Source organism: Macrosteles quadrilineatus, unplaced genomic scaffold (assembly GCF_028750875.1).
Source record: "Macrosteles quadrilineatus isolate MER2022 unplaced genomic scaffold, UCM_ALF_1.0 Scaffold_9__3_contigs__length_116548681, whole genome shotgun sequence".
NCBI classification, from domain to species: domain Eukaryota; kingdom Metazoa; phylum Arthropoda; class Insecta; order Hemiptera; family Cicadellidae; genus Macrosteles; species Macrosteles quadrilineatus.
In genome coordinates, this window is record NW_026542602.1 from 78,107,173 (window position 1) to 78,229,068 (window position 121,896).

General features: G+C 33.4%; 2 protein-coding genes and 1 long non-coding RNA gene across 3 annotated transcripts; all 3 read right to left on the reverse strand.

Moving 5' to 3' along the window:
- Nucleotides 1-68,170: 68,170 nt before the first annotated feature.
- LOC129001971 (uncharacterized) lies at nucleotides 68,171-75,264 on the reverse strand. The gene is made up of 3 exons (XR_008491517.1): nucleotides 75,202-75,264; nucleotides 68,959-69,150; nucleotides 68,171-68,417 (listed from the first exon to the last, which is right to left on the reverse strand). It is a non-coding gene; the product is annotated as an uncharacterized LOC129001971 (long non-coding RNA).
- Nucleotides 75,265-76,117: 853 nt separating this feature from the next.
- Nucleotides 76,118-98,615, reverse strand: LOC129002187 (uncharacterized). The gene is made up of 6 exons (XM_054429812.1): nucleotides 98,473-98,615; nucleotides 86,136-86,323; nucleotides 84,901-85,041; nucleotides 82,705-82,899; nucleotides 80,058-80,324; nucleotides 76,118-77,852 (listed from the first exon to the last, which is right to left on the reverse strand). The coding sequence occupies exons 2-6, from the start codon at nucleotides 86,316-86,318 to the stop codon at nucleotides 77,505-77,507; spliced, it is 1,134 nt and encodes a 377-aa protein (XP_054285787.1). The 5' UTR covers nucleotides 86,319-86,323; nucleotides 98,473-98,615; the 3' UTR covers nucleotides 76,118-77,504.
- Nucleotides 98,616-98,731: 116 nt separating this feature from the next.
- LOC129002186 (exocyst complex component 7) lies at nucleotides 98,732-118,923 on the reverse strand. Its single transcript, XM_054429811.1, has 2 exons — nucleotides 118,759-118,923; nucleotides 98,732-101,430 (listed from the first exon to the last, which is right to left on the reverse strand). The coding sequence occupies exon 2, from the start codon at nucleotides 101,420-101,422 to the stop codon at nucleotides 99,317-99,319; it is 2,106 nt and encodes a 701-aa protein (XP_054285786.1). The 5' UTR covers nucleotides 101,423-101,430; nucleotides 118,759-118,923; the 3' UTR covers nucleotides 98,732-99,316.
- Nucleotides 118,924-121,896: the final 2,973 nt, after the last annotated feature.

Here is a 121,896-nt window from a genome sequence, read left to right on the forward strand (position 1 = left end):
AGACTATCCTTAAAAAGGGTATCCTTAAGGAGACTATCCTTAAAAAGGGTATCCTTAAGGAGGCAATCTTTAAGGAGGGTATCCTTAAGGAGGCTGACCTTACGGAGGGTATCCTAAAGAAGGTTATTAAGGAGGGTATCCTTTAGGAGGATATCCTTAAGGAGGATATCCCTAAGGAGGGTGTCCTTTAAGAGGGTATCCTTAAGGAGGGTATTCTTAAGGAGGGTATCCTTAAGGACGCTATCCTTAAGAAGGGAATAGTTAAGAAGGCTATTCTTAAGGAGGCTATTCTTAAGGAGGCTATCCTTAAGGAGTGTAACTTTAAAGAGGTCAACCTTTTAAGAGGCTATCCTAAAGGAGCCTACCCTAAAGTATCCTTAAGGAGAGTATCCTTAAGGAGACTATCCTTAAGGAGGTCATCCTTAAGGAGGGTATCCTTAAGGAGTTCATCCTTAAGGAGGTCATCCTTAAGGAGGGTATCCTTAAGGAGGGTATCCTTAAGGAGGGTATCCTTAAGGAGGGTATCCTTAAGGAGGGTAACCTTAAGGAGGGTATCCTTAAGGAGGGTATCCTTAAGGAGGGTATCCTTAAGGAGGGTATCCTTAAGGAGGGTATCCTAAAAAAGGGTGTCCTTAAGGAGGGTATCCTTAAAAAGGGTGTCCTTAAGGAGACTATCCTTAAAAAGGGTGTCCTTAAGGAGACTATCCTTAAAAAGGGTATCCTTAAGGAGACTATCCTTAAAAAGGGTATCCTTAAGGAGACTATCCTTAAAAAGGGTATCCTTAAGGAGGCAATCTTTAAGGAGGGTATCCTTAAGGAGGCTGACCTTACGGAGGGTATCCTAAAGAAGGTTATTAAGGAGGGTATCCTTTAGGAGGATATCCTTAAGGAGGATATCCCTAAGGAGGGTGTCCTTTAAGAGGGTATCCTTAAGGAGGGTATTCTTAAGGAGGGTATCCTTAAGGACGCTATCCTTAAGAAGGGAATAGTTAAGAAGGCTATCCTTAAGGAGGCTATTCTTAAGGAGGCTATTCTTAAGGAGGCTATCCTTAAGGAGTGTAACTTTAAAGAGGTCAACCTTTTAAGAGGCTATCCTAAAGGAGCCTACCCTAAAGTATCCTTAAGGAGAGTATCCTTAAGGAGACTATCCTTAAGGAGGTCATCCTTAAGGAGGGTATCCTTAAGGAGTTCATCCTTAAGGAGGTCATCCTTAAGGAGGGTATCCTTAAGGAGGGTATCCTTAAGGAGGGTATCCTTAAGGAGGGTATCCTTAAGGAGGGTATCCTTAAGGAGGGTATCCTTAAGGAGGGTATCCTAAAAAAGGGTGTCCTTAAGGAGGGTATCCTTAAAAAGGGTGTCCTTAAGGAGACTATCCTTAAAAAGGGTGTCCTTAAGGAGACTATCCTTAAAAAGGGTATCCTTAAGGAGACTATCCTTAAAAAGGGTATCCTTAAGGAGACTATCCTTAAAAAGGGTATCCTTAAGGAGGCTGACCTTACGGAGGGTATCCTTAAGAAGGTTATTAAGGAGGGTATCCTTAAGAAGGTTATTAAGGAGGGTATCCTTAAGGAGGCTATCTTTAAGGAGGGTATCCTTAAATCGGGTATCCTTAAGGAGGCTATTCTTAAGGAGGCTATCCTTAAGGAGGGTACCGTGAAGGAGGTCATCCTTGAGGAGAGTATCCTTAAGGAGGTCATTCTTAAGGAGGGTATTCTTAAGGAGGGTATCCTTAAGGAGGATATCCTTAAGGAGGGTATCCTTTAAGAGGGTATCCTTAAGGAGGGTATTCTTAAGGAGGGTATCCTTAAGGACGCTATCCTTAAGGAGGGAATAGTAATGGAGGGTATTCTTAAGGAGGCTATTCTTAAGGATGATGTCTTTAAGGAGGCTATTCTTAAGGATAAACATCTTACTCAACACTAAGATTAATATACGAAATTGAATTAACTATTGAGGTAAAATGAACTAAATCATAAGACTTAGTTCCAAAACTTCCGTGTCGTAGTTTGCGATGAAATTGCTATATAAGGGCAGATGTTACCAGCATTAATTGACAAATGCTTACCATAAGCGAAACCTGACAACCAAGATTAGGCCTAGGTGTTTGCTCATTTTATTGTATACCTGTGTGGTGATATGGCTCAGCTCTTACTGGTGCAGTGTCGAGCTTTAGTCATGCCATCTTATCTTTCAAATCTGTGGTATACACATGGATTTATTACATACGAACTCATTCAAAACAATTTTCAATTCAAAACTGCCATGCGTCAATCCGGTGAGGATCAGTTATTTTCGTAATGCTCTTACCAATATTGCTCATGGAACGATACAAGACGAAGGTTATATTATTTTCTTTACGATTCATAGAAATAATTCCAACAAAATTGTAGAAATATGCAAAGCCCTTCGTATCATGGCGTGAAAAGAAGCGTTGCTAACATGCCTACTGACCCCCTTAAAATTGGCTAAGCTGCATTGTTCTGTAGCATTCATACGTGTCATATACAAACCTTCAGTAGCCACAATATTGAGTTTCGATTAATGCCAATATTATCACAATATCCTCAAATTAGCCAAAGGATGTAGGGTCATGTAACGCCACAACCTTTGAACAGATGCAGGATTAGTCTATGGTGCTGCACTGTCTACAATATTTTATACGAACGTGAAGAAGCCTTATCCCTTGGAAATTCAGCTTTTATGTGTATTATTTTAATTTAGTAACTATAGAGGACGTACATTATACAATAATGTGGTAAAGATTTGCCCTTCAGTTTCTTAATTTGTAAAACGTGAAATTACGTTTACCCGAAACCCATTGTTATTGACACCTGCCTTTGACTAATTCCATGCAGTTGTTGATATTGGACCAAGAGAATACAGTTCTGGGTTGACGTTTGTCGCAGTGAGCCCGTCTGAACGATATATAGATTACTTTTCGACCTAGGCTTTCCAAAAGAAAAAGAAAGTCTGAAAAATAATCTAGTCAAAGATAAACGTGTTACTGTTAAACGGTTTTTGATTTTAGTTTAAAAAGGTTAACATTTGTTGAAACTAATTGGCCAATCAATAAAAGTTATCACTACACAATCGTTTGTCTATTTAAAAGTGTAAAAATAATTTTGAAGCTTTATGGTGAAGGACAATGGCCCAAATTATAATGCCCTCATGACTCCGCTCAATTTTGTGGACGCGTCTACGAACGCCACCTAGTATATATACCATTTAACATCTTAAAAACCACCCAGAATCATTTTACATATATGTACATAGGAGAAAATATACATACATTGCTTAAAAGTCATTGAATCCAAGTATCTGCCGGAAAAGCTCCGTTTCCCGAAAGTTGTCTTTTTCCATTTTTCAATCTACAAAATGTGATATTCCAAAAAAACTTCTTGACTTCTGAAATTTTGTATATGGCTTTTGCATATAATAACCTAAAAACACGTATTTTGAATCTGTTTTGCAAAATATATTGGTTGTGGTAGGATGTGTTTAGCTAATTTATTTCTCTAGAAGAACTACATAAGATTTTGCCCCTGTTTATATTATTTAAAAGTAATATTATTTACACTCACCAACTACCTTAACGAAACCAACTGAAAACCAATATCCTTGGAAAATAGGGTATTTCGATTTTTTTCAAATGTTAAACTATAATAAATTTTAATCAGTCATCTATCAACAAAATGTTTCAACGGCAAACAATCAAAGGGAGATGAAGCGAGGCCATGTTTATCAGTATACATAAATCATCCGTTTCCACTCTGACTTAAACATTTCCTGTGATAATGGTGATAATTATTGTGCGTGCGGTTCTCATTCGAGCTTTGAATTTGTTAAAAGTAAATTTCAGTTATCTAATTATCTATAACGCTTAAAGCAGAGTTTTTATCCGATAAAGATTATTTATTTGAGTACGTATCCCCACATATTTTACGTTAAAACACGCGTTCATGTGTGCAGATTTGCAAACTGGCTTTAGATTTTCAACTCATTCCATAAAACTAAAAAAAAAATGCATTTCCTTACATTTTTAGTTCGATACAGAGACTTATTTTCGCCAATTGCGATGCGCATGTAAATATTCACATTTTAACCCAAAGATAAGTGTTATATGGTTGTAGAACTTGATTGGTATTCAAAGATGGAAATAATTATTTTTAACCTTGTTTTCTTTAAAAACTCATATCTGTTTCTGGTCAGAAACATAGTTCGTTTGTAACGTTATGAAATAAAATTATAATTTATTTGCGCAAGATTTGTGGAGCCTAACTTCCAGCAAGCGCAGATAACAAAGGTCAGTTTAAACCGATGATATTTCTGAGTAATGTGGTTCCTCATTGCAAAATTATCCGATTTTGATTAAATTTGGTACAGACGTGTAAACCTACGTCTATTCAAATGAATTCATGGACCAGCATGATTGGAAATTGGAACAGGGGCTAATGGGGGGATTTATAAGGTAGAAATTGTTTTTTTTTTTCTAATTTTCACCCTAAAAAGGTTTTTGCAAACCATTTTGTAGAGCTTAAAAATAAAATAATGTTTTTATTTAGTGTCAATACACTAATTAGGCGTAGTAATGCCTAACGGTTACTTTAAAAAATTCAAAAAAGTTTGCTATTTAAATAGGAAATAAACCTGAAAATTTTAAAGGGGTATTTAAGTTGGAACATAGTAAACGGAAGTTTCAATTAGTCCGCAGTTAATGGACATAATCATCACTTCGCAAATTGATCCCACATAAAAAATCATGTTTAAATTTTTACTTCTTGTCTTAACTTATTCTCTTATTCTCTTTGGGTGGAATTACATCAAAGCATGGGGGTGTGACCGAGAGATAGGCCTCGCGTTTGATAAGACTGACTATTTCTGTGCACCTCCACCTCCCTCCTAAGTCAGTTCCGAACTACCCTGCCTTGGGAGCATGGGATGAACATCATTGGCTGCTGAATGCTAAATAGTGAGACTTAAGGGCAGAGGAGGAGACTGTTGGTGAACGAAATGCAGGGAGGAGGGAATGATGAATACCCCAACTAAAACCTGCAGACCAAGCGAATTTACATTTGCCTGATTGGATTTTAAAAGAAGAAAGAGTATTGACAACTCGAAAGCTGAGAAAAAACTGTGAAACATTGAAATACAGGAGGAAAAAGACTGAGAAATATCAACTAGAAAAGCTGCCACTGCCCCCATGAAGAACAGATATGACAAGAAGGGAGGTGAACAGAAAAAAAACTGACGAAGAAGCGGGTGAGTAACAAAAATTAAGCGAAAAAAAGAATGCTGGATAGAAATAAGAAAGAATTATGGATTGACTGTTTTATTATGAAGACTCGTCATAAAGTAAGTGCTTTGAGGGATGAAAAATGAAGACAGTATATGAGAAGATATGACCAATAAGACACTGGCGAATTCTACCGAGACATAGAGTTAAAAACTTTGTAATTAGGCTGACCTGAAGGCATGGCAGAATGTTGTATAGACAAGGCTATTCAACCATTCCAAACTCATTCTTCAATCGTACAATCGAATGTAGGTCGTTATGTCTTTATAGAATTTAAAGAAAATTTTAGAGGATTAAAGGTTTATGAAAAATAAAAGTATGTATAACAAATTCACCGGAAATAAATAGTTGCATACAACCATATTTTTTTTTACTTTTAGAGCTAAGGGATTAAAGGATGTGAGAAAGTTAAGTGTTGAATCATATTTTTAGTTGAACTTAAGGACGACCTAATACAAATTTAGACTTGGAATAGAATAAAAATGCCATGTTTCTCATTAAATGTGTGTCAACCAAAAGCATTCACGGATTAATTTAATGATTTATTAAAGCGAATCATATGAATGACTGAATAGAAATATGCACATGGACAGTTTTACTCCATATACAACAAAGCAACAAGACAGATGGAAAAATATTGCGTCATAATTCAATTTTACAGCAAAGTAAACCAGTCAGCAACTTGTCTCTGGGGTGCAAATGCTTTATACAGCTGAATACATATGATTATGCATATTAATTTATTTCTTCAAACATCGACTTTGATGCATTTTACTTTTTAAATAAATTAGGCTTATTAAGCCTTGAAATATGCTTAAAACATAAAACTTATGTTAGCCAAAGTTTTAGCATAAAAATTCCTTTCAAGTGTAAAGCATATGTCACATGTTTTTCTTTACCCACAAATTAAAAATCTTATGAAAACGTGTGGTAAAATAAAGGTATAATCTTTGAGCCATGAAGATTACATGTCTGGACACCAACCAAATTTATCACCTTTGCCCTCATTTATCAAACGGACAGGAGAGTAACACCTCATACATTGCTTTGACCACTTATGTTTCTAATTATAATTGTTTTGCTTATAATATTCCTGAAGTTTAAAATAGTACCAGAAGTCCTATACACATTACCTACATATTTGTTACTTATGTTCCTAATTAAAGTTTTTTGCTTAAAATATTTCTAACGTTTAAAATAGAACCAGTAGTCCTATACACATGGCCTTCTTATTTGTTAACCATATTGTACACACGTAGTGCATGGTGTACTTGCATTCAACATAAGTACAAAATCCATCTATACTCACTAGTAAGCTGACACAATTGCCATATTATCATTACAATGTCTCCTTAAAAAGTGTTAGAATGAGAATGCCAAATTTAATCTTTTTACTTCTACTGGATTGATAGCTTGTTTTGCTTTCAGAGCAGTGAAAGCCGGTTGAGCTGAGCGATGTGACATTTCTGTCACAACCACTAAAGTAATTGACACGAACATTGGTGGGTTGGCAGACTAGTGGGTAGTCTACAACCCTTACCTTTGATAAAAACCTCTTTGGGTTCATTTGATTCTTTTCAAACCACTTTTTAAAACTTGTAAATCTTGAAAGGTATAGTAATCAAATTGTTTCCAAATAGTTATTTGAAACTCAACCGGGACTTTATAATTTTTCCTAAGGTTGTAGATGAAGCATTTTAACACTCCAATTTGGGTCTGAGATAGAAGATATTGCATTCTTGAAAACACTATTATTATCTCAATTTGTAAAGGTCCATAAGGTTTGGTTAACCAAGAAATCTTTAAAGAGGGATGAGGAAGTTATGAAGCTTATCCTTACAAGTTGATGCAAATTTATTCATATATTTGAATTTATTTAAAGTACAAGAGTATATAAGAGTGTATAAGAGCTTATACGATAAAAATCATCGTCTTTGATAGAACAATTAAATTGGAAAAATGGAACATTGTAGACTATTAATGAATTATGTTTTAGTCATCCTATTAGATAAGGTAATTAAATCATAATTCTATAACTCGACGTAATAATAGCTTATTTTAAGTTACTCAGTAAAGATGAGTATGTGTGTTTTTGTTGTTGTTGATATATCAATATATTAATAGTCTCAAAAGACAACATATTATAACAATTCGTAGATTTAAAGGATATTGACGTTATAGTCTGAAATAATGTTTTTCAAACTTAAGTAAAATATATTAATTTTTATTTCGTATGTTAGGGCAGTTTACAAATACATTTTTCACAAATACATTATTCTCTATATAGCTAATACGCTGATTTGACTGCGAGTTCTATCAATATTTCAAGCACATTCTGTATTTGTCAACTCCTGAAGTAACAATTCCATGAAATTTCCTTCCCAGTACAGAATTGAGAAGATTTTGCTTTTTATACCGCAGTATTCATGATTACATGATTGGAATGGATTATACCACTGCACTTTTTTCGATTTTTGTTTATGAATTAAATGAGTTATAGCTGCCAAGAGAGGATACAAGGTTTTAATATTTACAAACAATGATACGATCAATAAATTGCTTATTTTTAAGCTTCGAATGGATTTCTGAACGGAGTCCCTTGCGTGACTTTGTTTTTAATTATCGTATCTCAAGTTATCACGATATTATACGGATGGATTCATCTTTTTATTTTATTTGTCCGAACAGCTTATCAAAAACATCTTAATGTGTCAAAAAACATGTAGAATGGTTTTGCTGCTTTGAAAACAGGCTACTTCTTGTAAATTTAGGCAAAGGTCCAGACGGAACTATCACATTAAGTTTTGTACAAATTTCCTGACATACTTACTATCTAATTTGGTTTCACGAACTTAAAAAATTATTGCAATGCGTAAAAAAATCATGTTTCATTTTTAGTTTAGAATACGTACATGCACTCGAAAACATGTCTCTAATGTTGAAAAAGCTTAAGAAGTCAGAAATATGAAATAGTACGACCTTTTGGGTTCAAATTGCAACCCCAGCCACACTTTAATGTAAATTTTGCCAATTACACACTCTCTGCTTCGTTACATAGTGAAAATTCAAAATACAGTACAACAAAATTACCACTTAAAAATATTAAGGAAAAGCATTACAAAGCTATGATTAGTTTATCCATGTAACGAATGTAAATATACTAATGGTTTGTTAAGAATATGATTTACATTGTTCGAGTTACATATCTTTTGGCTGTACATATTAAAGGTTAAGTTATAATATTTTTACAGAAACCGTATTTGAGCTCATGATGTATTTGAACGAGTTTTTAATGAACGTATAGGTCCGGTAGTAAGCATCACTTCTATGTTCATGAAACGGTTCATTAATATTAATTGCAATAATGAAGTCAGTGGCTACGATTCAGTCCATGCATGACGATATACTTGGGTAATTAGTGTTTTGTGTAGCAGAGTTATAATAGTACTGATACATTAGAGTCTAAATACTAATGTTTAGAAAATTTGTATTGTGGAGAATATGTATCAACTCTTCTATATTTATAAATATTTATAAGATAAAACCTATTTATATATAGGTTTATATATAATGATTAAATTATTATTAACAACAAAATTAATTAATTTAAAAGAGGCTTTAACCAAACAAGCCTATAAAATCTATCTATAAAATTTTTCTTATCAAATCTATTAATTCTATAAGTAAAATCTATCATTAAGATTTTACTTATCATTGATTTAAGTAATAGGTAATTGTACAACATTATAGTATTAAGTAATTGTATTGTAGACCACAAAACTCTATTAAAGTAAAAAAATGTTGTATAATACATTCTAATTTGTTATTTAATAGCCCTTTTTGCATTAATCAGTATGTGTATTTTAACCTCTTCAAACATCGACTTTAAATATAATTATCAACATTAGATTTTAGAATAAGGTTTTTATTTAAATTTTGTTTCGTACAACTTGAGAAGTTACACTACAAAACCCAAATATAATCTAACATAAAATTAGATTTATACCGGCCCTTACACTATCAACATTACTGTCAATATTAGGTAGATTAGATAACACCATTAAGACGAAGGATAAAACAGATGTATTCACAAATTGAATGTCTTTATTTTATGAAATCCACCATCAATATCGGTCTTTTAATATCATTTTAAGTAAAATTGCAAGTTTAAGTACCCTCTCTTAAGGGTCAATTTACTTCTGGTAAAGCCAAACTATGTTAAGATCAGATAACAGCTGTTTCAAACGTCCATTACATCAGGCCCAAAATGGCCCGGCTTCCAATACAGCATTACGTGTTAATACTACATCATCTTGTCCTAGCTAGTCATTTTTAGTGTTGATAAACAAGGTTTATTTCAATTTTATCTTATTCGTCACTATTTATATATTGTCTCCAGATCATGATAACAAGTTAAACGTCGAAGAATTAGTCACATAGACGTTTTAAAGCCTCGAAATGTATTTATTAGTATGAAAAAGTTCTTGACACTGCAAATACACATTGTATTGCATGACTGTAGCACACCTTAAACCAGAGGTCTTTTTATAACAAAACTAATTTTTAGCCATAAATAATACCCAAAACTAACAAATAAACATGCGTAGTAGGCAAATTAAATTATAAACACTAAAGTTAATAGCTCAAATCACAATTATGAAAACCAATTTTATATAAAGACAGGTTTATTCAAAGGGAAAATTAATGTGACTGTCAATCCATTGAGTCATCGTGCTATTGACAAATCCTTTCAAACTGCTTGACAGATCATAAGGACGAGTGCTGATAAATTTTGTGAGAGCTTCTTTATGTCAATTGAGCTATGCAATTTGAATATAAAGATTTTTACTTGTATAAAACAAGTTGTATCCTGAACATTCTTTTATCATCTCAACTGACTATAAATAACTCACAAAGTATTAACATTTGAAAATTATTTTGAATTTGTAAGCAAATATGTGATCACCACCCAGTTAGCTAGAGCCAAGTACCATCTATACCAAGAAAACTTGTAGTAATGTATTTTAAACGAATTTAGTTTTAGCTATCAAACGAAATTTATTTAACCTACTGAGGTGATAAAAGCTAATATAACGATTATAATCAACCATATTCTTATATAGTTTCACTACTATCAGTTACTGAATATTAAGTATATTGACTATCAAAATCTGTGTGTTTTTTTTTTTTTAGATAACCGATACATCCTTTTCGCAGCACAGTATACATATTAACGTGAATTCATTGCAACAATTCTTACTTCTTCTAAAATTCTTTACATGTAAGGTGTTCAAAATATCCTGATAACATTTCACCTTGCTGAATCAGTGCTTCGTGAACAGGGGGCCCTAATATATTCTTCTGTTAATAACTTCCTCTCTAAAAAGCGTCAGCAGTTTGCTACCAGCAAGTATTTTACTGTACTCGTTTCCTTTAACCCTTATAACCGTGAGGTTACTGGAGTTTGGTTAACTTTGTCATGTATCGTTAAAGATTTAAATTCTGTCAATAACTTTCGTAAATCTTGTGGAGGTTGAAACACTTAAATATTGATTAAATTTTTAAAGATTTGTTTTCAAGTTGATTTGGGCAAGTTTTTTTATTGCTAGTAACTGTTTTCGTTATATATAATTGAACATCAAATTATTGTAAGCCAGTTCAGATTAAAATAAACTTAAAATACAGTTCAAGTAATTATAATATTTACGAAATAAATATATATCTATATAAATGATATATATTTTTATATATATATATATAAATTCCTAAACATCGCATGGCTCCTTAAATTATTATTAACAACAAAATTAATTAATTTAAAAGAGGCTTTAACCAAACAAGCCTATAAAATCTATCTATAAAATTTTTCTTATCAAATCTATTAATTCTATAAGTAAAATCTATCATTAAGATTTTACTTATCATTGATTTAAGTAATAGGTAATTGTACAACATTATAGTATTAAGTAATTGTATTGTAGACCACAAAACTCTATTAAAGTAAAAAAAATGTTGTATAATACATTTGGCACTTTTAGTTTAAAGAACGCTTTCCTCTTTTATAAATGAATTCAGTGCATCTTCTGTAATGCGTTTAATAACCTTCCAAAATAATGACTTTTCTTATTTAAATTTCGAAATAAAACATTTTAGTCAAGAGCATTTCCTTGAAAATTCTACTAGTAAAAAATACAAACAATGAACAATACATTCTTTAAAGTGTTTCCGCCCTCTTTACTGCAATATATCATTGAACTAATCATAAATTTCGAGGTATACCAAACTGGATTATGTTATTTCATGGATATTTTAATATAATTATTTCCACATTAGCATGGGATGTATACTGATTACAATAAGATGAAAAGGATATTATATATGTACCAAATAAAACACAAATACCAATTTAAGCCATCCGGAAATATTATGTTAACATTCTATTGTGTTTAAATAGCAAAGAGTTTTGACAAAGTAATTCATTCAACGCCCTGTGATAGTACAAAAAAAGAAAAACATGTTATGATTCATCTCTCAATCAATTTGAAAATAAATTATTTTCTACTTTAAAATAAAAGCGGAATGAAATCAGCAGTCCATAATCAAGTGAGGAATCCAGGCGGAAAGTAAAATTACCCTCCTTTGTTCGTATCTGTGAAGCAGAATAAATTTACTGTTAATAAAATTCTACTTTTTAAAAGTGATACTACCTCATTCAAACTACATGTTACCTTGATTCCAAGATGCCTTGAATACAAACTATAATTTTAGTTGATAAAACAGGATTGGCTATTATGGTTGTAGAATATTTATGATTTAGGCCTACATTAACTTTAATACTTTTAATAACTTTCAACGAAATGGTGACCATAGGTATTTTAAGCTAAGTACGAATGGAGATGAGTGTAGGATGAGTGGCATGACCTTGTAGTCTTGTTAGTGACTAAGGCCGACATATTCCTTGGACACAGCTGTTAATTAATAGCCCATACAGCTAATGGAAACTAAGGGACCTACAGTTTGTAGTGGAATCTGAACCACATTTTTGCCTTTGGTATATACGAATTTGTCTAATTATCAGGATAGTAACGGTACTGCGGGTAGTCGTAGTACTCAGTTGAAATAGAACCTATTAATAAATATACTGAAACCGCTTGCCCCGCAGATATCATACAAATAGAACACAAAGGACAGTTGACTTTTGATAGCAAAAATTTGCCAGACCCCATTTTTTATACAAAAATCGTTCAACATTTAATATATTACAAACAAAGAGACAATTAATCCTGAAGTTGTTAGTACGGATTTTTTATTATAATGGGCTACTAAGTATTTATTATAACTCAAACCTTTTTTCAAGTACTTACTAAAACCCTTTCAAACACTAGCTATTATGGAAATAAAGATTTCAACTATGAAATAGTTACTTACAAAGCCCTTTATTCCGGAACGTAGAGGTACTCACTAGACACATAACTAACAATTCTGTCAACATGAATTATTTGTTTGTGAGAGATTTGCTAAGGTAATAACACAAATATTGTTTGCAACTTCTCAATAATACGAAATTGTACTAATAAACACATTATATTAAACTTATCCAACAATTTATTTCAAACCAACTTCCACCAATTTTTATGATTATTTTCAAACTAGAATAATTATTTCGCATCACAGACTACAAGAGATAAGACATATGGGTGAATATTGTTGCTTAATTCAATTTCACAGTGAAGCAAATCAGCTGACAGTTTGTCTGTAGATTGCGAACACATTATTAGGTTGACTATGCACAATATTGCATTACAAATTGTTAACTAAAAAAACAAATTTATCGTTTATTTCTAACTCAAAATCTAGATGTAAGAAACTTGTTTTCTTAGTTCCCAAATACTAGTTACGATTTTATTTCAGATGTGTTCATTTTAATGTTAAAATATTGTTTACAACTATACCAAGAAGAACCAGAGATTGGATAAAAATACAATTGATTGTACAGATGTATAGATGTTTGTAGTAAAACAAAGGAATAAGGTCTGGACCATGAAGATTACATGTCTGGACGCCAACCAAATTTATCACCTTTGCCTTCATTTATCAAACAGACAGGAGAGTAACACCTCATACATTGCTTTGACCACTTATGTTTCAAGTGAAAATTATATTAAATAATATTTTTTAAACATCAAATAGAATTAGTACAGAGCGAGTGTCACTATTTTTGCAAAAAAAATAAATATATGTGTACTAGTTTAATGACTTTGCTTCTACAATATGTTACAGTGCGTGTACACATGCAATTTTTTAAGTAGTGCTATCCTATTTTTATAGTGATATTATATGGTCCCATTTTGTTTCCGAGCAATATCACCTTGCCAAGAGACAAGCCCTTGCCAAAGTAAAAAAAAAAAAAAAAAAAAAAAAAAACACTTCAGGATAATATGATATAATTTTTAACACATATTATTATACATGACACGTGAATACCAGATAATGTCAGTAAATAAGGTTATAGAAAGTTTATTATATTCATTAACTTATTCGTTTATCGAATATGACAAATTTCAAATTAACTTTTTTGATCACAAATACGTTTTCTAAAAATTCTTAGGGTTTTCACGATAATTTAACTTTTTAAAATGTGCGCAAGCTTTAAAATTTTGTTCCGTCCGTTGATAATTATTTAATTTTCATTTATTTGGTATTATTATGACCATAGACAGTTTTTTTTACCACTATATTATTCTAAGTGTGGTTGTATGTGTTCATCCAGCGTCGACTATGGTAGGGTACTTTACCTGAATTGTCAAACATCATCATCAAACATACTTTATTTCCAAAAAATAATACAGAATATAAATTATAACATAACTTCCAGTGGACAGACACCCTACTTTCTATTGCATAGATAAAAATACCTAATTAAATATAAAAATACAAATAAACTTAATAATAACAACAAAGGATGTAAGGTCTCAGAGAAGCTATGTTAAACATATACACTAAGGAAATAAGCCTACATGGGCTGGAAGCCTGTGCGTAGGCTCAGTCGCTATCAGTGACTGACGTATTTGTTGGAAAAATAAATAAAATGGAAAATAATATGAATATAAATAATATTTATATTCATAGATATTCAGAGAATCTTAAAAACAAATGATTTAATATAATTGTAAAACTATTCTGATTCTAAATTGGTGAAATGAGCAATTTAAGGAATGAGGCAAGGCGGAGGGCACATACATATAAATACAATAGTTAAGAATGTTCGATGTTAGTAATTCAGTTATTCAGTAAAGATTACGAGAGAATAAAGTAGGGTCAAGTCTGCCTGTACTCTGCTTTGATTAGGAGTTCTGATTCATCTACACCCCACTCTATCAGACAGCCAGTGATGCATTTTTTGAAAATAGTAATCGATGGAGAATGGAACAAATGATAAGAATTACAACGGGAGATAACATTACGATATAAAACTTCAGAAATGTAAGAGGAATTTGTTAATGAGTAAGACTTGGCTAAATGGGAGGTAGTTATTCCAACATTCTGTGCATATCGGGTATTATAAGAATGTGATGTTTGGTTAAAAATAGAATCGAAGTTCTTGAAAATATGAATTGAAAGAAATTTGATAAATAACTGTCTGACACTGAGTAAGGATAGTTCACGAAATAATGTGTTAGTGGGGTATCGAATTGGCTTATTGAAACAAACTTTGAGTAACAACTTCTGAAGGACAAAGAGAGGTTCTAAAACAGTGGGAAAAGCTCCGCCCCATACGATAATGCCAAATGAAAGTAACGACTGGACATAGGCGTAATATGCTAGCTTCATTTCCTGTGTTGTTAATATGTCACGCAGTTTCCTAAATGCAAAGATATATTTACGTAATTTAGAGGTTAAAAAATGTATGTGGTCAGACCACTTCATACGATTGTCAAAAATCACACCTAAATATTTATAGGAACTTACTTTCTCAATTTGCTCACAAGAGCAAAATCTATTTAAAAAGTTGCCACAAGAGTGAATTGAAATATTTTCCAAGTTATAATCAGTAGTATCTCTTAGTGAAATTGGTAAGAATTTGGTTTTTGAAACATTTAAGGATAGAACATTTTGGTCAAACCATTTTTGTATTAAAAGAAGATCATGATTAGCATCATCACGGACGTTTTCCCAACTTGTCCCGTTTTCAAGAATGACGGTATCATCGGCAAATAAAAACAGGTTGCCTTTAATTGAAAGTTTTGTGATATTATTTATATAAATTAACACTTGACACTTGTGATTGTTTTTAACACTTTCTCATATGAGAATAGGGTCAGATTCCAGGTAATATATTCCAGGCCCTGAAACGTCATGAAAGCATTGTTTTTCTCTTTCCTTGATGGAAAATGTTCAGAATAATCCGTTAAATAATATAAACTCACCATTACTAAATGTTGACTTCAAACAAGTGATAGTTTTAATAGTCTCTATTTTTTTGTGATATACCTACCTCTCCCACGCTTCATCCCTGATTTGAAAATATAAAACTTCTTTCTTATAATAAAAAATAACACAATAAGTAAATATATTTTATTTATGATTCTTTCTTGCTTTACTACGCTACCTAAAACTACCGCTTTAAATCAGTTAGCTTTAAAAGTTTTAAGTACATTAATACTGAAGGGACCTAGTATTTATTATGTGAGCTAAGTCGCAGCCATTTCATAATTTAACACAAGCATCGGTGCCTTGGTAGACAATGGGATGTTCAACCTAATCCTATTATTATACTATCTTCCAACATTTCTCGAAAATTCTGGATCACCTAGAGCCTGTGTAATTTGACTGTTTTACGTAATTACAGATTTTACAACAATTTCCACCTGCTATAGTGCAGGGATACAACCTAAAGGTAAATAAAATAAATGTTATTTAATTTTTTTGTGTGTTTTTATATGACAGTAGGCTTTGATACAGAGTCATAGGAAGGCAATGGCATACTTTTGTCATACTTCTAGGAAAAGCTTAAGATCAAAAAATCGTCACCAGGTTGGAAGATGTTTTATGGTCATTGAATCCTGCCGTCCTGCATCGAATGGCTAAACCTTTGAAGATTATCCTTTTACAAAAAAAGGTTAAATTAAAATTGTATGAATTTAAGAAACTAGTAACAAAATCAATCAATCAAAAACACATTTGGTATTTTAACTTTAAGGTATGACAAATTGTCGATGTTGTAATAACTGAGTTTGGATGTTTTTGTTTAGATTTTAATTCCCTTAAACAAACCAAGTGAATCGTGGTTTAATGGCGTTGTCATCTGTTTGCTCTTATTTGTTTTTCCTGCGTAATCTGCGGGACTAACTGGGTTAAGTGAATAAAACTTTTATAATTTAATCGTGGAACTCAAAGTTTTATATGATGTGGCTCTGCCCAAGATCTGTGAATAGTAATATAGAAGAGGTGTTGAACAACTGGTCTGACATTTTAAATATATGCTTCCTTAATCGATATTTTTGTTCATAAACTAAAGAATGTCTCGTGCGCTCTATTACATACTACCGATAAATAACATACAATAAAATATAGCACACACATATTTCCCGCAAAATCCAGTTAGGTTTGCAAAACTTAGACGAAAATTTCACTAAGTTTATAGAAAAACAGTTTTTTTTTTATTATCGATAGTATGTAGTTATTATTGATGCTGACAAAACAATAGCATTTTTCGAAGTTATATAAAAAGTATTTAATTTGTGAAATAATATCAATTCCCTTAATTTACAATGAATATTTACTACAAGAATATAGTAGTTAATAAGGTGTATTTTAAGTGCATATTACTAATTGTAAGGTGTTGCGTTATGGAGAAGTCACCGAGAATATTAGTGTTATTACCTTGGCAAACCTCTCACAAACAAATGAATGAATCATCTTGACAGAATTGTGAGTAATGTGTCTAGTGTACCTCTACGTTCCGGAATAAAGGGCTTTGTATCCAACAATTTGATGAAAAACTACTTGATACTCCCTTTAAAAAAATATTAAGTTTAAAAATTTCCTCAGATACCGTTGAACCACAGTATAAATTTGTTAACTATCAACATAGTTACTAATAAAATCTACAAACGGAACGACGCATTTTATATTTTTTTGATATGTAGGATAAAATATAATTATTTTATAGTGATTTCCTAGAAACAATTAGTTCTATAATAAATGTTTTCACGTTACTAATATTAATCTTTATGATCACGTTATAGCTGTTGACAATTGACAATATCTTAATCCATTGACAAGGCTACTTGAGTATTGGAAAGGCTTGTGGAAAAAATGCACGTATTAATATTTCTCGGCATAACACAAGCATTGACATTGTAGACTGAGATAGACTTTCAATCTATATTGACTAGCTGTGTCCAGTTTCTTTACTCAACAAATCAGTCCTTCATTTAGTGTGCTACTGTTGAAATTCTACTTTTCTTTTCACTTTTTCGTTTAATATGTTATTTATATGTAGAAAATTTAATTATTTATTTGCAGCAAGTTCCCATTTTGGGTTATACTATTTTAAAAGTTGGTATGTAAAGATTTCGGTTTTCACAGTAGTTTTCTGTTGGTGGTTCAATTAAACTGAATAATCTTCTTTTGTAAAACTGGTGTAGCATGGCAGGGTAGTAAATCTTCAGTTGAATGTTTAAGTTACAGTTCATGTTGTTTAATAGTCACATACCTTTAAGACACCAAAACGTACACACAAATACTATGTTTCCACTGTCAGCAAAGAAAAATAATTCATAAGTGATTAAACATTATTAGTGATAATAGCGACAATTATTGGTACCACATTTTTAAAAAGATGTTTAATATTGTTAATTGTCTTTATAAACTCGAATATTTGCAGTCCAGGGATGAATGGTCACTTGATTTGCTACACTGAGCAATTTAATCAAATTATATTTCTTTTGATCAGCCATTTGTCTTTTTGCCCAACTTGTGAAGTTGTCCTCGTATACACATTCACGTGTTTAATATTATATAAAATCTGTTTATTAATATCAAAAATCAATTGCTTACTAAGAACCGTAATAATTTGTTTAAAGGAGCTGTAAAATGATAGAGAAATAAGATGTACATGTTTTAAATTTATTTTGTGAATTAGAAATTTCGTATAATTGTATGCAACTTATGCAGTATTTTTAAGTTTTTTTTTTTTTTAGTAACTGTGCTATTTTTGTTCAAATTGTTGGCTTTTTTTTCAGTAATAAAGAATGTGCTTAAGTGATTATAATATCAATATTTTACAAATCTGCTAACACGAACCTAATTATTAAATATTTATCCGACTCATTTTAAAAGTTGAGAAACAGTTAAATTACTCATAACCAAAGACATAAGTGGTCAAAGAAGTGTATGAGGTGTTACTCTCCTGTCTGTTTGATAAATGAAGGCAAAGGTGATAAATTAGTTTGGCGTCCAGACATGTAATTTCCATGGTCTGAATATGTCTTTCTTTCATCAGCAATATTTATACCTTAATCGTAGACTTTGTTTTATACTAAAATAGAATTTGTGGATATTTGTCAAACAATGGTAAATGATTTACTTTCAAAAGTATTTGATATCATTTGTTCATGGTTAATTTCACCAGAAGTAACATAGCTATGATTTATTTTATTAGTATTATGCACGTGTTATACAACCTTTACAACTAAAATTAGCTATTCTAAAACAAGTTTCTTTTAAGAAAAGGTTGGAGCCAAAGTCAAATAAGTCACATAAAAGACATTTTGCTTTTAGGAACAGCAACTTTCTTCTGCTTTGCAGCTACGAACAAAGGGGTAATTTGACTTTCCGCCTGGATTCTTTACTTCACTATGGACTGCTGATTTCGTTTCTGCCTTTTATTTGAAAATAAAATACATTTCGACTAAACTGTGATGATTTTATGTAATTGATCATTTATAACAACAAATCAAATCAAATATAATACGTTTTAGCATATTGAATATTGGAAACCCATAACAATTATGAGCACGTCCAAAATAATAAAACATATAACTAATATTAGCCAATAGCACGAACAAAAAAAGACTATGAATAAATTAAAACACCATTTAAATAAAAAAAAACAGGCAGTTAATTATAATATTAATTATAAATGAAAACGGGCAGGACGGGCCCTTTCATACAATTAACCCTACAAAGATTAACGAGGATGTACCATTGATAAATAAAATAAGAATTATAGTTTTTTTACATAGAATGCATAAAACATTTTTTTTACATTGTGAATCATCTGAAGTTCTTATACACGACGGATAACTATTTCAATAAACATTACAGATTACTAAAGAAGTTAACAGGTTTTATTAAATAAACGGTAAAATACAAGAATCGTTAATTATTGTTTCATTCATACTAGGTATCAGTCTAACAATATAACAAATTAAACTATTTAATGATTTAATTTAATCAAACGGCGTGCATAGAAATGTCATTATGCTAGCCTATAGGATAAACAGCCCAAGAAGATGTATAAATGATTAACCATTATTATTTATCAATTTTCATTCATAATGATAACTACTTTTAATAATGTGTGTTTTCTTTGTAAATTCTAATGTATTTACATCCCAAAGATCAATTTCCGCTTCCTATTCCTAAGCTGAGCAAAAATTAAATAAAATATTATTTTAACTGACGACTTTTTTTCTTTTTTACATGACTTTTAATTGCCTACGTGTAAATATGTTTTAGTAACATAACACTTATGTTGTTAACAGAGGCTCACGATGGGTTTAGAAGTAAACTCGAAATATACCTAAAATGTATTTTATTTTTATTTTGTATAAATTTATTTATATGATGAGTAGCCAACAAATCAAGATTAACATGTTTTATTAATATTCACGTTGTATCACTTTGAACTAAATGTGTCAATTATTTAATTTGCTTATTTTTTGGAAATTATGTCTAAACAATTAAATACATTTATACTGTAATTATAAAACCACCATTAATAATAACAAAGTATGGCTTTTTTATAATAAGGATATATTTTAAATGTATTCAAGATTAGGACTTCTTCTTTCAGACTAAGAATCAAAAATCATCAACGACTTTTACTTTTGAAATTATGAAAGTTATTTGTGGAATTCTGTATTCTGTAGGCTCAACGTTCTATAACAAGTATCTTAAAGTGTATGAAATAATTAATAAAAAAAAATACCAAACAATAACTTTGAACATGTGTTTCAAAACTAACTAATTACTACTATAACTAATTTCCAAAACGTATTTTTCATAGTCATTTTTTAATAAGGTAATATTAAATAATTAAATTCTCCCTAGTTACATGATGGCTATAAGGGTAACAGAAAAGGGGTACAGGAAAATACTTGCTGCTGCAAACTGCTGACGCTTTTTAGAGCGGAAGTTATTAATAGAAGAATATATTAGGGTCCTTCTGTGTTCACAAAGTGCTGATCCAGCAACGTGTCCCCTTTTAAGCAGTTATATAAAATCTAAGCCGTTTACATGTAAAGACAATTTAATAAAGGTTTGTAAAAAATAAACGCTTAAGAACACTTTAGTATACTAATTTAAGAATGAACTATGTTAGTTAGCTAAAGAACAACATTAATTAAGACGCATGACCAACTCTTAAATATTTTGTTGCAATTTAAATTAAATAGTCTTGGATTGATAATATCTTATTATAAAATTAGTCTGTGATAGTAGTATTTTTATCCGCTTTAGAGGGGGAAAAGGTGCACCATTCATGTTGATTTTTTGTGTAAACCAAAAGAGTTTCATGGTTTCTGAATATTTTAAAATTTAAAATCACTTTATTCGTTCTTTTTTTTTTAGATTGACTTGATTGATCCATGTTATAGATTTCTTTGTATGTATCAAAATCAATAATGTATTGCTTCTAAGTCCCTATCAGAAATAAATCCATCTTCAGCGTACTATAATCATTAGCTAAGTGTTACTTGCATGTGTCTTGATTTAACAATACAGGATTATAGTTAACTTATTGCTGTCATAAGTGTACAGTCTAGTTGAGAAGCAATATTGTAAAATTTATTTAAACCTATACTGTGTGGAATATTTCAATATCATAGTAAAGAAGTTATTGGATGTATTGCATTGAAATAAATTGAAGTTCACCAATTTCTTTTTACACAACCTTAAGATTTGTATGATTATTTAATGAATTTAAATATTGTTTTATCGATATTTCATCGATACCGACAATGACTATAATTATCGGTAATTGATGCAACCTGGCGAGGGAGCATGGTTTGGATGGGCAAAGTAATATGAGAGTTTTTTGGTGCTTAAAGCAAATTTTGTTTTCTTTCATATTGCCAAAATACATGCTTAGATGGATGTTCTAGGCATCTGAAACGTAAGACAAAGGAAAATTGGTTTTGGGTGATGGTTGTCATTACATTCTGTTACCCCCATTACCCCAAATCTGTTGACTCTCATCACCCCAAACGCATGGTTTTCTTTAACATTACTTAAAATCCTTAATCTAGCATAACTCGAATCATAGAACTACAGAATTCAATGATAGATCATACTATTGTTCATGTAAATAACTGAACTTGAAGCAGATCAAATGTTATAAGAGATAGCCGAAAACCATCAGTAACACGCAAGAGTGTAATGGGGTGTTGAAAAAAAAACTAGGAAGGATCTACTGAAAAAACCAACAGACAGAAACGCTGCACAAAACTAATCCATGTCAACCACATGTTTAAAAAGTGAAGTGACCTTCACTACCCCGTGACCGCCATTACCCCAGTAGTAGGGTAGCTACTTTATCAAGACTTGGACGGTGGCGTCGTCCTGTAATCCAGCTACTAGGAGGTCACGAATTGTGGATATTTATAGAGGATACACTGTGGATGCGATACTCCCTGGTGTGGATTAACGTCCTCACTAGTGAGTACTACGACTATCCGCAGTAAAATCCTGATAATAATTATTATAGCAATTCTTTATACCAAGTCAAAAATGTGGTTCGGATTCCACTATAAACTGTAGTTGCCATTAGCTGTTTGAGCTATTAATTAAACTGTGTCTAAGGAATATTTTGCCTTAGTCACTAACAAGACTACAAGATCGAGCCACTCATCCTACTCTCATCCTTCACTCATATTTTGGGTAAAATACGAACATAGTGGCGTCCCCATCTTAAATAATTGATATAATGGATAATTTAACGTACAACCAAGTATCCAAAAGAAATAATTTTACCAATCGCATATAAAATTAACGACCAATATAGGAGAAAAGTTATAAATATTTACATCATTTAAATGTCTAACGTATAATTAAAATAGCATCTTCCTAAACACTGGCAGTCTAAATTACTTCTACCTATTTTTAGTATAATACTACTAATTTGCGAAACGCTGATTATACCACTCTATCGCTATGCATGGACTGAACCGTAGCCACTGGATTTGTAATTTGCAATTAATATTAATGAACCGTTTCATGAACATAGAAGTGATGTTTACTACCGGACCAATGAGTTCATTAACAACTCATACAAAACAATCATGCGTTCAATGAACAAGTGTTGTCCTTGAAACAATATTACATGTTGATCTCAAATATATGCATATAAAATTTAGAATACAACATATAAAATAATTATAGCAATATTGATAGATGTTATACAATTATAATATACGTTGTTTGGGTTTACTTTGTGAATTCCGTTGTCAAACTGGTAATAAAAAATAGTAAAAAGCACAAAATTGGATTCAACCATTCTAACTAAACATTAATCACAATGTTAACAATGTTGGGCATTGTAGCCTACACAATAAAGACAACACAATAGTTATTTGTAACTAGTGTGCGAGGTGGCACTTTGCTGCACATAAGAGAAATGCTTACGCACGAGCCGCATGCGAGTGTGGAAAGTTTCTCGCAAGGCACTTAGCACACGCGTAACACATTGCATTTTTGTACAGTTACTATAAAGCATATAAATAAATTAGTCTTTCAAACACCAAACACGTTTTTAGGTTAGGTTTAGGCGTTGAACGAATTGGGAAACGCTGCACCAAGATGATCGTAGTCGTAGTATCTTTAAGTGTTGCCAAATTATGTTCAAGCGTTTACGTATTACGTGCCTAATAAAACCAGCGAACACAGAATATAAAAGGGTTCTAGGATAAAAGGATAAAAGAAGATTCTATTCTGCGCTCTCTGAATAAAACACACTGTTTTGTGTTGTTTAGTTGGAATACTGGAGTGCGGTAAAGGTGAGTAAATGCAATAATTAGCTACTTTTCGTGCTATAATCAGTATAAAGAAACCCACTTTGATAGGTAACTGAAAGAAAAATATTGGTTTCCATTTTATAAACTATTTCGTTTTAACACAAAAGGTTAAAACAATCCAGCTATTTTATCCATTGTAAAAAAGGCTGCATATCAATAGGAACAAATGTAAGATAGTATTGGTAAAAACCACAAGAGGCTGTTAAAGTATAACTACTGTATGTTATAAGATAATCCACTTGTATGTTATGATCGAGGTACTCAAAAGAATTAGTTTTACTTTTACAACTAGTTGTAAGTAAAATATTTTGTATTCAAAAGTTAACGTTAAATTAACGTTAAGTTAAGTTCACCCTTTGCCCTGCGCTTAACTCAGCTAAAACATTTCACTTCCAGTAGATAAAACAAACTGCTTATTAGCCCTGAATTGTGCTGTAAAAGAGTTAATGCGGTCTAGTAATAGCTAAAAAAGACAAATATTAGTATTTTTTATGTGGAGGTTAAGCTTAAAATAAATAGGGGATAGGCCTACTTAAAATTAATTACATTGGTACTACAGATTTTTCTAGGTTTTTTTCTTTTTGAATATTTGGCTTGCTTGAACGATTCGCACATCATAAATTTCTTTGTGTTAAAAAAATCAAACATGGCTTAAAGCAGTTTAGTAATGTAAATTTGTAGCTATTTAGGTCATTGGGTAAAATTTACTAACAGTTCCGCTTTAAAAAAATTATTTTATGAATAGTTTGAAACTACTACCAGATATTTTTCTTTACTTTACTGCAACATGCAATATATTTCGTAAGGTTGTATAGTCATTTGGTCCTATACATCACAAAACATTTTCTGAGCTAAATATTGCATAACTTGCTTCAACAATTTTTTGTCTAGGAATAACAGCGTGAAACATAACTTTACGCCGATACTAAAATCATACTCTACTACCTAGTGGTTTAAAACGTGTAGAAAGTTCTTAATCAATTCCTAATTATGAAACATAAACCCTAGCCTTAAAATGTTATATACGTGTATAAGAATAACAAAAGACTCTTTGATGAGTATTATCGTCAAAAGTATATTTTATAAAAGGTTACAAAAGAATTAAATGAAGCTTAAAAGGTTCTAGGAATCTATCTGACAAAGATAAGGGCTATAGAACACCTACGTGTTTGACAAGTCGCCGATGTTCGTGTAAATTACATTAGTGGCTGCGACTGAGCTCAAGAATAAGAAGCCTCTCTGACGTCTTTTTAGTGCTAATGTAAATTACCTGTAAAGTCAGGTTAACTATGTAGTACCATTTAAGAAACGTCAAATAAAAGACCTATATGTTTGTAAATAAATAGCTTTAATTAATGTAATTGAAACTCACCTCGTATTTTGCTAACTGTTGACCAGAGATGGCTCATGGTAAAGAATGAAAAATACAATGAATAACTTAAAAGGGTAATTATTAAAATCTATTTACAATCCAAATTTGTTTTTAATTTTTTAAGTGTTTTCCTACTCAGTTTATTTTAAATTATCACTAAACAATTTTCCTAAATAAGTAATTTAAATATAACAGTGGAATTCAACCTAAAATAGATTTTAAAGGACCGAATCGTATGAACAGATACACACCGCTTAAAGTAAAATTTCCGTTCAAAGTTTAGAAACAACACTTCAGGCCTCAGTAATTACAGAAAACCTTTGAATACACAGAAAAGTTAATGTAGTACTTAACACCGTTTAAGAGGAGTGCTCTTAAATGTTAAACCTTAAGTACATCATTTTATATTTTGATATTTTGTTTTGATATATTTTAAGTAATTCCATGTTTATTTGGTTTATTCTTAGAGTTGGTGAATAATTATCACTAAATCATTATTATTAGTATATTAATATCATTATTATTATTTTATTATTAATAGTATATTAATATCATTATTATAATTTTATTATTATTATAGAGCTATTATCAGCTATTATTAGAGTTATTAGATCTTATAGAGCTAAATAATTGCCACCGATAATATAGTAATTCAATGACATGTGTACTCTAAAAAAAATATTTTACTCCCCTGGATGTTTTGATAAATGGAGGCAAAGTGGTCAAACTATTAAGCACTGGAATTATCCTTACAGTTTTCACGGTAAAATATTTTTCTGTTTGTCAGAAATGTTTTAACGAGATAGCAATTTTATTTAAAAGAATGAAACATAAATTTTACAATATTTACCACGGATTCGTTATGAAAGGTTTAGTTTAAAATATGTTGTATCCCCAGTTCGAGTTTGCCGTTTAACAGTCCCCTAATCCTTATGGCATAAGTGATAATAGAAAAGGATTATAAACTTGGAATATTCTTTGTTTAGAGAGGATGACATTTTTCTTTCCTTACAATTTGTTTCAAAGCACACAACAAAAGTAGAATGTACTACTGTATTGGGTTTCTACTTCAATCAACTTTGGTGGCTGCACATGAAACTATATAAAATATTTTATTTTGTATGCATTGATGTCCTTCGGGACATACCTTATTGGTTCCAGGCAACTTAATTTCCTAACACATCTGACTATGTATACATTTCGGGTTGGATTAACCAATCATCAGGACTACTGAAGTATGATTACCTAAATAAATTTAATAATGGAGCAGTTTAAAGGTAAATAAATATTTTCAATTTTACTAAGAAGGTGTCCATAACTATACAGTAGGTTTATAACTAAAACACAACAAAATATAGCAATAACAAAGAATTATTATAAATCATAATATTCAATACATTAATATAACTAGTTTAATGCTGAATATTGTATATCTCGTATTGAAATCTCATCCCTGAGATAGAGAGTCGCTTCATTTGCTGCGCGGTGAAATTGAATTAAATGATATATTTATCTTTCTGATTTAATCAATTGTTGCCATTGATGTGGGTTTATCCGAGTGCATACAATCATGAGTTCATTCTTGGGTTCAACATTTAATAAGCCTTGTCTTTATAGTAGTTTACACAACGTGGCGTAAAGATAGTGTTAACGACACGAGTAGAAAATTTAAGGTACGAGCCTTGGCGAGTGCCTTAAAAACTTCTATGAGTGTCGTTAACACTATTTACGCGAGTTGCGTACACTACTTTACCTACGACGGGGTTTAATTACTAAAAATCACTACTCAGTAAAAGAGGTTATGTTTTCGTTTATAACCTCTCATTGCCACTAACAGCGTTGCAACGAAAATTGTACAAAACACTAATTGCACCACTCAACAATAAAATTGGCCTAAACAGCTAATTAGTTGAAGTTCGAATCATTACAATTTTACTTTTTCTCTCCCAATCCTTGAACCTCATTGGTCCGTTATCCGTGTTGTTATGAGAAAAACTATGCTGTTATGAAGTAAACAATGCTGTTATAAATAACTTTTCAATTCGAAGAACTGAACTGAAACGGCTACTTAAAAAAAAAACTGTCATAAGTAATGTCATTTACAACATTTTATGTTCACATATTTTTTATACAAATTCTGTATTCGCCGGAACATTTATGAAATCTTACGTTTGAAAACTTATGTCAGATGGGCTACTTATGTATTTTCCTTGCATTAGGACCAATATATTCGTGTGCACAAAAATTTTAAATTTACCTCCGATTAAGAACCCATTTTAAAACGTTACCAGCAAACTACCACGGAAGTTTTTGAAAATAACATCAATAATTTAGGCATTGAAACCTAAATTAATATTAGATTTACCCTAAGCTTGTCCTCACATTGTTCAAACATGAAGGTAATACTGGAAAGTTAACCCTAGTTACCAGTTTTAAGGGCAAAAGGAAACCAATGCAGTAAAATACTTGCCTGCTGACGATTTTTAGAGCGAAAGTCGTAAGGTGAATAATATATTAGGGTCCTTCGGTGTTCATGAAGTGCTGATTCAGCAAGGTGAAAACACTTTACAACACTATTTCATATTTTAAAGTTTAGGCCTACTCAGTAAATTATGAAAAACTGAATAATGAGTGGTATTTATTTCATAATTTTTTACAAACATATTTTAAAATGTAAATCTATTTTTATAAAACAGCATGTGTGAAAATTAATATAATGTAACTTTGTTGATGGCCATTGGAGATAAATAGCATTTGTAAACAAATTGTTAATATGTAGCGTATATAGAAAATTAGAACACGTATATCTATTTTGATTCGTAACTATGATAAAAAATGACCATTATTTCGAAAATCTGATCTGGCTGATGTTTAAGACATAAGTTATGACACGACATAACAAAAGTTATTTTCACCACAGTTCGTTCAGCTTTTTTTTCCTTTTTTTTTGTTAGAATAGTTTTGAGTAGTATTGGCGAAAATGATCACTCATCCAAAATGGGTTTACCGTACTCGTTTGATAAGCCCGCACTGCTCGTCCAGTTAACACACATTTTTCGAACTAGTAACGTAATATACTAGAAGCAAAAAATACAATAGTTACACATTATATTATAAACACCCATTATATACACGCGCTCACATTATACACATTATATTTTTCTTCAGTTCCTATAAAGCATATAAATAATAAGTCGTTTATACACTAAACGACACGTTTTATTAGGTTAAATCCATGAAACAACAGGTTAAGTCGAAGAAACTTGCCAATAGTCAAGGCTGGGATGGTGCACCAGCTGATTGTAGTCGTAGTATCTGTGTTGCCAACTTATTTTCAATCGTATGTGTATTACGTGCCTAATAAAAGCACGCTGTTTTGTGTTTTTTGGTTGGAATACTGGAGTGCGGCAAAAGTAAGTAAATGCAGCAATTAGCTACTTTGCGTACTATAATTAATTAGTGCGAACAGACCCACTTTGTCTGGTAACTGTAGGAAAAATATTTTTAAATGTATAAATGCATTAGCTTTGTGTAGTTGCAGTTAGAGCAGATGTTTTATACTCTTAGTAGGCCTAACCACCAGGTCCAAAAGATGACATGTGGAACTCCTCGGTTGAAAAGTCACCGTAGAAATCTGGACACAACACATTAAAGAAAAAACAAACACACACTCAGAGAGAGATGACATCCAAAATGATTTTTTTACACAAAACTAAAACTAGCTAGGACAGTTGTTACTATTTAGTATTAACACTTTATGAAAAACTGGAGGGTAAGCCGCAAATATTGGCGGTTTGGGCGGGTATACAAATAAGTATGTAATGGTCACATTTTATTGGGGGGTTCGTTTTAATTATTTAAAGGCCGCGAAGGCTTGAGCGCGCTTGACAACAATGTCAGACATGTCCACTGCAGCTGGTCATGTCTCCTAGTTCGTGACTTGACCACCGCGACCTCGGGGCGCTGACGTAGTCGTGGTGGGGATAAGCCGAGACCAGCGGACAGTGGACAGTTCTTGAGTCAGTCGGCGGCGAGCGATAGGTTCGCGCACACCAACCCTTCTTAGGCTGTGCGAGCGAACCTAATAATAAGGTATCCGGACGAAGGCGAGAGTTACCTGGATGCAAATCTGGAAGTGTCGTGTTACGTAAGTACACAGTATATAGCTAGCGTATACGTTGTATTCATCCCCGTATCCACTTTAGCGAGGGAAATTGCGTTATTTATTAGGCTATTCTAGGACGTTTATCGTAGTTTATTATAGAATAACGTAGTTTATCGACCGACGCTGCGAGTGTAGTGTCGCAGTCACATACGCCGACTTTTAGTCATCCAAAGTGGTTTTGTTTTATTGTAATCAGGAGTTTTTATTTATTTTCCTTAAAGTCAAGAAGAATTGGCCTAGGTGCCTTCTACGTTTTGTTTTATTTCATTATTTACTTATCGCGAGTTAGCGTCGTTTTCCTTTAATTCCGAGAAGATTATTTTTAGTTTTATTTCGAGAAGTGAGATCTTTCGTTAAGCCTAGGAGCTGGTTATTTATTTTATTTCCTAATCGTCGCCTATTTATCTATCAGCCCTAGTAGTTAGCTTAGACTTGGCCTTGTCAGCGCGTCGCTGTGCTGACACCAAGTTATAGGAGTGACTATAGTTAGTGTATTCCTTAATAGCAACTCGTGTACGGTGCGTCGACGTGCCGAGGTACACAGTGTGTACTTGTGTACTAGGAGATCGGCGCGACATTAACATCTACGAAGATCCAGAAGTGGGAAGCGAGCGACGAGGATTGTCAGCGAGACCCTGGACTACTCGAGCTGTCCGAGCAAATCGGAGGTAAGTTTACGATAGGTGCCCTACCCGACATAACCACCTCACAAAGTGGCGCCTCCGAACAGGGACATTGAATTTCCGTTATTATCGTAATATTCGAACATACTTCAAGTATTGGCGCCCGAACGGTAAAATCGATATCGTAGTGGTTTTTTCTTTTGAATATAAGAAAAAGCGAAAATGGTAGGATCGAGTGTTAGCGCGAAAACTACGCCTAAAACGGTCAGAGCGGTGACTGAATCGACCTCGACTACGACGACTACAACTGCCGGGTCTTTACAAGCTCAAGTAGCGCAAACTATTTCACAACCAACTGTGCCATCGACTTTAAGTTTTCCCGCTACGACCGCAGAGGCTACTCAGCCTCAAGTAGGTACAACGACGACACAGTTAATGGTACCAACGACTTTAAATTTACTTACTACGACTGATCGTACGTTGACGTCTAAGAGTCCCTCAGAGGATGACCCGCGAATTGGGTGGATTCACACGTTAACCAAGGATGAACTTCGTTACGAAATGAGTCGATACGGTTTGCCGAATATGGGGACAGTCGAGGAACTTCGAAAATCTTTTTGTAAATTTTGGAAACATGGCATTCCCCGAGCAGTGTACGGTAAGGACGTGAATGATAGCGTGGACGGTGCAACTGCACTTCCACTCGGCTATGACACGGGATATGTCGACTCGCGACCGGGTAACAGTGACATACGAAGTGCGGAACTTGACAGAGTACGGGAGATCGTTGGTTTGCCTCCAGGAACCAACTTTGAGGACGTTTGTCGTTCGTTATCAAGCCTAACGATGCGCGCTGATAAGACCAACAATCAGGCTAGTAATTATCCAGTCAATGTAACACAATCCGATCGTTTTACGAATTCCGAGGGGTTAGTGTATAGTACACTAACCAGACCAAGTGTTAACTATGCTTTCGACACCTCCCACTCTACAGATTCGATTCATCGAACTACGGTGCCCGGTACCGGTCAGCGACCGTACGGTGGGTTCGCGAGCGAACAACTAGGTATTGCTACACAGGCAAGCGTGAATCACGGATTCAGTAGTGGTTTGCCTTCGTGTCACGAAAATTCGAACGTAATTCGTAAGGTTGGTGTTGACGTCTCGGCGTTGTGTAATCTAGTTCGAAAGTGGAACGTTCGTTTTGACGGCACTAAAGACCCCGTTTCTTTCTTGGAACGCCTGGAAGAGCTTATGGAGGCCTACGAAATTAATAAGAACGATATTATACGAGCACTCCCCGAACTACTACATAGTAATGCACTGTTGTGGTATCGAAACTATAAAGACTCCTGGCATAATTATGAGTCATTTAGATCGAGTTTCGAACTACAATTCCTACCGCCGGGGTACCAGCGAAATCTAGATGAAGAAATTCGGCGTCGGACTCAAGGTGACAACGAAGCTTTTAGAAACTTTGTTGTGGCTTTAACGACTCTCATGCGGCGCAAAGGAACCCTCAGTCTGCACGAACAATTGAATATTTTGTATACGAATATGAGACCCGAATATAAGTTGACGATGAGGAGACACGATTTTTTCTCGGTCGACGAAATGCTCAGACAAGCGGAACACGTTGAGAGCTATTTTAGGGAAAAATCTCTTTTCCGTCCCCCTCCCCCTCCGTCAGCAGCGTTGGTCCCCGAAACGGCTTATCACCCGAGACGAGGACGCGATAATAAATCGGGAGATAATTTCGGAGTTTCGACGATTGGCGACTGTCAGTCATCAAACGGCGTGACGGGACGATTAACCGAGAAGCGCGTAGACTTCCGGTCAGAGGCAAGACCACGTAGGTCACGAGAACACTCTCCGAACCCCCGGACGGGTAATTTTACGAGGACTTCGTCATCTACAAAACCACGACGTAACTCGGAGCGTGAGCGCGGAGGTTCACCCCGAGAAAACAATGCAGTTCCGCGAGGGCCGAATAACATGAGAGAAAAATCATATCTCACATGTTGGAACTGTGACAAGAAAGGCCACATGTTTCGTGACTGCCGTATGCCAAGAACTCTAAAGTGTTTCTATTGTAAAAAGGTGGGTATCCGAACCCATGATTGTCGGTGTCGAGAAAATTACCAAATGAGGTCAACTGAATCCTCAGTAGTGCCTTCTACGAAGACCTCCCCGGACTGGTGCGCTTGGTTAGAGAAAATTAAGAAATTCCCGGAAACCGAGAACGCTCAGATTCAGACTAACGACAGACGACCGCACGTATCGGTGACGATAGCAGGGCGAGAGTTCGCCGCGCTAATAGATACAGGTGCCGTAGTCACGTTGATCGGCACGGCGGTGGCACGTCACTTGGAACAGTCTGGAATTATGTCCGTTTTGACTCCTATGGTAGTGAGACTCGCCAACGGTAGTTATTCGAAGTCGCACAAGTCCTATCACTTCAAAGGTCTATTGAAAGGACGAATGGAAGAGTTCCATGCTCTGTATCTTCCCTCGCTTACCAGTGACATAGTTCTCGGGATCGATAGCTTAGAGCGACTGAACTTGGTGACATACCACGTGGAGGTAGAGAATACGAGACCGGACGCGGCTGATGGAGTGAACGAACGGCACGGTGTTGAGGCTCAGTACCAGACAGGTACCGCCAACAATGTGGCTGGTGCGTTATCGCGACAGGCAGAAGGTGTCGCCGAGCATACCTCCATCGAGACAGCGGTGTGTCCCCTTCAAGTATGCGTTAACTCGGACGCTAAAACACCAGGGAGTGATCCAGAAAGGTTGAATAAACGATCTGGTGGCACAGACAGATGGTACGATAAACTTTGGGCCATGGTGACCGTTAGTCCCGGGAGTTTCGATAAATACATTATTCGTAGCGGCAAGCTATTTCGGTTGAACGGTCGGAAGGATACGGACGGTGATAGTCGCGATCAGAGAAGGAGGATGGGTGTTCTTAAAAACGAGCGCCAAATGTTCGTTGTAAGTAGAAAGGATAATCGACCCTCGCCGAGTGATATCCATGTCAAGCGTAGGAACAGTTTCCTGAGGTAGTGCGATACAACTCAGCCAAATCGTAGATTGAAATCTAACTTTGACGAACAGGCCAACACTTCTCTTTTACGTAGGCGTGAGAGGAGAGCGTTCTCCCTGCCAGAGAAGAAGGGCCGAGCGTTGGGTGCGGGGAAGGTTTGTCGCCTCGCCCACTAGAAGAAGCGTTTGTACGAGCGAAGATACCTGTAGGCAGGTACCTTTTTTTTGTTTGTTTTTTTGTCGCCAAAGTGAAAAGGGGGTGTAATGGTCACATTTTATTGGGGGGTTCGTTTTAATTATTTAAAGGCCGCGAAGGCTTGAGCGCGCTTGACAACAATGTCAGACATGTCCACTGCAGCTGGTCATGTCTCCTAGTTCGTGACTTGACCACCGCGACCTCGGGGCGCTGACGTAGTCGTGGTGGGGATAAGCCGAGACCAGCGGACAGTGGACAGTTCTTGAGTCAGTCGGCGGCGAGCGATAGGTTCGCGCACACCAACCCTTCTTAGGCTGTGCGAGCGAACCTAATAATAAGGTATCCGGACGAAGGCGAGAGTTACCTGGATGCAAATCTGGAAGTGTCGTGTTACGTAAGTACACAGTATATAGCTAGCGTATACGTTGTATTCATCCCCGTATCCACTTTGGCGAGGGAAATTGCGTTATTTATTAGGCTATTCTAGGACGTTTATCGTAGTTTATTATAGAATAACGTAGTTTATCGACCGACGCTGCGAGTGTAGTGTCGCAGTCACATACGCCGACTTTTAGTCATCCAAAGTGGTTTTGTTTTATTGTAATCAGGAGTTTTTATTTATTTTCCTTAAAGTCAAGAAGAATTGGCCTAGGTGCCTTCTACGTTTTGTTTTATTTCATTATTTACTTATCGCGAGTTAGCGTCGTTTTCCTTTAATTCCGAGAAGATTATTTTTAGTTTTATTTCGAGAAGTGAGATCTTTCGTTAAGCCTAGGAGCTGGTTATTTATTTTATTTCCTAATCATCGCCTATTTATCTATCAGCCCTAGTAGTTAGCTTAGACTTGGCCTTGTCAGCGCGTCGCTGTGCTGACACCAAGTTATAGGAGTGACTATAGTTAGTGTATTCCTTAATAGCAACTCGTGTACGGTGCGTCGACGTGCCGAGGTACACAGTGTGTACTTGTGTACTAGCAGATCGGCGCGACATTAACATCTACGAAGATCCAGAAGTGGGAAGCGAGCGACGAGGATTGTCAGCGAGACCCTGGACTACTCGAGCTGTCCGAGCAAATCGGAGGTAAGTTTACGATAGGTGCCCTACCCGACATAACCACCTCACAAGTACAAATGGCTTTTACCACAACTATAGCCTACAGTAGTGTTTGGCTGTAGCAGAGATATAGCCTAAATTGAATTCACTTCAACTAAAGGGTACATTGTAGTTTTATTTTCTAGTGATACTGCAACAGGAATCGATAAAACAGAAAAACAACGCTGACAAGGATACTGAAAATTTACGTATATGACTCGTGTACAAGAATAATAGTTTTGCATGATTTTTAACTTGTAGAATTTTAAAGTTTTTACTCTGAAATATTCAAACCCTTTTGAAAAAAAAACCCAAATTAAGGTGAACATTTTATGAAAGAAAATTATTTTGGTATTTTCCAAACTTCTAATTATAAGTAAACAATTGACTGATAGGATTTTTCATAATTCTTCACACAGTAAAATCATGCTAAACATTGTGATTTACACTGTTCATCATGTTACTGCTACACAAAAACTGATTACCTCTGTCTATTGTGCATTGGCTGAAACGTAGCCACTGGTTTCATTACTTGCAATTGATGTTAATTAACCGTTTCATGAACATAAAAGTGATGTTTACTCACGGACCTATGACTTAATTATCAGCTCATTACAATACGTCATGCATTAGTATTGTTGTACATTGTGCATTATAGAAATTGTTGTGCATTAGTATTGTAGTACATTGTGTATTGTACATTGTAGTATTGTTGTGCATTAGTATTGTTGTACATTGTACATTTAGTATTGGTTTACATTGTGCATTGTAATCATTAATTGTTGTGCATTAGTATTGTTGTACATTGTGCATTGTAGTATTGTTGTGCATTAGTATTGTTATACATTGTGCAGTGTAGTATTGTTATGCATTAGTATTGTACATTTTAGTATTTTTGTGCGTTAGTATTGTTGTGCATTAGTATTTTTGTTGCACGTATTGTTGGTGTAACAATATTACAAGATTATCATCGATATTTTATAGCCAAAACAAATAAAGAATGTTAAACATGAAACAGTTTTCTGAGACAACCATAGGAGTTATTTCATTTTTTAACTGCTCGTTGGTAACAATTTTATAGCTACACGACATATTTAATATAATATAATATAAATGTTATATGCGCCAATTGGTTTATTCAAATTTACTGAACTGGGAATTCAGAGAACTGGGAAAGCAATCATAGTAATTTGAATTCACAATCCAGTGTTTTGCAGTCCTGACTTAAAGAGTGTTCTCCAACATTAAAATACATGTGTGCGTGTTTTTGTCTTCTTTTTCGACCAAAAATATTTAGGTTGAGTCTCTTAATTTATAGCTTAGTTTACTAGCCTTTGAACTGTTATGTAAATCATGTATTCACAGACCCTTAATTTCTATGTGGTATAAAAATAAAAAATAAAATTGAAACAAAGAAATGTGTTGACATTAATACAATGACACGTTACCAGGCAAACCCCAAATAAGTTTCAGACTTTGTAGTAGGAGATCAGTAAACGTCAACTGGCTGTATACAACATCAGTGCTTACGTTTTATGACTTCCAAATGAACTAAGGATATAAATTTATGTATGAATTGACATCTTATATTTTTGAGGAAATATAAAATCTTGAATAAAACGTATATTTATCATGTATTGACAACAATTTAAACATCTACACAACAACAAAACATTGGTTCAACGACTGAAAAATACCTAGCCAATAGACCATATTACAATATCAACGAGTACATAGAAGAACATCACACACACATAATAGAACACAATCATACTCACTTCGTGAAAACATAGAGTAAACCCGTCCAGACGGAAGAACCATGACGATTCCCCGATCTATAGATTGTGGTGAAGACATCGAAGGTTAAAAGGTATTCCACAAGTAGTGCTGTACTGATAAGGGAGCAAGCTGGTGGTAGAGCCGTGGACTTTAGTTCCTGATTTACCTGGTTCAAATCCCACCAAATCACCAATGGATTATATCTCTAAGTGATAATGCCGCGACCTCTAGGCCTAGCCTGAAATAATGTGTAACCCATAACGGTATAGTCCGTTATAACGTATATCCTAGCATCCTAGGACAAAAAACAAACAAACATCATTCATTCAATGGTTATATTGTTATTCATCAAATCACAACATAGATATCCGGGATAATTTTGACACAATTAACGTATTTTATGATAATTCAATCTAATATCATAAAAACCAGGCGTTCGTTGGAGTAATAAAATGAACCTGAGTTATAAGTTGTTGACATAAAGGTTTTACTCACTATTCGGTTGCAATACATTAGGAGAAGTGATAGATATAACTCACTCCCATCTCACAGCACTCGCAAGAGGAGAAACATTGTTGACAGTCTAACTTAAAATAAAGTCATAACCATACGTATGTAAACAACAAGTTACATAGATATACGTATATATTCAGCGACAAGTTGAATATATCAAGAATTAATTAAAAATATAAGATTTAATAGCCTCATTTTCGTCCTTTTTTTAATACTCTTGTGATCTACCTTAATCAAACAACCGCACCATAATTATAACACGATGTTTTAATAGTGTAAGTCTTTCTGTATTTCATATATTGTGTTCTAAGTATGTGACATTAACTCATAATATTAAAAAGTGTAGTATCCCGTGTATAGTAAATCCGTGGTCAGTTAATTTGTATGCTAATCGATCAGACAGTTCTAACTTTGTTTTTGTTGTGTTAAAACATAGTAAAACTCTTTTGATACTTTAGTGTACGTTTTTTTTGCAATAGTAATATACAAAAGTGAAGAAAACGAGCAATAAAGTTGTCACCCTTAAATTACTATATTGTGTCAATTTACTATATTTATTAAAGATGATTTCAATTATACCATATTTCATTACTATTATCAAAACTACTGAGAATCTTTTGATCACAGAAAAATTTAGTTTTATTTATAGTAGTACAAAGTACAGTCTTTTACAGGCGATTTTAAAAGAGAGGAAAAACAACGTATTAAATTGAAGATTCAACAATGATTTGTATTTCATTTTCATTGAGTCAAGAACAATATTAGTTAACAATATTCCAGTAATTTTATGTTTGTGTTTGTTTTGTTTGTTTAATACTTGGCAGAGTCAAACATATTTATTTTCCATAACACAACGATATCATTGTCCGGAAATATTGTTTGGTTCAGCTACTCCAGGTGGAAAAGTAATTTCGTAATAGGCCTATTACTTAAATCAACACTTTGAACAAACTGCAAGCCTGAAATAATATGTACGATAATTTTGGATAATCAACTTGTTTGTTATATCTTCAAATGAAATGGCTTTCTATTTGTATAACAAACAACCCGTTTGTTATACAAATATATAATTCTGTTAAATGTTCTGAAATGTTGATACCAGGACCCTTATATTGAGTCAAAGCAATATCACATAACTTAAATCACATAACTTAAGTCCATTTTGAATTTGCAGTATTTTACTTGATGCGAATGTGTTGGTCTGTTGAATACAACCCCTTCCGTGTATTCGTAGCAACAAAGACTGGAAAAGCCAAAGTGAACTACAATAATATGACTGTAAAATGAAAAAAAAATATTACATAAAAGCGTATCCACCAACGCTTAGGCTTAGGTAAATAATACTCATTAAAATAAAGACAATGTACCATGTACTTATAAATGAAAATAACAAAGAAATTTAACGTCAAAGAAAATATCACTGATTGACGATATTTTTCCTGGGCTAAAAGATAAGTGTATTGTATTTTTTCTAAATCAAGCTTAATACGTACAACTTTTATCCTAATAACAGTGAATATTACCTGATCATTCTATGTATAAAGCTAATAATGACCACGAACCTTTGAGAAACCCGCAAGTTGCACGCCTATAAACCACATACTTGAGTGAATGGTCTTGATGGAAAACTTCCCCAAAAATGTGAGTTTTCAATAAACCCTCTCCTAAGGCCACGAACCTCAATTGAAGGGCTGAAGTTTGAATGTGCATCAGCTCTTAGATTTGTTTTTATAATATTATGTTTGTTTCTTAACCTTTTCCTGAGTTAACCTTTTGATTTTTATCAAGATTTTCCATACTGCACAATGAAAAAATATGTATGTTTTATAGTGTGTGAATATGGATTTTAATATAGCCTAAAATCATTTGAACGGATGGTGTTTTTTGCCTCTGAGGACCACAAAACAAAAAAGTAAATCGATCCCGGGTCCAGGTCTTGCCATGTGACCTACAGTGATAACTAGTTCCTAATATGATAAATTCGCTAAAATACTATTTTGTTTTTATTATGTACTTTTATCTAATACTACTGTGCTGTAGCTGTAAAGCTTGGAATGCCATACCTAATTTATTTAGAACTCCTTAATGGTAAACATGTATGATAATAATTCAAGTGGAATGTTCAATGTTTATTCACCAAAGTTATAACTTAACAACTAAAATCTTTGTATTTACTGTTTAAATATCTTCAAAACTATGCAATACCAAGTTATCATTCATTACCTTTTAACTCAATCCAATTTATGAATAATTTTCAAAAATGAATCAAGTAACTTATCAAATTAGGAACTAATTATTAAAAAATATACACTTTTGTTCCTACAAAGGAGTTTATAAATGAGATTAACATTTACGAGTCTTTCGTAGTTTTGCCAGCAAGTTGTAAACTTTCTCATCCCCTGTAAACTAGTTAGCATCACCAAGAGTGACAAGTTAACTACCAAGACTAACTATGTTAACTAACTCTACTGACTTCCCCATCTTATCGCATGTGGTGTGTTACATATATAAAGTAGCGAAATGTTAATAGTTTGGTGAAGTTTTGTTTTCATTAATCCGTCTTAAAACTTGTATTTAATTTATATTAGCAAAACGTAATTGGAACCGTTTGTTGCACCCACAATAAAAAGATGTTTAAACAGCTAAAGACCCTTATTATTATTATTTTTTTATAACACGTAGATGTATAAAGTACATTAGTATAGGTTAAATACATTTACTAGGTATAACGTTTTTAACCATCAATTTGATTTGTTTCAATCAACGATAGGTGAAGGTTTTGCAGTGAAAAATAAATAAAAAATATGCATACTATGCAAACAAAAACAACATTTTGTTACTAATGCCATTGTTGTTGAAATGAAGACTATCTCATATATTATGTATGTATTCCAAATTCACAATTCAAAAATGTGTAGTTCTTGAAACTAGGCAAATCAACCAATTAATAACAAATTTAAATATTTAATTTGTCCGGTATGTTGGAGCAAGTGTTTTGTAAAAATCCAAATTGGATAATGAAAATTCATTTAGTCTGTAGGATTGTCATAGTAGGGTTATTCTAATAACATTAATCGTTTCCCCATTAATCTCAATGAAAATCAGGTATTTTACGAAAATACAAATAAAGATTCACATTTCTGTGTTCAAACAGAACTTCCATTATATTAAAGGTTTAGTAAATAATGATACAGAATAAACACTTAGTCTCATATTGTCTAGATGGTTGCAGAGGTCCAAAAACAAATATTCATTACATAAACAAACGCTAAATGCTGCAGACCAGCAAAGCTCTAAGGTCAGGTGTGTATGAACACCAAGTTAATTTAAACAGGTGTGATTTTGTTGTTTGTTCTATGTAGCTGGAACGTTTCAATTGAGGAAGGCAAGCAACTGTTTGTTCAACTCATAGAGTTTCTACGTGTTGTCCTCCGGAAACACTTTGTTTGCAACTCAACTAGTTTTGTTGTGTTTGTACAGTTCTTAATCAGAATAAAACCGGGTCAAAACATGGCGTTTCTCATTAAGCGTTTTGTTGCAACAGCAAATGTCAGTTTTATCGGAGAGATAGTAAGGATATAATCGTATTGGTAAAACTTAGAATTAGAAAACGTTTGCAATTGTTAAAGAATCCTTAAAAAATGCAATACTTTTTTAGGGTCACGGGGCAATTTAATACTTAAACTTAGATAATTTCTCGATTAATCGACTAGCAAATCAAAGGTATTTCCCACAAACAATGTCATCAAGCAGATTTCTTCGAAATGTAAGAAATTAAGTACTAATAATCGATCAAATTATCATTATCATCAATATTTTTTTTAATTCGTCACCATTAATTGTGTTCATAAAATGAAAATGATTGACTTAAATCCAGCTACAGTTGAATAACATCATTCATGAAACCCTTATATACATGATAACTTACATTGAAGTTAATGGGCAGCTGAATTAAGTTGGTTGGAAGGAATATTAATCAATAAATTAAAATATGTAAAATCATAATTTCTTAATAGTTTTAAGTTATTGAAGTAGAGTGAACCTAGAGGTGTGTATGATTATTGTGTGCCTATTATTTAAAAACTATGTTTTTTTAATAAGATTTTTTTTAATTATTGTAAAACAAGGGACTTAGGTAAGATGAGGTCTAAGGTTAAGCTGAGGTAAGGTAGCAATGCTTGTAAAATACCCTTACAAACTGCTGACGCTTTTTGGAGCGGAAGCTATTACCAGGAGTATGTAACAGTTTCCCTCAGCCCTATTATAATGATATAACAGGAAGTGAACCAAACTGGAATCATTTTTGTTAAGGGGTTTTGGGAATAGATATATCCGAAGATAAAATATACATATTTTTATTACCTGCATGGCTGAATCCCACAACATAAGAAGGATGATAAAGGAAACAACACTTAATTTACGTTGATTTTGAAACAAATTAATTATTTTCGAAATTTTCTCCTCCCAAACCTTAATATAATACTTGGCGATATTATACCCAATATGGTATGGGTTATGGGTATGACTTAGATATTTTATAATTGGCTTAAAATACAAACCTTCGTATGGTCGTCATTTTAATTAATAGTATTCAAGTAGTCTACATATTTTAACAAGATAAATAAAAGTACCTCAGTGCAAAGTGTGTTGTTTTTCTAAACGAGCTTACCGCTAGCGTCTCCTTAAGGGGTGAGAAATATTTAAACTAATTTAACGGTGAAGTGATAAACATTTATTTCGTTAAAAGTTTAGTAAGTTTAAAGCTTTGTAAGTTTATAAAACTGAATAATATTATGTGGTATTAAGATGTTCTCCTAACATTTAACCCATTGAAAAAACTATTTTTAAGTCCTTATCAAAAGCGATTTGTAATTTATGTACGTTAATGTTACAGCATTTACAGAAATCTGTCAATAACTTTGAGATCTAGGGTTTTAACGGAGTTAAAACTTTACGAAGTGTAGTAAAAGTGTTTACATATTTCTCCAAGAATTGAGTAGACTTGGCACCTACATACTAATTCAAACCTTTTTGCATATCTATATTAATTTATAAACTAATTGCACTATTACAACCTCAATAAATATTGATTTAAATTCATATACGGTATGGTAAAAAGGATAAAATATCACATTTTATGAATAATAATTTAAAGTTTTTACGCCCAATCTTATACTTTAAAACCCGTTTTTAAAATATTAATCTACTATAGAAGGTGTTAAAGCATTTTTCAAATAAGGACGTCTATTCTAGTTTTTTTCCAATTTAAGCAAAAGTTTATAAAAAAATATTTGTCAATGAAATGCCGAAATGGTCAAAGAAATGTATGAGGTGTTACTCTCCTGTCTGTTTGATAAATGAAGGCAAAGGTGATAAATTAGTTTGGCGTCCAGACATGTAATCTTCATGGTCCAAACCTTGTTTTACCACAAAAATATACCTAGGAACATTTTTTTTTAATTCGTTCTAGAAACATTTTAAGCGTGTCCAGCATTGCGTTTTTCTACTTAAATGCATTTTTTAAATTATAGTTTAGATTCAGAAATTCATTTTTATAATGCAAAACTGTACAGTTTTATGAATGTAGTTTAAAATATTACGGTTTAAACGGAAATTAGTTGGTAGATTTTGTTGGACAGAATCTAATGAGAGATAACTTAACTTCTCAAGAAAACAAATACTCTATTTTTTATATATCTTCACAAAATTTGACAATTTCTCAAATATACACTTGTACAACTAAAATTTAATCATTTCTTTAAATATTGTATTTATGTACATTAATTTTGCATTTTATGCTCACAAAGGTTGCTCTAGAATATTAACTCAAACATATATTTTTAAAATATGTAAACATGACAGTTGTTTTTTTACACTATTCATAACCTTTTAGTGCACAATTTCCAAAAAAAAATAATACCATCTTGGATTTTAGAACGAATTTTACGAGAGAAAGATTTTTCTGCTTTGCAAATACGAACAAAGGAGTGTAATTTGACTTTCAGCTCGGATACCTCAGTAGATTATGGACTGTTGGTTTCTTTTCTTTTTCCTTCTTAAACGGCAAAAATGTGCATATATTTACTATTATGCTATTTCATTATTTTGACTTGAAGGTCTTATTGTAAAACCTTATTGTAATGTGGCCTGTCATCGGTCCTACAATAAGTGTCAACCATACTTAAATAACACGAAGAAAATCGATATCTTCAAGCCGCTAACAATAACGTCTGGTAAAAACAGTTATATTTTTCCTGGTGCTTTGATTATTTGTGAAAATTGCAATATTTCATACGTTATTCATAATTAACGTGTTAAGGTACAATTATGTACTTAGTTTAATATAAAATCCTAACCGACAGTTACTTGAACACTATACTTTAAACAATATTGTGGACTGGTAATTTAGCTTTACTAGATTACAAATTCGGGAATGACTAAAGAATTGCCGTGTTCATTAACCAGTTTGGATCAATTGCCCTGTTGGATAACAATGTTTTCTGGTAGATTAATTTCTTGCTAGAAAAGAAAAATCTCACCAGAAATAATGTGGATACACTATTATAACCTGGATTTAACCGCGGATTAGGTGATTTATTTTAAGAAAAGTGGTAATTCTTAGAATCTATATTTTAGCGATCCTGAAAGAGTTATTTCTATCATATACGGAGAAACTGAGACCGTGGCGACGTCCTATAATCCAGCTACTTGGAGGTCACGAATTGTGGATATTTATAGGCATGAACTGTAGATGCTATACTCCCTGGTGTGGATTAACGTCCGCACTAGAGACTACTATGACTATCCGCAGTACTATTCTGATTAGACCAATTCCTAAATTACAAGGAAAAAATGTGGTTCGGATTCCACTATAAACTTGTAGGTCCCTTAGTAGCCATTATCTGTATGGGTTATTAATTAACAGACCTGTCTAAGGAACATGTCGGCCTTAGCCAGTAACAAAACTACAAGATCGCGCCAATCATTTCCATTCATACTTGGTTTAAAATACCTAGCTTTGTATGGTCACCATTTCAATTTTAGTTATTTAAATATTAAAGTGTCCAGAAAACGTGAGAAACTTTAACGGGTTGTTTGGTGAAAAAGGAGGTAGATTTATACAATTTTTAAGTGTAATATTATGCGGTTATTGACTGGTAAAATCATTTATGTGGGACGAATTGTATTTCTCAACCCTTTTTGAACATGAAACATTAAGATTAGTCATTAGGAAGTACAGGAAAATACAGACAAGAAATTAAAACTCTTCTTTACACTTCAGCTCAATAGCCTACAAGTGAAAACTCAAGCTTCGACCCCCCCCCCCTCACTAGTTCAATAGTGTTCTTGCTTTTCTTTAAATTGGACAGTAAGCTATACGTGAATGTTACACAGTAACAGGACCAGTGTTGTAAGTTTTCTTTGAAAGAAAATTAAATAAGCACCACTGATAAATAAGCAATTAAACATACCGAAAATTAATTCTAAGTTTATTTTTAGTAAATGCTATTACAAATTAGGCCTTATTTATTCTAAATACGTAAATACTTTTCTTTGAAATTGCAACCATACAAAGTAGGTATTTTAAGCCAAGTATGAATGGAGATGAGTGTAGGATGAGTGGCATGATCTTGTAGTCTTGTTAGTGACCAAGTCCGACATAGTGAAGTTGTATTACTTTCAAAGTCCAAGCTCAGATTACAATCACGCGCAAAATAATCACAAGAACTGTAACCAGTGAGAGTGGTAACGGAAGATTTATGTTTACTGATAACGCTGCCACGTTTCATTCCCTTTTTATTATGTGTTGGTCACTTAAGTTGATTACTGTTTTCAATGTGCTAATGTGAGAAAAATAAAATCTAGATTCCTATTTAAACTTATTGCTATTGATTAGGCACTACTGCCTGCTAATTTATTTGCATTAGACCCATGAAATTAAAAATGTGTTACAATATAATAGTTTAAGTAAAAGTCTTTTATTAGTACAAATCAACGAGAAGTTAACAATAACAATAAACACATGATATAATACTATAATGCCAAATCGTCAATAGCGCCAACAATTACATTTTTCTCAGTAAAGGTTGAGTTTCTGGGGTGGTATAAGCAGTCTTGATCTGGTTGTTACTGAAGATTTCCCAGAGGTGTATGGAGGAACCGTTGAAAAGTCTGTTATGTCTTCATCGATTCGATTATCCATCTGACCACTTGTTAATGGTTTATGGTTGTGGTTACTTTCCTTTTGATTGTTTGTATAGTGCCAACCATAAAATAATTAAATTATACTTTGAAGAAATAGTCATATCGAAAGCTATAGTCACCTATAGATACCTAAAAAAAAGCTATAAATACCTGAGTGTAATAATCTTCAGCTAAAAGCATATTTTGACATCTATTACCCAAGACGTTGTATGGAAAATGTTTAGTTTCTTATGATTGTAAAGTAATATTTAGAGGTTTGATAGAGTAAAAAATTTGATTAATCATCTCAAATTTTCTTTTCTTTCAGGAATTACTGTACCAATCTCCGTAGTCTTCATGGAAGACCAAGGTTTGGGAACACAATTTTTTTTTCTTTTTTTTTTTTTTTTGGTTGAGAGTCTTAGAAGCAAAAACGTTGAGGATTTAATCAATCATTGATCCAATGTTATTCGGATCGAAGTGTAGCCTACATCACCTTTGACAATGGACCAAGAGTGTAGGTTTTATTTGTTTGTGTGATAATAACTATTCATATTTTAATTTTGGATTGATTGTAAAGCCAACACTGTTTAATCTTATTTTGATTTAAAACATTAGTGAAGGATAGATTTGATATCTTGTATGATTTATCACCTATTGACATTAACTTTAACTATTAAAGATACTGGTTTAAACAACGTATATTTATGAGAATGTCGTTGAATACAAATAAATATTAGCTACTCCTCCTTTCGCTTTTAAAAACGTTTACATAATAAATTATGTAAACAGATGTTTACTCTACTACTAAGCTTATCATACTACAAACTGAGGGTGTCTGCAAATTACCAACGAGGAAAAGACATCTCACTCTTGTTGGGACACTAACTAGCATCACTTCATCCTCCACTTCCGAGAAACGTCTGCAGCTTGAGAAGGAACTTGTTCAACTACTCGTTCAATTCAACCAATCTATAAGTATAAAAGATTATGTTTCGTTTGTATGTATATATATATTTGTTTGGCAGTGATAAACTCAGACACCGCTGAACCGATTGCCACGAAACTTGGTACATACATGTAGAATTTCATGGAATAGGTTTATACACCATCAATTTCGTGATCCGTCCAATCCTCCCGCCCCAGTGGCTCTGGAGTTTCCCATGTTAACCTTATGAGAAATGGAATGAATGAATCTTAACAGCTGTTTCAATTAAACAAGTTGGTTCTGTTCTATGATGTTCAATAGCATTAAAGTTGCAAAGATTACCAACAGGGTGCAGCACTATTATTTCTTTTACATTTATGACAACAGCTAATTTGTAACCAAAAGGTGAGTGAGCATAGCGAACAAACTTCAACCTGGAGGCGAGTTAGCGTAGTGAACGAGCTAACCTGAAGGCAAGTGGGCATAGCGAACGAGCTAACCTGAACGCAAGTGAGCGCAGCGAACGAGCTCCAACCTAAAGGTGAGTGAGCGTAGCGAACGAGCTCCAACCTAAAGGTGAGTGAGCGTAGCGAACGAACTTCAACCAGGACGTGATTGAGCCATGCGAACGAGATCATCTTGAAAATTAAGAAGTTAAACGGGGCAAAGCCCGCGGGTTACAGCTAGTATTCTGTATAGTAAAAATTTGTTTGTTAGCTAGAAAATTATTCACTGAATTAGGGAATATGGGGAATGTAAAGGATAGTAATGAAGATAAGAAATAACATAATATATGCTGGACAAAATTTCGTCGTAATGATATCTAGGCCTAAAGAGTAAATAATTCAAGCCTATTTCACAAAATAATCGCTTGATATTTTAACGTCTTGGTTAGGTAAATACCACTAGGCAATTAAATTTTAATTTAAAGTTCTCACCCAAAGACTGAACTAATAAACATAATTCATAATTAATTCCAAATTAAACCAACGTTTAATGGTAAACTCTAAAGAAATATAAGTTTGACTCTCTTAGTACATAAATGTGCATAATTGTTGTTTTTATGCAAACACAAGCCTCTTATTAATTTAACTTAAGTATATTTCTCATAATCTGGTAATTTCTTATTACCGTACCCACGAATATTTGAATATAAAAGTGATGGATCATAAATATAAAAAATATATGTCACTGGCTTGAACCACAACATGATTGATTTGAAACCTTTCCATTCAGTAAATTAATTGTTGGATCAGTTTAAAAATTTGAAATTTTGTTCATTGAAAAATCCATAAAAAAAACTCAGCAGAACTATTTTTGACATGAATAAATTTCCGTCGAATAGATTCAAGGATTTCAAGGAAATTAAGTAAGATCAATGGATATGACTTTAATCTTAATCCCGTATCTTATGATTGCAAGGAAAGCTGTCTGTACTCAGAAACCAAACTAAAAATATACTTATGTCCTAGTGTTTAATTCAGCCATAACATTTCACTTCCAGTAGATAAAACAAACAAACTGCTTATTAGCCCCTTGTGCTGTAAAAGAATTAGAGTTGGTATAATAATGGCTCTCCATAACGATAATGGGTTAGGATTAGCCTAATCTTTACGTTAAGTTCTAAAACTGTTATTCTTTCACATCTAAATCCATCATTATATTATTCATATATTACGACTCCTGCGTCTTAGTTAAGCCAAAACAGGTTAGTATGCTATTTATAGACATCATTATAACCTCATTTCATTCATTGCATAAGAAAAACCGGCCAGGACAAAGACTTTTTACCTAAATTGTATTATTATTTACGTTTATGTACATAATTGTTGTAGAGCTAAAAATCAATAAACCAGCTTCTTGAAGTATTTTGTACAACGCCGAATGGTTGAGTATCAAATTACAATAAGCTATAATAGTCAAGTAAATTACAGCAAAAAAAATGTAAACTGCACAGGCCAATTTAAAAAATTGTATTTCAGTTCTATTTGTCCTCTTTTTTTAAAAAAAAAGTCCACCCTCTGCAGGGGGCTGTTTTTTTTCCTTGGAGGCGGGTCTGCCTTTTCGAGGGTGAACAATGTTTCTCTGCAAAGAGGTGCTGAAATCAATAAACTGACTAATTTTATAAAAATGTTGTCCTGTGAGGTTCATTTTCTGAATGTCAATACTTTCCGAATTATTAAAGAGAAGTCAAGAGAGTTTTTGGTTTTATGATTTTTTAAACACGTTTTGAGACGTGTTTGATGAATAACTGGAAAATATGCATTTTAATATAAAATTACTGAAGGAATAAATTGAAAAAAATATTTTTGATGTATGCAGACTCAATACAAACAGTAACATTGCTTGTTGAAAGTTGATTGGTTTTTCAACCGCAAAAATGAAAAGTTTGCACGTACAATAACCGAAAAGGAATTTATTCAAGGACAGTTTCACTCGCAAATAGGTCGCTTCATGGGACACAAGTTGCTCTAAATTAGTCAGATTATTGATTCCCGCCCTTATTTACAACGTAAAATCTTTCACTCCTGAGAACAAAAATTAGAAGGAAAAGTTGTTGCACCCCTCTAAAGAAAAGCAACCCCCAGAAAAAAAACTAGCAAATAGAATCCAATCCAATTTATCCAATGGGATAAATACATGGGAAAATGTTTATTGACTCAACTATAAATAATTTAAAATATTCATGTTGCTCTTATGAGGGATGTAAACTATTGTAGTCCACTTGTTTATTGAAATATATTTATCAAATTTGGTAGAATAACTAATTTCATATCAGGCTTCTAACTGTTTTACCAAAAATATTTTTATTGCATTACCTGTAACGCCAAACTTACTTAATTGATTACTATCTGTAACCTAAGTAAATAACCTTATGTAATTTATACTTCAAATTAAAATAATAAAAGGGAATATTTCAGTGAACATCCAACCAGGCAAGCTGGGGTTTTATCTTTTGTGATCAAACTTTTGACATTTGATATCCGAATTTACAATCAATTTAGAAACTAAAACAGCCTACGTAAACTACATTTTAAAGTTCATGAATGCCACAATTTCTTACATCTGTTATGGTGATTTGTAGTAAAGAAAATACTAGTTTAATTAGTTCAACGTGTATTAAAAATATAAAACAGTGTTGGCAACTGTCAATTTTAGAGTAGAAGGATGCAGAATGTGGTTTGCATATTTGATGTTCACGGACAACAAGCCAACGTGTGTAGCCATGCGGACCATGTTTCAGTAAATAACCGGGGAAACATGCAAAAAGAGAGAACTGTAATTTTTGTTTTATGGGTTGCCACATATTTATATTTATCTTTTAAGGAAAATAATTCCTTGAACTTTAATTCTCATGTTATAAATATTTGTTTATTTATTGTTAACATTTTTTGTTAATAAAATGTTTTTATTTGGTTTGGCCGTTACGTTATGTTTGCTTTTACGTTGTTGTTTGTTTTACTAATGTCTAAATAGTTTGTTTCTTTAATAAAAATATATTTGCACTTTTAACAAAGCTGATTGTTAAATCGTTATCTCTTTTTAAAAAGCTTATACTGAATTGCAAGTACATAAAATAATCTGTTGAACAGATGTAATTTTAAATAAATATATAATACCAAAAAGTCCAAATAAAGAAAACTGTTTTTGAAGTTCTATGCAAATAAGCACACTTGTTAATAGTCAGTACAAACATTTTTTGTCACACAATAACATCTAACTTTTTCTTCAACATCAGGTAAAGATGTGTTATTTTTTGTCAATCAGCTGATTTAATTACAATATTTTACATTTACATTGTTATTTATTACTAGGTGAAACCCGTCGAAATCGACGGTTACTTTCAAGGCTTACATTCATCTAACTGCGATAAATTGAGTGAAATTTTACATATTTTGAGCGTGTAAGAACAATATATTAATTGCGTTAGTTACCAATATGGTTGATCATTCAATGAATAAAATATTTCCCATACCGTATGTCATTGGAGATGTTAGTATGCTATCTGGTATCTCTTCCTTTGGAAGAACCTTTAAATAGTATTAAAATCGTATTGGTGGATCTTTTGTGGTTAAACACTTCCGCGATTTCATCAGTGTAATGCAGATTAATCTATGATTTTATTTGAAAAAAAAATCTGTTTGTTGGGAAGTCACGTTTTAACTTCAAGGGGAGGTATATCCGTTACAGTGTAAGTTTGAATTTTCCTTCGTCACGTCACGTCAGTTCATATCGTACTTCTGTGCCAATGAATAACCCTCTAGCACAGTTTTGATAAATTGGTTGTGGGGTTATTGTTAAGGCTGGAATTCCTTGACATGGGGGATGTCAGTTAGTTGTTTCAGCCTTATCAGTTGCATAAAGTTGGCAATATAATCTCTCTACGGAATGTTAGGTGTTGTAGTGGAATATACTTGAAGTGAAGTTGGCTTTTATTCTTTAACTGTTAGGGGCCTCCTCATTTATATGGTCGTGCAGCTTCGTTGGCAACAAATAATGCGAATGACATAGTAATGTGGCATTTCCAAAAAGCAAAAAATAATGTAAATTGGCTGTTAAGTCGTAAGTATTGACAAACTAAACAACATGCATTGTTAATCAACGTATCTTATAAAGGATGATGTGATCTAGTTTAAAAGGAATATCACCTTTCTGTGATGACAGTAGCTGCTTAAATAGTATTTACTCATTGGGCCATTTTACAGCCAAAATGTCGTGTTATTTTCAATAATGTTACCAACCCAGTGGGGCACGGTCGGTAACATAGGCCACTGCAAATATATTGTCAAGATAGGTACTATTTTAGGCAAGGTTTCTGATGGTTTCTGTGTTTGGATGTTATTAGAAACGGTAAGAGCACAATAAAATTATTCTGTAGATGAATTTTCTGTTAGATAAATATAAGCCGAATTATAAATGTCACAATGCAAGTTTGATAATTTTGTAACCATATTATATGGATAAGTAACATAGATTTTTTAGACTGCTGATCAGTGCACTTTAAGAATATATATTTTAGAGATAAATTAAATGGTTTTTCTTGCTGAGTAGCGCTAGTAAACATGCACAACCCTTTTCGTTAGTCTAATGACATTCAAAGGCTTTCTAAGAGTTCGGGTTCTTATTTGTTTACATTCACTAAGCTGAATGAATACATCGAAGTAACCTCTCTGAACAGTCTGCAGTATATTGCAGTTTTCCAGCTTAATAAATTTCTAAATCATGCACATATTTCTACATAAATATTGTAAAACGTTTTATCCAGTTGCTGTAAACAACTATTAATTTAACAAAATATGGACACGGCTCAAATGGGCACCGTGCCCTTCTGGACTTGTATTATTTTGTATTGTATTACACAATCAAAGATTTTTCCAATGATTGAAAGCACGTATGAAAATAATCTCATGAACCTATGATCAAACCAACACTTTGTCTTGAATGATATAGGCAAAAGCGGTAAAAAATGCAGACACAACCCGTTATATGTATATAAAATTATTCAATAAGAAATAATTTCAAAAGTTACTGTTATAATAAGATTTTCCACCGTTTTCGTAATGGAACGTTATATTGCAAAACATGACATGATACAGAAGAAAACCAATTTTAAAATCAGAAAAATCACATTGCAAATACTTCTTTTTGACTATTTAGTAACTCCCAATAGATGTGTGTTGTTTAAAATACAACGAGAGGTCGTCCAGTGGTCGAAACTCGACCAAAAATATCTAATGTACTGTACTCACTTATCTATTTTCACCCCACACTGTAAATAAAACATGTGATTGGAGTTTCTTCCATTTGTTTTGATTTTCCATTTGTTTTGTTTTTTGTTTATATTTCGTTGTTATTTCGTCACCATGGCAACGCATAAGATCCATGTTAATTTTTTCAAATTTTTAAACTCATTTTTCGTGCTTATCTTTGAGCCTATTTAAATTTATAAAGGGATTCTGCACACCTAGAGGAAAATAGCTTTCTAGCGGTATGCGTAGATTTTACCTACGATGCACACGAGCTGAGAAAAAAGGTTTTAAAGAAACATGCTTGCCTATTAATATATAGATAGATTTTAAAATTAACAGCTGTTTTATTAAAAAGTATTATCCACATGACCAAAATGTAAACAAATCTGTGGAGGGATCTTTAAAGGCTTCAGGGGCAGAGCCCTAAGCAAATTTACTTCGTTTTTCTTTTGATAACTCATCTACAGGCCAAGACCTTTCTGTTGACACCTCTACCAAGTTTCTACGCCAAGCCGTTCTCTCAAATTAGTGGAGATAAAGTTTCCAATTAAATATTTAGATTCCTCCATGTTAATCTTATGGGAGAAAATCCAACTTTTATGGAAGATCCTGCCCAAACTAATAAAGATATCAACAAACTAAAAACACTTTGCAAAACTACAGATCAGGGCAATTTTTTTGGCACTTAAATCATCAAAATCGGTCCAAAAATGAGGGAGGAGTTCTGTTCACAAAAATTGGCTTAGCGTATTATATATATAGAAGATTAGAGTAATTTTAAATCTTTTTTGGGTATTTTACACTTGATTTTGTTATTTTAACTTGAACCACGATTCTTACGTATTACTAACGTACCAAGAGGCTTGCAGGATACATCTTAAAACTGTTGACCGAAATAATTTGATTTTATTTATGTTTGAGATAATTAATGTGTCCCTTAGTTGGATTCCAATAGTCCAAATTGGCTTGAGAAGTTCTTTGTACAGTAATAATTTATTTTCATTAGTCAATAGTCGTCTCTCATAAATAATGGTACATAATTATTATGAACGTAAAATAATGGTAACAAAACTCCTTTATACTTATTTCATTTCCTAAATATTTCACCAATACTAAGTTTTAAATTCAAATGTTCCCAAAGGAATAAATTATCAATACTTTGGCCAAGTGAAAAATAATAGTGACAAATATATTCTCAATTCACCGTATTTACAAAACTGTAATTGACAGGATAACATTGACATAACTGTAATTTACAGGGTAATTGCATTTTGAACGTTAAATGGATTGAAGGTTGCTCATTTAGAAGCCAAAGAAAGTCATATAACTTTGAGTTTGATAAGGGTTTCCAACCAAAAAGCCATTGAATTGATTGTGAAAGTAGAAATTATTAAATAGACAAACAAATCGTTGGATTTTCATTTCTATCTAATTTACGAGTAATGTTATAAAATGAGAACCATATTAGTTAATTTACAGACGTATAAATTAAATAAACAATGGACGAACAGTTTATAATATGGTTAACGTACCGATATTATATTAAAACATAAAACAAGAGAATGTTGGGGAAAACATCAGCTGTTGTTTACGTTTGCTTTTGTGTGTCGGCTTATTCAGGTTATCCCACGTAAATAAATGTTTTGTGTTTATTTTACAGTGAAACGGCTTTATGAAACATGTTTTTTTGGACAGACCTGTTAGTGATATTAAAACGGATAGGTTGTAATCCAATTTACTTTATATTCAAAATTATTATGAAATTAAACCGTTTGACATTTCATAGCTTCATACTCCATTCAAAATAGGATTTCATCATTTAATTTAAAAGTTACGAATTAAACTACAAATGTAATAAATATAACTTACATAAAAGTATATTATTATTAGTCCATCCGTTATCTTTATGTTTACTGGGATCTAGTCAACTCAATGACATAATGCATTTTGTAAAGATTTTTAAGAAGGTACATTTTTTTAGAAACAAAACTATGAAGAGTTCAAAGATCGTGTTCCGGAATCCTCAGTTACATGGTCACAGCAAGGATTGTCAACGGGAATTCCCCGCCTTTTAAAATAAAACTAAACAATTTCTTTACCTCTCTGAACGCTTCAAATAACTTGCAAAAGTAAGTCTCTTTTTTGTTGGCAATGTAATTTTTTTTCTTACATACAAAATTTTAAGTGTCCAACATTTAATCGTATATACTTATGAGTATTGGCGGCTTCGACATCCACAATGAATTAACCAGTGTTCGTATAACCAACCAAATATTTTAAGAAAGCAAGTGATGTTTACAAGTCATAATTTACTGACTGGTAAAAATACACTCAACCTACTTCACACCATAATAATATTCAAGGTATAAAAATGATTAAAGTAAAGCACAACTTGCTAAGTAAGATTTACCCTCAAAGTTTATTGCTAAGACTTTGAGCAACCAGAAACTTGTAAACTTTCGTATTTATTGGAAACCGTTAGCTCTTTCCTTGCAATACTTTGAAGTTATAAATGAAATATTAATTTCTAGAAATAGTAAGCAATCATTTTTTAAACTCTATTCGTTTCAAACATTAAAGAATGTTGAAATTTATAGCTGGAAATACTTTCATTTTGGTGGATACAACGAATCAATTCAATTAATGGTTAAAAGTAAATCCTCAATAAAGTGATTTTGATATTGTATTTCAATGTATCAACATCAAACATACAAAAAGTTGTAGAAGAAATGTAAGAGGTGTTGAGCTCCTGTCTGTTTGATAGATGAAGGTGTATGTGATGAATCTGTGGATGTGTGGACATTTAATCTTGAGATATAAATATCAATCTTAGAGAGGGAGTTGTGAAATATGATAAATAATACATCCGGCAGGTTTATTATTTAGATTTTTAATCTACCTTGATCTTGTTCGTCCATGCATTAACTGTAATCTATAATATTTACGCTAAAATTAAACTGAACAAATTGTAACCTATTGTAGAATTTCTATTAGAGCAAATGTTTTTAACGTAAGGTGGTCATAGTTTTCAGATTGAACTGTAGAGGTAAATAGCTTACCAATTTTTTAGCTCGTAGACTATAAATCAAAATATAACAAAACTGTTATTACCTGGCACATTATAGCGTTTACCGTTAAAATCGACATAATAGGAAAGCCAATCTGTGGAATCCAAGATCATTTGGTAAATGTTCTCCACAGACAGTAATAGTAAGAAATTTAATTTTACGAGACTTTGTAAGAATCAAACAAAAATACCAAGAATGAATTGGAGTTATTATCATGATTACTTGTTTTATTTTTTTCTTGTTGTCTACTCTATTTAGTCTCATTTGTCTCATTTAAATATAGTCTACAGCAAATGTATGTATCTTAAATCATTATTTATTTTTGGAGTATTGATAAATTCAAAACTATTTGTTTCCAATAATATAAACTGCCAGTACCTAAATTAGTTATGTAAAAGTCTTAACTCGTATGGCTTTAACTTTACTAGCAAATAACAAAAAAAATCTATAACTTTACTTAAACAAGAGAACTTTACTTAAACAAGACTATACAACAATATTAACTTGAAAATACACAAAAAGAGCAAAAGTGTGTATCTCTTTACAACGTCTTCAATTATTACAACGTTAAATTTACACTACGCTAAGGGAGGCTTCAACTTTGATGTATAAACCAAACCAAAATATAATCAGTGGTTACAGAAACCAAATAAACTATTCCAGTTTGAATTCGCAACAACACAATGTGAGAATCACTCTTTTAATATTCAATGCAGAACGAGTCTGTCACTACAGTCGTGGAAATATACGAGGCTGGTGAATTATCGTTTTGTGGTTTATTTGCTCCAAATAAACTTTACTCTGTGGAAGTTCTACAAAGAGATTAAAGAAAATTGTGTGACGAATTCCTCATTACTCATTTTAAATGATTCAGGGGTTAAAGTAATTTTAAAATTTAAAATGTGATGTATTATTTTCTGGTTCTGCAAAATTTACAGAAAGAATAATCATTACAACAGTTAATAACATCGATTAATAGTAGTTTAGAATTAGGTATTTTCTTATATAAAAGGTTTTTTATGAACTAATTTTTTTTTTATTCTGTACCGCAATCTCCGATTTAATGACGTCCAAAATATGAATCAAGACGTAAGAAAAAATGAATGGACAGCTTTTATTAAATCCTTGGAGAATTTTAATAAATATTAATATTGCAGGGTCATACAATAGGAGCACTAGGGAAACTGTTACATACTCCTGGTAATAGCTTCCGCTCCAAAAAGCGTCAGCAGTTTGGGTTTGTATTTTATAAGTGACCTTACCTCAGCTTGACCTAAATTGACCTTTATCCGGTCTGTTTCACTCTTGATTACGTCCCAAACTGGTAGTAAAGAATACAAAAATGTTCACACACAGATTACTTCACGTTTTTGTATAGGGGGGCCCAAAACGAATATTTCCACGCAAAATTCGAAAACAATTCTTTCTTTCTCTATATAAATTGCTAGGTACAGGGAAAGAAATTGAAACCAAGCTTTAAATATTTGTATAACCCTTAAAACAGTTTTATATACATTTCATAAATAAGTTGATGAGACTTTTTTTAAAGAATTACATCTAGACTTAACATGCGCTAAATGCCAACTTAAATAACACCACGATTACTTAAGATATAAGAAAGAGATTCAAGATTCAAGATTTTTTTAAATTCCAAAAAATAGGATGCGAGTTGGGAATGGAAAAGGTAAGAAACATTTTTGTATCAATTAGTAGTCTTGTCATTGTTTATAAGACTGGCCAAGTGATACATAAAATAAAATATTTACTTTAAAAAAAAGGAGGATATACAACGAGCCATCTTCCAAATTTAGCGCTGCAATTGAAAAAGTTGAGCTCTCCCGGTACAAGTTTTAATTAAATTTAACTGATTATGATTTGACACTTACTTGCAATATTTATCAAGTCTGCTCACTCAAATTAATGTTGTCAGATCATTTGACAGTCATTTGTAGAATTTTACTTTCTCCATCTATACAAAGTATATAGAAAAAGAATTGTTTCGTACAAAATATATAAGAAAAGTATTGTTTCGTACAAAGTATATAGGAAAAGTATTGTTTCGTACAAATTATAAAAGTAAAGTATTGTTTCGTACAAAGTATATAGGAAAAGTATTGTTTCGTACAAAGTATAAAGAAAATGTATTATTTCGTACAAAGTAAATAGGAAAAGTATTGTTTCGTACAAAGTATATAGAACATCTTACATCTTACATCGGCGCTCCTCTTCGCAGTCGTGGAGACCGGAGAGTTGTCAATTTCTTGGAGGGGGTTTGTTGTATTTATGTGTGTGTGTTTATGTGTAGGTGTGTGTGGTTTATTTATTTTAGAGGTGTGTCACATTGTTGTGGTCTTTGTAGAATTCCTTTAAATTGTAGTATGGCCTGTTCAGGAGGTATTTTTTAAGGCTAGTGATGAATTTTTTTGTTTCGTTTATCGATTTTATGTTTTGAGGAAGAGAGTTATAGAGAGTTGTTCCCATGTATGTAGGGGTTTTACTTGTTCTGTGTAGTCTGTGTTGGCCTTGGTTGAGATTTGTCCCTGACCTAATATTGTATTGATGGCATTCTTGTCTGGTTTGTGGAGGATCTGATTTGATGGCGATGATTGTGTCAAGGATGTATTGGGAGGTTAGAGTAAGGATCTTATATTGGATAAATAGTGGCTTGCAGTGTTCTTCATTTTCGACCCTTGCGATGATTCGGACAGCTTTTTTTTGGAGTGTGATGATTTTTTGTAGGTGGGTTTCGTCTGCTCCTCCCCAGGCTATAAGTCCATATTTGAGATGAGATGAAAAGAGTGCATGGTAGGCCGTTATTGCTATTGATGTATTTGTGATTTCCCTGATTCTTCTGATTGCAAAAATTGCCGATGATAGTTTTGAGTGTAGAATTTCTAGGTGCTTTTGCCAGTTTAAATTTGAATCAAGGGTAACTCCCAGGAATTTTGTATGGTTTGCTCTGTATATGTTGTTTTCAGTTTGTGGGCTAGCAGCTTCTTCATTACCGTTAGTTCTGTTTTTAACTTTGAATTCAATGTGCACAGTTTTAGTTTTATTTATGGTTAAATTCATGTCTTGGCTTATATTACTGGCTGATTGTATTATGTTTTCAATTTGATTTGCGTCTTTTGTCATGGGGGCAATTATGGTTGTATCGTCGGCAAACATGATGCATGTGCAGTCGGGGGGGAGGAGTGTTGGGAGGCAGTTTATGTAGATGAGGAAGAATAATGGCGTAAGAAAAAGAAAAAGTAAAGACCAAGAAAAAGTATTGTTTCGTATAAAGTATATAGGAAAAGTATTAATTTTGTCAAAATATTTTTGTTTGAGTTCTATGAGAGTGTGTGTGGGTGTGTAGCAACAGACTACACCTGTGTTCTGATTTAGATTAAATTTTGTATTTGGATACTAATCCATGGATGGATACTAAGCACATTTTTTACATTTTTTATGGGTAATTAAATTTGTAATAATTTATTTTCATTACAAACCCGTGAAATTTTAAAAAAATCGGTATTTTACAAAAACAACTTAAAAATGTTTAATTAAAAATATAGTAAGTTGGTGCTTTTATCTTTTGGGATGGTATAAATCACAATGCTGTAAAATTACGGTTTGAAAATTATTGCAACCTTTGAGGGTTTCCAAGTAAAATAGCATAATAGTTACTCACACCACTTACCCATGATAAGGGTTTTTGACAATCTAATGGGAGAAAGTATGTGTCAGATTGCTGATATCATTTGCTTAGAATAATTGTGCATAACGCATAATGCTAATAGGTTATATTGTTATTCTTATATTATTTTTGTTTTTCTCGTAATTATTGTTGAGTCGACACATACCTATTTAAGCTCAGACATTTGTATTCCATTTTGCTCACGATTTACTTCAATCTTTGTTGATATTAGAATTTAATCAAAATAAATAAATGAATATAATTGCACCAAAAATGCAGGTGGTAAGAAAATGACACATATAGGCTATATGTCACAGAAAGTGATTTTTTTTTTAAATAAACAGTGATAAAATTATGGTACCAGCTCCCAACAATAAATGTATTCAGCTTTATTACAAAGCTATACCACTATACCTTAGCTAACGTTTTAGCTGTCAGCCAAAACTGTTAAATTTAAATCTCATTGTATTTTGAATAACCTTAAAACTTATTACGTATGGATTAATTTCAGCACAATTAAGCCAGAATACTCAACTGGTATAAAATAGATGTAGTCCAGGCAAAATACGACAATTTACCCTTAAACCTGGGCAAAATTGCTTCACAAGCGATTGAAGTGGTATTCAACACAGAAAATAGTGCTTTATAACATATCCAAAATCCGACAATATCCGACCATGGGAAATTACTAAAAAATCAAATTAAAAATGGCGGCAAATTTTCAAATTTTTGTGATATTTGTTTTAAGACTTTTGGTTGTATGGGATAACGGAAAGCACATATACATAAATTAAATATCAGATTGGTTGTTGAAATATCAAATAAATACAAGAATAGACTTTATTAAAACGACAAGGGCATATTTGTATATACATTTTCGTTTCCATAGTTACAAAAAATAACTCAATTTAATAAGTTTTCTTTGACAAACTATTCATTTTAATAACTGTTATCATTTTGTTTCAATGTTCTTACATTCATTGATCTGGCACTTCCCTAAAGAAGCAGAACGAGACATCCCGTTCTGTTTACACCCACAGTTACGCAATGGGTCATTAAAGAAGAATGGACCATATTCAATAATCACTCTAGGGTTGGCGGTCAGATACTGTACGAGATTTTCACCAAGAAGGACATTATTCTCAGACGTTTGAACAAATATGTAAAAAAGTAACTATTACAGTATAGGAAACAGTAAACATGAATACTATAGTATGAAATAGTAAACATATCAAAACAGGCAATGCAAAAAGACTAAAAAACAAAAGGTCGTACCCCCATACATTTCTTATGGACGTTTCGCAATTTGAACATTTTTAAGATAATTTTTCTTATATCTCCAGTTTTTACTAACGCTTGCAGTTTGTTCTAGCCTTAATATTCTGTGATAAAAGGGTTTAAATTTGAGCTATTGATCATTAAAATCGGATGATTTAGAAACGATCTACGAACCCTAACACAATATTAAGTTTAACTTTTTAGATATAAGTTTTTATTAAAAGATGTATATCTCGGGATGTTAATATGTCACCAAGTTCATTCTGGTCTCAAATTACTCAGTGAATCTTTGGCTTTAATTTTATTAAGTATTTAATAAAATCTGATAAATTTTAATTGAGTCATGAATCTTTATTTAACAGTAGATTGATAGTTTTTCAAAATTTGTCTTTAGTTTTAGACATATATCCCCAATTCTAAATAACTCCCAAAAATCTTTACAGTCTAAAATAAATATTAACATTATTGACTTTTGTTTTAGGTATGGATTACATATTGGGAGTAATCAGAATTGGGTATAAATGCCCTAAACTAAAGATCAACTAAAGATTATTTGTAATCGAAATAATTTACTGTTAAATAAAGATTCATGCCTCATTTTAAATTTGTCAGATTTTATTAAGTGATACATAAAATTGAATCCAAACATCCACTGAGTAATTTGAGTCAAGAAAGAACTTGGTGACATATTAGCAACCCCTAGATATACATCTTTTAATAAAAACTTATTTCTAAAAAGTTAAATTTATATTTTGTTAGGGCTCATAGCTCGTCTATAACAATTCCGATTTTAATGATCAAAAGCTCAAACGAAAACACTTTTACCACCAAATATTTTAAGGCTAGAACAAACTGCAAGCGTTTGTAAAAACTGGAGATATAAGAAAAATTATCTTAAAAAATGTTCAAACTACGTAACGTCCATTAGAAATGGACGAGGGAGAATTTTCGTTTGAACATATCTTCAAAACGAAAAAAATATATTTAAAAACGGATTTTAGCATTGAAATCATTATGAAAATCTAATTTATAATGATGTGTCACAACACTATCATTACGTTTAAAAAATATATTTATATCCAATATGGCGGATCCAATTTGGCGGATCCAATATGGCGGCCAAAATGCGTTCCCTATCAAAATAAAGTACTGACCACCCAATAAATATCGGTGGTAATCTCAGGTAAATATATAAAAAATATGCATAAAAATGAATGTGATATATTTTTTAATGTGTCCAATGTTGGGGATAACTGCCATTTTTAATCGTCATTTGAAGGGGTTTCCTGTAGACCGATTTTTGTTAACTTTTAGTACATCACTATGCACACCCAACACTATACCAAATAAAACATACTTTAATGTTTTCTTGCATTGTTTTAAGGCCATATCCCATATTTATCTGACTATTGGTGTTTAAAAATAAATGGCTCTTGAGAAAAATAGCCGCCATTTTTAAATTTATTTTTAGACCCTTTCCCATGTAGTACGTTGTGTACAGGGCCATATATGGCAAAAAGCTGCACTTTTTGATTGAGATATGGCACTTTCAGTGGTCATAGCTGATACCAAAAGGGAACTTTTCAGATAGGGAGCCACTTCAAATTCCATGTAGGACACCAAAATGGCGGCCATTAAAGATGGCCGCCATATGCCCTCGTACTGTTGCTCAATATTTGTTGTATCTCAGCTTCTAATGGTCTGATTTCAATAATTATTTTTTTATATTAAAGCTGTTTTGTAGAGGAAACTTTTTTGTATTTGACATTTAACTGTAAAACCTAAGCGTTCTGCAGAATCTTTATAAAAATAAAAAAATAAAAATAAATAATATTTTATGAAAGTTTTGGTCCGTAACATTATAGTTGTGCTAAGAACTCGTCTTAAAATGAAGAAGGGACATGTAAAGCATTAAGTAAATAAAAAAGAGATAGATAGGCTTTAGAAAAATCACATATTTTACTACAGTATGAAGCAGGAATTAAAAGGAGGTAACAAACTATTATGATAAAAAAAAACAATAAAAATCAAGGAAGAGTTTACATGTAAATTGAGTGCTTCTCTATAATTTCGGATCACGTAGTCATCTTATTCATCTTACTTATCGATACAAAGTCGACACCCGGAGAAGTTCTTGCAAAGTAGCGTGCATGGAACATTAGCCTTCTAACAGGAGCATCTTGTTGGCATTCAGTGGAACTACACTTAACTAATTCTATGCAGGCTGCCATAATTGGAGGAAGAGAAGACCAAACAGTCTGACATAATTGGAGGAAGAGAATACCAAACAGGTGTCCACTCCTCAGCAACCCTGGTCCATATCCCACCCGTCTGGCTCTGGAGTGTTTCCTTCACTGAGCATGCTCGACCCCAAACCTGGCCTGCCCTGATGCTGATTGAATGCAGTGCTGCTTCAGTGCCTCTCTAGTTGGGGGTAGACTTTGTAAATCACGATTCTTTGAGTAAAGGGAAACTTTCTAATACCATTAACTATAAAAATCATCAGCATATTTGTAGTAAAGCAAGAAGATAAACTTCTCCAGGACTTGTCAAGTCTTGTCATAAATTGACTCTTGTGGTAGAGAGATTGCATGAAAGTCTGTAGTAGCTTCAGGAAATGATTTCCACACAGTCCAAGCTGTCATTTTTCCTTTCATTGCAAATTATGAAATCACATCTGATCCTGTGAATGCACGAAATCCTCACAATGCAACGGCTTTGTGCTCACCCATACCATAGACAATTGTTTTTGTCTATCCCCATACTCTCAAATATTGCATTAATATTTATACATCTTTGACTCTTCCCAGCACCGAAGAGAACCCACATCTCCTGAAGTCCAGGAGTTTTGAGGATGTGGAAAAAAGATATTGCTAAAACAACCATCAGTATCGGCTGTAAAAATAAAGACATTTTTGCTCCATGTTCGACACTGTCTTTGGCGTGGTGGAAAGTCCTGCCGTCAGCTTCTTCCTGTTGCTTGCATTTGACTCCATCAATTGAAGATTCATCAGGCCGAGCCACACGAATAATGTCATCGATCTCAGTGATGATATGTGTCCTTTGAAAATTGGAAAGTGCATGTTCTCCAAGTAACTTGAAGATTTCTGTCTTATTTTGATCGTAGCGGAGGAAATCGCTCCAATTGATTGGTAGCATATTTCCTTATGTCACTTGCTGACGAATACCAACGCCTCTCTTATTTCGAACACCTTTCTTGGGACAGGCTTTTGAGTAAGTATCCCATGAAATATGTATTCTATTTACATGGAACCTCTCAGCATAATTGAAAATTATGTTTTTGAATTCCGAACTGCAGTATTCTCCAAAGGTGTGTGATGTTTTTGGTAGAATAGCATGTACTAGTGCTGCTCCATCGAAAATAATTGTATCCCCGAATCCTTCAAATTGTGGTTCGTAAACGGGTTTTTCAAGGATTTTCAATAGCTGAGATTTTTAACATGATCTAAGAACGTCATTTGAATAAAGCGATGATGGTGCACTGGTATTTTTCGTGTTGAAAAAAAGTTTTTCAAATCCAACCTTCTGTTATGGCTTACAATAAAAGTCCTAGAAAATAGTTCAACATAATTTTTTATGTCAGTAATATTGGGGTGAGAACTGTTTTTGGTTCAGAATTGGTCCAATTTTTTTTAATAGGAGCAAATACCCTTACATTTGTCAGTTGACTGTTAGAGACACGAAAAAAGCGAAACACCACAATAATGATCGTTTAAGCGATTTAACTATTGACATTTCTAACAGAATGAAACAAATGGTATGAAATAGAAACACCCCCCTGCAGAAAAACTGCAGAATAAGCGCATTTCAACTTGTCTGATTACATTTTCGCTCAAATTTTCCATAAATAAGACATATTCATTCCCAATTTAAAAATAACATTAGATTTAATGAGTGCTTAGGTTTGCTGCTACGGGAAAGGTAAATAGTGTTTTTTGACCAAACGTTAGTAGCATAGGATTAAATAAATAAATTTTGCCAATTTAATCAGCATAAACAAGTAAACTACAATAGTGTAAATTTACTCCATAAGAATAACATGGGATTTTTTAATTTTACGCTTGTTTTTAATTTTCTCTGTAACCGTTATGCATACAACAGTGCTTCAGTATACTCAATTATTTCTTTTTTTTAAGCTCTACAAAATAATGGTTTGGAAAGAAATTGCAAAATTTTATGTGTTAGGTTCGAGAATGGTAAAAACCGATTTTTACCCCATAAAACCCCCATAATTCGCCGTTCTTATGGTACGGTCATGCTGGTTCGAAAACTTGTTTAGAATAAATGTAGGTATACGTGTTTATACCAAATTTCATAAAAATCTGATTATTTTTAGCACAACTACAGTATAATGTTACTGACCAAAACTTTCATAAAATATTATTCTTTTAGTTTTTAAAGATTCTGCAGAACGATTAGGTTTTACAGTTAAATGTCAAATACAAAAAAGTTTCCTCTACAAAACAGCTTTAATATAAAAAAATAATTATTGAAATCAGACCATTAGAAGCTGAGATACAACAAATATTGTGCAACAGTACGGGGGCATATGGCGGCCATCTTTAATGGCCGCCATTTTGGTGTCCTACACGGAATTTGAAGTGGCTCCCTATCTGAGAAGTTCCCTTTTGGTATCAGCTATGACCACTGAAAGTGCCATATCTCAATCAAAAAGTGCAGCTTTTTTTGGTGTACACACCGTACTAATGGTCGGATTATGTCGGATTTTGGATATGTTGTAAAGTAACATTTTTTGAGTCGAATAACACTTCAATGGTTTATGAATCAATTTTGCCCAGGTCAAATCATAATTTTACTAGACTAATGGATCTTCTGTTTGTATGCATATCTGTTTAAAACTGTGATTCTCTACCCAAACTGTGCAAACTGAATAAAACTAGTTGAGTTGCAAACAAAGTGTTTCCGGAGGACAACACGTAGAAACTCTCCGAGTTGAACAAACAGTTACTTGCTTCCCTCAATTGAAACGTTCCAGCTACATAGAACAAACAACAAAATCACACCTGTTTAGTTTAACTTGGTGTTCATACACACCTGACCTGAGAGCTTTGCTGGTCTGCAGCATTTAGCGTTTGTTTATGTAATGAATATTTGTTTTTGGACCTCTGCAACTATCTAGACAATATGAGACTACGTGTTTATTCTGTATCATTATTTGCCAAACTTTTAATCTAATGGAAGTGCTCTTTAAACACAGTAATGTAAATATTCATTTGTATTTTAACAAAATACCTGATTTTGTGTTAATATTAATGATGAAATGTTTACAGTTATTTGAATACTTCTCTGTCGTAGCAAACCTGCATGCTGAGTGAATTTCCATTAGCCTGATTGGAGTTTACCAAAATAATTCATAAAATAATTGTTGAACTTATTACCTATTTTAGATGTTTAAATCTTAAACTGTATTAGTTTGATTGGTTTGTCTAGTTGGTTTCAAGAACTAAACATATAATAAAATGATGCCAACCAGCATCATTTGTATTACGTTAAATACTTGTGTTTGAACAATCAGGCTTAATAAAAAATGTATTTCTGTTTTTAATACGACTAAAACCATAGAAATAAACATAAGGAGGACATATTTGCCTATCGGCTTGTCTCATTTTGGTGATGACCTGGGGGTCTTATGGGCAAAAGACTTTTAAATTGTGGTTTGTGTATGAAACATTTATTAATTATTGGTATCCTCCACAGCAAGAAAGCGGTAATTATAACATTTTCATTTGCTTTTTTCATATAATGAAATTTTTTTTTTATTTTACACTGCAATTCAAATCAAATTGATAGATTTTTTTACACAGTAGTTCTTGCAAAAATTAAAAAAACTTGTTTCAATACAGGTTAATGAAAATAAAACTGACTAAATCATAACTTTACATGTAAAATACCACATAAGATAAGATGGCGAAGTCAGTAGAGTTAGTTAACATAGTTAGTCTTGGTAGTTAACTTGTCACTCTTGGTGATGCTAACTAGTTTACAGGGATGAGAAAGTTTACAACTTGCTGGCAAACTAGGAAAGACTCGGAAATGTTAATCTCATTTATAAACGTATATCTTAAACGTATATATAAACGGTATCTTAATTCAGAGCAACTTGAAATGGGAATCACATATAGAATTTGTAGCTGTTAAAATGTCCAAAGGTATGTTTGTATTAAGAAAACTAAAAAATGTTGTTTCAATGGAAGTTCTGCTTACTGTTTACTGTAGCTACATACACTGTCATCTTACCTATGGTACCTTTCTTTGGGCTAATTGTGGTTATGTAAAATATTTATTTGTGTTGCAGAAGAGAGCTCTTAGAAAAATTGCTGGTGTTCCACCGAAAACTCATTGTAAGCCAATGTTTAGTTGTTTATCTGTCATGCCTCTTATTTGTATATATATTTTTCACTGTCTTATTTATTGTAAAAAGAACTTACACCCTTTGTCTTCCCACTGTGATGTCCATAGTTATAAGACCAGAAACTGTGCTAAACTGAGAAATTATTACTGATGTACTTATAGTATTACTCAAAAAAGCTTTAAATATTCCTCGATTAAGTTATTCAATCATCTGCCATATTATATTCAAGAGTTACCATTAGATAAATTTAAAATAGCTGTTAAGAATTTGTTATTGAAATACTGTTTTTATGACTTAGAAGAATATTTTGACAATTGCTTTGACCTTTGAAATGTTTTATTAATTCACTGTTTACATATTGACACAGCCTATACAGCATTGTATGACTTTTGTACATATTGTTGTCTTGGAATAAAGATTGATTGATTTGATTTGATTTGATTTGATAAATTCCTTTGTATAAACGTACTAGGGGTGTAGATTTTTGAACTAGTTTCTATTTTTATAAAATTATTCATAAATTGAACAGAGTTGAAAGGTAAGGATAACTTAATATTGTATAGCTTTGGAGATATTTAAACATTAAATAAAAAGATTTTAGTTGTAAAGTTTTGTGAACGGTTCAATTATAAAGTAAACCATTCTCTATAAACATGGATTATTATGATAATTGTTTACCATTTTACCAAATACAGTGTGTTAAAAAAGTCCTGTAACGGCTTAGTATTTTTTTAACCACAATAGATACGGTAGTACATTTTTGTATCTATATATTTATCATTATCATAAAAACCTACATTTAAAGCAATTATCAATTTTCCTCTCAGAAGATATTGATATGCACATCACCTTAAAGGCGTTTACTAGTAGAATACAATGCCGCAAATTTTGACATGAACGGACAACTTGGTCGAAAATGGCAGTCGTTCAAAGATTTCTTGTATCTGCCATCTTTTCTTGTATCTGCCATCTTGAATCTTTAAACGGCTTCCAATTTTTACTCACTTGTTATTTTGAGCTCAAATTTGCGGCATTGTATTCTACTAAAAAAGCCCTTTAATTTGATGTGCATATCAATCTATGCATACGTTTTTGGTTTTCTTCTGACTTCTAGCGGCTTCCTGGTAAGTTATTGAATAGTTGAATCTTTGAATGGTTGTCATTATTTTGGACTCGGTTGTCCGTTTGATTTCGGGTTTGCGGCATTGTGTTTTACTAACAAAGAGCTTTAATTTGATGTGCATCTCAACCTATGCTTACTTTAAAGATTTACTTCTTACTCCTTGTGGGCCGTCCCCCTGGAGGAGAGGAAAATTGATAATTGCTTAAAAAGGTTGGTTTTTATGATAGATATCTGTATCTTAATATCTGATATCTTTATACAAAACTGTACCTCCATATCTATTTTGGTTAAACAAATATTAAGCCGTTCCGGGACTTTTTTAACACACTGTTTATTAAGTACGGTATGATATTCAAAGCCATACTGCTACAGCAGTAATAAAAGAACTAAATTGAAAAATAAAAATAAAATATTTTATATATTAAAATATGATGAGGTTTTTTTGCCCATGGTTTGTGAATCAACCACTTAATGGATGTTCTTAAATCTTCTGTTAAAAAGAAAGTTTATTATAAAGAAAGGGAATGGGGAGACCATAATTATTTTAATTATGGGTTTCAGTTATTTTTTTTGCTAATTTAGTTTGTAATTTAGTTAGTTATCTTTTTATTCACTAGCAGATGACGTTAATATTTTAGGTTTGTTTCAGAGCAATGCAGTTATTTTGTTCAACTAACAATTGGTATTTATAATTTTTTAGAACATGGTATATAATATAGAAATAGTATCTGTCTGAATATATTGTGCTACGATAATTTGACCTCATGTTAGAGGAATGTTTTTCTAGCAAATTATCGTATGTTATTAAAGAGAAGTGGCTTAGGGTGTTTATACTTTATTTATGGTTGAATGTCTGTCTGATGGTATACCATAATGTTAGTTAGAAAGGAAAAATGCCAACTGGTATAATATTAGGTGTACAATATTGGTCTTTAGGAAAACTGTTGAAGTCCAAATCCAAATGGTTGTCAATGAAAACCAAAATCCATTCATACCAAACCAAAAAAGTGATCTTGTATGGTTCAGAAACCTCAGCAATCACCAGATAATCCCCATCCCATAAGTACATTTCACCAGCTTCTGAGGCATCTTCAAGGGGATCTTTCTACACTATCTTCTTATCACTTACTCTAATGTCTATATTAACAACTATTTACACACCTCACTAGTGACTGGTACCTTGGTCGAGAGCCAATATGACACACAAGCTGGCGAATTGTATACTAGAGTGATACTCAACATTTCTAGCTCAAGAAAAAATACAACAAAAGGGAATTAATTATTGTTTGTTAGTTTTCTTAGGATCCTTGACTAAATGTTAACTGCCTTGCGATGTGCTGTATAGTTGACGAGTTATTCCACTTAAATGAGTTTGAAAACAACCATATTTACAATAGTTTATTTACAGGACTAATAAATACAAATAATATAGTCAAATACCACAAATTCACTATCGTACCTTATTACTGTCTATTTTTTTGTATTTCAATATCATTTGATTTCAACAAAACAAATTACACTTATAAGCTAGGTTATTTTTAAATTAGTTGGGTCTCAAATTATTCACAGTTAAAATAACGTTTCATCGTCAATATTTGGTACTGGATACTTTCCTCTTTGGATATTGAACCAACTGCAACAAAAAAGTAACAAAGTTCAATATAAACTGACAGCATTGAACCTATTCTACTCGTAACGATATAATGATATCTATATTATCTATAATATCTATAATGTCTATCGATATACCTAATAGATAGTAGCTTCTTAAAACAATAGTTTCTGTAAAGAAATTAAATTTTATGACATGCTGTTAAAACTAAATATTTGTTCCTTCTATTGCTCTACATTAGTTATTTAGTTATTAGTTAGTTCTTTTTTTTTTTTTTTGTAAGCATGATTTATGACATTTGTATAGCTAAAACTAATACCATGCCTTAAACATGAATGTTTCGATCTAATTGTTTAAATTATAGTTTATCAGCAGCATTTCTGTTGTGCTTCTTTTAGCCTGTACATTAGAGAGGAAAACAATATATGTCATACAACATTGAAACACCACACAATCAAGAATCTTTCAAGAAGAAATCTTTCATCTAATATCTGTGTTTTATTACATTCTGATGTGTGTATGCTACAAAGAACTACTGATGTATGATTAAGTGTATACATACTTGTAAGGGTGGGGAAGTCCATCACTTGATTTTATTGCAGGTCTAGCCAGTAAAATGTACTGCTTCATGAAGAGTTTAGGATCAGTATTTTCATCAATGACTGTAACGTTGGGGTCTTTTGGATCACCCATCCTATTTTCAAATGTAGTTTCTTTGCGGCCACCCCATGTAACTGCCATCTTTTACTAGACTCTGTAACAACCGAATGTGACACTACTGTGTGATTCTTAAATCAGGTTCACAGTTTTCCCATATATATTTTGGCAACCTTCAAATGTTTTACTATCATTTATGTCATACCTTAGTGCACTTTTTCCTGTAAACTAACCAGTTGTTCATCACTTCCTAAGTTTGTTATAAATTAACTTTTTGTAACCACTATTCCATAGCTATAAATGGTTTTAACTTTTGAATCTGGAACCTGGAACTTTTTCTTTCAATACAGCTGTTTTACCAACACAAAAAAATATGTTAACATTTAGAACAATGAATACAGGGTTTGTATTCTTTGCTTAAAATATCTGCAAAAATTAAAAAAATGGTTTTAAAATGCAGCTTTAATTGCATTGGTAAAGAACAATTAATTGACTGAATAAAATAAAGTTCCTGGTTGATGACAAAGCTTATTTAACTTCCAAAGGCAGACCAGAAGGCTAAAGTGGAGCCACTAATAAGTCAGTAAATAATCAAGAATCTGCTCTGCGGAGTTGATGAGGGCACAAGTTAAATACCCTAAATCCTGTTTTCAAAGCAGGAACTTAAATCAACATTCATCAGCACAGGGAGTTCAAAACTTGTTTGTGCTAAAAAGGTATTTGAATTTAAAATTATATTGCATGTCTCTCCAAACACTATGCTAGTTTTGAAAGCTAATGCCAACATTTGCTTGTATTCAATTGGTATTTGCTAAAAAGTTGTTCAAAAAAGAAGACATAACTTTTTTCATATATTTATTTGTTATGGTATTGCTAGTAATGTTTATGCTCAGTGTTTTTCAATGGTATTATTTTATACAGGGTGATTTGTACTCAGTGTGACAAAAATTTGTTGGTGTAAGTACAAAGTAAATGAAGTGTGATGATGCATATCAAAAGTTCCAAGTCTAAAAATTAGCTCCCCAAAAAATTATTTTATGTTTTTTCAAAAATAACCATGTTTTTAAACTTAATACAGCGATTTCTCAATTACCTGTATATTGATTTGAGTAGATAATGTAATTTTCGCGTTCTGCATTAAATTTTGAACAAGAATAATAGAAAATGACAAAGGATCAGTTGTAAAAACTCCATTGTAAATAGATTCAAAGATAAAAATTAAGATGTTTGATAAAACTTTTAAAAACGATGGTCTATTTCATTTTTCACACCCTGTATACAAGAAAGTGTCGGAATATGTTAAAAACTGCACCATTTTATAAGCTTTCCAACGATATGCTACACTATTGAGGTTTATGTCTGATTATGTACGCTTTAATGGTTTGAATACTACAAAGCATAGTGTCTTTAACATTTAATACACAGAAAGTCGGCTTGTATTAATAAAAAAGTTGTATTTTTGTTTCAGCTTGAACAGTAAAAACAGTTAAAAGTTCCCTGTTTTTTGGTATTCAAACCACTAAAACAAACAAAAAAATATCTAAACCTCAATAGTGTAGCATATGGTTGGAAAGCTTATAAAATGGCACAGTTTTTAACATATTCCGACACTTTCTTGTATACAGGGTGTGAAAAATGCAATAGACCATTGGTTTTAAAATTTTTATCAAACATCTTAATTGTTATCTTTGAATCTATTTACAATGGAGTTTTTACAACTGATCCTCCGTCATTTTCCATTATTCTTGTTCAAAATTTAATGTAGAACGCGAAAATTACATTATCTACTCAAATCAATATACAGGTAATTGAGAAATCGCTGTATTAAGTTTAAAAACATGGTTATTTTTGAAAAACATAAAATAATTTTTTGGGACGCTAATTTTGAGACTAGGAAAATTTGATATGCATCATCACACTTCATTTACTTTGTACTTACATCAAAAAAATTTTGTCACACTGAGTACAAATCACCCTGTATAGGTAGTGCCTTATTTGTATTGATTATTTTCAAAAACTGCAACGATGACAAGAGTAAATATTTGTAAATATAGGAGTGAAAATTTAAAAACGTACGTTTTCAGGAAAAGCACTTTGCAAATTTTTTCCCCCTTTTTCAAAACGTTTATTATTTTTTTATTTCATTAACATTTGAAGTTTCATAAAATGTCCATGGTAACGCAATATCTTAGGTAGTTTCTTTTTAAAAGAACATCTTTAGTGGAAAAACACAAAATCCTGTCACGACCATAACGGACGTTTCAATGAATATTAAAAATAGTTAATATTATTTTTATGACTATGTTTTGCTATAAACTAATTTACTTTTATGGCCATTATACAATAAAAAGGTCACTGAGCTTTTGGTATATTTGGTCTTTCTAGAAAAAAATAAAAAAACTCAAAAAATTGAAAAAAAGCTAATAAAATCTTTTTAAGTTTGTATAACTCCGAAAAAACTTACCTGAGACCCGAAAAATCGTTATGTTTGTATAGAGGTGTGCTTCTTTTGTGTATAAAACATTGAAATATGACGATATTTTAACTTTTGAAATTTTTATGATAGAAATCACAAACGTGGTGGTCAGGGACAAGCGGTACGGTCGTGAATTGTCTGGAATAATCTAAATCTTTCTAAACAATCCTTCAATTATCCTGTTAGTTATAATAAAAATATGTGTTTCAATTGAACTAAACTGTTCAATTTACAATTATATTAAAGTTATTGTCACGACCAAACACACTATAATCCATAAGGCTGGATTGGTTGTGAAAAAACCCGCGATGGTCGTGAAACTTTGGTCGTGAAATTACGTGTTATTTGGCTCTGTTCTGGCGGTAGCCCAGCACCTCATGTTTGAGGATACAAAGTGGACTTCTAGGTTAATCTAGCAATTGAAATATCTCATAAACAAAAATTAACACCATGTCTACTTCATCGAATGACTACGTACGGTCATGGACACACCAAAATTACAAAAAACACTATCTTTCCTTTATTAATCTTGTAATTCCTCCTTTCAACTCGAAACGACCGGCACTACAATCCTGACGTACACCCCGAACTACTCTTTAAAACCAACTGACTCCATCGACGCCAGGCTTGCCACTGTCGTGCTCCAAAGTTGAAAATTTTCCCCAAATGGTCGTGACGCCAAATCGAGGGACAGACTTATTTTGTCATGGTAGTCAGTTTGTAATGACAATAAAATTATAATATGCTCCTTTTTTGTAAGTTTAATAACCATTGATGACATAAAAATATTGCTTTATATATATCGGCATGAATAATTAGTCTAAAAACAGCGTGAAAGTTGGAAAATGTACCCTAGGGACACGTCATGGTCGTGAATTTTGAAACTTTAAAAATACGAAAAAAATACCTAGAACCTATTTAAAACCAAATAAATGTGTGTAACATGTTGCCCCCGTCCCAAAAAATATTAAAACACATAATAATAAACTACAAATCCAGTATCTACGAAGTAAAAGGCCAGGGACATGAAAATGTACGTTTTTAAATTTTCACTCATAGACCATAGTGTTAGTGTTGGCGAGACATCATAAGACGCCCTAAAAATGCCACACAAAGCTGGCAAAATGTGAATAGGATAATTTACAAACCATACTATCAAGAACAATGGAAAAAATAGCTACATTATTACAAAACACCCCTATGATTGAAATTACAGTTCCACAAAGCGCTCAACAATGAGTTATAGGCTCCAATCAAATCAAATGGATGGATCGCTTCTGATTGACACAACAAACTGCCGAGTCGGGAAACGTTTACTGACCTCAACCTGTCAATAAATTGAAATTCCTCGCGTTATTTCAGAATCAATCTAAACCATGATCCATGACTACAATTATTGGCGGGATGAAGTCCAACCGGGTGTGAACGCCTAGGGTTGAAAAGCGTTCAAAAAAGCTTCGATATTATTTTTTGCAGTTTAATTAAAACAGATTTGTTGGGATGAGAGGAACAGATCCTGACTGGTCAACCTCTTGATTGGAAAACTTTTGTAATTTTAAACGAGAACTGCTTGTTACCTTTCAGGCTTTTAGGGGAGGAACAATTTATTTCAGAGTTTAGTGAAAAAGTTATTATAAAAAGGTATTAAAACCAAAAAGCGCTTTATTAGATTCACAAGAGAACCCTGTATACGGTATTGAGGCAAAAACTTATTTTAAATTTTTAACTTTGGTAAAAAAATGTACACAAAGTAAGATAAAGTACATGATAAGATAATATGATGATTAGGATAACCTTTAGTATATAATCAGTATCATTGTATACCCTGTGAATCGTTTTCATAAATTATTAACTTTAGGTCTTTGTTTACAGAGATGGTAGGGTACTGCTAATACTCAGACAAATTACTATTTAAACTTTTAGCCAAACATAATAATTTAAAAACTGCCCTCTTTATGTCTCCTTTGTTACATCAAATGTTCTTTGTTCTTTATTTATGATTTATATTTGTTTTTCCAAATTTAATTCTAGTAAATGTTACCCACAGATGGTATGACAATTGTCCCTAAAAGGGTAAAAATTCAATGGGTCAAATAAAAATCTGCTTTGTCTGTATAGGTATGCTGCGGCGGGGGTATTTTTTATTTATATCATACCCCGTGGCCCCATGGTGGAAGGAAAAAACATAGGTGTGGTATTCCCACATATTCTGACGTCACTCGGATTGCAAACAAAAGATCATCTGATTGTAACTGTCAAATTAGTACATGTATTTGTTTTGATTTATTTTTTTTATTATAAAAACAATAACAATCAAATAAAAACAAATACCTACTAATTTCACAGTTACAATCAGATGATCTTTTGTTTGCAATCCGAGTGACATCAGAATATGTGGGAATAGCACACCTATGTTTTTTCCTTCCACCATGCCGTGGCCCATATATTATTTAACAAACACACTATATAGTAGTAAATATTCTAAAGGTTTAAATGAGTTTTGCCATTGATTATACACAGAGTAGACTTCCCATATAATTAAAAATTTGTACCCAAAAAAGTGGTGCAATCTGTTGAGATTGTCTACCAACCAATGACGATATTCTGTTTCAAGTGATAAATCAATCAGCTGTTGGCATTGATTTTAATCAATAGTACCTGGAAACTGAGCTTCGCTCGGTTTCAATAAAGCTTTTGTTAATTAGGTTAATTATTTAATCAAAACTTTTGCAAACCTTCTTATTGCCCAGTAGCATTTGAATCATTTCCTTGTTTATCTTTACAGTTTCAATATTAAGCGTAGCAAGGATTGCGCGGTGTTTCAAATTTTTGAATATTTTCCGCTTGCAATGTGGATGCATTATGCTTATTCAATAAACTATCTCTAAATCCACGACTTAAGAGGTTTGAGGACATTTGAGCTGGTTGGATCTGGTTTGTTTACAATTTGTTTCTCGGTGATCGATTGTAGCTTCTCTCCCTTACAAATTCTGTAAATATTTTCACTTCAGAAGTCTTCCTCGTTTCTTTTTTAATCTCAAAAATTAACCTTGAAAATTTAACACTAATATGTACATAATAAACTAACTAAATACAACTATTCTTTAAAATGTTTAGTCCAAACTTACCAATGCAGTTATTTTTGTTTACCCTTCAAATCAAATTATTATGACAATAAAAATAACCTGTAACAGCTGTTTTGTTAACTGCCGCTACAAAAAGGTATTGACGATAACATGGGCACTTTCAAGGGCTGTAGGACAGAAACCAGATTTCCCAGAATTGTGTCCAACTGCAATCAATTTCTTGTGGCCAAATACCCTATTTTCTATTACAAAATCAAAAATCTTTGGACGAAAATAAAAGTTTGCACGTACACGCGCATGTTTTAGATTATGGGATTCACCCAATACACTAGTACCTTTGACTAATAATACAACTTCAGCATCCAATAGTTAATGCTAGCACCTCTAGTACCCTATGGTGAGATAGTCCTGAGCCTCATCTATTTCCTTGGCTTCAAATAATTTTTACATTCTATTGGAAGTCTACTCTGTGTATAGTCAATGGTTTTACCAATATATAATAGTGTGCAATAGTAAATTAGGTATCATAACAATTTGACTAAAAATAGAAGTTGTCTTAAAAATATATATATTTTCATTTTCTTACCTAAACTTCACCACTTGATGAGTTGAGTGAAACTGACCTAATGAAATAGTTATCTCGATGTTTTAAATCAATAACTTACCATTTTTATACACTCACATACTAATAACATTATGTTATCTTGGTTATTTAACACTTCTCAACTTATTAATTGCATCACGCAACAGTACAAATTTGGCGATGACCATATCTACTCGTATCTTGAGAATAGTATCATTATCATTATCATTTACGGTCTGTTCATTCATGATATTCATGTTGTTAAAATAGTTCAGTTATCAATTTTGTAGTATTTTGCATGACAAATGAGTTATTTTGATGTCAATTCTTTTTAACACTTAGGGGAAAACTTCAAGACCTTATTCTTGTATCTTATGTCCTTACGATGAGTCACATAGAGGGTAAAACTAGGAGATAATAAACTCTCTACTTGAAGTCCAAGACATGTTGTGTTACCGTAGCACAGAAATAACTAAGGGAATATATCTTAATCAACATTATTCTCCATTTGGAAAATTAATCTTCAAATACTTTCCAAAACTGTGAAAATAATTGTTGAAAAACTTGTATCATAATGCACTAATGCTATTGGCATTTTGTTACTTTTTAAATCTTTCAATGCGACTAAAGTAAAATACTTAAAGTAATGTAATTTACAAAAAATATGACTCTTTCATATAAAGAAAATCCTTCAGCATCTTACAATATAAAACTTGCATTACTTTAACTAGCCTAAGTTAGAACTTTAACCTAAAGAAAGTTTCTATAATCATTATGAAGAAAATAAATCTCTGTGTGATGAATTTAAAATAAAAAGAATTACTATGAGCATGAAAGCCTAGGCACACATTATCAAGGACCAAACCAAATCGTCTTAGATTAATGTTAAAAATATAAAGGATTGAAATAATTGTGAAAATTCAAAACATGAAAATTTATTGACATTATCAATTACAGTTTGTATTATTTGGTAAAGAAACAAGAGTATGTTTACTTAAACTAATCCTTTAATAACTAAACATTAATTAAAATCAAGGGGATAGCTGTCTTCAAGAGTTACCACCTGTATTTTTATTGTTATACCCTCATGTTGATGAAAAAGTCATCTCCTATGTTTAATGTAATGTTGAACGTGGTATGATTGTCCCTTTGATGACTAAAGTAACAATTCTAACTTCACCAGTCACCAGAGAAAAAAATTATTGATACAAAGACATAGTTAAGATTTAACCTCTAAACAAAGCTATTCCACAACACATTAAAGATAAAATGGAAACAGACAACAAAAGGCTCTTCTGTAGCTTACTATAAAGTTGTTATATTCTACCAAATGCAAGGATGTGAATTTTATAATAATTATTTTTCAGGGTTAAACCGATACTTCTGCACTGACAATGACAATGTTTTTAGGTTTTCAAATTAATTTCGGCTAGGTCAAATAAAACATTACTAACCTTCAACTTAATTTCAGGTAAAATTAGGAAAAATAAAACATTTTGATGGGTAAAAAAAAATACTGATGAAACAGAAACTAACGTTCAATATCTGTCATTGTACAAAAAATTGCATTGGTTTCTTTATCAGATTAATTATTTACATGGTTATATACAATAGATTTTTCACTATGCATTTGGTAAGTGCAAGGGCAAAACAGGTGGGGTTTAATCAATGGGAACTGGTATTTGGCATCTTTTACACTTACATGGATACTTACATGGTTATATACAATATTCCTTAGATGTTGCATTTCGTAAGTAAAAGGGCTAAATGTATGGTGCCTAAGATACTTCTTATAAAGATCACTTTCATTGAAAAACAAGAGCATACTTATTATCTAAACTAAACACAGCCCCTCTCATTTCAAGAGCACAATCTAAATAAAACTTAACTTCTGTGGATTTCTTAGTATCCACAGTGAATATAAAACTAACCTAATAAAACAGAGAGAGGGCAGAGATTACTCTTTTAACACATATACATTTTTTGGTTAGTAGTACTGCGTTGTTCTACTGAAACTAAACGTCCCACAATCACATAACGCATAGTTATCAATTAACCTAATTATTATAAAATCATAAGAGAATTAAACCACCACGAGTTTCAATTAACATAATAGTTATTTCCTAAAACATACAAAAGATACTGTCATAAAAACTGCAATGAAATACAATTTTACCTCAAAAGCTAACAATTTTAATATTTCCCCATCTCCCGAGGGGCACAGGCCTCACAAATACATGGTCCATAGTTGATACAAACAAAATAAAAGTACATAAGCAGTGTGCAATGGTTGATCATCGAATTGCTTAACTGGCATTTTTGCGTCCACGACCTAGGCCTGGAATGGGAACCTGGCAAAACCCGTCTTCGTTTGGATTCGATAAGAAAACTGCTGATGAGTAGGATGAGTTGGACATGACGCTGGATGGACGAGAGTTGTTAGAGACGTTTGACGGAGGTGCCATGTTGCCGAGGCGAGATGCCACACCGGACTGGCGATGTGCCGTAGAGGGAGTACTGGACATGGCAGTGCCGTAGGTGCCACTGGACACATTGCTCATAGCAGAGCCAGGACGGGATGGAACCCAAGGGCCTGAAGCACCTCTGCCTCTACCAGCAGGTGCCTTTGAAACTGCTGCGTAGCTGAATGCCATCTGAAACATACCAACAGTTGCAATCTTTCAACATTTACATTACAAACTCTAAAGACACTCTCAAGACCGGGTCTAACTCTGATTACCTAAATGGACAGTTATATATACAACACAGGGTGATTTCATATTGTTACACTTTTGAAACTCCATAAATGAAAAACCATACAACCTATCCTCGCGGAATTGAGGACCAATTGAAAGAGGAGATTCTAAAGTTTTGATTAACACCACTTAGGTAAACATAGTTGCAAAATTTGCCTCTACAGTAATTTTTTTAATATAACAACGGTTTTAAATTAAATTAATTATACAATTTAAAATCTATGAAACTCAGGGCGTAAAAAACTATGAACATAGTAGGTGTTTAAAAAAAACACGATTACATAACTTATTAACTATAAATGCTCTATGCCTCCTCTGGCTGCACAGTACACATCCATTCGAAGATTGAGTTTTCCCAAACTCTAAACACAGAACACTTTTTGATCTTTGAAGGTTCCTTGCAGCTTAAAATAATGGCGGACAACAATTACTGAGCGGTAAATTATAAAACATCCCCTAGCAGTATTACTTAAAACTTTTGACAATTTACGAGTATGAAGTTTTCAGATTTATAGAGGTAAAAGTGTGTAATTAATTTTAAATCATTGTTGAAATCTAAAAATGTCTTTAGAGGCTAATTTTGCAACTATGTTTACCAAAGTGGTGTCAAACGAAACTTTAGAATCTCCTCTTTTAATTGATCCTCAACCCGTGATGATAGGTTGTATGGTTTTTCATTTATTGAGTTTCAAAAGTGTAACAATAATTTAGAGTCACCCTGTATTATTGTATTATTGGTATGAGAACTTTAGCTGTATGTATCTACGCTTAGTTTTACTATGTTTTATAGTTATATAAACTCTCATGAAGTAGCAATGAAAAAGTGGAAAATGAAGTTAGTGACATAACTGTATTAATTTACTATTGCATAGAAATAGCATCTGTCAACACCACAAAACAATAAATTTTACACTTAAATTATGAATAGCGTATGTACTTTGTTACAAAAAATATGCAAGTTGAATTTTAACAACATTGATTATTATTGTTGCATTACTCCTGTAGAAACTCCTCTGCGCACACATATTATGCTTGTGCTAATTCTTAAGTATTATGGGTCTTTATTTCTATGACTATTTTGACTTGATATTGACTATTTTAGCCAACAAATTTCCCCTTGAAGTGCACACTTCAAACATTGGTTGATCCCACTTTTTACCAATCGTTGAGCTTAAAAATCTAACTTTTATAATATGACCTTCCAGCAGATGCAAAGTTAAACAAGAGCTTTTTATCCACATCAGATCCGTCTAAACTTATTTTATTGTTCAGCATTCATGTAATAATCAGGCTACGTACACATGGGAGCGTTGCAACCGCATTGTAACGCGCTTCAGATAAGCCTCTGCGTACACATGACAGCATTGCAACGCACATTTGAACAATTGTCTCATGGCATGTCTCGGCATAGCCATAAAAGTCAAAAAGGGTTTGGGAGTTGTACTATAATATAAAGAAAGAAACCCAAATCAAAATACCCCCGTTGCAGATTAATTTAATATTTTAATTATAAAATATTAAATTAATGATGTTTTTGGCCTTTGTGGAAATGAAAATGAAAAAAGTCAAGCGGTCCCGGGTAACTGTCCCAGGGAAAATTCCATAACAACACTTGGAACATCCAATTTTACAAGAAAGTTTAGCTCGTATGTTTTTTCTTTTTTACTTTGTAACTTAATCGAGGATATGAACATAAGCTTTTAATTACTAAAGCATGCTAATTGCTTTATTTAACGAAAGTTGAAGTCTGTCTAGCACCTTGTGAGAGCATTGTTAGGGATTATATTTCAACAGAAGAGAACCTGGTAATTACTATAAGGTATTGTGTATAGGTACACAGTAAACATACATAAAACCTACTCCCCTCTACTCCAAAACGTGCGTTCCAACGCTCACATGGGTACGGTCCCATTAGAACCTCGAAGCGCGCTGCTAGCACCTCTCAAGCGCACGTTGCAACGCGCTGTTGCCGAAGCACTGGCGCTGCATGTGTAGGCACTCATTTGATTGCTGTTTCTAGGACGCGCGTTGCAATGCGCGACATGTAATGCGCGTTGCAACGCTCCCATGTGTACAGGGTCTCAGACTACGAAATATACACACCTGAGGTGTAGTTGTCTTCTCTTCTTCATATGGTGCACTATTCATCAGTGTAGAAGTGCGGCGAGAGCTAGAAGCAGCCTCAACGACGGAGGGCGGACGATCTACTGATGAAGATGACTCTGACGGGGCGACATCGGCTGCTGGTGGCTTGGCGTTTATGTCAATTGTGTTCATCTTTGAAATTATAGCAGTCGCTTCGTTTGGATTAGCTTTGTGCCTGGACACTGCTGGTTGGAGTTTAGGCCTAGATAGGGGGTCTCTGCTGTTCTGAAAAATACATACCATATACTAATTGTTGTGCCCCCTGATCAGGTAAAAGTAATATTTAATGGATTTATTAACATTTTACACCATTTTTAGATTATTTAGTTCATACCACATACAAGGTTTTGATGCTGGTTGGATTATGATCACACAGATAAAGTCTTTATCGACAATATCTCCCACCAGGTGTTTATTCATTTACTTTAGTTGTTGGTTACATCTTTGCATGGACTATTACAAGATTTTTTTATTTAATAATAAACAAACTGGGACATATTGATTTTACAGATAAATAACAAAACTTAACAAAACCTTCCCACAAATATAATAAAGCCTTCATTTTTATTTTCTTATACTATTGCAGGAGCCGCAACACACATGTGATCTCTTATTTGACCTGGGGGAAAAATAAGATAAGTCGCTAGACTTAAACATTTAAATTTGTCAAATTAGCACTTGTTAAGAAGTCTGCTAAGAATATTTGAATATATATATATATATAAGCAGATATATATAAGAATATCTGCTAAGACTTCTTAACAAGTGCTAATTTGACAAATTTAAATGTTTACATTAGAAACATAGTTTAAAAATAGAACAATGTTATATTTTTGTTTAACTTAGCAAAAATTGCTACTGATCAGATTCCAAAAGCCACTTTGTATTCTTAATCTTCATATTTTTTTGCCAATTACCCATATAGGAAATAAGCTATTGCAGTACAATTCCGATTAACCGAGGTTTTGGGATGTTGATTACCATGAATCTCAGACAAAAAAGAGGTCGCATACATTTTGAGGTTAAGGTTACAGTACCTCAAATTTTGAAGTCAAACATTTGTAAAATATATCTTCAAACAATAAAACAACACATAGCAAATGAAAAATTATAATATGTAATGTTGGTGCAACCTTTTTTCCAAATAACGAAGAATAGCTTAGGAAAAAAATAACACGACATACATTGTTCAACACACCTCATTATTGAAAACAAAACACTAAGGTAGATCTTTTAAAAAATGTATAAAATTACACTTTGTTTAAATTTGACCTGATCTATAACCTGAAGCATTCATTTCTATATCAAAATATCGTAATGAAGAAGACTGACACTGCTATTGTTTATCCTGCAGACAGCTCGTCCAGTCCAGTCCAGTTTGCTGTCGGTAACCAGCCAACCAAGTAAAAATGTTAAAATAAGAAGGAAAAAAGAAAAAAGTGCTTTATTTTTTTGAATTAATTTTTACAGCTGTCAAAGAATAACAAAAACAATGGTTTATTCAAACCGTCTGGTTGGCACTCTGCTATGAAAGAACATTAACCGTAAAATAATACCATTGACCAACCAACAGTGTGTTTTATGTCTATGATAATTTATTGATAAAACTTAATAATGGTTATTCCAAGTAGCTTACTGTATTCATTTCAATAAATACCGAAAATATATATATACGCCAAAATAGTCCTTGGATAACCTAACGGAGTACAACTCGGAAATAAGAAAGAGTAAAAAGAAAACCTGGAGGCTGTTCTGTGAGGGGATAAAGAACCTAGTAGAAGCAGCCAGATTGCAAAAAAAAACTTGCAAAGAGAGGTGCTGAATCCTCTGGCTTCATTAATAAGGGAGGATGGAAAACATACATCATGTATAGAAGAAACCCTTCAAGTCCTACTGAACACCCATTTCCCAGGGAACATTACGATAGGCGGGATAACAGGACAATACCCTAAACCCTGGGAAAGGAAATCACCTAGGGAAACAGCCACAGCAAGAACATTCTCAAGCAAGCTGTTCAAGTCGGCTGTCGGATCTTTCAGCCCTTTCAAATCTCCAGGTGGGAACGGAGTATTCCCAGCTCTCATTCAGGAAGGACTAGATGTCCTTATACACCACATGATAGTCTTGTTCAGTTGCAGCTTTGCCCTGGGATATAGCCCAACTTGTTGGAGGAAAGGGCGGTATTTCTCTTGAAAAAAACTGACAGAACCGGCCCAGCATATGCCTTTTGTCTTTCATGCTTAAGTCAGTAGTAAAAGTAATTAATCATCACATTAGGGATGATTACCTTGAGAAATATCCTCTTAGTGCATATCAACGCGCATTTGTGAAGGCAAATCAACATCTACAGCCCGAGTGGTGTCGACGTTGTTGATAAGATGAAAAATTACAGTATTATTCTGTATCAAGAATCAGTCAACACAAAGATGGCCTCTAACCATTTCCTTTTCCTTACTAAATATTGGTGCGATAAGCTTATTAAAACTAAATATTGGTACCTAGCCTATTAGTGTCATTTTTGCCACCTTAAGGGTTAAAAGGGGGTAATTCTTAGCTATTGCTACACCTAAGCCTAGAACTATACAGGTCTGAAAGAACTACTTACTGAAATAACAGATGCAGTGTCACTCATTGAGTCAGCACTTGACTTCGCAAGGTCTGCAAGGTCTCCATGACGCTTTCGCTCTTCCATCCTGAACTTCTTTCGAGAAGCCTTTGAAGCAACTTGCAGCATCCGCAATATGGGTTTCTCTTGGGCTTCACTTTTGATGTTGTTCAGAACTGACCCTTGGGCTTCAAACTAGAAAAAAAAAATAATTTAGTGATAACAGACACATAGGGTAAATTGAACTACTTATCATAAGTAAAATGATGATGGCAAATTTTCGATATATAGGGAATAAGATATTACCCTAGGTCTCATGGTAAGACGTGGGTCCAGGACCGATTTAATTTTCGTTTTGAGGTCCCCAGAGGCCACCCAAAATGGGGTATTTTGAGGGCAGCTTAAAATAATTGTTAAATATAAAGCCCAATCAAGTAACACTTGAAATGAAATGAAATGAATGATTTATTGTCGTTAAAAACTATAAAAAGTTCATGACAATCGTCAAAAGAAAAACAAAACAATAATCAAGATAGCTGTGGCATTAAAACTAAAATAACTAAAACTCTAAACCAAAGTACTCTTCATGTTTGTACAGGCACGCCTGGGTTAGAGTAGTTTTTAAAACTTGTCTGAACAGGTTTTTAATGGATGCAGGCAAGAAATTGTTCTTGATTTTAAAGGCAATTAGTTTAAGCGTAAAGGGACAAGAATACATAGCTTAAACTCAAAATAGAGATACTCCAAGTCAACGAGTGGATGGAGGACCACGGCTTGTTCCTGATGGTCGGAAAGACTGATATTGTGGTCCTTACCAAGAAGAGGATTCCTTCTGTTCTTCCTGAGTAAGTGGACGATGTGCAACTGGAGCTCCAACTGGGAGCCATATGCCAAATTACCTTGGTGTTATGACAGACAGCAAAATTGTCTTTCAGCAAGCAGATCAAGCGAACGGCTGACAAGGCTGATAAGAGAGTCGTTGCCCTTAGTAGGGTTACGCCAAACATCAGTGATCCCCACTCCTGCAAACACTGCGTACTGATGTCTGCCGTCCAATCAGTACTCTTGTACGATGCTGGGCCCATGTGCTGGAGAAGCGTGTTTTCACTGTTTTCCATGAACGACTTTCCCGCATTTACCATCAAGGGGCCTTGCGAGATGCTTAAAATACCTACCGCATGGTATACGAGCCTGCAGTCAATGTAATTCAGTCAGCTTCCGTACACGTACTCATCATGTGCGCGACAGGCCTGTCTTTCTTTTTTATGTTTGTTATCATGTTACGTGTGTGTATCAAGTTTGACGACGCCAAATCCGGTGGATGTATGTATCTGAGGATGGCATTTTGATGCCAAAACGGCCGTAATATATACGGAAACTACGGAGCTGTGACGAGGTAATTGTACAATTATATTATAGTCATCAATTCAGCTCAAGGGCTAAAACATGTCTATTGATTCAATGTAATTGCTGGTGTCATTCCTATCTTTCATTTTAAAAGGGAGCAAAAGAAGATCTACCAAAGGAGACCTGAATCATGCAGACAGCTGCCAGAGAAGAACAGGATTTCAAACGCTGGCAGATCAAATGGGAGAGTCTAGGAAATGTTGGACCACGAGGCTCATTTCCAGCATCCGACGATAGGCGGAATGGGGGCATTGCCAAGGTTGGGTATTTCATGCCCCAGTTTTTTGTCAGATCGTAGGTACCTCTGGGCCTTTTTGAGAATGGGGAAGGCCACCAGCTTGGACTGTCTGTTCAGTCCCAGCATTGCAGACACACTCGAGCACACCTTTTACTTTTGCGACAGGTGGCATATCCGCCGAGCCTCTGTGATCTCAGAGATCGGCGTCGACAACTCGGGTTTGGATTTGAAGAAGCTATGCTAAAACTTATCTCTTTTTTCCAATATTCTTCCCTTAAACCAGGAAAATTTGTCATTCAACGATGTACGACTAGTGAGAAATTAATACACCATTAGATTTATTTTTAATACATAAAAATCTACGTTTAATTTACGTTTCTCAAAGCATACATTTACGTTTCTCAGTTTTTGCCCTGTATAAATTTAAGATAAACAATAATCATTTGGTTTAAAATGAAGATTTGCAAATAACCAATCCCTAGTTTAATGTATATTATAAAAGGTTGTGAGTGTCAGTGTTATTAATTATTAGTCAAGTTAATAACACTTACATTGTCCCAATTCTCATCACCATCGGGAAGGGTGGCTGCGTTTACTGGAACAAGATCTTTTACGGGACAAACAGCAACCTCATCATCGTGAGTATATCTCTCCCAATTACGTCTGTCTGAACATTCCTCCTCTATGTGGTACTGAAAACATAGAGAAACATGTATGGGGGGGGGCTAAAGACAAGTAGTTTTGTCAAATTTGACAAACGTGAACTCAGTTAAGAAAAGTATTAGGTGTCATGCTCCTATAAATATTTGTTTATAGGAGGGGAATTGTGAATAAAGCCTGATTCAAGCTGTTCACACATTTCCTACTTTCAATGGCATGTGAAAAAATATGCGAGCAAATAATACAATTTATCTGTGGCACTTTGAAATGGTTAAAAACTCAGGTAGTACTCTGGATGTAAGCATAAAAATAATAAAAAATTGTCAGAATTACTACAACTAAATATTGAACATTTCCCCCAATCATAAAAACATCATCATCGTCCATCTACAAGTGCAGAAAAATATGGAACATATCCTGCAGTTGTTACAGAGGAATCGTTATCGTCTTCTGCGATCGGACAAACATTTCTGTATCGTTGTCATCCACAATCGTGGTGAAAGAGTGAATCTTTCGATCGTGCAATCCTCAATGCTCGCTCTACATACATTATTGTAAAATCTCAGAATACAATGAGTTAGATTTTCTGACAAGGAGCTAAATTCTCAACCTTATACTGTAGTCTAGTTGGCTTAACTAAAAAATTTAGCCATTTGAAAACCTATTGAATGGAAACCCAATATTGTCACCGTCATAGTTCAAGGCTTGTCACTTAGATCACAAATTTCAGCATGGCTTAAACCATTTTACTCTGAATAATAAGAAATATGTGTACATAACCCTGTAAATTAAAGATTAATGTCCCCATTTATTTTAGTGATATGGGGCCTATGTTATTAGATAATGCCTGTATGAAGCTGAAATACAATTTATGTGGGGCTTAATTTCTGGCAAAACCTCTCTCTCTCTCTACCTCTCCAAAATATTATTGAGTTAGTAACAAAAAGTTAAGGCTTGGATTGACTTATCACGACAATTAATTATTGAGTTTGTGAGGGCAAACATGTAAGAAGAAATGGCAAAATATAGGGGGGGGGGGTGAGATAAGGGTTTTCTTAATTTCCAAAAATAGAGAGCAGCAACAATTTATCAGTGAGTCAAGTTAAAATGCTGCAAGATAACTCACGTTGAGCTCAGGTTCAGGTATCATATGTATTTTGTTGTAGGGACACTCCACCAGATCTGAACCGGGAAAGTTTCTTCTACACTTTTCAATGTGGAACTGCATCCGTCCCTTTCTGATCTCATGTGCTCGGTCGTAGGGACAGATCACGAAGACTTCATAACCCTCATCTCCAGCTGCAGGCATTTTGGCTGTAAACAAGATCAATTAGAGAATAACGTCTATGTAAGATTTTATGACTGGAATTGAAGTCAAAATCCAACTGCCTAAATGTAAGGCCACATTACTCTGGGCTGGTTTTAACTTTATCAAAGTAGTTTAAATTTAAGAAAAAAGCAACACAACACAAATCACTGTAGCAATATGTTCAATCAATGATCTTTAGATTCAAATTATACTAAAGTAGACTCCCTCTTATAACGGACTCTTCAGGACCAAGGCTAGTTCGGATAATGGGTTTTCCAGTTAAACCGTGTTCCCATGAACCATGAAAACTTGTTAAAACAGACCGTTTAATTGCATGCTGTAAACAGTTACTTGACTTAAATTTATTTTAGACACGTGATCACTGGTCTCAAATCTTTCCCACGAGAACAGTAGTTTCAGTACCGCCCACTTCCTGCCGATCTAGTCCGGTTAAACCGATTTGCTGATAAAAATTGTCCGGTTAAAAAGATGGCCGGTTAAAAGGTGTCCAGATAAGAGGGAGTCTACTGTAGCCGACCTGTGAAAATCCTTCACACTGTACCCCCCTCAAATCCCACTTGATTGAAGTACAAAACTTACAGTTAATACTGCAAAGTTAATGTGTCGTTATATAAGTAATAATTCTCACTTAAGGAATACATGTGGGTTTACATTTTTAGATTAACTTTTTCAAAACATAATCAATTACAATTTTCCACAAAAAAACAGACATAGTTTCCACTAAAAAAATTGCACCCTTGACAACCCCACAAACAACTAAATGTGTGAGAAAAAAACGAGGTAGTCATGGCAAAGGTAACTTTAAAGGAGAATTCCTTCTTAGTCAATATGAGATATTGCAGACTATTGCATATTATTATGACGAACAGGTTGACCGGAGTCAGCCAACTTCGCTATGATAGTGTAGTTGCCCAAGTGAGCTACAACCAATCTTAGGACCTGCTTAGCATTTAGGTTTTTGATCAACTAGATAATAAGAGTTCTTAGGAGCATGGGTTTATGAGGTGACAAACCTGAAAGTCATAATGAGTTCAAAAATTCTAATGGATACAACAGAGCGTTTTACGTTGAGCCAGGTCAATGCTCGTGTCGCCACTCGCGTATCCCCAACTCATTTTAGTATATAGTATGTAGGCTGTCAGTGTGTTGTGTGTTGGTTGTGTGCTGTCAGGCTTTGGTGGTCTAAGGACTGAACCAGACCGTCATAGCGTCAAAAGCTATGGTTAGCCACTCATGTTAAAGTTGTTGTAAAAGTTTGAGCCACAAATTTTAACATTTTTCCTGATTATTGTGATTTAACTTTTTGATAATGAGTGGCTAAGTTAGGCTACATATTTTCCTCAACGGGGTCCACCTCCAGAGATAGTCATCCTGGGACTTGACCTGCAGCTGACCTCGGCTGCCCCAGGATCCACCTGCGCTACTGCCTACTCCAATGCCAGGCCCGCCTACACAATTAATGATCTAGTACCCTAGTAGCCTGGGCAACATTTACCTATTAACTGTGATAGTAACGTTTTAAAAAGGGACTTTAAAGAACATAATGTCAGGGTTTCTACCAGGTTTCTCTAATGGAATTCCCAACATTCTTCTGCCTTTTCATTACCTTTTTTTTATTACTGACCCAAACACTGTCTATTCTCTATGTAAGTACACCTTTTTATGACCATTTTTTTTCCAAATTCCTACCCAAAAAACCCCCGAGTTTTTTATTTATCATTTACAACTAATTGATCCATGTTTACTTGAAGCATTTATCGAATTGTTAGAAAATAAATTTAAACAATGTTTCAATCTTAAAATGTTTGTTGTGTATAACACTAGTGGCCCCATTTCATATAGGCCTAGTGTTAAAACAAATAAAATGCATTTGATATAGGAAAGGTTTTTTTAAAAGAAATCTTTACTGGTAACAGCAACAGCTTTGGGGAAACATTTGTAGAAAACACTAAAAAACAAGACCAGCTTTTAACAAATGATAAAATATCAACAAGTAGTGTTCAATATATCAAATCGGTATTAACGTATCCATTAGTTACATAAGCTTTTAGTTGAGTCTTTTAAACCAGGGTTGCCACCAAAGTGAGATAAAAAAATTCATGCATAATTCAAGGTTTTCATTGGTAGTTTTGAAAAATTCATGGGGTATATGCTCGCACAATTTCACCATAAAAGAGTGTTGCCTAGTTCAGAATTGTACATTAATTTATCGACAATATATAGTTTTGTGTGCTACTATCAAATAAAACACATTTCATGCGTTTATTTTAGAGTTAATAATAAGAATTTAATATAATTTATCCAGTCTAAAAAAGTAAAATCACAGATGAAAAAGGATATTAATAAAAATCTTGTGTGGGATAATACGATGTACGGTAATTATTTAAAAAAATTGAAACATCTGATTTAACAACATCATAGGGCTAATGATAAATTCAAACGTTAGAAGAAATAATAAATAAAAAAATAAGTCGGATTGGTAGTTAGGTCTAGGCCTAACCTAAAAAACATTGCATCCAAACATAAAAGGTTTAACTTAGTTAATCCAGCAATGGCCTAGAACTTTACTGTCTAAACATCAAATTAAGATAATAGGCTACTATAAAAACAAATGTTAAGAACATGATCAAGAAACGGTTAACTTAGTAATGGGCCATATCTAGGCCTACTAAAACGCACATGCACTTTATTACTTTATACTGTAACACAGTAGGCTAGCCTACATTGTAATCCAAAGCTGAATCTAGGCTAAGTTAGGCCTGAACCAACTTTTATTTATTGAGAAGATTAAAGGTTACCGACTGACTGATAAAAACACACTAAAAAGGTAAGATTATGTAAATAAATATTTAGTTAAAGCTAAGAACGAAACAAAAGTTATGGAATGTATGTAAGTTTAGACATAGGCTAACTTACATTAAGTAATAAAAAAATAATTAATTACGTTACAGAAAAGGTTAAAATAAACTTAGTTAGGAGGATGTTTCTTCAGATTGGATCAGATTATATATTATTTTTTGCCTACACAGGTTTAAATCACAGTTAAAACAATTATTTAATTAAATTTACATCTCATTAGTTAGATTGGTATTGACTGAAAACACCTAGTTATATGCTTCAACAAAACATTTACATTTACCTTCCTCAGAACGAAATCACCATTTTTCAGCACAACATTGACTTCTTGCAACTTAGGCCTAAATAAATAAACTTAATCTCACGTTGTAACACATTTACTCAACACTGACAGTAGTTTGAAATGACGACATATTTGACCAAAACAAACACAGAAGACGATTAAGTTCCAGCCGGCGCAAGCCATTTTGACCTTTATGGCAAGGCAAGGTACTTCTTATTTTAACGTTGTAAAGTATCGGAAGTAGTAATAAAAAATATTTAATCTGAACACTTGTTCCACTGAATGTTGGGTAATCAATTATAAGAAGCACAAAACTGAATCACGAGTGCAACAAGTGATCTTACTGTCCAGTGTCCACCACTACTTCAAACGTTTGACTCGTTTCTAAGTTTCAGATCAGTTTAAAACTTTTAGGTTATGGTTACTCTGTATTTCCTTCCACACGAACACTAGAGTAGAGTAGAGAGTAGAGAACACGATTACTAGAAAAAACCCGGTATGGATCATAAACATCAACAAATGACGTTTTTGGCCCGAAAATAAACATGATTTAACATTGGTTAAATGGAACTGCTAAAACATATGTTCAATGCTATTAGTATAGGATTTAGGATTCGGGCTAGTAATCGTGGTAGAGAATGAGAGCGAGTATCAATTCCGATTGTCGATGTTTTCGAAACATCGATGTCTTTTCTATCGATGTTCGAAGTTATTTGTTTACATCGATGGTAGATTACCGAACCGATGATTTGGTTTGTTACATCGGTCTTTTAGGCCAACAAAAGTAATGAAATATTGATGTTTTCCGTAACTGAATTGTATTGGTTTTAGGTTAATTGGCTGTGTTAGTTTATTTAGACCAGACGAGAAACTCGGAACAAACATCGATGTGATCGATGTTTTAGCTCCGAAAGCATCGATTTTATCGGTAGATCGGTACTCGGTAGAGATGGGCGTTATAACATAACAGGATGAATAACAGTGTTGCGGCCACGGCAACGTTATCGCGGCAACACGTTGCGGAGAACTCCCTGTTATTATAATAACGTATCTATCTACACAATGTTGCAGGAAAGCCGCGCGACAACGAAAACGAAATCATGCATTGCCATTAGTGCCGTTGCCGCAACGCTACCAGAGCAACGATAACTTCTGAAACGAACTAGAATAACGCATCCTGTCTGGACAACGCGGCAACGCCCGACTCCCGAGCCCGACTACAACTGAAAACTGAACTGATCAACCGACAATGATAACTGAACGCCGCAATAGTCCAGGCAAACTAAACAAACTTACATAGGGACCGTTAAAAAAATTGCAAGAAAACGTTTTATGGTTTTATTTTGTAGAGTTGGGTTTGCAGAATGACATACTAAAAGTTGCCAAAAATCGGTGCACGAGAAAACCACTAAAATCACAATTTAAAATGGCGGCTTTTTTCAACATTGGACAAATTAAAAAAACATATTTCACATGCATTTGCTATGCACATTTTTCGAGATATTGACTTGGGACCACCACCTGTATTTATTGAGTGGTTAGTACTTCATTTTGATAGGGAACATGTTTTTGGCCGCCATCTTGGATCCGCCATATTGGACATAGATAATTTTTTTCAATGTAATGATAGTGTTGTGACACATCATTACCAACTACATTTTTACACTGATTTCAATGCCGAAATCCGTTTTTTAATAGCTTTATTCATTTAGAAGATATATACAAAAGAAAACTCTGCACCATACATTTCTTATGGACGTTTCGTAGTTTGATATTTTTTTAAAATTATTTTTCTTATATCTCCAGTTCTTATTAACGCTTGTAGTTCGTTCTAGGCTTAAAATATTCAGTAATGTAAGGGCTTTCATTTGAGCTCTTGATCATTAAAATCAGACGAGTTAAAGACCTGCTACGAACCTCAGAACAATATTAAATTTAACTTTTTAGAAATATATTTTCATTAAAAGATTTATAACTCGGGTTGTTAATATGTCACCAAGTTCTTTCTTGTCTCAAATTACTCAGTGAATGTTTAGCTTTGATTTTATTAATCACTAAACAAAATCTGACAATTTTAAAATGAGCCATGGACCATAATTTAACATTAAAATGTATTTATTTTGAAATTTGTCTTTAATTAAGGACATATATCCCAAACCCTAATAACTCCTGGAAAGTAATCCATAGCTAAAATAAAAGTCAATATTTTGGCGAATTATTTAAGACTATAAAGAGTTTTGGGAGTTATTTAGAATTAGGAATATACGTCTTTAACTAAAGACAAATTTCAATATAAATACATTCTAATGTTAAATTATGGTCCATGGCTCATTTTAAAATTTTCAGATTTTGTTTAATGATCAATAAAATTAAAGCCAAACATTTACTGAGGAATTTGAGACAAGAAAGAACTCGGTGACGTATTAACAACCCGAGTTATAAATCTTTTAATAAAAATATATTTCTAAAAAGTTAAATTTAATATTGTTCTGAGGTTCGTAGCAGGTCTTTAACTCGTCTGATTTTAATGATCAAGAGCTCAAATGAAAGCCCTTACATTACTGAATATTTTAAGCCTAGAACGAACTACAAGCGTTAATAAGAACTGGAGATATAAGAAAAATAATTTTAAAAAAAATATCAAACTACGAAACGTCCATAAGAAATGTATGGTGCAGAGTTTTCTTTTGTATATATCTTCTAAATGAATAAAGATATTTAAAAACGGATTTCGGCATTGAAATCAGTGTAAAAATGTAGTTGGTAATGATGTGTCACAACACTATCATTACATTGAAAAAAAAATTATCTATGTCCAATATGGCGGATCCAAGATGGCGGCCAAAAACATGTTCCCTATCAAAATGAAGTACTAACCACTCAATAAATACAGGCGGTGGTCCCAAGTCAATATCTTGAAAAATGTGCATAACAAATACATGTGAAATATGTTTTTTTAATTTGTCCAATGTTGAAAAAAGCCGCCATTTTAAATTGTGATTTTAGTGGTTTTCTCGTGCACCGATTTTTGGCAACTTTTAGTATGTCATTCTGCAAACCCAACTCTACAAAATAAAACCATAAAACGTTTTCTTGCAATTTTTTTAAGGTCATATCCTATATTTACCCGACTACAACACCGACCGGCGGACAACGGTTTATAGCGGCAACGAGTTGGCAATCGTTATTGAAATAACAGGTTGCCGCAACACGTTATTGGGCAGCTGCGTTATCGTTATAACCGTTGCCGGAAAACAACGATAATTCCCATCTCTAGACTACTCGGCTGACGTCGGTTACGATCGGATTTGACCTTGAATAAACTACGCAATCGTTTCTGTTCGTGGCATGGCAACAAAACTTTTTATCTCGACACTCCCACTTTGACGTTTTATCTCGGTGTTCATTTCGAGAATGGTTTTAATACGGAGTATTTGATTCAGCACATTTAGGGGTTTTGGCTGAATTGTTAATAATGATTTTGAGAATTCATGGTCCAATGACGAAATTCACGCATAATTCACGCACTTTTTCATGGTCACCTAAATTCACGCATAATTCACGCTTTTCAAGGTTTTCATGGCTGGTGGCAACCCTGTAAACTCATATTAAATTATGACTGTTGTATATTTTAAAATTACTCCTATATAATACCGGTACTTGACAATTGCTTGATATTAAGGTTCCTTACAAATTATGACTGTTATTAGTTTTAAAATATCTCCTCTATAATACCGGTGCTTAACAATTGCTCGATTTCGAGCAACACACTAGTAGAGTGTATAACATTAGTAAATAATAGCTTTAATAAACTCTGGCATTTTTTATCAGTACAGTATTTCTTATATATTAAAAATATTTGGTTTTTAGCGAATTTCCCTATAGGGAAGTAGCTATTACCGTAGGTCTCATGGTAAGACTTAGGCCCGGGACCGATTTACTTTTTCATTTTAATGTCCCCAGAGGCCAAAAACACCATTCGTTCAAATTTTTATATATGTATATATATATATATATATAGGTATATATATATATAGATTTATATATATATATATGTGTCCGTGAACACGATAACTTGAGTAATTTTTATCCGATTTTGATGAAATTTGGTTTGAAGGTGTAAGGCGGGATAAACTTGAATGAGTTCGCGATCCAGCATGATCGGACCATGGGAACAGGGTTTTATGGGGGGTTTTATGGGGTAAAAATTGGTTTTTCTCACTTTTTACCCTCAAAACACAAAATTTCCCAATTTTTATATAAACCTTCTTAAAGAGCTTAAAAAAACAAACAATTCAGTATATCAAAGTGTTTTTGTACGGTTATTGGTTACGGAGAAAACTAAAAAAATTGTAAATTTAAAATTCCCATGTTATTCTTATGGAGAATATTGTAAAATGTTGTAGTTTGCTTGTTTATGGATATATTTTGATCAAACTTGGCAAATTTATTTATCTTATAGTAAGCTATCAATATTTTACTAAAAACACACTACTTTATTAGTTTCCTTGTAGCAGCAAACCTAGGTACTCGTTAAACCTAATGTTATTTAAATAGATCAATTGAAAATCAATTCGGCCAAATGGAAATTCGCTTAGACGGCAGGTTTGCTGCGGCGGGGGTATTCTTTTCCCAGTTCGTTTCGCTCTTCTACCCGACCGATTTTCATGATCGAGGTCTCAAAATGAAGGTATGCACGCACAGATTTGCCATCAAGCATCGGTATATATTTATCTATAATCCCACCCGGGTTATAAATAAACTAAATTTGCTCCCCGTGTATTTCTTAAGGGAGTTAAATTTTGTTTCTCTTTTCCGAGTTCGTTTGGCTCTTCCACCCGACCGATTTTCATGATTGAGGTCTCAAATTGAAGGTATGCACGCACAGATTTGCCATCTTCAAGCATCGGCATATATTTATCTATAATCCCACCCGGGTTATACGTAAACAAAATTTGTTCCCCATGTATTTCTTACGGGAATTAAATTTGGTTTCTCTTTTCCAAGTTTGTTTGGCTCTTCTACCCGACCGATTTTCATGGTTGAGGTTTCAAATTGAAGGTATGCACGTACAGATTTGCCATCAAGCATCGGCATGTATTTACCTATAATCCCCCTTGGCTTATACGTAAACGAAATTTGCTCCTTATGTATTTCTTACGGGAATTAAATTTGGTTTCTCTTTTCCGAGTTCGATTGGCTCTTCTACCCGACAGACTTTCGGTAAGCACGCACATAATTGTTATCAAGCATCGGCATATATTTATCTATTATCCCACTTGGCTTATATGTACACCACATTTGCTCCCCATGTATTTGTTATGGAAGTTAAATTTGGTTTCACTTTTCCGAGTTCGTTTGGTTCTTCTATCCGGCCGATTTTTATGATTTGAGCACATAGAAGGTATGTACTCACAGATTTGCCATCAAGCATCGGCATATATTTACCTACTGTATTTCTAATTTGTTTCTTTTTATAATTCTTACTTAAATTTATACGCTGTATTTCACCAGTTATATAATTATATAATCCTATATATTTTGGGATAAGATCCTTCAGTGAAATACCGGCTTCCATTTAAGCTACGTATTAGTTTTTCAAATCGGACGAGTTTCAAGCAAACGCAATGTGAACAACAAACATTAACATTATTTTTCATAAGGTATTTCTATGATTACAAATCAATAGCTCCAGTATTGTTCAGGTTTTTTTATATGTTTTAGACTCAAAATAATCTATAAATTAATTAGGGTAAGAGCTAGAGTTATTGGCACTACCATAGTTATTGTCACCTTTTTTTCAAAGCCTCGTACACTTAAATGCAATAGTCGGTGGAAGAGGGGAGTTAGTTGCTGAAATGCCCACATGAGTTCTCTGTACTTCAGTGTGTGTTTGGTTATTTCAGAGGCCATGCTAATCTGCACAGACATTTTTTTCAAATGCTTAGCCGATTTTTATTGATTCTTCACATTTCCTTAAGAAACTGACAAGGACTTAAATACCTGTTTATTTTTTCCTATTAAAACTGAACGTTAAAAAAATACGTTTTCATTATTTCATTAGTATTAGGAAGGACTGATTTGTCTATCAATCAATCAATTATTTAAGATGGGGACGCCACTATGTGCGTATTTTAACCCAAATATGAGTGAAGGATGAGTGTAGGATGAGTGGCGCGATCTTGTAGTCTTGTTAGTGACTAAGGCCGACATGTTCCTTAGACACAGCTGTTAATTAATAGCCCATACAGCTAATGGCAACTAAGGGACCTACAGTTTATAGTGGAATCCGAACCACATTTTTCCTTGTAATTTACGAATTGGTCTAATTATCAGGATAGTACTGCGGATAGTCGTAGTACTCACTAGTGCGGACGTTAATCCACACCAGTGAGCATCGCATCCACAGTGCATCCCTTATTCCCGCCACCCATTTACCCATATACTTAAAAATTACCTAATATATGAGGGTGCCAACAACTGTGTCTAAAATATGTAGTGATTTAGTTATTGGCACTACCTTGGCACTGCCAATAACTGTGGTAAATACACTAATGCCGATTGGCACTGGTAATCATTGTGGTTATTGGCATGCCAATGACTTTAGTCACTGGTAACAGGTGACACTGCCAGTAACAGCATTTACTGTTATGGAAGTCTCTAAGTTATCGTAACATGGTTACACGAGTATATGCTATAAAAATAATTTATTTAGGCCAATATACCTAATTCATATATATAAAGATAAAAAGCTTCACATGCCTAATTATTACCATATTAAAAAAAGGGTAAACTAAAAACCGATCCATCATATTATGTTTAAAACCATTTAAAATTCTGTCGAAAAGCCCCAATCAGGATCAAATACGTAACAAAGAGAATAAAAAAATAATCCTACAAAAGGTAAAATGTGAACGTTGTAATGAAATATTTCACAGGAAATATTTTGATGGCATTGATTACGACGAACCAATACCAATTAATATGTATGAAGACGGTAAGTTCGGTAAAGGCGGTGTTGCCAAAGAAACTAGGCCTACCATGAGCAATTTTAAGGATTTTAATTTTACTTACTGTATAATTTTCATTTTTTCTTCTATATAGGCCTACTTAATATGATTAGGCATACATCACGTAAGACAACAAAGACCACCTTAGGACGCTTAAAATGTAATATTTGTAGACTATTTTATAGGTGCCAATAACTGTGCCAAGATGTGACAATAGCTATGGTTGATGGTGCCAATAACTATGGTTTTTGTATTTTTTAACATTTTCATTTTTTAATAAACTTAAGTAATTATATTTATATTTTCTTATGCATCCCAGTATTCTCAGTACATTCTGCTACATGATTAAAAAAACGTAGATATTAAAAAAAGTATTGCAAAGGAACTGTGGTAGATTTCTCCGAAGCTTACCGTTAAGGTGCCAATAACTGTAGCATTTACCCTATAGGCTTCAATTTGAGATATTGATCGTTTGAATCAGTTAAGCTCAAGATACTGATTTACTCAATCAAAAATCATTAATTTGATTTGTTCTCGGATATTATATTTATTTTAACGCTGCGGAGCAGCATGGGTCCTCTAGTAACTTATGAAATTAGCTTTACTATTTTTGAAATACCTAATAAAAATTCCCAAAAAGTTGATTTTGGAAAATTTGCAAATGCCCATTGTTCAAAATTTTCAAATAGCAACATATGTCAAATGGCACATCATTTTAATAGGTTTTTTTTTTATTCTTAACAACTTTGTAATTTACACTACTTTACTAATTTATCTCTTTTAGTTTTTGTGTAAATAAGAAAAAACTAATTTTCCTATAATGCATGTTATTTTAAAAGCTAAGTGAGTAATTTAAGAGGACTTAAACGTCTGTAAGCGCTCCTAACGGCACTGTTCAATGGCGCATCATAGCCACTGAGGCCTGAGTTGAGATTTCTGAGCTGAGGTAGAGCGCACCCTTAATACTAAAACAGACCAGTGTTGGTCTAAGTGTACCTGACGAGGGTCATCCAGAAAGTAAAAAAATTGTGGGATTAATCCATGTTGATTGAATGTCATGTGGTACAACCAAACTCAAAATCCTATTGAAGACTCTTTCACGACTTTGATGCGCCATCCAAATCAAGACGTGGAATGCTGTCATCTAGTCTTTTTTATTCACGACAATGCTCCATACTTTAGGAGGAGTGCATGGGGAACTTCAAAGTCATCCTGGAAGTCAAAGAGGATGACAGGAATCTTTTGTCATCCACCCTACAGCCCTGACCTAAAACCAAGTGATTTTTGCCTGTTTCCAAACTTGGAGTTTTGGGGGGGGGGGGCAACAGTTGGCAAATGACTTAAGGATGCAGGGTAAATGGATCAAATCTCTAGTGACTGATGAGTAAAACATTGAGATAAAAAACATGGTCCCACATTACAACAATTGTCACAAAAACAATAGGGATTACTTAAAAAAGTTAAATTTAAGGTACTACTGTGGCTTTAAAAATTAAGTTTGGTGTTGTTATCTATTTTACCTACGACCGTTTTTTAAAGTAGCCGTTTCAGTACAGTTCTTAGAATTGAAAAGTATCTCATAACAGCATTGTTTACTTTCATAACAGCATAGTTTTACTCATAACAACACGAGTATCGGACCAATGAGGTTCAAGGATTGAGAGAGAAGTAAAATTGTAATGGTTTGAAATTCAACTGATCAATAATCAACAGAATATCGGTTCAGGTCAATTTAATTGTAGATTGGTGCAATAAATGTTTGACACAATGTTTTGTTGCATCACTGTCAGTGGCAATGAGAGGTTATAAACGAAAACATAACCTTTCTTAGAAGTTATGAGTAGTGATTTTTAGTAATTAAAACACCGTCATAGGTAAAGTAGTGTTACCCCAGGTACAGTTAATGTAGGCCTACCTACCTATTCTGTACGGTATATTACTTTAGGTCTAAAAAATTGTTTTAATAAATTTGTGGACAACTTACTGTAAAATAATTCGTATGTCACCAGTGAGTCACTAGTAGCCTAATAATGAGTTCACAAAAAATTATTATTTGTAAAACTTAATAATTTTAATTTCTTGCTTCCGAATCATAGGTTTAGAAAAAGTTACCATTTCAAATTACCTATAGGCCTACTTTATTTACAAACAACCATATATTTGTTTAAGTATAGATAAACATATGACTTTATTTTTAGAAATAAAGACTAATCATGCCAACCATATGGAAATAAAATGCAAAATAAGACTCACACACCATGTATTTGAGTGAAGTGCAGAGCTTATATCGATTGTAACAATACATTGAGATTGCAATAAATAGGTAGTCTAACATACAGCGGCATAACAAGTACTGTATTATAAAAGTGTAAATATGCTTTTATATATATAAAAGTGTACAATTACATAGATTTTGCTCAGCAATTCCAACAAAAGTTGCCTACGATACAACAAACCTATATAGATATTTCTAGGTAGGAGTGTGACTATAAGAGATTACAATAAAATACAACAGTTTATCTTATCAATGACTGTAGGTTTGACTGGTAATGAATAGAGCTGATTTTTAAAAAGGAACAAGGCTTAAGCATCTTTTCTAAGTCGGCTAGTTGCGGGAAAAATGTTTATGACAAATTATTTTTCTAGCCACACTTCTGATCTATTAAAATATAAATATTAACAAGCAATAAAATCTAAATACTACACATAATATGTATATATATTATATATCATTCAAAGCTGACAGCTGTTTTTTACATATATACAGTTAAAGCTAAAATCTCTATAAAGAATATTGATAATCAGTGATACGAAGAGAGTTGAAATAACTAAGCGGCTACATCAAAAAAGTGGTCAAGAAGCGCAGCCACTTGCTCTGGTGAGTACTTCACATATTTCTCAGGGTTCTTCGAGAAAGACAATGTTGAATATTTATCATAAAAAGCATTATACTTGGGTAGAATATATTCCTTATTGTCACGTTTCAGACTTTCACGAAGCTCCACATCTGGGATTGAGTAACCTCTCTGAGTACGAGCTATTTCTTCCATTTCTTTATTAAAACCACTGAATTTTTCCTTTGCAGTGTTACGGTCTTTGTCTTTCAATTTTCCAGCTGAAGTGACAATGTCATCATTGTTCATTATATGGTGCAAGACTTTACTCCAACTTTCTCTGTATGCCTTTTTGTGTGTTTCTATCATGTTGATATAGGTTTGTTCACAATCAGGTTCTGATATAGTTACCAGGTCGAGGAGAGCCGACCGTTGCAGTGCTTTGAGAACATGATGGCTGTTGTTGAGTCGGAACAATGCCTTTACACCAACATCTGAGTAGGCATCACTTTTGGTTATGAGTGTGTAGTTCAGCTGAGACAGAACTTTCTTTATGTAAATACCCAAAAAAGCTTTGTTTTTGTCAATTTTGTTGTGATTAGGAATCTGCAAGTATGCGTTGTTGTAGGCAGGATCTTGTCCTAAGACTCCTGCAATAGTGTCCATGTACTCCAAAAGCTGCTCCGCAAACACAAGTACATTACTAGTCAACTCATGCACGGTGCCATCTTTAGGCAAACCTGAGCTTGTATCACTGCGCACATTCTCTATGAAGTCTTCAAGAGCCTTTGCACCTGTTAAATGCAGTGTATTGAGTATATTGGTAAATTGAGAACGGATTTTAAAATCGCACCCTTCTACTGTTCGCTCAAACTCGGGTCTCATGTTCAAAAGTTGTTTCAAAATGGGAAAAACAACAAGAACAGCTCCAAAATCATGTCGGCCGATACAACGTTTCGCTCGAGTCGCTATATTTTGTCCATCTTCTACGATGGTGTCAAGGGCCTCTTGTATGATGATTTGGAAGACTTGGTGCTGATGCTGCAAGGGGATGATTCCTGTCATGAGAGTACGCTCGTGCTGCATCAGTCGTTGCAGAGCCATGACACAGACAAGGTAATTCTCCATCTCCTGCTCATCCACGACGTCCTCTCTCGCCTCCACCAGGTGTAGCGTCGCTCGTCGAGCTCCCAATGTCAGACCCGTAGAGCTCTCCAGAGTCTGCGAGGCTTTTAGAAACATTTTCTTTGATTTCTTTTCAAACATTTGTTTCATCCTGTGGGAAGCTCTTTTACCAGGATTTTCGTGTTTTGTGCCTTCTTTTTTGGGCCGTACTACAGGAGAAGCAGCCACTCCTTGCACACTACCTCCGCTCCCTGAGCGCTGCTGTTCTCTCAACTGGTGCAGAGACTTGAGCAGCACCGTGGCGCGTATTCGGGCGTACACATTCATGAACTCGTCTCTTCCTTGAGCAACAAGCCAGTCTGCCATCAGCACCAACTGACTTCCTACAGCCTCAGGGAATTGTGTCAAGGAGCTGACTGATGCGTCGTCTGTTGTCAACTCTTCGTCTACGGCAACCAGGTCCAGCAGGGTGATGGGAGGTACTGGACGGCTGTGTTTTAAAAGTAGTTCTTTAAACTCTCTGTTTAAAGCATCACCACCAGCGTTAAACAGAGATGATACATTCTCCAATTCGACACTCTGGGGGTTATTTTTCTCAAAGTAGTGAAGAGCAGTTTGTAGCCGCTGCATTGCAGCCAGGAATTCATCTAGACCCGCAACAAAAGGTCCACTTCGAACTGTCACTTCTACTTCCTGTGCAACACTGTAGTAACCGATGACATGATCGAGAGCAGCCAATGTTCGCTCGATGTTTTGCTGACTACGCTGGAGATTACCCGTTTCATTATAAACTGGTAAGATAGTTTCTTCTAATCTCGCGAGGCGTTGCTCAAAAGAGGACAGTATCCCAGTTATTCCTTTTGTAAGATTACTGCTTCGTTCAACATTTTCTTTTAACTCTTTTAGTTTGGTCGTTTCATTTTCTAATTTTAATTCAATCTCAAACTTTCTCTCCGTGGGATCAAACATTGTCATTTTAATACCTAAAAAAGAAATATTTAAATTAGCCTCAGACTAAAATGAGCAGGCTAGCCTACTTATTGTTGTAGAGTTAAGGTAGGATAATGACTTTTCTGGAATTAATTAGTATTCGCCTGCAGGATAACAGCATAAAAAAATTACACTACTAGGGACTGACAATATTAGTTTCCATTTAGGCTATTTGTTTTTTTATTTTATAACATTGGTTTAATCCTAATTAGTAGAAAGGACAGATGGTTATTGATTCGATAATATAAAATTATACAGATTTTTAAAAACTAAACTTTAAAAACTTGACAAAAAGGAAATTAATGTTTCTCTTTAATACATTGGTTCTGCTCTTTAATACATTTCAATTTCATGACAAAACCTATTTTTTGTTATGAAAAAGTATTTTTTCTATTTTTTGTGAAAGTAAAAACTTATATTTCATATATCAAGTAAAGGGTATTCCGACCTACTTATAAATTAAGGATCTAGCCAACACATCATTTAAGTATATAAACAACTAAGTTATTAAAAGTGATACGGTAGTCTTCTAATCAGGTTAGATTTAATTTAACGGCACAGCTAGCTAACTTAAGTAAGGTTCAATTAAATATTTAAAGGTTACATCAGGGTTTGGACGACACGGTTTTGGAAAGGTTCAGGATACTGTTATTTATACTCCTAAAGTGAATCAACTTGTATAACCCTTGATTTAAGCTTAATCAATCAGCCACCAGATATTGTAAAAATTCCTCTTAGGCCTAATTTCAATATCCTGTCAACAAATTTTACATTTGGACATATCTTAATAAGTTGTATTGATTATCAACCCCCTACAAAGGAAACACAAAATGAAATCTATTTTAGTACTTTTATTCCAATATCATTATGTATGTCATTCATTCTATAGTACCATCCATGGTTTAGTACCGTATCAAGCTTCGGTTGACGTGCTTGGACCATGAGTCCTCCCCTCTTACAATCAATCAATCCATGGTTAATTATTTTTTATCTTCCTAGTTCATTCTATCATATCATTCGTTCTAACATCTACAAGCAATTCTGCTATAGTCCGTTCACAAAAATTTTCCAGTTAAAGGGGAAGGTTTCCTGGGTTTATCCCACCACTTTTTTTTAGATTAGACTAATTTATTTATTTATACCAACGGCAGAACCATTTAAAAAGAATCAACAACCAGTTACATAACTAACAATATAACAAATTACCTTCTTCAATTAGGGACACTGATTCATTCCCTAAATTCAAAAAGAAGTTAAAAAACTTTCTTTTGGAGAAGGCCTTCTTCTCATTGGAGGAATATATGGAAGCTATGTAGATGTTAAGGCTCAGCAATGAAATTTATTTTAGAATAATTTTAGTATAATAGAGACTATAAAATATTGTAACAATGACGAATCACCTGTCTGAATATGATGTTATGTGATTATTGGAAAATAAATAAATAAATAACAACAAATAAATAATAATGGTGAATGAATAATAATGTAGCCTATATCAGCTGATCAGCTGTCGGCTGTTATTTCAAAGATAGGGTGAGGTGGAGGGGATGGAATTACTTCCCCTCAAACAGCCAAAATTTTGTGAACGGAGTATAGTTAACAAAAGTATTTTAATTTGTACTAAATAATCAAACATAGGAAACATTTTACAAAATCTGTATACATAAATAGCCTACTATGATGCATCCGATCATAAATACTTAGGTTATAGAAATAAAGTCTTTGATGTCTTTACTGTATTTTGTGGTAGCACAACTGACAAGATATGAGCCATTTTTTTTTCATTCTGGATGTGTTTAAGTTATTGCTGAACAAGCGTATCAATGTGGTAGATCTACTGACAAACTTAGGTAATGATCCTTCGAAACTGGATGAATAATGGGTAATTTGAGTTGGTAACTTTTTCAGGTATTTAAAAATGCCTCAAGCCTTCATCCATAACAGAAAATATTTACTGCTATGGACTCATTATATTGAGAAGTGCAGGATAGATTAGGCCTAACTTAGATCGGATATTATAGATTATTATTAAATATTATTTGACACAATAGCCTAACTATTGAAGTAAAAAGAAGCAGCACAAATCAAATTTTGGAGTCCTATAGGCTAGTCCACTTTTGGGATTTGGAAGTCAAATTTTCGAGGGGTGTTTTGTGGGGGAACGGAGTGCAAACAGCCATTATTGTATTAAGCATCCTGTCTGCCAACTGGCTTCGTGCAAACGCGGCTTAAGAGAGAGAATTAGATTTGAGACATCTGGTCTTTTTACATGACGGATTTTCTCAAGGTTGTGAAGTTGGGCTTTTCAACTCCGAGTCATTGGAAGAAGACGAACTTGTGAGATTATAATCAAATATAGGCCTGCTACCGTAGATTTCATGGCCAGACCTAGACCCATGACCAAAGTGAAGTTGAATGTGCTGTGATTTTATGTTAACTAACCTGCTTTATAAATGAAAATGCATAGGACAGTCAAGGGGCAAACAGGATGAATGCAATTCTGCAACTGGCATCCAATGGCATACCCAGGATAGTTCTTATTAATTATATTGCTTTTTTTGCCAGACAAAGATTTTTCTAAAATTCTTCTTGGCGGATGAGCCCCACAAAATGATTGAATATGAGATATACAGCTTGAATAGCCCATGGTAAACGAGCCTGGACAGAGCATCGCTGCCGTATGACCTCATGCTACATTGGATGAAGAGTCCCCGAGCAAGCAATCTCTCTCTAATCCATGAATGTGCTCGCCCCATCCGAGCCCATCATCCAGCCTCACTCCTAAAAGTCAGCCATTTTTGATTGCTCAGTTTGGTTCTTTCCTATAAATAGGCTTGGAGTCCCAGAGGCCTAACAGCTTTTTACGGGCCCCCTGGAATCTTTTGGGCCCCCCTCTGATGAGTTATTTATAGACTACCAATACAACATAACTAAACGCCCTCCCCCCAAAGTTATTTTTGGAATCCTTTACAATGATCAAACAGATTAATCATTAATAGGTAATAAATAAATTATGGGTCATAAACTGTACTATAAACTGTAAGCCCCTTAGTCGCCATTGGCTGGATTGGCTGTTAATTAACAGCTGTGTCTAAGGAATATGTCGGCCTTAGTCACTATCAAGACTACTACCACCACTCGTCCTAGACACTCATCTCCATTCATAGGCTCGTTGCACACACACTTGTACTCTCAGTCACCACGTACAAGATGTACCAAACGTAAATCTTCTTGGTTTTGCAATTGATCCAAAACTTGCTTGGGATAAACACATTCAATCAGTTGGAAAAAGACTGTCCAGGGTGGTGCATCTACTTCGAAAGTTGACTAGGCTTGTCAGTAAACCTTATTTGATTATAGTGTACCACGCTCTGTTCCATAGTATTTTAAGCTATGGTCTCCTTATCTGGGGCCATGCACTATCATGTCTTGAAATTCTCAAATTGCAGAAGAAAGCAGTAACTTACGTATTTCAACTCCTAGTAAAAGAAATGACCATAAAGTTGCAAACCTCTGTTTGTCAGCACCGGTATTTTAACTATTGTCAGTCATTACATTTTTTTGTCAGCCGACCATGTGAAGGCAAACCTACATAATTCCCTACAAGAAATACTGTTCATAGCCATGGTACAAGACATCGCTCCGACCTGGACATACCTTTCTGTCGGCTGTCTAAAACCATAAACTCTTTCCCAACGCTTGCCCTGAAGATTTACAACCACCTGCCTACGTCAATCAAAAACCAAGGGGAAACGGCCTTTCGTACAGCCCTGAAAAACTTGTTGAGGGAGAAACCATACTACAGCCTACAAGACTATTTTGATGAGAAACTTTAAGTCAATAAGCCTGCGGCAAAATCATCCACCGCCAAAGTACTTTTAATACAGTTCATACTTCAATATATGGAAGTTTTTATGAATATAGTGTAAATAGAAAATTGACGCAACCTATCCGGCTCTGCTGGTCTCGGTCAAGGAGGAGGTAATTAAAGGTAGTCCTTAGGTCAAGACAAACACATTTCACCATAGGAACATGGGTCTGTGGTGCCTAGTTTTCCGTCTGTCTGTGTTTGTAGGTTTTTTACAAAAAAACTAATAACTCCTATAAACGGTTTGAGATACAGCGTTGATATTTTACAAAATTGGTTATTTAAGACCTATTATCGTTAGAAATTATACAAAAAAATCATTAACCGTTTTAAAATGGCCACCATTTAAAGTATTTGATGCCAAATTTTATTTATTTGATGCCAAATTGCAAGAGATAAAAAAGTTAGTAAATTTTATGTAGTTTTCAATGATACCTTATTTGTTAAGAATAGAAATAATAACAGAGAAACGAGTTATTTTCGTAATGTATGACCACTTTTCTCCATTTAAACAATGTTAATAGGGACTCCTTTTTCATTGTTTAAATGGATAAATATAGGCCTATATAACTTATATATATATATTATAGGCCTACCTAACTTATATAATAATTTGAATTAATAAGTTTAGTAGCCTCTTTTTGGCTTCTAAGTTAGGGACCTCAGAATAAAAAGCATAAGAAGTTATCGGTCCTGGGCCTAGGTCTTAAAATACACCACCTACAGTAGGGCCTACCTAACTTTAGCTAACTTTCCTATAGGGAAATTCGCTAAAAAGGCAATTTAAGCCTTTTTAGGCAAGTTATGCCTAACTTTTGTAATGCTAATAAGAAGTTGGATCCAAGTTAAGTAAACCGACTCTTGGAGGCCAGACCTACTGAACACTTCTAACTTATTTAATGTAGGCTAACTTAGGCTATCACCTCTGTGTAGATAATTATATGGCATATGGTAATTTGTAAAATACCCCCGCCGCAGCAAACCTGCAGACTAAGCAAATTTCAACTTGTCTGATTACTACTAAAATATTTCCATAAATAAGACATATTATTCCCTATTTAAATAACATTAGATTTAACGAGTGCTTAGGTTTGCTGCTACGGGGAAGGTAAAAAGTGTTTTTTTGACCATACGTCAATAGTATAGGATGAAATAAATAAATTTGCCAAATGTCATCAATGTATAGGCCTACCCATAAACAAGTAAAACTGCAACAATTTTCATTTTCTCCATAAGAATAACATAGAAATTTTAAATTTCACTATTTTTGAATTTTCTCCTGTTGTTAGGCATACAACAGTGCTTCAATATATACTAAATTATTTCTTTTTTTAAGCTCTACAAAAAGGTTTAGAAAGAAATCGCAAAATTTTTGGGTTTTAGGGTCAAAAATGGGAAAACCCCATTTTTACCCCATAAAACCCCCCATAACTTAAACCCCCGTTCCCAAGGTCCGATTATGCTGGATCGCGAACTCGTTGTAATAAACATAGGTTTACACGTTTTTACCAAATTTCATCAAAATCGGATCATTTTTGCTCGAGTTATCGCGCTAACGGACGTACATATATATATATTACAGCTATGTGTCTGTGACCCTTATCTGGCGACCCCCAATACAGTAAATAAAAATTTTCGGGCTAGCAAAATTGTATGCTTAACTTAAGTTAACTACATAGTACAAATATTAGGCTATAACAGAAATGGTATGGGTCATACACATAAAAAACTTGTCACTGGCCTGAAAGTAAACAAGTTTTTTAATATTGAAATAGAAGTGTCAAAAAACAACGAAACCAGTTGTTACGGATAGGCCTATTGACATTTGGGCTTGTGACATCATTTGTTTATTTTTATTAATTTATAGACCTACCGTTTCTGTTTAATATTTGAGCTATGAATAAGTTTTAACTTACAATGTCAGTATTCAAAATATGGTACGCGAAAGCATAAAATTTGCATCTTGCTTGTCACGTCTCACTAAAAATAACGAATAACGTAAACAAAATGCTATCCATATGCTAGACTCGGTTCGGCTTTGGTAGTGAACACGGATGGGATAACTTCGGACTTTGGACTGGTCGCCAGGGGACACAAATTGGAGGGACTGGGAGCAATGAAACAGGAGATAAATTAAGGACAAAGGACGTTGATGGCCAAACCAAAGTGAAACTAAGGAATAAAAAAACTTTAGTAGAGAGAGAGAGTGTACAAGTTTTTCAGTCATTGCATAACAATATTTGCAAACACAAACCTTTAAGTTACTTTATTCCAAAAGTGCTGTTATACAATGTATTTTAATAGCCTAGAGAGTAAAAAAAGTGATTTCTCACTTTTTAAAGAATTCCCCCCGAGCTAAATTTTGAACGTCAAAATCCGGTAATCCCCGGGAAATTGACAACCCTATTAAAAGGGTAAGTTAGTGCTGCAATTCATCCAAGCTCCTTAAGGTTAGGTACCAGTACCTGAGTTAGCTTAGGTCTAGCTTAACTTTGCAGACTTTTTAAGTTAAGCCAAGTTAGAGGCCACTTAACTTAAGGCAAACAGAATTTACTTACCTGTAGGCCTAGGCTATAGCCTACCCTACCTATTTCGAATAACACAGGCCTAACTTAGGCCAAGTTAGGCTACAGGCCTACCGGTATCAAAAGATGGTTCTTGTAACCCAGAAATTGCTATGTCTGTGAAACTGCCAATAAACCAACATTAAGCTATGACGTCACGTCAGATCAGTAGATCAAGAAGGCCGTGGCATCAAAACTTCCTAACCTCAAATGCATGTATCAAAACTTTCTAACCTCAAACACATGTGTCACATGTCAAAACTTCCTAACCTCAAATACATTTTATGTTTAAATTACACCTTTTGAGCAGTTATTAAGTGTTTGTTTTACTAGTATACCATTTTTATGTTAATGCGGTGCCGAAATAAAGTGCAATGACCACTAATAACACTTGTTTTTATTCCATTGATATGTAGGCCTACTTCCACTAAACTCAAAGTGCATTTCACACTACAAACATACATCTGACTAGATTTATGTAGATTCCTTTTATGGATTATGTTACATTATAAGTCAATACATGTGATAATAAAATAGCATGCCCATACGATGCTTATGATGGTTTCTATATGTGGTAACAGTTAGACCTGCTCCTTACCCAACTACCGATTTAACAGATTAAAAAAAAAACAATTATATTTTAAAATTCGCTCGATAAATTTTCATTATTTTAATGGAGAATGTTATTTACACGTCTACACATGTTATAATAAAATGGCAAGCCCATTCGATGCTTATGATGGTTTCTATAGGTGGTAGAAGATAGGCCTGCTCCTTACTGAGCTACCTATTTTTCAGATAAAAAAAAATATATTTCAAATTTGGCTCGATAAATTTTGATTATTTTTAAGGAGTATGTTATTTACACGTATACACGTGTCATAATTAAATGGTAAGCCCATTCAATGCTTATGATGGTTTCTGTATGAGGTAGAAGTTGAACCTGCCATTTATTAGACTACTGATGTTACAGATTAAAAAAAAAATTATATTTCAAATTTGGCTCGATAAATTTTGATTATTTTTATGGAGTATGTTATTTACACGTATACACGTGTCATAATTAAATGGCAAGCCCATTCAATGCTTATGATGGTTTCTTTATGAGGTAGAAGTTGAACCTGCCATTTATTAGACCACTGATGTTACAGATAAAAAAAATATATTTCAAATTTGGCTCGATAAATTTTGATTATTTTTATGGAGTATGTTATTTACACGTATACACGTGTCATAATTAAATGGCAAGCCCATTCAATGCTTATGATGGTTTCTATATGTGGTAGAAGTTAGGCCTGCACCTTACTGTGCTACCGACTTTTTCAGATAAAAAAAATATATTTAAAATTTGGCTCGATATATTTTGATTATTTTTATGGAGTATGTTATTTACACGTATACACGTGTCATAATTAAATGACAAGCCCATTCAATGCTTATGATGGTTGCTGTATGTGGTAGAAGTTAGGCCTGCTGCTTATTGAGCTACCGATTTTTACAGATTCTTAAAAAATTATATTTCAAATTTAGCTCGATAAATTTTGATTATTTTTATGGAGTATGTTATTTAGACGTCTACACATGTTATAATAAAATGGCAAGCCCATTCAATGCTTATGATGGTTGCTATGTGTGGTAGAAGTTAGGCCTGCTCCTTATTGAGCTACAGATTTTTACAGATTCTAAAAAATTATATTTCAAATTAAGCTCGATAAATTTTCATTATTTTTATGGAGTATGTTCTTCACACGTTTACACATGTTATAAAAAAATGGCAAGCCCATTCGATGCTTATGATGGTTGCTATATGTGGTAGAAGTTAGGCCTGCTCCTTACTGAGCTACCTATTTTTCAGATAAAAAGAAATATATTTCAAATTTGGCTCGATAAATTTTGATTATTTTTATGGAGTATGTTATTTACAAGTATACACGTGACATAATTAAATGGCAAGCCCATTCAATGCTTATGATGGTTTCTATAGGTGGTAAAAGATAGGCCTGCTCCTTACTGGGCTACGGTTTTTTTCAGATAAAAAAATTATATTTCAAATTTGGCTCGATAAATTTTCATTATTTTTATGGAGTATGTTATTTAGACGTATACACATGTCATACGTAAATGGCAAGCCCATTCAATGCTTATGATGGTTTCTATAGTTGGTAGAATATAGCCCTGCTCCTTACTGAGCTACCGATTTTTCAGAAGAAAAAAATTATATTTCAAATTTCGCTCGATAAATTTTGATTATTTTTATGGAGTATGTTATTTACAAGTATACACGTGACATAATTAAATGGCAAGCCCATTCAATGCTTATGATGGTTTCTATAGGTGGTAAAAGATAGGCCTGCTCCTTACTGGGCTACGGTTTTTTTCAGATAAAAAAATTATATTTCAAATTTGGCTCGATAAATTTTCATTATTTTTATGGAGTATGTTATTTAGACGTATACACATGTCATACGTAAATGGCAAGCCCATTCAATGCTTATGATGGTTTCTAAAGTTGGTAGAAGATAGTCCTGCTCCTTACTGAGCTACCGATGTTTCAGAAGAAAAAAATTATATTTCAAATTTCGCTCAATAAATTTTGATTATTTTTATGGAGTATATTATTTACAAGTATACACGTGACATAATTAAATGGCAAGCCCATTCAATGCTTATGATGGTTTCTATAGGTGGTAGAAGATAGGCCTGCTCCTTACTGGGCTACGGTTTTTTTCAGATAAAAAAATTATATTTCAAATTTCGCTCGATAAATTTTGATTATTTTTATGGAGTATGTTATTTAGACGTATACACATGTCATACGTAAATGGCAAGCCCATTCAATGCTTATGATGGTTTCTATAGTTGGTAGAATATAGTCCTGCTCCTTACTGAGCTACCGATTTTTCAGAAGAAAAAAATTATATTTCAAATTTCGCTCGATAAATTTTGATTATTTTTAAGGAGTATGTTATTTACAAGTATACACGTGACATAATTAAATGGCAAGCCCATTCAATGCTTATGATGGTTTCTATAGGTGGTAGAAGATAGTCCTGCCCCTTACTGAGCTACCGATTTTTCAGAAGAAAAAAATTATATTTCAAATTTCGCTCGATAAATTTTGATTATTTTTATGGAGTATGTTATTTAGACGTATACACGTGTCATACGTAAATGGCAAGCCCATTCAATGCTTATGATGGTTTCTATAGGTGGTAGAAGATAGGCCTGCTCCTTACTGGGCTACGGTTTTTTTCAGATAAAAAAATTATATTTCAAATTTCGCTCGATAAATTTTCATTATTTTTATGGAGTATGTTATTTAGAAGTATACACATGTCGTACGTAAATGGCAAGCCCATTCAATGCTTATGATGGTTTCTATAGTTGGTAGAAGATAGTCCTGCTCCTTACTGAGCTACCGATTTTTCAGAAGAAAAAAATTATATTTCAAATTTCGCTCGATAAATTTTGATTATTTTTATGGAGTATGTTATTTAGACGTATACACATGTCATACGTAAATGGCAAGCCCATTCAATGCTTATGATGGTTTCTATAGTTGGTAGAATATAGCCCTGCTCCTTACTGAGCTACCGATTTTTCAGAAGAAAAAAATTATATTTCAAATTTCGCTCGATAAATTTTGATTATTTTAATGGAGTATGTTATTTAGACTCCTACACATGTTATAATTAAATGGCAAGCCCATTCAATGCTTATGATGGTTTCTATAGGTGGTAGAAGATAGGCCTGCTCCTTACTGGGCTACGGTTTTTTTTCAGATAAAAAAATTATATTTCAAATTTCGCTCGATAAATTTTCATTATTTTTATGGAGTATGTTATTTAGACGTATACACATGTCGTACGTAAATGGCAAGCCCATTCAATGCTTATGATGGTTTCTATAGGTGGTAGAAGATAGGCCTGCTCCTTACTGGGCTACGGTTTTTTTCAGATAAAAAAATTATATTTCAAATTTCGCTCGATAAATTTTGATTATTTTTATGGAGTATGTTATTTAGACGTATACACATGTCATACGTAAATGGCAAGCCCATTCAATGCTTATGATGGTTTCTATAGTTGGTAGAATATAGTCCTGCTCCTTACTGAGCTACCGATTTTTCAGAAGAAAAAAATTATATTTCAAATTTCGCTCGATAAATTTTGATTATTTTTATGGAGTATGTTATTTACAAGTATACACGTGACATAATTAAATGGCAAGCCCATTCAATGCTTATGATGGTTTCTATAGGTGGTAGAAGATAGTCCTGCTCCTTACTGAGCTACCGATTTTTCAGAAGAAAAAAATTATATTTCAAATTTGGCTCGATAAATTTTCATTATTTTTATGGAGTATGTTATTTAGACGTATACACGTGTCATACGTAAATGGCAAGCCCATTCAATGCTTATGATGGTTTCTATAGTTGGTAGAAGATAGTCCTGCTCCTTACTGAGCTACCGATTTTTCAGAAGAAAAAAATTATATTTCAAATTTCGCTCGATAAATTTTGATTATTTTTATGGAGTATGTTATTTAGACGTATACACATGTCATACGTAAATGGCAAGCCCATTCAATGCTTATGATGGTTTCTATAGTTGGTAGAATATAGCCCTGCTCCTTACTGAGCTACCGATTTTTCAGAAGAAAAAAATTATATTTCAAATTTCGCTCGATAAATTTTGATTATTTTTAAGGAGTATGTTATTTAGACTTCTACACATGTTATAATTAAATGGCAAGCCCATTAAATGCTTATGATGGTTTCTATAGGTGGTAGAAGATAGGCCTGCTCCTTACTGGGCTACGGTTTTTTTTCAGATAAAAAAATTATATTTCAAATTTCGCTCGATAAATTTTCATTATTTTTATGGAGTATGTTATTTAGAAGTATACACATGTCGTACGTAAATGGCAAGCCCATTCAATGCTTATGATGGTTTCTATAGTTGGTAGAATATAGCCCTGCTCCTTACTGAGCTACCGATTTTTCAGAAGAAAAAAATTATATTTCAAATTTCGCTCGATAAATTTTGATTATTTTTATGGAGTATGTTATTTAGACGTATACACATGTCATACGTAAATGGCAAGCCCATTCAATGCTTATGATGGTTTCTATAGTTGGTAGAATATAGCCCTGCTCCTTACTGAGCTACCAATTTTTCAGAAGAAAAAAATTATATTTCAAATTTCGCTCGATAAATTTTGATTATTTTTATGGAGTATGTTATTTAGACTCCTACACATGTTATAATTAAATGGCAAGCCCATTCAATGCTTATGATGGTTTCTATAGGTGGTAGAAGATAGGCCTGCTCCTTACTGGGCTACGGTTTTTTTTTCAGATAAAAAAATTATATTTCAAATTTCGCTCGATAAATTTTCATTATTTTTATGGAGTATGTTATTTAGACGTATACACATGTCGTACGTAAATGGCAAGCCCATTCAATGCTTATGATGGTTTCTATAGGTGGTAGAAGATAGGCCTGCTCCTTACTGGGCTACGGTTTTTTTCAGATAAAAAAATTATATTTCAAATTTCGCTCGATAAATTTTCATTATTTTTATGGAGTATGTTATTTAGACGTATACACATGTCATACGTAAATGGCAAGCCCATTCAATGCTTATGATGGTTTCTATAGTTGGTAGAATATAGTCCTGCTCCTTACTGAGCTACCGATTTTTCAGAAGAAAAAAATTATATTTCAAATTTCGCTCGATAAATTTTGATTATTTTTATGGAGTATGTTATTTACAAGTATACACGTGACATAATTAAATGGCAAGCCCATTCAATGCTTATGATGGTTTCTATAGGTGGTAGAAGATAGTCCTGCTCCTTACTGAGCTACCGATTTTTCAGAAGAAAAAAATTATATTTCAAATTTGGCTCGATAAATTTTCATTATTTTTATGGAGTATGTTATTTAGACGTATACACGTGTCATACGTAAATGGCAAGCCCATTCAATGCTTATGATGGTTTCTATAGTTGGTAGAAGATAGTCCTGCTCCTTACTGAGCTACCGATTTTTCAGAAGAAAAAAATTATATTTCAAATTTCGCTCGATAAATTTTGATTATTTTTATGGAGTATGTTATTTACAAGTATACACGTGACATAATTAAATGGCAAGCCCATTCAATGCTTATGATGGTTTCTATAGTTGGTAGAAGATAGTCCTGCAACCTATTACTCTTATTTTTGTTGTTGTAAATATTTAGTTTGGTAGTACCTGCATAAAATACAAAAGAAATCTATGTGTTCTAACACTTGAGTAGAACATGGCACATCAGGTGGTAAGCAATTGTACTGTAAGCAATTGTAAGCAAGATGTACTGGTTTTGAAGTCATACACTGTAAATTTTTAAACTTATTTCCTAAATCAATAGCCTACGATGGAGCTAGTCCAACTTTTACTCCCACTAGGAGGTACGATGTGAACAGCCATACAAGTGCAGTAGCCGACCATGGAGCAGGTACAGGTAGGCTAAGTATTCTACAGATGCATTTTATTTTATTTCTTGGGTATCTTAAGAAATAATGATCATATTACATAAAATTCATTAAAATTGTGTAAACGATTTTTTGGATATACATTTTTTATTAAATGGGAAAATCGGTAGCCTAGAATTGAACAGGCACATCATTAAAATCAGTAAAATCATTAGCCTACGAAAGTGCAGACTGCAGGTCCAACTTCTAACTCATACAGAAACCATCATAAGCATTTGAATGGGCTTGCCATTTAATTATAACATGTGTAGAAGTCTAAATAACATACTCCATAAAAATAATGAAAATTTATCGAGCGAAATTTGAAATATAATTTTTTTATCTGAAAAAAACCGTAGCCCAGTAAGGAGCAGGCCTATCTTCTACCACCTATAGAAACCATCATAAGCATTGAATGGGCTTGCCATTTAATTATGTCACGTGTATACTTGTAAATAACATACTCCATAAAAATAATCAAAATTTATCGAGCGAAATTTGAAATATAATTTTTTTCTTCTGAAAAATCGGTAGCTCAGTAAGGAGCAGGACTATCTTCTACCAACTATAGAAACCATCATAAGCATTGAATGGGCTTGCCATTTACGTATGACATGTGTATACGTCTAAATAACATACTCCATAAAAATAATGAAAATTTATCGAGCCAAATTTAAAATATAATTTTTTTATCTGAAAAAAACCGTAGCCCAGTAAGGAGCAGGCCTATCTTTTACCACCTATAGAAACCATCATAAGCATTGAATGGGTTTGCCATTTAATTATGTCACGTGTATACTTGTAAATAACATACTCCATAAAAATAATCAAAATTTATCGAGTGAAATTTGAAATATAATTTTTTTCTTCTGAAAAATCGGTAGCTCAGTAAGGAGCAGGACTATCTTCTACCACCTATAGAAACCATCATAAGCATTGAATGGGCTTGCCATTTACGTATGACATGTGTATACGTCTAAATAACATACTCCATAAAAATAATGAAAATTTATCGAGCGAAATTTGAAATATAATTTTTTTATCTGAAAAAAACCGTAGCCCAGTAAGGAGCAGGCCTATCTTCTACCACCTATAGAAACCATCATAAGCATTGAATGGGCTTGCCATTTAATTATGTCACGTGTATACTTGTAAATAACATACTCCATAAAAATAATCAAAATTTATCGAGCGAAATTTGAAATATAATTTTTTTCTTCTGAAAAATCGGTAGCTCAGTAAGGAGCAGGACTATCTTCTACCACCAATAGAAACCATCATAAGCATTGAATGGGCTTGCCATTTACGTATGACATGTGTATACGTCTAAATAACATACTCCATAAAAATAATGAAAATTTATCGAGCCAAATTTGAAATATAATTTTTTTATCTGAAAAAAACCGTAGCCCAGTAAGGAGCAGGCCTATCTTCTACCACCTATAGAAACCATCATAAGCATTGAATGGGCTTGCCATTTAATTATGTCACGTGTATACTTGTAAATAACATACTCCATAAAAATAATCAAAATTTACCGAGCCAAATTTGAAATATAATTTTTTTTATGAAAATTTGGTAGCACAATAAGGTGCAGGCTTATCTTCTACCACCTATAGAAACCATCATAAGCATTGAATGGGCTTGCCATTTAATTATAACATGTATAGAAGTCTAAATAACATACTCCATAAAAATAATAAAAATTTATCGAGCCAAATTTGAAATAATTTTTTTTTTTTTAATCTGTAGCTCAGTAAGGAGCAGGCCTATCTTATACCACCTACAGTAACCATTATAAGCATCGAATGGGCTTGCCATTTTATTATGGCATGTATATACGTGTAAATAACATACTCCATGAAAATAATAAACATGAATCAAACCAGATTTGAAATAATACACTTTACTCATTCTGTTGATTGTACCAGTTGTTGAAGCTGTTTTTGTTTACTGTAACACTGTTACAATCTCGTACGTCGGGAGTATATTTCGTGATTCAATATTATGGTATAACAGTAACAGTGTTATATCATTATTTTTTTTCGTATGTGCCTCGGTTACATTTATTAATCAAATGAATTAAATTTAATATTAAAATAGGCTGAAAGGAATGTTTACATATCTCTGTTGCGAGTAATGCACTTTGAGGTTAGTGGTTCATAGAGTGATACAATGGAATAACAACAAGTGATATTAATGGTTATTGTACTTTATTTAGGCAACTCAGTTATATAAAAATGGTACATTAGTAAAACAAACACTTAAACACTGCTCAAAATATATGATTTCCACATTTTTCAGTGAAACATGCATTTGAGGTTAGGAAGTTCTGAAGCCACGGCCTTCTTGATCTGCTGATCTGACGTTGACGTCATAGCTTAATGTTGGTTTATTGGCAGTTTTACATCCATGAAATTGCTGCCAATGCAAATTTAGGGTAAGCTTATTGGCCTCAATTTTTAATCCAAATGATATTTCGAGTAAGACCCCAAGTAAAGTACTAGCCCACACCCTAGGCCTAAGTGTAGTAACTTAAGTTAATTACGCTTGGGCCTAGCTTGTAGCATTAAAACAAACATATGCTAACTTAGGCCTAGGCCTAAACTCAGATTGGAGTAAGTAAGTTAGGGCTAGTTTCAGCTTAAGTAAGGCCAAAATGCTTGAGAGAGAATTTGCAATAAGACATTTTTTTATTGACCGTTAAGTAAATACAAAATACAATAGGTCTTGTTCGCCAATTTTAAAATAGGCCTAATGAGTTAGCTACATAAAATAAGAAATTATATGGCGAGTCAGGTACAGTGTGGTATTGGCTTAAGGACTATTAAACAAACATGAATCGTAAATAATTTAAAGACAAAACAATTAATAAACATTTCAGAACAAAAATAACAAAACAAGCCTAAACTATCACAATTTCTCGCTCAAAGTATTCCTCCACCGAGTACATGGGATTTTCCTGTAGCCATTTATAAAATTTAGTTAGAAACATTTTATCAGACTTTAAATTGACTAGGCAAGTTGGTAATTTATTGTATAATATCACAGCCAAATAATCATGGTATTTTTGTGCCACACCTAACCTACATCTAGTAATATATATTTATTGCAGTAGCAAGTCCCCAAGTTATAAATAGGCCCTAGGCCTGAACTTGACTCTCCGAGTGTTTAGCGTCGCGTAATCGACGCACAACACACCCGCCGTTGTGTTATGCGTCGCTTTTGCAACACACAAACATTGTTTACGGCAAAGGCTCTGGGACGGACTGAATCAGATTGAACTGGATCGAGATTGGTGTTGTTGTTTTCAGCAGATTCTAAGCTTTCTCCTGATGTCTGTTTCTAGACGCTTTTCACTTTAGTTCTGAAAATATTGTAGCAGATAGATGACGTGCGTATTTGTAAACAACTTGGTTAACCTCGCACCGATGACTGATGTGTTGTATTACGTTTATCATTGTTTTAGTAGGCCTAGCCCATTAAAAATAAAAAGTAGTGATACAAGTTATGTGGTGCATTAAAAGAAGATTTAAGTGATTTTGAAGGGAGCTCCAACCTAAAGGTGAGTGAGCGTAGCGAACGAACTTCAACCAGAACGTGATTGAGCCATGCGAACAAGATCATCTTGAAATTTAAGAAGTTAAACGGGGCAAAGCCCGCGAGTTACAGCTAGTAAATTATAAAAATTTATTTAGCGCACGCAAACATAAATTTTCTTTCATTTAGGCCTAGGCCTACCCTAAGTATTTTATAATTTTAGAGAAATGTTAGGCCTAGATCTAACCCCACAAAAATTTTTGAAATTTGTTTGTAATGTCTTACTACTTATATTACATTGAAGCCCATAATTTTACAAACAAAATGATAAAACATAAGTGATACTTTAGAGTATTTTTCCAAGATAGGCTACATTAATAAAACCCTGCGATTGCGCAATAAATGGGCCGACATTAATACCATTACTAAGTATGGACACTTGGAAGGTGTAGTACGCTAGGGGCCTAGCTTGTAGCATTTAAAAAAACAACACTTAGGCCTAGGCCTAAACTCAGATTGGAGTAGGCCTACATTCAGCTAGGCCTAGGCCTAGGCACTAATGTCCAAACTTAAGTTAGGTCAAAATTTTTTAGAGAGATCTGTAGTGACATGAAGGATGATTTCTTCCTTGAACAACTAGGCTAGGCCTAGCTTAGGTCATAGCATAGATAAAACATATAGTCTTGCACCATCTTGAATATAGGCCCTAGCCTAGGCTAGATTGATATAATCATGTAGGCCTAATGGCCATTTAAAAATATGGGATTTGATCCTCCTAGTCAACCTCACAAAATGCTAATAATATGAAAGGGTGTAGGGTAAGTCTACATACCTGTGCGAACGTAGACTGTTTTAAAAACTTGTAAAATTTACTTCTCCGTCCCCCTTTGTCAATTCAACATACGCAAACGATGGTTACGTTTACGTTGCAGGTTGCAGGTAGTAACAAAACAAATGAAATTGGCGAAATTGGGGAAAGTGGAAGGGAAGGAAAGCCAATTAAAGTAGGCTAGTAGGCTAACTCACTTTCCTTCCAAAGTGTAGTGTAGTGAGTGAAACTAAAATTGACTAAAAAACTGAATCTGTTGAAACTGAGCAACAGAAGAGAGCAAAGCAACAGTAAATTAATTCTAACTCTAGTCTAGTCCAACCAAGGTCTAGTTCTAGTTCTAGTCTAGTCTAGTCTAGTTCCGGACTTCCGGTAGTCCTCCAAGTCACGACACCTTTCCAACAGGAAGGAAGCCCCACCCCTCCAATGCCGAAAGCTTCCGAATCTTAACGAACTTAGCCGAACTGTTCACAGTAAATTGTAATCTCTATCACTGCCATGCATTCATTTATTCATACAAACGGCAAACGCCAATTTACAACAAACATGCAAACCGCAAACCATAGTGATATCAAACGTTAGCATATGTAATCTTTGGTGATATCTTTCTTCTAATATATAAAATTCTCGTGTCACAGTGTTTGTCTGCAAACTCCTCGGGAACGACTTCACCGATCGTTATGAAATTTGGTATGTAAATTCTGTAGGTATGCGAATCGGACGTAAACTATTTCCCGTTTCGAAATTCTTAAAAGGGCTCCGCCCCAGTGGCTCTGGAGTTTCCCATGTTAACCTTATGAGAAATGGAATTAATGAATCTTAACAGCTGTTTCAATTAAACAAGTTGGTTCTGTTCTATGATGTTCAATAGCATTAAAGTTACAAGGATTACCAACAGGGTGCAGCACTATTATTTCTTTTACATTTATGACAACAGCTAATTTGCAACCAAAAGGTGAGTGAGCGTAGCGAACGAACTTCAACCTGGAGGCGAGTTAGCGTAGCGAACGAGCTAACCTGAAGGCAAGTGAGCGCAGCGAACGAGCTCCAACCTAAAGGTGAGTGAGCGTAGCGAACGAGCTCCAACCCAAAGGTGAATGAGCGTAGCGAACGAACTTCAACCAGGACGTGATTGAGCGATGCGAACGAGATCATCTTGAAAATTAAACGTAACGGTACTTTCTTTCCATCGGTCTGTCTTAGGGGAAACCTATAACTTAGGCGATACGAGGTTCGCCGGGTCAGCTAGTTTGTAATAAAAAAATACTTATGTACAAATCAACAATAATAAAGTTTGAAATACAACAGTGATAATATGGCTAGTTTTATACAGCCATTTGAACAACAGAATGGAAAAAAGCAAAGTATGCAACACGATTGAAATATTTTGGCAGATAAAAACTCAGTCTTCTCAATAAAAATATAACACCGCACAGCGACTCAATAATATGATCTCCCTAGTCAAGGTGAGGGCCCAGAGTAAAGCCCAACAGATTTACATGATCAGTATGATCAGGAACAAAATTTATCATCAACTGCACGCACTAAAATTTATTTTTCATTTGTCATTGTCATCTATACCTCACGCATATTTATTTTGGTTTATACGTTTACGCATGCTCATCAGTGTATTTAATTCATATTATTGATCAAAACTGTTAAAATGGAGTTGAAATAAATGTTGAAATAAATGGAGTCCGTTGAAATGTAAAATAAAAATCAGTTCACTCAGCAGACTTTTCCAAACGTGATTGCCTGAGTCTAGGATTAATTGAGGATCAATTTGTTAACATTGGACCAGGCAGTGGCAGTAGCAGAAAAAAGAAAACTCTCAACTTTGGATTTTGAAAGCTTCAAAAGTAATTAAAGGATCTTTGGCAAACAAAGGTAGTGTCATATGCATAGATAATTAATACATTACCTGACACTGCATAGTAACGATCATTAATGGCCACCCCACCAAAAACAAAAAAGGGCCCAATATGGGGTCTTGAGGGACACCATGATTAACTGCCAAAGAAATGAAATGAAATGAAAATGATTTATTTAGTCAGGCAAAGTTAGGGCCACATGGCCCTCTCTTACATTTAACCTGTTTATACAAATCTAAACATACAAATAAAACAAAACAATGTACAATACAAATAAAATACTATAATCTATTTACAATATTTAATGTAAAAAGAAACAATACACTTTTAAAACATACCACCTTACATAAACACCCACACACACACACACCTACACACGTACACGCACACACACAACACACACTCGCAAGAACTAGCACACACACACGCACACCTGTCAGTGATCAACCAAGCGCACGCCTAGGATATACCAACCACGGCCATACGTCCAGAAAACAGATTTTTTAGTGCTGTCACAAACCGGGGACGGCTATCAAGGGTTTTTATGGCTAGAGGGAGATCATTCCAAAGGCGACAAGCAGAAACAACAAACGCTCTGTCATAAACTGCCGTTCTATGATGAGGCATACGCAAAGTTACTGAAGCAGAACGTGAGTTTCTTACACTTTCTTCAGCTACAAATTTGAAGTCGTTTAAAAAATATTTTGGAAATTTTGTTTTTAATATTGAATAGGTTATCATAAGAATTTTTATTGATCTTAGGTCACATAGTTTTAGTAATTTAGAATCAACATAAAAAGGAGTGATGCGCTCATTACGTCTCAGATCATAAACAAATCTTAAACAGTAGTTCTGAGTGCGTTGGAGAGCATCAGCGAGATTTACAGTCATGTCATTGATCACAGAGTTACAGTGAAAGAAAGAAAGGGGTGGAATTTCTACCATTCTTCTATTGGCTGTCATGGAGTGACGTCTCTCTTCTCTTGAGGGTTGAGACGTCACTCTTTGTTGTTTGTTGACTCATTTGGATTTAAATAATAATCGATATTTTAACTATATCAATTATAAAATTAAACTGTCATAACCTTACCTAACTAAGTTAACCAAACTTGCTGGATAGTGAAAAAATCTAAAACTATATAATAGGAAATAGTTCTGTTCGTAAAATAAAATTATAAATGCCTCAAATTCTAACAAAAGCTTATGTACGAGTAATTGCATTCTAAGCAAAATCTTTGACAAAAAGTTAGTGTCACCGGTAAAATTCGAT

Bases quoted from the DNA above. Each gene is read 5' to 3' on its own strand.
- LOC129002187 (XM_054429812.1), bottom strand. From the start codon at position 86,318: ATGCCTGCAGCTGGAGATGAGGGTTATGAAGTCTTCGTGATCTGTCCC. The intron at 85,042-86,135 runs GTGAGTTATCTT...CTATGTTTTCAG, and splicing joins TACCTGAACCTGAGCTCAAC to TACCACATAGAGGAGGAATG. The intron at 82,900-84,900 runs GTAAGTGTTATT...TTTTTTTTCTAG, and splicing joins GTGATGAGAATTGGGACAAT to TTTGAAGCCCAAGGGTCAGT.
- LOC129002186 (XM_054429811.1), bottom strand. From the start codon at position 101,422: ATGACAATGTTTGATCCCACGGAGAGAAAGTTTGAGATTGAATTAAAA.